This window comes from Sceloporus occidentalis, unplaced genomic scaffold, assembly GCF_023333645.1.
Source record: "Sceloporus occidentalis isolate IW3139 unplaced genomic scaffold, rSceOcc1.0.p SCAF_6, whole genome shotgun sequence".
Classification (NCBI taxonomy): domain Eukaryota; kingdom Metazoa; phylum Chordata; class Lepidosauria; order Squamata; family Phrynosomatidae; genus Sceloporus; species Sceloporus occidentalis.
The window spans coordinates 6,045,035-6,186,072 of record NW_028316986.1 but is presented as its reverse complement, the minus strand read 5'-3'; the positions used below and the strand labels follow the sequence as shown (position 1 = coordinate 6,186,072).

Here is a 141,038-nt window from a genome sequence, read left to right as displayed (position 1 = left end):
TCTCTGTGTGTGTTTGTGTGAGAATGCGATGTTGTCACCCTATCTCTTACTGTACTCCTCCACTTCCTGCTTGCTTAGGATATTGTCAAACATGGTGTTGATGCCAAGGTTTCATCTGACTATTATTGATTATTGAATACTGTGACACTAACTTGGGTGGGTGTCACCAGGGCCGTGTCTACACTAGTGCCTATTTCCATGCTTTCACAGAGTAATCTCTCCTGCATCATCAGCAAGTGCCCACTGGAAGTGAAGGCATAGCTGTGGTGGAGGAGAGCCCACTTCTGGCACCATCGCTGGTGGCATGTAGACTCTGATGCTTCAATCAGAGCAGCAATTGCAGCCATCTGCAGTGCCAGTTGCAGAGGTCTGATGCACAGTAGTACATAGCTAACCTATGGTGCCATTGTGTGAAACCAGTTTATATACATGTGCTAACACAGATGCAGGCTGAGAGACACTCAGTTCATCTGTGTGTTTTAAAACCGAGCTAAAAGAGCAAGGGGAGGGCTTTTTTTCTTTGTGATTCCTTGGATCACAGCTCTTATTGAAAATCTGTGCCCTGGCTTCAGTCAGGCAGCTTTGAGAGCGCAAGATGCAGAGCACTGAAATTGTGAGCTTCGGGGGTGTCAAGTAAAGGAAATAGAACTGTAATTGCCACTTGCTTTAGTGTTACATACAAGCATCCTCATCAAGGAACAACCTTCAGTGAGGTTGTAAAGCTGTATAAGGTCCTTGCCACTTCAGATGGAATGATGCGGTGTAATACTCCTTCATACAAAATCAGTCCTTGAATATAGAAGGCCAACACCAGGAAGGTCTGCTGGGCTAAAACAATTCTTCAAGATATGCTTGCTTTTTGCATGGAGGCCATGTTTCAAATGGAGGAGTATTCAGTTATGCAAGCCTCTCTCCTTGAAGTGGTACAACCCAAATGCAGGGTTACCACCTCCCTGAAAGTTACATTAAAGGCAAGTGCCACTGGCCAGTTTGTTCTGGGTACTTGCTATGGAATCTAAGTGTAGTATGGCCTAGAGAAGGAAGGCAGAGGCAATGGGGAGTTGTGTGGTTTACAAATATGCAAAGGCACTGCAAAGATAGGAAGGTGCACAGTTTATATGAGGAGGAAAAATGATTGCCAAACACACACACAACTGCCCCGCTCTGAGATCTTTGGGGCAGTGGTTCAGCTTGTTTTCTTGTGGACCAGCATGTTTTCTTATCTTGGGGTTACCCTGCAGGGAGGGCATATGTGGTGGGAAAGCGTCTGAATTAATATTCAGACACTGAACATAACTGCGATCTGGTGATGTGTTGTATGTATAGCTGGAAGACTGAAGCATAGCTTCACAATCCAAGGTTTCTTTGAAGTTTTCTCTGCAGTGGCTTGCACTGCTGAAAAGATCTTTTTAAAAATTTAAACAGGAATGTGAGTTGCCTGTGCAGCTTATAGTGGAATCACATACTTCTGTGCTCCATTTTTCCTGGGAACTGCCTGAAAGTCCAGCTGGATGTCACCAGTTTCAACATGCCTTCTCATGACCACAGTGGAAGGATGATTGCTCTGGCAATGGCACTTTGTATACTAACTATGGCTATTGCAGAAAAATTGTCTCAGTCCTTGTCTGCGGGGGTGTTTTACCCTGAATCCCCACCGCCAGGCTCACTGCGTCCTGCTTACACAATGCAGGGCCAACACCTTGAATTGGGCCTGGACTGTCTTCACAATGCCCATGCCTGATTTGGGTCTTCCTCACGCATTTTAAAAACTCACCCTTTTGCTGTGGGGTTTCAGGGGTTTTTCATCAACTGTTGATATTTTGTATAGCTGGAATGTTAGGGAAGTAGAAGTCAGTCTGGAGTAGGGGCTAGGCAGAAAGGAAGGAGTATTGATTTCTACTTTGAGGCTCAAGCCAACATGAAGTGCAGTCTCCACTGAAATGAACATTGGATGTGAGTCAGTGGAATTTGGCAGTTCATGGTGGTTGGTGGTGCTTGTTGTCTGCAAGGACATTCTAGGCCTGAAGTGCCAAGATGAAGCATATAGAGGCAGATTTCACTGTTAAGAATATGGCAAAGTAAAGAGCCACTGTTGTTCCAAAACAGATTTCAACCCATTACAACCTTAATTGTTCATAATTGCTTCCTGCCTTTATTTTTTGTGCAATGATGAGGCAAGTCAGTATAATGAGAAAAACTGTCATACAGACCCCACGTCACTGAAGGTGTGATCCTATGCTCTTTTGCCTGGGAGTAGGTCTTATTTAACTCTGATCCCTAGTAAACATGTTGGAAGTCACTAGAGGATTGTTCATTTTACTGTCTTCTCCAAAGTTATAAGGGAACCATTCAGGAAAGAACTAAGGTTGTTGCATAGGGTTAACAAAGGAATTGGAACTGAAGTTATGTAGAGGGACTGGTTGCTGTGGTCATGTCATGCATCTACTTCTCTCTTTGAATTGCTTACTGATTCATATGTGGCAAAGTTCCTACACAGATCTCCTTATTGCAGAAGGGAAATTGCACACGAACTATTGTTGTGATGAGCACACATGTGTATCATGTAAGAAAGTGTGCAGCCCCAGCTGGTCATGACTTGCCATAATGTTAGCACATGGAGAAATCTGTAGAATGGAAACATAAAATATATTGTCCTTATTGTTGTTGTTGTTGTTGTTATTTAAAAAATTAGGTAGGAGGAGATCGTAAGAATCTCTCTTGTGTAGCATTCCACAACTTTGTGGCCACTACAAAGATGACCCTGCTCATAATAGCCACTAACGTACTCTTTATTACAAAGGATCTGAAGTGGGGTCTCATCAGAAGATCTTAAAGGCATGGGATGATGCATTCCACACATAGATGTCAACATGTGCAATAGTGTACAAATTGAATATATGCAATTTTCTACCCAGAAGTTTTCCCCCATGTACTATATTCAGCATGTGTGAAGGCATCTTGCTTAGTTTTAAGCAAACTTAAAACATCCTAAGTCACAGATTGTGGTTTGTCCATATTTATCTTTCATCCTCCACCTCATCGTTCCCATTCTCTATTATATTATACTTTGTTGGATGACAAAACATGAAATCCTGAACATAAACAAAGAAATTCTAGCATCTTTAAAGCCAACAAAAACAAACATTGTGTCAAACCTTAAATTAGGGCTCCAATCCATTTGCTAGTCCCAACTACATTAGATCTCTTGAAACAATAGGATGAACATAAATTTTGATTTATCATTCAGAAATGGATTCAACTGGTCTACTTCAACTGGGATTAGCAATTGGATTTAGGTTTTGGAATCTTGTTATTATGGTCACTAGAAAGTTGCCAACAGTGCTTCCAACAATAGGCAAACCCAAGATACAAAGTCATCTTGGTCATTTCCATGTTGGCTTCTTCAGATCCGTTTTCCTGTTTTACACAGTGTATCTGCATGCCTTGTGTATGACTTTTGGTGCTCACTGTGGATTGTAACTATGACTACTTGCATTTAGTTTCTGAATTCACCTAGAAAACACCCCAGGATGAGGCCTTCTTGTTCCCTCCATTCCAGTGTGCCATTGCAGTATTTCCAGGAGAGTTGTGTCAATGCATGCAAGAAAGTAAAAGAAAACTGAAGAGGAGGGCATGTCTTTAATCTGAGCCAAAATGTCCAGGGTCTTAAATTGTTCAGATATGTGGGGGTAATGAACACCAAGTGGTGCTATTTCTTTGCAAAATGGTGCCTGTAGCTTTATGTTATCTTACTTATCAAATGCGATGCAATTAACTTACACACAAAAAAGCATATATATGTAAATAACCACAAGGTATATTGTGGTATGTTTTGTTGCTTACTTCACAATAGGGCTTGGATTGAATTCTCTGTAGTATTAATCTAAATCTAACAAACTGCCCAATCCTTTGCAGATATATACAGCGTTCAACAAAGTTTACTGCCAAGTTTATTGTGCACAGAATTTCAGCCTTAATTGGGTTTCATCCCTCTCTCCCCAGAAATTGAGTTTTGTGTGCCGTGGGTCAAATTAAGTTATCCTTGAATTTTTTAAAACAAGGATTTAGCATCTCCAGATCAATTCTTTTTCCCCCCTTTTTATTTAAGGAAAAAGATACAGCAAGATTGTGAAGGGTCAGCTAAGTCAGTTCAGTTTTGCCGCTATTAGCCAATGAGCATAGCTGAAATCAAGAATACTGTTTATGTGCCACCAATCTATCCCTGATGTGAAGAATATGCTCACATTAGGCAGAGGGCAATAAAGTTCCAGACCGTGTTGCCACTGCCAGTCTGATGGCTTTGGCATTCCATTTTCTGAACCTTCTTTACCTACCACCACTGATGTGAAATAGAAGGAATGAAGAGATAGATCACTGAATGAAGCCCTGCAAAAGTTGGATAGGGTAACCCTATTTGCAAAATGAAACTGTGAGCAGAGGATAGCATCATCATCATTATTATTATTATTATTACAGTGGGCCCTCACCTTACGCGGGGATCCATTCCGGATCCCGCCACGTAAGGTGAATTCCGCCTATGCTCAAGCTCCATTATAAACAATGGGGCTCGGGCGCAGCGGCGCGCAGGGCGCAACGGGCGCGCACACCCATTCAATTGAATGGGACGCGCCGCCCCTTCCGCCCCGCGTGCGCCCCGCGGGTTGAGCGCATATGCTCAAGCCACGTAAGGCGCGCCTGCGTATGACGCGGGCGCGCTGTATTATTATTATTATTATTATTATTATTAACCTTTATTTATAAAGCGCTGTAAATTTACACAGTGCTGTACATACAATCTTTTTAATTGGACAGTTCCCTGCCCTCAGGCTTACAATCTAAAAAGAAACGACACAAAAGGAGAAGGGAGTGGTGGAGGGAAAGGGGATGAGGGCCAGCGGTTCTTCTCTACCTCTGAGGCCTGGATCAGGGGAGATGGACTGGAAGGAGGGCTTGGCTTCTTAATGGATGGTTAGTTAATTCAAACTACAGGAAAAGAGATTCCATCTAAACGTTAGGAAGAACTTCCTGACAGTAAGAGCTATTTGATAGTGTAATAAGTTGCCTCTGAGTGTGGTGGAATCTCCTTCTTTGGCATTTGCAGGGATGGATGGCCATCTTTCGGGAATGCTTTGATCGTGTCTTCCTGCACAGTAGAATGGGGAAGGCCTTTGCGGTCTCTTCCAACTCTGTGATTCTATGGTTTGTTGAAACTTGATGAACAGAGTAATCCTGTGTGGTATCAGAACAGCAAAAAGCTGACAGACTTGAACAATACTGAAAGCAGAAGAAGGGGGCCATACAGTGGAGAAAGTAGCAGTCACACAGGTTACGGGATAGAGCAAGTTATACACCCATTGAATATAGCATTAGAGGGGGATAGGCCTCATAATGGACACATAGTCAGAGCACAGATTTTCCCTTTTGGGGGAAATATATCCTTCCTTTAAAAAAAATGTAATATTTATTATGTGTACAGAACAAACCACTGTTTTTGCACTGCTGTTGCTTTCTCCCCACCCCAGTATCCCAGCAAATACTAAGTTTCACTCTTTTTTCTGCAATGATATTTCTTTTAAGTTGCTCATTGGTTGCACCATATTCTCCTCTCTGGGAAACAGACTCAATAAACCATATCCCACTCAAAGGGTGAATCAATGGGCTCTTTCTTGTGGGGCATGCTTGTGCATGCATACTTGTGCATCATATACAATCGGCTCTCCTTATCCACGGATTTCTTTATATACGGATTCAAGCATATAGAGCTTGAAAATATTCCAAAAAAGTATAAATTCCAAATAGCAAAATTTCCATTTCCATTTTATATAAGGAACACAATTTTGCTCTTTCATTATATTTAATGGGACTTGGGCATCCACAGATTTTGTTATCCATGGGGGATCCTGGAATCCAACCCCAGTGGATAACAAGGTCCCACTGTATGTATGAGTCTCCCTTACCTGAAATGGTAAGGACCAGAGGGTTGTTTTTTTAAATTTTGAAATACCTGTATTTGCAGATATGTACATAATGGAATATCTTGGAGATGGGACCCAAGTCTAAATACAAAACTCATTTATGTTTCATGGACACCTTATACACATAGCCTGAAGATATGTTTTATACAATTTTTTTTATAATTTTGTGCATGAAACAAAATTTGTGTACATTGAAGCAACAGAAAGCAAAGGTGTCACTCTCTCAGCTAACCCTGGGGGGAAAATAGCATCGTTTTTGACCTATCTCAGAATTCATAATTCCGTATAAAGGAGACTCAGCCTGTATATATTTGCTGCCATACTTGTTGGGTTGTTATTGTTTTTCAAAGACCCAAACAACATTTTGTCAATCATGTGATATTTGGGACTCTTTTCCTTCCTTTTTTTACAGTATTCCAAAGTGACACACTGGAAACTTCCTAATTGCACCTTTTAATGTTTTTTTTTTAATTTTCACAATATATATATATATATATATATATATCACCAGTAGCATTTCCATGCTCAGAAAAATCATCCCCAAACACTATGGCTGTAACTTAAAAAAAACATTAAAAGGTACAAGATTGGGACACGGAGGATGGGGAAGGACATTATTGGGAACTTTCCTCCACTGGAGTTCTCAGGTTGACTAGTGTGAATGTGTGTTGAGAGGTTTTGAGGGAACGCAGAAGGCCACTATTTTAGCACTACAGTAAACATTATAATATTAAAAACATTGAAAAGTGCAAGATTAAGAAAGGGGGGATGTTGTGGGGAAGGGAGACATTCTTGAAAGGTTTCCTCCACTTGAGGTTAATATGTAGGGAGGGAAGGACCACTATTTCAGCATCTTTGGAGAGATATCCAAGGTACTGAACCAAACGATTAAGGTACTGAAACTTCAGAGGTAGCATTCTGGACTTTGGCTGTCACTTTTAAAGTTTGGACTGAAACCTGGAGCTGATAAACCACCCAACTGCCACTACTAAGAGGGATATGTGAACTCCAACTCCATCTCTTGCTCAGTCAAACTGCAATCTCCAGTGGAGGAAGCCGTGATGGTTTAATGGCTCTATCGCTTGAATGTTTGGTGTAGATATGGCCTGCCAACTCCACTCAGATTGAAGTGGACCTCAGCAAGGCCTAGCTTTAAATGGCCCTGAGACTCCCCCATGGAGTTTTCAACATCTTCATTCTATTTCTTTCAGCCAGTGAAAGCAGGCTGAGAGGACCAAATGCCAAGGAATCTCTCTGTTTCTCATCAATCTCATGGTGCCTTTTCTCTTGGTGCTCCCTATTCATATAACCAAGGTAACCATTTTTGGTGACACAAAGCAAATGCCAGTATTTCTTCTCTACATTATTTGCCAGTGCAATATAGATTTTCAGAGATAGAGTATATAAGTGCATTGAGTTAGAAAACAAGATATATTTCCCTTTCTAGGCCCATTGGATGTCAATGTAGCTGTGGTAGTTTATTTTAACTACAGTAATGTAATGGCAGACACTCCCTACAGTTGCATTTTACAGTTAAGAGTTAAAATGGATAGCAGTTCCCATTTTGTACCAACCCAACCAACTCCATCCCACCAGGTTTCAGTGCGATGGGTTCCCAACTGTTATTTCTTCGTTTCATGTTATTTTCATTTCCTATTCTTCCCAGAAGTACCAATCCATTCCAAAAAACTATAATGTCACCATTTAGCAGACAGTGGGACCCAAACATATCTTCTAAGGTTCTAGTAGCTGAAGATCACTCCCTGACATCAGCCAGAAAATATTTGCTTCTTTACCTGGTTGAACTACTGTCAATTGACATTCTTTCTAAACAGTATACTTTTCTTATGAACACAGCTGAGACATGCAGAGACTAACCTGCAAAATGTCTTCTTTGAGAGGAAGGGCTCTGCATGAAGAAGGGTGTACTAGGGGCCCAGAGGCCATTTTTATTACCATGAGGGGGAAAAAGAAGATAAACTCAGAGGCATAACTGTGCTAGTCTGGAATATTAGTATGCAACGGGTTCTTGTAGCACCTTTGAGGCTAATGTGTGAAAGAAGTTGTAGCATAAGCTTTCATGGACTAGGTCTACTTCCTCAGATGCAGTAGATTAAGCCTATGAAAACTTATGCTACAACTTCTTTCACCCATTAGTCTCAAAGGTGCTCCAAGATCCCTTTGCACATGGAAGGTAAACTGTAGAACATGCCTAAGGATGGTTATCAGAACCTAAGGGGTTGCTTTATTTATTTCCGATCACCAACGCATGTATTTGCTTACTTTAAAAACTGGAACTGTGTGTAGGGGTGAGTATCTCCTCATGTGTCTAGAACACAATTTACAGAGGTGCACCCAACTTATTGCAGTTACATCAGTCTTTTTTCATTTATTTCAGAGTGAAGCTAGTCAGGATCCATGCTTAATCCAACGACGGATAATAATAATAATAATAATTATTATTATTATTATTATTATTATTATAATAATAGTTATAATAGTAATAATAATAATATACACTTCAAATTACTTCTAATTCTAAAAGTGCTTAGAAGTGTCTTTATCGTAACTCTCTCACACCAGTTCCGTGAGAGGTTACAATGACTAGCCTGACAGACGTTTGACTTTCCCAAAGTCTCAGCAACCCCTTTGGGTGAGCTGGGATTTGAACCCAGATCTTTCTGGCTCAAATTCTACGATTCTAGCCCCTTGTGTGGATATAGTTCATAAGAATATGATATGATGTATTTTCTTGGTGCCCGACAGGCATGGAGGGTCTGTGGTAAACATGGCAGTTGACTGGTTAGCCTTAAGGGGCGTTGGTTTTTTGATTTGTTGGACCTGCAAGAACACAGCTATTTCAGCCAGCATCTATTGTGTCCCTGACATGACAACTTTGGATAACCTTTTTGGTTTTCAGCGTTCTGTTTCTGTAATAAGAAAAACAAGACTGGTTTGGCTCTCCTGAGTCCGGCAGCCTTACTATTTAATAGTATGAGTGAACGGATATTAGTATACGGCTGAGTTTAAGTCTCCTTTCTCTGTATTAAATTGGCTCTGTAAGTTACACCCTTCCAAACCAGTTTCTCAAAAGGGTTACTGTACCTGTGCTCACTTTTCCAATGGAAAGCGGGGAGGGAGGGGAAAGAAAATGATGTTCAGATAATGCTATTTTATTCTAAGGTGGAGAACGCCAATAATTCTTCTGTGTCAAAGGTGCTAGAATCATTTTATATACTTTGGTTCACAGTGACAAACAGAAATTACACAGACTTCTTCCTGTGCAGCCTTATTGGAGATTGTTATCCCAAAATGGAAGGGGGGAAAATAAAGTTTAAGAAATTGCTAAACAAAAGGTAAAATGAAGCTCCTGCGAAAACATAATGGAAAAGGTAGCCTTTCCCATACAAAGGTAGGCGGCTGAAATTATATTGAAATGTACTTAAATCATGACAGCAAAGCATGAGAAGATTTTGAAGTGTTTTTTCAAAAAACACAAGAACTCTCTTTTAATTTGGCAGAAGATGAGTGGATTTGGTACCTAGATGGACTCTGCTTTATTCCCAAAGGCAAAAGTGTAGCAAGGTTCAACTATCACAATAACGGCGAGTGAGGAACGGATGGCGATGAACACGCATTCTGTTCCTCAAACGTTTTTTGTTATTATGAAGATGTCAAGGTGATATAGTTTATATAGTTCATATATACTATATATGTCTATATAGTTTATATATACTATATATGCCTATACTATTATATAGTTTATATATACTATATCTATCTATATAGTTTAAGATCTCAATTACATTTGCATCCTGGGCGTTTCACATGTAACTCTTACCTCAAGGAAGCTTTGTGTCGGTTGTTGCTGTCGTCGTTATTGTTGGTTTTTGAATCTCCGTTTCTCTCTATTTCCCTCCCATTTCCAAAAACGTTTTTTGGGAGCAAAAGCCGTGAATGGGCAAGGCAGAAAAATAATAATAGTTCTAGGTATGGCAGTAATGCCAAACTCATTTCTGGTGCTTACTTCTCCATCGTTACCGACACTTACTTCCTTCCTTCCTTCCTTCCTTCCTTCCTTCCTTTCTTTCTTTCTTAATGTTGATAAAACAAATCAAAAATATGGAATGAGTCAGATGATAAAGTAGTTATTTTTTTTAAGGTCTCAGCGTAGAAGGGTCTTAGCAGAACAAAAATATATTTAAAAGAATACAAGATTGCATGGGGAGGGGGAAACTCAAGATGGAACATATAAGGATGGCTGTTGTAAGTGTCAGGTGTTAACTATTGCGCATGTGGGGGGCAGTCGGGGTGTGGTGGTGTGTATGGGTTTGTGCTGTAAATATCTTTCGATGTGTGACATGTAGCACTTGATTGAAGAAGAAGAAGAAGAAGAAGAATATATATATATATATAAATCTATAGATATATGTGTGTGTGTGTGTGTGCCTGTATGTGGGTGTGTGCGTGTGGAACCGAATAATTACAAAAGGAAATTCCGATGCTATTTTGTCAGAAAATGCACTTTTTCACCCTTGATGAAAAGCCACTGTTCACAACTATGCAATCTTTCAGTCTCTCTTTTCTCTTTCCAACCTCAACTGTCCTGAACAATTTTCCCATATTAAAAAACAAAAAACCACTCTCTCACACACACACACCGAGACACAAAAGGGATTTTGTTTTCTTTTCGTGCAAACCAAACACACACAAAAAGTTCTCAAAGCTGATTCAAGGTGAGAGTGCGACAGTGACTTTTCTCAAATTATAAGAGCTAACAAACAGACAAAACAAAAGGGTTTGGGTTTGTGGGGGGGTTTTTGTTTTGTTTTGTTTTTCCTGTCAGGTGTTTTTCAGTGGAAGAAAATGAGATTCAAAGTGCTTCTCTTTATGCTCTGTTTGATGTCTTTTCCAAGTTTCTGTTGTGTATATATATATATATATATATATATAATTTTGTACCATTCATTATTTTCTTTCTTATCATTTTAATTTTTTCGGAAATTGTGTTGTTGTTTTTAAACAAAAAAACAAAAACAAAAAATGGTTTTGTAGGTATTGGGGATGTGAAAACTTGGGCAAAATTTGGCTTAATTTCAAATCCTTTACTGCATGGATAGATACAAAGACATTTTACACCTTGTAACAGCTTTCTTTTTTATTATTATAATTATTTAAAAAACAAAAGTCAATGTCAGCTGGATCTCCCTTTTAATGTTTTTGCTGACTTTTCCCTGTTGTGGGCCTCCAATACACCATTGGTTGTGATATATTAAGCAAGCATCTGAACCTTAATTCCTTTGCTTGTTCCCATGCATACATGGAGATCATGTGCATTTCAGGTGCGTCAAAGCACACAACAGCAACAACTTCACTCTGATGGAGTGGTAAGCTTCTTGTGCTCCACTGAAATGAAAAGAAGCCCTCTCACTTGCTGCATCCAAAGGACTCTGGTTTATTACCTGAGGAGTTTATCACACGGGAGGAATTTCATTTAATTTCAAATGAAAAGAAAGTGGGGCCAGAACACATTCACGTGAATTCGTTAGTTCAGCGAATTTACATGAATTCAAATTGCATTCAAACTGACTTCTCTTTGCCCGAAAACAGCTTGCCATTATCCAAAATTGCGTGTGGTAGTCTACCACACAAAAACGTGAAACCCCATGATTGCGTTCAGACCAACTTCCCATTGCCCAAAATTGTGTGGTAGTCTATCACACAATAACGCTAAACCCCATGATTGTGTTCGGATTGCCATTGAATTATACTTCCAATTTCCCTTGTTTGATAAACTCCTGAGTCTTACCTGCTGTAGTTCTCTGAAGGTATGTGTGTATGCATGCAGAGGTGCACACCCTCTGACTGTCTGAATTTGGCAGGGATGGTTTATCCTCTGGCATCCCACTTTTCCAGATGCTTTAACATCTTTCAACTTTTGTCCTTTGGCCCCAAACAAGGCAAAGCTCTTACTGCCGTCAAAGGCGCAAACTCTGCTTATCTTTGCCGGTTCCCATTTTTGGGTTTCAAAATGCAAGCATCCGTGTGCACTTCAGTAGGATCCTTGCTGCTTTTGATTAAACCCATTACTACTACTACTACTGTTGTTGTTGTTGTTGTCATTGTCATCATCATCTCTTGTCATTAGCCTGCTTTTGCTGGATGCCTACTTTATTGTGAATTTTTTCTCTGGGCTTAGACTCTCTTTTCTTTCTTTCTCTTCTTATCGACACCAAGCTGTCGGTTGGCTTCCTCTTTCTAGGCACCCCTTGAGGGTTGATTTTGGCTTCTGAGCTAAAATGTCTAGGGTTGTGTCCACACTGTAGAAATAATCCAAGCTGACACCACTTTAACTGCCATGGCTCCATCCTATGGAATCCTGGGATTTGTAGTTCATTGTGACACCAAAGCACTCCAACAGAGAAAGCTAAATATTTCACAAAATTACAAATCTGAGAATTCCCTAGCACTGAGCCATGGGAGTTAAAGTGGTGTCAACCTGGGTTATTTCTGCAGTGTGGATGCAGCCCAGGTTGGATAGCAACAAAAATGGATGCAGTACTTAGAGTGGAGGCAGGAAACCTTTTTGACTACAGTTTCCCTAGAGTTATACTATGAGGGGCCCTATTCTCAGTAAGATGGGGCCAGAAGTAGTGGTAGATGGGTCCAGATGGCCTAATGTATACACAGAGACACACATTTGATGAAAGAGACTTTTTAAGAAAATCAGCTCTCCTGTCAAACGCGGGTAAAAATCCAGAAGTAGCAGGTCCCTGTCTTTCAAAACACTCTGCTCCCTCCACTGTATGTCACTGTTAACTCTGGATCAACCGCAACGTGTTTGCTAGGCCACTGGTCTATCTAAGCTAGCATTATCTACTCTGGTTAGCCTTGGGCCCTTTGAGTTCTTCTGAAGCACTGCAGTTTGAGTCTCTTTTACCAGAGATGCCAGAGACTGAGCCTAGGACATTAACCCGTACAAGGCGTGTCATGCAATAATGCCCTGAGCGTTTTAACCTTCAGTGGATGCTGATTTTCCTGGGCATTTGCATTAGATCCCATGCATTGCTTCGGCTGAGACTGTCAGAAAGATAAGTCATCCCAAATCACGAATCCTTTGTACAACCAAAGCCAAGGCTGTACTTGTGGCACATGACTTGTAAGCGTCACGCTATGCCATTAATCTTGATGTGTCTTTCTTCACTCATCTTGTCTTGGTTCTGTTGGGCATTAAGTTTGGTGCCCACAGTCCGATCATCACTGCTCTTTATAATGCCCCCTGCTTTCCCTGCAGCACCAACACCGAGCGAATTCCTTTGTAACAAATACGAAACGGACTGTGCTCCAGTTAGCAATTTTCTCTTTCAGCCTTAAGGAAGAATCAGAGTTTATTTCGTTTTTTGATAGCTGCTTCCAGTGTGAATAAAGGGAGCCATGGGGCATTTTCGACCTAAACCTTTTAACCATCCAATTAATAAAATATCTCTCAACTTCCATTTTTCATGGCAGGGAGGTGTTAACTGACAAATATTCTTCTTTCTGTGATACAAGCTTCAGCCTTGTAAATACATACCTGGAACTTCCACTGAAATCAGCAGGACTTACTTTTGAGGAGCTAGGCATAGGATTGCCATTTCCAAAATAGCCTGTGAAAATATAAATAAAACTGGCTTGAAAAGGGAAGATGACACAGGAATGGGGAAACAAAGAGATGGAAAGCAATGACAAGCCATATATAATATATGTCTGAGGATACTGCCACATATTTTTTTTCTAATGTTATGTTTTAGTGGTTTGAGTGTTGGACTACAACTCTGGAGACGAGGGTTCTCAGCCTCATGGGAAGGCAAACTTCCTCTGAACAAATCTTGCCAAGAAAACCCCATTATAAGGTCGCCGTAAGTCAGAAATGACTTGAAGGCACACAACAATTACTACCCTCAATTCCTGAAGCTACGCCTGGGAACTTTGTGAAAGCAGGCTGAGCTGCTAGTGTACATTATGCATTGCTGAGAGCATCTCTTCGTGGCTGACCAGCTAACCAAGTGCCCCAAAGTTTCAGTTTTGGTATTCCCCCAATTCAATGCTCTATATCACCACTGTTTCCTGAATTATAGAACAAAGAGATGTAGAACTAGTTTGAGGCTAGTTGCAATCTCTGACGCAACCACAACAAAATGCATTGCTGTGCTGAAAAACTACATAGCCCACACATTGATATATAAATTGGGTCTTCTGAATTGGCATCAAGTACATGATACCATATTCCTCTACGAGTCTGTCAAATTACATTCCAGATGGCAATTAATCACTCATTCATTTTTTCTGTAGTGCCCAACAAACATCCAGACAAACCTATAAGAATAATGTCCATGAATATATTCAAAACACACCTGTTTATCAATCTATTATTAATAAAACAATAAATGGACAAGTAAATCTATCAGTTTATTATTCCCGTCACATCTAAAGGTTTCAGATAAAATAAGCGACTGCATGTAGACTATTATATAACTTCAGGGAACAGGTGCTTCTTCCTTTATATCTTTGTTTCTTCCTTCCCTGTAGCACTATGCACATTCTTAGACTGGCTTTCCATTTACACGATTACATCATTTTCCTGTTGTCTGCTTGTTATTTTTGACTCACGGAGTCATCTGAACAAGGCTTTAAAGGCTTGGGTGGAATCCCCAATATCCTTATAGCACAGACTTATACATATCGACTCGAAAGTAAATCCTGGTGAACTCAACAGAAATTAATTTCAGGTATGTGTGTATAGGGAGAGCCAGTGTGGCATAGTGGTTTGGGTGCTGGACTAGGACTCCGAGTCGCAGGATATAAGTTGAAGCCACATTTGAATTCAAAGAATATGTTTTTGCATTTTGCCCCCAGAGACCTGCTTAGCGCTCATATTCATTCCTAACATTTATTACTGAAACTTACTGTTTAGTATAAAACCACTGGGAAAGAAGTTCTATAAAAGTAATCGTTTTCAAAGAAGTCGCCATGTTAATATCTTGCAGCATAAAAAGGAGAAGGGGAAAAAGGAACATGGCAGCACCTTTAAGCCTCTTTCACTCAAGCACATGCAAAAATAAAGTCCAGCTTGTCTTAAAGATTCTGCCACATTCCTTTTTCCTCTCCTCATTTCCTCCTTTTTAAGTTCCACAAAAGTTTGTTTGCTTATTGTGTTTAAATTTCCTTGATTTTGTTTCTTGGTTGGTTTTGTTTTGTTTTTTGTATAGGCAGTCCCTGACACCTTCAGGAAAGTTCAGGATTTTACAAATCTAACATCTCACCACCCCCACTAAGGCTTTGTCTAAACCTATGGCAAAATTTTCCCTATCTTGGGCCAAACCGGTGTTCCTGATCGAAACCTGGTGAGCCGTATTTCCACAGATTGCTTGCAATGTTCATGCTACACATTATGCATAATAAAATAATATGCTTCAGTGGTAGAATTATGGAAGGCACCATGGAGAGGGTCATATTTTTAATGCCACTTTGCCACTTGCATTGCCACTTGCAGTCTGCTGTCTAAACCAAATCTATTTGGTATCTAAAGTAGTACAATCCACAATTCTGCCCCCTTGGTCTGTATAGTGTAGAAATCAACTCTGAAAATGCTATGATAGAAATATCCTTGATTGATTGATTGATTTGATGTGATTCATAGGTTACGTTTCTTTCAAAACAAGTCAAGTCAGCTCACCAAAAATCTGGTACAGATGTACACTTGTCACCCTCGAGAAAACTTCCCAGGCTATCAGTTGGGCCAGGCCTAAATCAATTACATTTCCAAACATGTGGACTCACCATTCAGATATTGAGCCAATAAATGTATGCTAGTCGGGGAGGGGGTAACCAACAGACTTTCAGCCTCAATTTGAGCAGGGCAGCAGTTTGAGGTCCAATTCTGCACACTCTGGTCCCTAAAATATATCTCATGATTTTCTGAAATGCACAGAATTTCTGTGGTTGACTGATGTCTTCCATGGAAGAGAAGTCACTACAGAAATATCATCTTGAGGCCAAAAACAAAACAAAACAAAAAGGTTGAAATCCACCAAGGGAAGCTTCTGTCAGGCACTTGGAAATATGACTTTTTGTTACAGTTCCCAAAATCCTCCATCCAGCGTGGCCACGAGGGGGGATTTTATTCCAAAACAATGGTTTTTCCAAGCTCCAGTCCATTTTCAGCAATCGCCTCTCCATCTGCTTTGCATCCACTGACTGCCAGTTGCGTTAAGCCAACTTTTGGGCCAGGGGTTTCCCACATCCCAGTGTTTTGTATCTACCTCATTATGATTTTTTTTTCAGTTCCTTGTGCTTTTTGTGTGGCGTAAAATATTGGAGGTGACCTGTAGATAAAAAAAATATATAGATATATATATAAAATATATATATATATATATACAAATATATATTTTTGCTTTGCAATAAAACTCAAAGCTATAACACAGAAATATTAATCAGATGTCATAACCTTTATTGTTGTGGTGCCCTACTTCATTGTGAAAACCTATCTGAGCCTATTTTTGTTCCACCACCCCTTTTCCTAGAAACTAGAGTCAGTATTCTTGTTTATGTCTTTGCTCTGTCAGTATCGTTCCTCTGTCAAAATGATATCGCATTTAGGGGCGTTGGATAGGCATCAGAGTTCTCAGATTTATATGTCAAGAGTGGAGTGAAAATGGAGTGTAATGCTGAAATCGAAAAAGATGCTTTATTTGTGATAGGAATTTAAAAAGTGTGACTCCAAAAGGAGATTCCTTGATGTTCCTGATCCTCCAAGCTTGGACCAGTCTTGGACCAAATAAGCAGTCCAATCAAAATCCAGTGAAATTTAGTAAAACCGTATTTCCACTACCTTTTGTAGCACATTGTGCTACTAACCTAGAGGCATGTTCATTAAGGTTATAAGTGGGACCTGCTTCCAAGGATTTTTGCTTATATATTGGAGAGTGGAGCAGGGCAAGACTACAGGTGCAACAGGGTCAGAAAATGATGTGGACTTTCTGGGATTTTGTGTGAAGCAATGTAAGCCTCACTCACCATGAAAGAAAAAAAAGTCAAGGAAAACACCATATCAGGGGGGAAAGGATAAAACAGAGCCTTCTTCCTTGATATTCTCACTTCATTTAGGCAGGGGTAGGGAGGGGTATGCATCTTTGATCTGCATCCTAAAGTGATACAGCCTCAGAAAGTAAGTCCGAAACCACTTGGAAGTAGGTTCCACTAAAAAACTAAGATAGTGGTTTGAATTCGCTTTCATGCAACTGTCGTCATTGATGTTACTGTTGGAACACTGTAAAGGTGCAAATCAAATTATGCTTGTGGTTGTCTATTGGGTATGATGAAGATGGTGAAAGCTTTGATGGCCATGAGAGAACCTTTATGGCCTCTATCTTTTGTATGATTATTGCAGACTTTCTACTCTGACACAAATGTAGGTGCAGGCAGATTTCAGGGAGTGGGTCTTAGGTGCTGTGCATGCTGTCTCCCAGCAAGCCCAAATGTCCTCTAAAGGAAGCTTGAGGGAACCTCATGTGTCCACTATTCATTTGGGAAAATGAGGATGTAAGAACATTGATCATGGTTGACTCCAAAGCTTTACTCCTTGAACCCTTCATAAAGTGTGACTTGAGCCACTGGAAATTCCAATTATATCCATCTTTGAATCTGCAAAGGGCTTTACAACTTTCCACTGTCTTTGCCCTCATGACAACCGTTGCAAAGGAAGTTGCTGTTACTGAGGCTAAAAGTCAGTGACTTGCCCTCTAACTGCATGAAGAATCCACACCAGAAGTTGGACTCCAAGGTTCAACCTAATCAATAATCATTGAAGGAGGAGGAAATTAGAGTCTAGCATGACCAGACTATAGGGTCAATATAACAGAATTGTTGCAATGTTGAGTATTCCTTAAACTATACACCAGGACTGCGTAATTTGAGATTGATTTTTTACAAGATTTATTTGTCTAATAGACATTATTATAATTATTACATTATTATGAGTTTTAATCCTGGGCACCTTTAAGGGTGCTTAAATCCCAATAATTTCCATTGGGTTTAAGCAGCCTCGCTGGGCAGGATTGCAACCATGGTGCCTAAAAGTATATTAAGCGCTCTTTAATAAGAGGTTAAGAAAACATACACACACAGACCCTGGTTTCTCCCCAAAGTGGCTTACAATATGAAAATAGTTATTTTGCAACTTATGCAATGGTTCAAAGTAGACAGAATGTCTTCTTCCCGTGTTTTGATCTGGTGTCTGTGCAATCCTCACTCGGTTCATTATTGTTGCTAATTCTTAGCCGTTGATAATTTGTTTCCCAATCAGGGTGGTATTTTGTCTTTATAACAGAATGAAATGTGGAAATCATTTATGTTTATGAGGTGTTATCTGTTGCAGGCTGGGAGTGGATTTGAAGCGAGGACTAAAGGTTTCTTGTTAACAATGACAAATATGTGTTTTGTCCAAGGACTCGTGCTTGACTGCAAGGGTTTTGTCACTCCACCAAGCTTTAGGAGGGCATTTTGGAGTGTTCATTTGGGTGTTCTTCAGATAACCAAAACAAAAACAAACTTACAGCCAAACAAACCAATCCTTCTCCCTGTGCATCCATATTCAATTAATCTGTTTCCATCATCTGATTGTTGTGATCCTAACTTATTCTTCCAAGGTAGATTGATCCAGTTCAAGCTCTAGGAAATGGCGAGGGATCCATGCAATTTAAAAAAGCCAGTTTGGAAGGTGGAAAGATTCAGGACTTGGAGACAATCGCATGTTACAAGTGAAGCTGGGCTGTTTCTTGTAGACTACATGTCAGACATTAGAGCTCAGTATTTCAATGCATCTCCATATAAAAATCACAATGAACACTGAAAGCAAGGATGGTTTTCTCCCTAATAAGCTAGTTTTCTACATCCAGGGACAATACAGAGAAGATGTTCAAATAATGAGGCATCCATCTGCTGTCTGAAGCAGTCCAGTCTAGGTACATCGGGGTACAGATTATGTGGCATGACATTTAGAAACGTGTTTCAACACACTCTCTGGTTTAGTCTTCTGTTTTAGCTTGCTTTCAGCATCACCCTAATGTAGTTTTTAGCACACCAGAATGCCAACTTATTTCTTCTGTAACCCTCTTCCTAACACCTGAAGACAAATGTCCATACCCTGACCCATATCCTAACACTTGAAGCTGAATCAGTCCTAAAGAGGGATTCTTGGAAGAACCCAAACTCCTGTTAGCTTGTACCAGTCAAGCCCTAAATAGAGCCTGACTGGAAACCTTATGGTGGAAAAGCTAGTGAGCTGTTTTAATACCTTTATTTCACATTACCCTGCAATAAGAACTTTTACAAGCACCAGTTTCTTCTTGGGACTATTTGAAATCTTTAGCTTCTAATTTAGGTGAAGAATCCTGTAGAATTTTTTTTAATCATGTTCTGTTATTATAGTGATGACCCATGATGGCTGGCAATCAATGTGAAAAACTTACTTTAATCCTGAAATAGTTCCATGTGCCTCAGAAAATCAACATGCAATCCCACACCCTTTTATCTGCAAGAACACCCCATTGAATTCAACAGGCAATCATTAAGAAAATCTTTTTTCCCCTGAAGAGTCATATAGAGGATTCCACATTTAATCACTTGCCCAGATTTGGACTGATGATCATAACCTTTACTGTTAACATGAATGTTGTACAGATTCTCCACCTTTTGCTCTAGCAAAGTGGGGTGGATTCCAGATTTGCTTTCCAATGCTTGGAGTCAAAATAGTTTTCGTTACTGAAACACGTGACTGAAATAGTTTTACTTAGACACCTGGCAGCTTTGACTCTTAATGATCTAGGATTGTTCTCTCAATCCTAGATCATTAAGAGTCAAAGCCATCTGGCATTTGACACTAGCGCTTATGATTCAGACTTCGGCCTGGTAGAATCCCTTATGATTATGCTGACCTAAAAATGCCTGAGCGGGTGACCTTTTCCCCAAAGCCTCCTTCTTCTGCTGGAAGGAAAACATCATGGTCTGGCTTAGTTATTGATTGCTTTTGCGATCAGAAATCCATTTTCCCGCAGATCATGCATAACCATTACACTTTCACACTTTTAGAAATGTGGGTCTTTGTGTAGCAATCTGAAGAGCAGCAAACATCGCTGTAAAAATTGCCATATCTTTACTAAGCATGCTGCACTGCTCTTTTGCTATTCATGATGAAAGCGGGTGTTGTGCCACAAAACAACGCACAAAACCACGCACAAAACATTGCCAAAGCTGCTGGTTGTTCAAGTTTGGCAGTGCATGTACTATTTGTCTGGTCGAAACAGAAATTCCCATCTGTCTTAACTCAAAGCCTGACCAACATAGGGTTCATCAACCAGATCCAAAGATTTATTGACTATGGGCTAGTCTACACATAAAGTGTATTATATGAATTGCATTTCCATCAATGTTTGTCTTCACTTTCCTGGGCGAATTTGCATCTATTTGCATCTGTTCTCCCTTGCTCTGCTGAAAATGCGCAGCAATTCATGCAAAGCAGGCAGCCGGCCACACATTTGATAATGCGCATCCTTAAAGATGCTCATGGATATTCCAGTAAAAACCATGAGGGCTTTTTCTGTGGATCTTGGCCATGCCACACACACAAAAAAGCCCAAACTCCTCCAAATTGTGTGTGGCAGGATCACCTTCTTTTCTAATGTGATGCAGAAGATAAAATAGCAAAGACACTTTGCAACAGTATTCTTTCTGCTATAGGGGCCTCCAGGTAGCGACAGACATACCTAAGAAGCCCCACATTTCTGTACATATCTTGTGCTGGGATGAAAGTTTAGGTGGAGCAACAAGGCTAGAGATTTTATGCAATTCTTTTGCCCTTCTAGATGCACCCAGAATATCTAAACAAAACAGCCATGGCAAAATACCTCCCCTACGCCTGTGGCTGGGATGGGAATGAAAGCCAGGTGAAAAGCCCAGTGAAGTCCCAACTGCCTTATCTCTGGAACACAGCAATCAGGATGAAATGTTCAACGGCCTAGTTGCTATGCCTTCCTGATATTCTTGAATGCTCTACGTGCAGCAATATAAACTCTTTGTGCCTGTGACAGCCTGTACCATGACATCTGCAAACAGTTGATGTACTCGCCTTTCTTTATGACACCTTTCTCCCTATGTGAGATTACCACATACCCATTCCTAAAGCTGCCCGTATGTTTTCAGGGGCTGAGCGGTGAGGCCATGGAGATCAAAAACAAGATTGGCAATCATTTCTGCGTCAGCAAAAGATGTCTTGATATTAGGAGCACCCTGATCCCGAGGCACAATGCCACCACTGTGAACTGTGTGGATCAGCTGCCAATTGCAGTTAGACACTAGGACTAAACCCTTTGATGTAGCAGATCTCCCCATCGCAATGCATATACCATATGTACTGGACTATAAGTCAACCTCATATATAAGTCGAGGGCAGGTTTCGGGGCCCAAATTATGGATTTTGATCTGGCCCGTGGATAAGTTGAGGGTAAAAGTTAGAGGCACATAATAAAGGATGTAAAGGATGAAGCTAAGGAAAACTATGTCAAAGAACTTCCAAAATTCTGGCAGGCATAACAGTTTGTGCTTTTCCAATGCAGGCAGAGATGGACCAACAGTGGAACAGATAGAAGAGGTCAGTGCATCTTTTAGGTGCTCCTGGGACGGACTAAGCTCTCGCCTTTCACCACTCTACTCAGAGACTCGTGGATAAGTTCACCCAGTTTTGGGGGTCAGTTTTTGGACTAAAATTTCTAGACTTATACATGAGTATATACAGTAGCTTGCCCTGCTTAATATATACCTACCACAATTTTGAAGTCAAACGGAGGAAATGCTAATCCTAGTTATGGATTATGATGCTTGTTTTAAGGAGTCAAGAGGGAAATTCATCCATTTACTTAGAAACCCATCCATCACCCTCTTTCAGGATACATGCAGGAAAAGTCCCAGGGTGTCTTGAAATTTTTATAGTTCTTCTAGGTCTGTGGAGGGGTTTTTCGGGGGGAGGATCAATGGACAGTGGATGAGTATTGCTACCCTCACGTTTAAGGCAAATCATAGCCCAAGGACTTGGTGATTCACTAGTCAAGAGAAATTCTTGAGTAGAAATTCAAAACTTCATGGTTCCATTCCTGCCAGGCTCTAATACCAGTTATGGGATATGATGCTTTGTTTGAGTACATCTTTTCTTCATGGATGGATTTCTTCAAATTAGAATATTAGGATACTGAAGAATGTCTTTCTTTCCATGCCTCATCCACATAGGGCAGAGATAACTTATCTTCTTATTTTCATGGTCACTGGCTGTAAGCATGTGCCCATAGTCAACAAACAACAACAGTTCCATTCCAGCACCTTACAGTTACTTTCTCTTTGCCCTGAGTTGGAAGTTCTTTTTAACCCCCCCCCCCCCACACACACACACACCTAGGAGAAAGGAAATTGTATTTGATATGTTGCCTATAATTTTGAATGACAATCCACTATTTCTTCTTTTTCCAGTCTTTCTGCTTGCAAAACAACAGGTGACTCACCCACAGAGTTTATTTGCATCTATTTTATCAAGAGATGTGTATCCCACCTCTCAAATAAATATAATTCAGGGCAGCTTGCAAACTCTGAAAATCAACATCACTAAAACAACAACAACAACAACAACAATCAGAACACCAAGAGAAAAATTGAAAAAATAGGAGGTAATACAAGATAAAAGCAAATTAAGTGGAGTATAAAATATTTCCTACTAGATAAAATCATCAAGGAAATATATAGATAGATATAGATATATATTCACCAGGCATCTAAAGGATGACAGTGCTGCAAGCATCAAATCAGTTTCCTCCAGAGGACAACACTACCACAAAGAAGCCTCTCTCCCAAACCACTGGCCATTTCACTTCATTCCTCAGGAATATCTGGAGAAGAGCAACCAATGATTTTTTAAATTTTATTATTTTATTTCAAGGATTTATATTCAACTTTTCTCCCACAGTGGGATTCGATGATGGTCTTAAGTATACAGGCAGACTGGAGTGGAGGAAGGCATCCTGGTTCCAAGTCAATAGGGGATTTAAAGGGCATAATTAGCCATTTAAATTGTGACCCCAAGAGACCATAAACTTATTATGAAAGACAAAGAGAATTTCTTCCAGAATACCACAAACTGTTCTTCCCCCATCTCCTTCTCCTTCTCCTTCTCCTTGGCAAGTCAGCTACTATATAGCTTCTGCTTTGAAGTATCCACTCAAAGCATCTTTCCATGGGGCAAAAAAAAATTGAAGTGACTGACTTTGCTGGTCTGAATTTTAATAATTCTAATTTTATCATACCATAACCTGTCTGATCAAGCTGTGTTGCCATGTGCCCATTCTGTCCCTGCTGTCAATGGCATGGTGTTTCATACCTGACAAGTCAGTTGCCCTCTGAATGATTCATGTAGGGCATTTGCCATGCCCATACATTTATTGTGTGACTGATCTTGATGTGAGCTGGCTCATTTGACAAGCACTATGCTGCGATATAGGAAGTCCTGCCTATGCTGTTAGATCTACATTGGCCCATTGTGCTTAATGTTGCATTCAGCAAGTGATGAAAAGCATATGCAAACTGTTACCTAGTTTCATTAATTGTTTAATTAATTAATTGTATGGTGCCCAGTAACCAACATTCTGTGTCTATATTTGATTTTTTTAAAAACTAGTTTTCATAGACATGGTTACCTGGGATAACTGTGATGCAAAATAGCAAATAGGTGCCACCTAACCCTTGTTGTCTTAAAGTAAAATCTAAAATAGAATGAAACCACCTGTAGAAAACATCATTGGAAAAAAAGTGTTTTTAAAAACACTGAAGCTTTAAAAGGCTAAGAAAATTAAACACAGTAACATGGGCATTGGTTAAGTCTGTCCAGTCAGTGTTTCATAACTAAGGTGCCAACTTATCTCTGTAATAACCACTTAGTAAAGAAAAGCCCCAAGAGATATTTTTAAGGTATAGTGAGGTGTATGTGGGATGTAGCAATTTTTCAGGCAACCTGCCTCAAAGACAGTCAGAATTTTAATGGTTAATACCTGCTCCTCAAATTAGACTGGAAACAGTCAATACAGGGAATAAGACTCTTGTTAAGTATAATACAATTATATTGATATACTCTCTCAATCATTTTGTTGCCCATGAATTGCTTTCAAAGAAAGTCCCACCTATAACATATTGCCATAATCAAAATAAGAAGTTGCTAGAATGTTAATTGTAACCAGATGGAGCGGAGGAAAGATTTGCTGCCTGAACCATCTGATCAAACTCTTTGAAGGTTCATGGCCAGTATCATCGGCATCATTAGAGTTGGTGTCACCCCAGTGCAGAAGCCCATGTTGTCATCTCTAGGCCAAGAACTGCCCAGCCATTGGTCCCTCAGGAGTAGATCATGCCACTATGGAAGAGAAAGACTTGGGTCTACTTGCCATCAACAGCTGGTAGACCATGGCACCAGAAGAGTAACCACATATAGATACACACACTTACAGAGAACAAAGAGGTGATGGCCATAGCTCAGTGGCAGAGCACATTCTTTAAATGCAGATGGTCCCAGGCACAGTTCCCATCATTTCCAGGTACAGCTGAAAAAGACTTCCTCCTGAAACCATGATGAGCCACAGTGAGTGGACAGTGATCTGATTTGATTCAAGGCAGTTTTCTGTAAGTCAAATCAGAACACATAGAAAATCAGTCGACATCAGAGAGAGCACAGAAAGGCCATTTTCTCTACATTGGACCAGAGCACATAGGAGTATCATCTGTCCAGTCTGGGTCCAGGAAGGAAGCACTTTATCTACCCTCCTGTTTAGGATGGTCAGCTTGGTTGGTTGGGCCCAGTTCAGAAGCTGAAAAATACCACAGTACCAGAAAGATGTTCCAGCTCTAGATGGCCAGTTGTAGCCAAGTTGTGATAAAACTACTCTTGATCTGCAGCCAGGTCTCCATGAATGCTCCCCATGGGATATGGAAAATAATCCAATGCTTTAAAAAAAAGACTGTTACTTCAATAAGAGATAGCCAGAATCATGCTGTCTGACATGTAGGAGTGGGTTTTATTTTGGGTTTTTAAAAAAATCTCCATGCATGTTTTTACTGGGGATGAGCCATGTTCAGTTATGCTACCCTTCAGTTTTAAAGGGCTATACAGCCTGGGTCTAGGGTGCCACCTCATTGACTGTCTAATACTCTCATATAGACCACTACGATCACTGAGGCTGAATGATGAATAATATGTGTCATTGTGTGAGGGGCAGAATATAATTAATAGATTCCTCTCTACTGAGGGCCTCACATTTGTGTAAATACATAACTGGTCAGAGGCACCAGATCTGAAAATATGACCCATTTAGAAGGCCCATTACATACAATTTATATATATTTAAATTTTTTCAGCCACCATGCATGGTGCATTTTTCTCTTTGCTGTTGAAACAATTAATTTGTATTTTTTCCTTGAACACTTAAAATATTTTTTTAAAAAAAACACTGCTTTAAGAACTCATTTGCATTGAAAAGTAAATTTTAAATCCATGTACACACACACACACCAGGAACAGTAGGCTAAGTCTAAGTCCTCAACTATCTCTCCTACTTCTTCTTTGTGGTCTTTGTGACTTGCACAACTGAGCGTTCTGCACATGCGCAGCACATCTTCAGAAACTTCTTTTTCTGTTGTGCCTCGGATCATTTCCCTTGAATCTCTTTGTCAATTCCCTTTTTTCTTTTTTTCAGCCAAACCCTTCCTGAACCCCCCACTTCACCCCTATAGTTCCCTGACCCAGTCTTTGGTAATGGCTTGTCAACTGCAGCCCTAACATCTCTATTCATTCTTGGTTGTCCCATCTGCTTGTAGCTGCATTCTTTAACAGCTTCTCTTCTCCCCTTTGGTGCTCTAAAAACAACATGCCACATACTGCTGGTGGCTTTCAGTGCTACATTGTAGGATTTGTGGTTATCAGCATCTTCAGAGGTAGGTGCCATTTGTGACATCCTATCAACACAGTCATCACTACTTAGGAGAATGGCCCGGTGGTGGCATTGGAGTAAAGTTAAAAGTGGTCAACAGCAAAATAGCTCTAAATCTATACTAAAGCAATTTGAGGGCTGGATGCGGAGCAAGGTGTTGGATCCCGATTCACAGTGAAACAGTGACCCTCCTCCTGAGCAGATGCTCCCCCCCATTCACACGTACATAAACACATGTGGCTTACAAAATGGTGCTTAACTATTTTCAAAGAACCTGGTGGAATGGCAAAGCCCTTGAATCAAATAACAAACGTGACCATGTCCTCATATATATCCGACTTCTACATTTCTTTACGTGTTGAAAGTTTAAAAACTTTAAAAAAAACATTAAAAAACAAATTATATGCTTTTTCTTAAGGCAAAACAATGTGCTTGTGAATTTGTGATATTGCTGTTATTTTGTAAATGTTTAAGAAAAATTGTATTTAAAGTTGGATAGCCATTCTGTGCTGGGTTTTTAATCTCCGACTGGTGCATACACTCAAAACATCAGGGACCTACTGTACATAAAAAAGAAAACAGCTACAATCTACAGATACTGTAAACCTATATACACACCTTTTACTGTAATAGAAAACCTTGCACTGTAATGGTTATTGTTTAAAAAAAAATCTCTTGTCAGAAATGATTTTGTATCTTTGATTATTATATATCTGAAATTTTAACGTATTTGTATACTTGCCATGATAAATGGGGAAAAGCATTTGACACAATCGATTTTCCTTTGTCCAATCCGATGCATGCATTGCTTTACAATGTGGGTGGGTGGGGGGGGGAGAGACGGTTAAAAGTTGATCATTTAAATTTTAAAAAGTGACCCAAACCATCAGCTTTATTAAAAAAAAATAATATGCTGGTGCAAGCGACGCTACTTCTGAAGAAAAACGAAACAGTAGTAAAGACATGTTACCCTTGCAACTCCTTGTCAGTGTGCTGTTATCTAGCCACGTTTCCCTGCAGTCCATCATGAGTAGGTAGGACATTTAAGTCGATAAGAGATCTTCAAAATCACACACAACCACAAATTGATTTACTTTGTCTTCCCAACCCAGTTTTGATTTTGAATAAAATGAACTTGGAATCAACATGACATCACGGTTCTTCCTGCTTTTCAATTCCAATACACTCTGCGTCCAAACGTCCGGTTTTGAGGCAAAGAGAATTTTTGACGTGGAGCCAATTTTGAGACAATTCTTTCTTTTTTCCCCTCCCTCTCTCTCTCTCTCTCTTTCTTTCTCCTTCTCTCCTTTCTCCTACTGTGGTTTAGGAATTATTTTCTTATGCCCTTTTTTCATTTGGTGGAAGATATTGGTTTTCCCTTCCTCGGCCTGCTTCCCTCCTTCCTCATGTCATTCCATCTTTTTTACAAAAGAAAAAAATATATATATACAAACAAACAAAGGAACAAATACTCTTTTTCTTTTCTCTCTCTCTCTTTCTCTCTCTCTCTCTCTCTCTCTCTCTCTCTCTAGGATGTGTAATGTTGTGTTGTCCGGATTCTGTATAAAAACAAAAAAAATATGTATATGATGATGTATCTGATATTTGGCAGTCTCTGGCTGCAACTTTAACCAATATAATTAACAAAGAAATGCATAATGTTGGTGTTTTAAAAAGTTTTAAAAAAACATAGTTAAGATGTTTGTGTAAAATTGCATGGTTTAAAATGTACTTAGTGCATTGAGAAATGTTGTTGAGTTCCTCAGTGAAGGATGGTTTGCTTTTTTGATTCTAATGGTGATTGGTTTGTTGACCAGAGTATTCCCCTATACTGTACGTCTTGCTTTATTTCTCATCTTCCCTCCCCCCCATTTCTTTAGTTTCGTTTCCCTCAAGACCTAGCATAGCGTTTATCTACTGATACATGTAATACCGTTCCTTAAAACCAGGTTGTGGAAACGTTTCATCTGGGGGGGAAAAACAAAAAATGTTTTGCGTCATGGTTTGCATTCAGTTCCATCTTCTCTTTCTGTTGCAAAGTTTCAGGTCTGAAGCAACTAGCTACTTTCATAAGTTCCATTAAATCGCTGCTGAGACCTTAGGCTGGATATTTTGAGAGAATAGCATAGATATATCAGAATTTTTGAAATTTGAGGGACTTTGGAGATCATCTAGTCCAGTGGTTCCCAAATTTTGGTCCTTCCGATGTTTTGGGGTTCAGCTCCCAGAATTCCTAACTGTTGACCAAGATTGCTAGGGCTTCTGGGAGCTGAAGACCAAAAGACCTAGAGGACCAACATTTGGCAACCACTGATCTAGTCCAAGCCTCTTTGTGGTGCAGAAATCCATCCTTAACAGATGACTTAAATCACTGGTTTGCAAACCTTTGTCTTGCAGATATTTTGGACTTCAGCTTCCAGAAATCCTGACCACTGGCCAGAGTCCCTGGGAGCTGATATCCAAAACATCTGGAGGAGTAAAGTTTGGGAACCAATGGTTTAAACATATTCAGGAAGGGACAACACATCACTGCTCCCCTGTCAAACTGCCCTTTCTGCTGTGAGATTTCATTTTGTGTTTAACCAATATCTGTTTCCTTCCAAGTTCACCTGTTGGTTCTAAAAAATCCTGTCTTGTGGAGCAGCAGCTAGCAAAGCTGCTCCATCTTCTGTATAAAAGTCCTTCAGGTATTTGGAAAGATCTGTCAGCGTCTCACTCAGTCTCTTCTTTTCTCCAGCTTAAATATACCCAGCTCTTCCAACCTTTCCTCATTATTCATAGGACCTAGTTTCTAGACCCCTTACCATTCTGGTTGCCACCTTCCGGATCGGCTCTACTGTCAACCTCTTTTGTAAAATGTCATGTGCAAAACTGTACATGGTACACAGTACTCCAGTCATGTATCCCCAGTGTCGAATATAGTCAGACTCTTATGCTCTGCACACAATGTTTCTGCTAATGTGACTTAACATTCATTTACTGTGTGTTCATGTATTTGTGTGTGTGTTTGAACTCTTGTCTGTCTAAAATGATTTGCCATTTTGTTTTTGTTTTTAAATTCGTCATAGATGTTTCGAGATTTCAAAAAGTCTCCACATCTTGTGTAAACAATAAAACTACCCACATTAAAAAACTATTTCAGTAGCCAAGGTGCTGGTGCTCTTCAGGTTTACGATCCACCTGACCAGGGGGCCATAGGGGACAAGCTTACATTTTAGTAGGTTCATCAGGACCATGTGCCAACTTTCCTAATATGGGCAACTTCAGCAGGTGTCAGGGCTGCCTTTTTGTCCCTGGCAGCATCCCAGGGCTGCCTGATCTGCCAAAAAAAGAAATGTGGGAAAATGGTAGTGACTAAAACATCCGCTTCCTCATTTGAGAACAGTTTTAAAAACAAACATTAATTAGTTCAGCTAATTTAAAAGGCCTATCACCATTCCTAGGGCCCTTTTACACTCATCCATTGTAGCAATAGGATTCCACTTTGAGTGCCATAGTTCCCTCCTGTGGAACCCTGGGATTTGAAGTTTCAGGAGGTATCTAGAATTCTTAGCCAGAGAATAATAGTTGCCCAACACACGACAAATCCCAGGATTCCAGAGGATATAGCTATATGTGTTCATCAATTGGGTAGTGTGAACACTGGACATTTTGAGGAGAGACTGTTCACTCCATTTTACTTTGAGGGGATTCAAGGGCTGTAAAATCCATCTTGGGAGGTTGCATTTTCCCATCCTTGAACTAATTTTACTGTATCACATCATTATAGAAATGAGCCCTTTGTCCATTCTAGCAACACTGCTGAGGACTTGCACAACTGAAATAACTGTATCTATTCCCCACCCTTCCCTGAATTCCCCCTACCACAGTCGTTGGGCTACAAGGATGACAGCACTGTGCATGAGCATACCCTTCCAAACCTCATTGGCATAAACCAATTTATTTTGCAGGTGTCTTTGGAACAGCTGGACAATCCAGCTCTTGGGTAATTTCCATGATCAGTACCTAAGTTCTGGCTCAAGGCACTGGACATTAATGTCTCATTCCAGGGCCTGGAGACCTCAGATCATGCTGCAGAATTTGTGCAAGAAAAGGTAACCTCTTTGAAATGTGTGCATGCATTTGTATGTGCATGCACACACACTTACTTTGTGTTACTTCTCAGATATGTAAGGACAGCCAAGAGGGCACCAATCTTCACGTATAATCTGCAGTAGTTTCTCAAGCACTTAGCCCAGAGGTGTCTCTCTGGAAAAGGTGGCACTTTGGGTCCCCTAAGCAGCACTGAGCTGAATTGGGATTCATTCTGGACTACCATCAATCCTTGGATGGTCTGTAGTCCAGTTCAGAAACCTATGAATCCGGTTAGAAAGTATTTTCAGAATCAATTGTAACCCGTGTGAATTGAATCTGTACTAATTATTAAACAGGCTTTATTTAAACCACACATGTATGGAAATTTTAAATTTGTTTAACAGATACAGTCTCCTGTCCCTCATTTTAACTACTACCGCCTTGAATCCAACTGTGGGAGAAAGACAGGATATAAATCCTTTAAATAAATAAATAAATTACTACTAATACTACTTCCTCCTCCCTTAACCTTTAATGATGAGTCAGAGTATAAAAACTATTCTGATAGCAAAAGGCAGTGTCTCTGTGCAGATAAATTGATAGACAACTTGTAGCCTTCCAGATGTTGTTGGACTGCATTCTGATGCCATCTAGAGAGCTACAGCTGGCTCAACCTTACTCTGCAGCAGGGGATGAGCAAACTGAAAAAAAATAGGGATCCAATTTCAGGTGCCCAACCCTCCATAAGACCCCAATTTTAACAAATTGAAACCAGATGTGGATTCTAGTCTATTTTTGTTTTGCTTCTTACACATTTTTGAAGCTTTACCAGGGCCCAGCCACAACATGCCCTTGACTCATGCATGAGTTCGACCTACACACAGACATATGAGGTACATTAAATAGCAGAATGCATCTTGCAGTAAGCATAGAATATATTCAACCACTGGAAAATATTGGATACTGGAAAATATCAGAGTCTGGGAAAGTTACTTTTTTGTCTACAACTCCTACAACCCCCACCACTAATGGCCATGCTAGCTAAAGGATTCTGGGACTTGTGGTGCAAAATAAGATTCCCCCTCCCCCCCCCCCATACTGTAATATATTGCCTGGATCTAATTAAGGACACAACTATTCACTGACTAATTCTGAAAACCTTCATCATAGTAAAAACCCTTGCTTGTCTACAAGCTGGTCCAGAGATTGACCAGCATGCTCTTTTCTTACATCAAACGAGATAACAAGGGTGGTGGTGCATGCACCATCCATCTCATGCATAGGATTGTCACACTGAAAACTGGAGAGTGCTTCTGCACCTTTAATGGTTGCGTAGAACACAGAATTGCATTACGTGTTGCTTGTCATGCAACCAGGTACCAAGCAACACTAGCTGAAATTGCCCCTTCTACACAACCATTAAAGGTCCAGGAGCCCTCTCCAACTTTCACTCTGGCAACCCTACAGAAGTGATATGTGACCCAGATACCCATAAAATTAGCCTGATGGCCATTAACTTTCAACCTCAAAAACAACTAAGATGGTGGAAAGAAATCAGAAATCAAGTGAATTATACTTATACCTCCATACCCACACACTTATTTATTTTATCTACAAAAAAAGTATCCTGCCTTATAGCTGAAGAGCTCAGAGTGACATATAATAAATAAATTTGGAACTATTTAAAATAATAACAATAATTTAAAAGAATAAGTTTATTATTATTATTATTATTATTATTATTATTTGTACCCACCCAATATCAAAGATCTCAGGATAGCTTCCTAAAGGCATAGGAAATCATTTATCACTTAAAGCAATTTAAAATAACGTAAAACCCAGTACAAACGGACTAATGTTATTTAGCATGAATTTTGTTCCGCACACCTGTAACCCCAATCCTAAATGTAGTATTTGCAAATAAGAACAATTAGGTCTTCTCTCTCTAGAGTACATTATATACAAGGAAATAACTGTGTTAGTCTTTATCAGTATACAAAGGGATTTTGTAACATCTGAGTGAGACTGTAGTGCAGAAATAATCAGGTTTGACACCACTTATAACTGCCATGGCTCAATGCCATAGGACTGTGGGATTTGCAGTTTGTTGTGGCACTAGAGCTCTCTGACAGGGAAAGCTTAATGTCTCACAAAACTACCATTTCCAGAATTCCATAACATTGAACCTTGGCAATTAAAATGGTGTCAATCTGGATTATTTCTGCAGTTTGAAGTTTCGATTTCATTAGGGCCTGAACACACAGGCCAAAATAAAGCTGCTTCAGGTCATTTTGGAGGTATGCTGTTTAAATGCTGCATGCATCCTAAGAGGTTGGAAGCCGCACTAAAGCCATACTCCAGTCCTAAGGAGTGGAGAGCAGCTTTTGCGCAGCTTCTGGCCTCTTAAGATGCATGTGTCATTTAAACAGCATACCTCTAAAATGACCCAAAGCAGCTTTATTTTGCCCTGTCTGTCTGGGCCCATAAATCTACCTTCACAGACTCAGTTGCACCTGATGAAGTGACTGAATCTTATGCTACAAACTTCTTTCTCTCAGTCTTAAAGGCACGACAAGAGCCCAGAGTAAATTACCTATATCTGGTTCCCATTGAGGATGCATCCAGACTGATTGAATAGTCTGAGATTTTGTCCTTTTCTTTCTGATTAAATAAACTGACCTAGGGAGCTGGTATCTGATTTCACTCAGAGCTGATAGAAAATGTTCTGGAATAAACAAAACCCGTATGGATCTAGATAATAAAATCAGAAAGGACAGGAACTACATCTGGGAGTTTCTGGTCTTTTCAATGCGGATGCGCCCTGAAATTGGCAGGACACACTGGTTATGATTTTGTGTGTGTGTGCGCGCACCTTCAAGTCACCTCCATAGATTTCATAGGGGTTTTCTTAGGCAAGGAGTCCTCAGAGGAGATTTTGCCAGTTCCTTTCTCTGAAATATAGCCTATAGTATCTAGTATCCATTGGCAACCTCTCATCCAGATACTAGCCAGGGCTGACCATGCTTATCTTCCAAGATCAAACAGGATCTGATGCCTTTAGGGCAATTAGGTAGAGTTGTGATTTTACTGAAGTCCTATTGACTTCAAAGGGGGGGGGGGGGGAGTGGTGACTAAAAACCAGTCCGTGTCTAATTCTTGTTTTTCATTGGAATTTTAGGAACAACGTAAACTCCAGAGTGTGATTCATTTTTCCTTCCATCTATTTTTGTGACTATCCACTTGTTTATGTGGCTATAGCTTCTTGCTTCAGACTTGAATTTGCCCATAACTGTCTCTTTCCCTGTTCCATGTGCATGGTTTTTTTAAACGTGATTTCTGCTGCTGAAATTAATGTCTTTTTCTTTAAAGAACAAAGAAATACGTATTAATTGTCACTGTCAGCTGCATAATGGTCATTAGGTTTTGGTTTTGGTTTTTCTTCACCAAGCTGTTTTCAATGAAAGTCAGTGGCTGTCTTCCCTTGGACACTAATGAATGTATATATTGTTAAGTGCAGAATACACAGGAGAGTGGCTGAGTTAAGGATCAGAGGGGGTTTTGTAAAGCCTGTTTATTTTTTTAAAATGAGTTGGAGCATTTAATATTTTTACCACCATTTACGTGGTTTTGGGGAACCCAGATTATGTCAAGATCTCATGCCAAAACAAGCCAAAATTTGTTTGAGTTGAGCGTCTTTCTTCCACAAACCATATTTTAAATGATACTTTAACTGTCATTTTAAATGTTTTATTGAAACATGTACTGATGAAAAGAAACAAACAAACAAAAAACACAAAAAAACATAAAATGTCATCTTGACAAAAGATTTATACATGACTCAGAAAGTATTTATTTCAATTTTGTACCTTTCCATTTTAATACATTATACTGTATTGACTCAACTGAGATAATATAAACAGTTCATTTTAATAATATCCTGGTGTTGGGCTGATTATTTTTCTCCACCGAGTTCTTCGCATGGATTGTGAGAAGCTTTATGAGCTTCAGTTGGAAACAAGTCTCAAAAGGTAAGGAGGTAAAAATATTGGCTACAGAGCCTGAGGCCTGCCCGTATCGCACAACTATAGCGCTATGGTTCTATCCTATGGAGTCCCAGGATTTGTAGTTTAGTGAGAAGCTAAAGAGTTTTCTGCTACAGAGCTCTAGTGCTATAGTTCAGGGAGACAATAATTTCTAGAAGAGAATTCTGTGTACCACATCGAACCAGAAGAAAAGAGATCCCACCTAAACATTAGGAGGAACGTCCTTACAGTAAGAGCTGCTCAACAGTGGAAGACGCTCCCATGGAGAATTTGGTGGAGTCTCCTTCTTTGGAGGTCTTTAAACAGATGGCCATCTGTCAGGGAAGCTTTGATTGTGTCTTCCTGAATGGCATTGGACTGGGTGGCCCTTGGGGTCACTTCCAACTCTATGATTCACAAAACCCTGGATTCTATAGCATGCCACCATTTTGCTGTTCTGCCATTTACATGGCCGAGCTGGTCTACAGAGTCACAGTCCGACACTCAAATCCCTACGACATGCAGGGTCTCTATGAAAGAGAGTATGAGTATAACCTAACTGCATTGTGGGGCCAGCATGGTGTAGTGGTTTCAGCCTGAGCTTATGACTGGAGAGCAGGGTTTGACTCTCCGCTTGGCCATGGAAGCCCATTGAGTAATCTTGGCCAAGTGACACTCACTCAGCCTTAGAGAAAGCTAAAGTCAAACCCCCTCTGAACAAATCTTTCCAAGAAAACCCTCTAATAGGGTCACATTAGGATCTCCATAAGTCAGAAACTACCTGAAGGAACACAACTACAAAATAGATACTGGCGCGTTATAAACGGCCATTTAGTACGCGCTCTGCGTGTCCTAGAGTTAGGAAGGGGCATGCTAGGGTTAGGAAGGGTCTCACCTTCCTAACCGGCTCCGTTCCTAGGACACGTGGAGCGTGTACTAAATGGCGGGCCCTTTCACACGCCATTTTGACGTCTTGGACGCACAGCGTCCGGACGTGGCATGGCGGAAGTGACGCCGCGAGTGCGCACACCTCACGGTGCCACTTCCGGGGGCCAAAAAGGAGCACCATTTCGGCGCTCCTTTTTAGCTGTGCCCGGAAGCCTCACGGTCTGGCTGCTGGGGCTTCTCAGCATAGCTAATGACGGCAGCGGCAGACCGCCCGCTTTACGGTGGTCTGTAACGCGCCACTGTATTGCCAGGTGAAATAAGGGACCGAGCTCCTGTTCCTTTAATGCTTCTGTAGAAGCTGAAATTTCAGCAAGTGGTTTTTGCCATTGAAGCAACACCTGCTTGCATGATGAGAAATTTTCTTCTACAATCCCTTATTTTACCTGGCAATCCGAAATGCATTTAAAAGGTCACGCTGATATGGACTTAATTGAAACACTGTAATACTTCATGTACAATAAATGTTACATAAGGTACCACTGGTCACTGCTAGACAAATCTTGACTTTCTTTTTCACCATCATGTTTTAAATCCTGTGTGCTTCCTACCAACTTTATGAAAGAATTTACACATTTTGACAAGTTTTGATCAAAAACGAACCAAAGTTTGGGACCATTTACATAGGGCAATGGAACAAACGAAGTTCACAAACATCTACATTGGGCACATTCAGCAGATGCAGATGTTCCTGGCATGGAGACAACCATGTTGTAACTGTTAAAGGTGAGGAACCCCTCAGGAAAAATCGGTGAGAACTCTAATCCAGTCCCTCAAACATCATTGAAGGCACCAAAATTCAAAGGCAGACTTGAACGCTAAATTCAAAATGCAGCAGTCAAAGCCCTCTGGCTTCCAGGTTTTAATTGTACTTTTTGCTTTATTTATGAAGGATTTTGTGATTTTGGAGACTTTTATCAAAGTATGAACAAGGTGAGATGTTGACCCATCTTACATCTGAGAAAATTGGAGAGTATGGATCCCATAATGAGGAAGGAAACACTATAGATCGGGGTAGGCAACCTTTTTGGGCCGGGGGCCGGGTTGCTGTCCCTCAGGCGACTGGGGGGCCGAAGCCGGGGGTGGAGCTTCCACCCTCTGGGGGTGGGGCCACGTGCCGGGGGTGGAGCTTCCACCCTCCAGGGCGGGGCCATGTGCCGGGGTGGAGCTTTAACCCTCCAGGGGCCAGGCCTCCCCATCTTTGCAGGCCCCTGACGGGGCCCCAGGCCCTGTCACAGGCCGGCAAAAAAGCCTCTTGGAGGACCCCAGCGACGGCACTGGGCCTCCTGGAGGCCCGCTGCCGCCGCTGGAGCCCTGTTGGAGGGTGCCAGCAATGGCATTGAGCCTCCAGGAGGCCCGATGCCGTCGCCGGAGCCCTCGAATAGGGCTCCGACGGCTTCAGCGGGCCTTCCAGAGGCCCAATGCGGCCGTCGGAGCCCTATTCGAGGGCACCAGCGACGGCATTGGGCCTCCTGAAGGCCAAAGTCTCGCGTGACCTTCTTTGACGTCGCGCGAGACTTCGCCTCTGGGCGCCGCCATTTTGGGCGAAAAAATGGTGGCGCCCAGAGGCGAAGTCTCGCGCGACCTCAAAGAAGGTCATGCGAGACTTCACCGCCATTTGGGGCAAAAAAATGGCGGCGCCCAGTGTGGCTTTTTGCCGGTCTGGGCGCCGTCATTTTTTTGCCTGGTGGCAGCGGCGGCAGCAACCGCCCCCAGGGGCCGCAAGGAAGGCCTCCAGGGGCCGGAGGTTGCCGACCCCTGCTATAGATATTCAGTTGGCAGAGGGGAGTGAAACCCATCCTTATCCTGTCCGTGACAGAGATCGTGTGAAAGACATTCATACCTTCGCATTGATCCTGTCATTAAACTGTCAGTGAAGTGGACGGGACGATTCCACTTCCCTGATGGGACAATGACAAGATCAGTGCAACGTCATGTGAAAGTCATTCACATGATCAATCATATAAGTTATAAGGACGGGAAAAGGACGTTCTTTCTTCCATCTGATAGTCTCCACTGACGGCTTTTTCCTGTTGTGGTTTCTTCTGGTTATGTCTTCAGACCTGTTTCACACAGTTGAATTCATAGTGCTAAGTTCAAATGAATTGAACTCAGGTCCATTCTGAAGTCGTTTTGCCTTCTAGAGAGGAGGCACATCAAACCAGCATCGTCTGTTTCACAGATGCAATTCCAAGATCTCTGCCTGTAGGAATGGGAAAAATCTTCTCATTCTCAGTTTTTTTCCTGAATTCAAAAATTTTAAACCTCAGATTCTTTCCACCCTTAATCTGATATCTGTGGATTAGGGAAATTTCTTCAAAAATGACTTGAAACGTCTGTCTCATTTGCACCAGAGAAATTCAGTTTATTCAATTATTCCCAACATGAAGGAAATCATGTTGTACCTGTCTGCCTTAGAGATGAGGAGACACCCAGAAAAACCAGAGATGGCAGGGAATAGCTGCAGGGTGGGGACACTGCCTCCCCACATAAGATTAATAATAATAATAATAATAATAATAATAATAATAATAATAAATCCCGCCTCTCCTTTCCAGGATCTAGGCAGGTAAAAACAGTCAAATAAAACAGATATACAGACAATACTAAAATTTCCCTAATTCCCTTAACCCTCCCTCCTTCTGCTAAAATTACGCATAAACATCAAGACACAAACACAATACAATATCTCCAGTACAGTGTACTTAGTTACAAATTTTGTAACTAAGGATTGGCACAGGTCAAATTATTCCAAGAGACCATCAGGAGAGGCGGTGAAAGAGTGAATGGACCAATTTGGTTAATTCAGCTGGAGGTTAGTCTGGAAAGGCTTGCTGGAAGAGATTTTTCCTTCCGTCCAAATGTCTGACATTGCAACATCAGAAAACTTCTGTTGAGCATTTAGAAATACAGTTTAGGCATTCAAAAGAAAGGGAGTGACCAAAGCAATGCAAACACAGCAAACAGAAGAGTTCTAGGCCTGAATGATTTTCATTGGGTGCATCCAGGCTGTAGAAATAATGCAGTTCGACACCACTTTAACTGTCATGGTTCCGTCCTACAGAACCCTGGAGTTTGTAGTTTTGCGAGGCACCAGCACTCTTTGGCAGAGTAGTCAAAAATCCTTGAATGTATGGCAAGGATTCCATAGGATGGCAGTATGGCATGTAAAGGGTATCAAACTGGATTATTTCAATAATGTAGATGTACCCAATATCTCAATCTGTGCAATCTAAGGCCCAGTTAAAACGTTCATTTGGGGAATAAAAATTTTATTTGGTAGGGCAATGGGCTCATTTTTTCTTTGCCATTGTACATGATTACATGCATACAGATTCAGTCAAACATTTAAAAGCAACATCCTTGGCCTGGATAGATGAATCTGTCCATTTTAGTTCCTCTTACATTCAAAAATTTTTCGTCCTAAAAATCAAATTCCTTCTTTCTTAAGTTATATTCATGTTTCACTGGTAGCTCCCCACCATCAGAAAGCTGGACTTCATAACCTTTGGGTTTCAGCCAGCAAGTCCTGTCTTAGGAACAAACAACTTTTGCAAATGTTGGAAAATCTTTATTTAAAAAAAAAACTGTAGGAAATTATCCCACATCGCAGTCACATTCAGTCCTTGTATGATTTTTGCTGCACATAAAAATCCAGGATCCAGGATTACCTATGTGGCCTGGCAATAGTTGGGAAAGTTGGGATTTGTAGTTTGGTGAGGTATTCAGACTGATCAGTCAAAAAGCTCGTAGTGCTTTACTAAACCACAAATCCCAGGATACGGTAGGATAGAATCATTGCAGTTAAAGTGGTGTCAAACTTTTAATTCTGCACTGTGGCTAGGCTACGTTTTCTTCAAAATGCCCACCATGGGGCCCTTTCCCATTACAGAATTACAATGCTACAATTCTGCTTTAAATGACATGAATCCTAGGGTTTGTCACTTGAGGAAACACTAGAGCTCTCTGGATGAAAGTTTTAAATGCCTTTCTTGAAATTACAAATCCCAGGACTCTATGGCCTGGAACTATGGCAGTGAAAGTGGAATCATAGTGGTATAGTGGTGCGGTGTGGAAGGGCCATAAAGTAAGTGGAGGGGAAGGGAACAACTTCCAGCAGGGAAACAGCAAGTTAAGGATAGGAACTGGGAATTAACTGTTCCACAGTCTACATCTTTCTCCTTCCTTTCTTATCCCCTTCTGGTTGTTTATCCCCCAACCAGGGGCCCTTTCACACTACACAGATACAGTGCAATACTCCACTATATGTGGAGTATCTGTGACCGCACCCCATGAGGTTGCCATTGTGGCGTAGTAGTTGGAATGTTGGAGTACAACTCCGGAGACCAAGTAACATCGAAACAACGATACCTTTATTGGGCTGACCAAAATGCACATGTTGCAAGCTTTCAAAGTCACACTGGCTTTTTCATCAGGCAAGGTGTTAAAACAAATGGGAGGGAAAAAATGAAGATGTTAGTCATAGGCCTGCCTTTTGTTGCTTCTGCTCTTAGTTCAGATGGCAGGAGGGCTATTTGCAGGGTGGCACCTTCCCTTTGGCCATGGGGTCACTGGGAGATTCTCCAAGTCCAGGAAATTTAATGTCCATTTGCAACTCAAAGAAGATGCTTCCTTTGGACTCCATCATGTCCCCTTCCTTTGCGAAGCTACAGGCGCCTTTGTAAGTAGAGAACACTGAATTTCTCAAGAAGCCTTCATGTTTTCATCAGGAAAACTTTAGGTGATATTGAGGTAAAGCATGCCAATTTATTGGTTGGTCAAATAAAGGTATAATTGTTTGGATGTTATTGGATTTATATGGCCAACATGGCCCCCCCGGATGTTTTTTTGGATTTCAAGATACTGCATTTTAGCCGCAATGGGGGAATCCTAAAAAGAGAGCCAGGGCACTGGGAGAACATACCTCCTACAAAGGTAAAGCTATTTTTTGTCTAATATTGGGACTAGATTGGCATGCTTTACTTCTATACCACCTAAAATGCCAGTTTTCTAGCGGTCGCTAAAATGGATGTAGCAGAAGACGTAAAAGCCAGCCAGCATCAGAAGGGAAGCACACAGGAATTTTGTAATCCAGCCAGCCAGTGATCCAAGAAGTGCATTGCACTGACCTGAAAGAAATGGAATGCATCAAAATGCCAGAGGCAAGTGGGGAAGGAAGCTTTGATGCTACCCAACAGAGAGGATGAACTGAAGTACAATTGAATACCATTGTGCAACCAGAGACATATCCTTGGCTGCCACTAACAGGACCATGACCACGGACACCAAGCATTGCTCAGGTGAGTGAAACAGAAAGTTTCTCCAACTGCCTCCATTCCTTCTGATGTGAGGAATGGATGCTTGAAGAGTCTGCTGATACAAGTTTGCAATACATATTAAATGATGCACAGATGCCAGATGTTTCTGAGCAAAAGATGGCAACTCCAAGCATGCATCTACACTGTAAAACAATAGTGCAGCTCTTGACACCACTTTTAACTGCCATGGCTCCCACCCTACAGCATCCTGGGATCTGTAGTTTGGTTAGACACCAGCACTCTTGGCCAGAGAAGGCTAAAAGCCTTGCAAAACTACAAATCCCAGGATCCCAGAGGATGGAGCCATAGCACTTAAAGCGGTGTCAAACTGCATTATTTCTACAGTGTAGATGCACCCAGTCAGTCAGTCAACCTTTATTAGGCATAAAAAATGACATGCGTTTACAATAAATTACAATAACATTTACAGAACTTCAGGGTCGTTGTTCGAATTTGAGCCATAGTCTTGTTGCCTCCACTAGAAAATTGACCATTAGCCTGGTTATATATGGGTTTCGATCTTCTAATAGAAATTCCACTGTTAACCCAATTAAAGAGATATTTATTTCCACTAACCTTCTTAACAATTTTTCCCTCGGAGTTATATACAGTGGACAAAGCAATACCATGTGATGGAGAACGTCTGGAGCTTGATCACAGTGACATACACGATTCAAAAATGGGGTCTGCTGATATCTACCCCTTGTCACATTTGATGGATGTACATTTAGTCTTGCAAACAAAAAGGCCTTTCTTGACACCTGCAGTGAGAGTGTTTGAAGATAATCCGGTATCCTACCCTGCAAGGGGAGGATACCAAGCATCGCTGGGGAACACACTCTGGGCAGAGTTGGATATGTCAGTTGGTGTTCTCTCTCTGCAAGGCAGGCCCTAATAGATTCAAGACACTCGTTTTCGGTTAATAGAAGGAGAGAATCCAAATTTAAACCTACAGAAATTAGTTTACTTTCATAAAATTTTGCCCATCTGCCATAGTAAACGTCAGATAGTAGGAACCATAAAAGACTGAGTCTATTAGGCCTGAAATGTATCTTAAACCAAAACCTATAGTTCATCAACCAGGCTTCTGTTTCAAGAGCATTCAATCCCAGTTCCGCATAGAGAGTCAGATGGTGTACACATGGCAGAACAGATAACAATCTCCTGAAAAAATGAGTCTGCAAACGTTCAATCTCCTTATTAAAGGCTGGAATCCAGTTGAATATGCTGTAAAGTAACTGCGGTCTTAATTTGGCTTTGTAAATCTTTAAGGCCGCTAGGATATCCTGGTTGCCTTTTTTATAATAGAAAGATTGTGTAACCGCCAACGTTCTTTTCCCTGCTTGTATTACTTTATCTCTCTGTTTGCTCCATTGCCCGTTAAAATGAAAAAGAACACCAAGGTAAACATACTTTTTGACCTGCTCAATTGTTTGATTACCAATCTTCCATCTTCTCGGTACAAATCTCTTAGAAAATACCAGTATTTTGGATTTCTCAAAGTTTACCAGTAGGTGAAATTTCTCACAGTATACAAAAAATCTTTCCAAGGCGGTCTCACCAGACCCACCTGAGTTAGAGAGAATAATCACAGAATCATAGAATCATAGAGCTGGAAGAGACCGCAAGGGCCATCCAGTCCAACCCCATTCTGCCATGCGGGAAATCTCAATCAAAACATCCCCGACAGATGGCCATCCAGCCTCTGTTTGAAGACCTCTAAGGAAGGAGACTCCACTACACTCCGAGGAAGGAGTGTGTTCCACTGACAAACAGCTCTTACTGTCAGGAAGTTCTTCCTAACGTTGAGGTGGAATCTCTTTTCCTGCAGCTTGCATCCATTAATCGGACGATTTCCCAATGAAGGTGGGTGAGAGTCTACTGTGGTCATAAAGGCAGGTAGATCAGCCACAAATAGATTGAACAGATGAGGTGCCAAGACACAACCCTGTCTGACTCCTATACCAGAGTGGATAGGGTCTGTTAATAGGCACAGTTCAGAAAATTTCACTCTACAATGATTATTTGTATGGAGTTGGCTTAAAAGAAACAACAATCGAGGATCTATATTTAGCCTAGCCAACTTATCCCAAAGTAAAGGCCGGTGAATTGAATCAAAAGCAGCCTTCAGATCAACAAAAGCCGCATATAGTTTACCTTTAGGGCATGAGAGGTATTTGTTTACAAGGAATGAAAGCACTGTTATGTGATCCACCACAGTGGACATATGTCTTCTAAAACCTGCTTGTTCCAGACCCTCCAAAGCTTGTGCATTCATCCAACTCTGCAATTTCAAATCCAAATAACTGGCATACAGTTTGCCCACCACCGATAAAAGACTTACTGGGCGTAGTTACCAGGATCCTGTCTGTCCCCCTTTTTAAAGATTGGAATTATGATGGAATCCTTTCAATCAGTTGGGATCTTGCCAGAGTTATTTACAAGAGTAAACAAATTAGCCAGTGCCTTTGCCCTTTGATCGGGGAAGAATTTCAAAATTACTGCTGGGAGGCCATCATAACCAGGAGATTTACCAGATTTTAATTTAAGATGCACCCAAAAACCTTGCAACGAACCAAGCTGATCAGATCCCCCCCACTTCCACTTCTTCCCAGAGTTTGGAAGAGATTTGTACTACAACTCCCATAATCCCCCAGCAATTGTAATATAAACAAGTAGCACGTAACAACAGAGCTTTGAAAAAATCTTTTAAATTGCATTTTATTCATTTAGTGAAGTGTGAATGCTTTAAAAACTGCAAATGGATTATCCTGTTTTAATGCCTCCTTGTTGTGCTTTTAAACTGTGAGCCACTTTGAGTCCCAAATTTGGTGAGAAAGCGGAGCTTAAATAAATACAACAACTAAATAACTTTCCCACTGTCTTCCTCTTTCCCAGTGAGTGCCATCCCTCTAATCCCCAAACTCTCGCCTTCCAGGTCTTTTTAGGACTTCAGCTCCCAGAACCCCAGACTATTGGCCAATATGGCAGAGGCTTCTGGGAGCTGAAGTCTAAAAAACACTTGGAAGGTCAGATTTGGGGACTCACTAATCCATTGCTTCCCAAATTTTGGTCCTCCGGGTTTTTAGACTTCAACTCCCAGAATTCCTGACCATAGGCCAAACTGTTGGGCTTTTGGGAGTTGAAGTCCAAAGTACCTGGAGGACCCAAGTGTGGCAACTACAGCTGCCCAACGTACTGCCTGTTCGAAATTTCCTACATCAGTAAATGAGCAACACTTCCCATTATTCTCTATAATCTCTACGACTCCCAAATTGTTGCCGCAGTTGCTTCTAATCCGGTGCTTTCTCTCCCACGCTGTTTTCATTTTAGTCAGGCGTCTGATTTCGTCGCCTAAATTCTCTTCAGGCGAATTCGCCAAAATGGCGCCGGCGCGCCGGTGGGAGAAGAAGGCCCCCTGCGCCGCTCTTTCCAAGATGGCGATGCTGGCAGAGCGTGAGTCTTTAAGCCGGTTTGAACTGAGGCTGGAGGGCCGTTGATGGCTCCGCTTTGGCGCTGCAAGGCGACTGAGGCGGCTTTAGGGTGGCGTTTCCTCAGGAGGAGGCAGCCATAAGCGTGGGAGGGCTAGAAGACCACCGAAAGCCCAGGGTTTTGCTTCCAGCAGCGGGCAGCCAGCGTGGCTCCTCCTGGGTCAAAATGGTGGCCGTCGTCGCTGCGTGCCTTCAAGTCATTTCCCAGTTATTATGGCGACCCTAAAGCGAACGAACCATCGGGGTTTCTTGGCAAGATTGTTCTTCTAGAGCAGTGGCTCCCAAACCTTGGTCCTCCAGGGGCCTTGGACTTCAACTCCCAGAAGCCATAGCCTTGGAGGTTAATTTAAAACCCGAATTTTAACCAGGTTTAGCAGGGAGACAAGGAAAACAGCTTATTTCGCTGCAGCTGTTCCCAGAGGAAATTCATCCAAATGACTGGGACCTCGGTTCCAAAGTGAACCAAGCTTTTATAGTACTTTGAACAAAGAAAACTACAAAGCACATTTCATTGGTTACATGTGCATCCCTCTATATTCATTGGGTGTCCTAGCATACGTCTCTCTCTCTCTCTCTCTCTATTGTCTTCAAGTTTTGTTTCACTGCCCAAAAACTGTCAGTGCAGTACTTCCTTTTATTTGGGTTAGAATCTTAATTGTTTATGTTCCAAAACAGAGAATTTGACATGTCCTGAATTCCATCATCCTTAGCAACCTTTGCTCTTAGTGTTATAATTTTTCAACTCCTGAACAAGTGAAATCCCAATTCAAATCTACCTTCCACAATAGTCAGATTGGTCAACAGTCAGGAATTCTGGGAGCTGAAGTCCAAAACATCTGGAGGATCAAAGTTTGGGAAACTGATATAGAGCCAGCCTAGAATCATAGTTGTGTCACCAAATTAGGAGGAATAGCTAATACTCCAGAGGACAGGATCAACATTCAAAACGACCTGAATAGACTAGAAAGCTGGGCCAAAGCTAACAAATGAAATTCAACACGGAGAAATGTAAGGTACTGCACTTAGGGTGGAAAAATAAAATGCACAGATATAGGATGGGAGAGACCTGGCTGAATGAAACTACGTGTGAAAGGGATCTGGGAGTCCAAGTAGACCACAGGTTGAACATGAGTCAACAGTGCGATGCAGCAGCTAAAAAGGCCAATGCAATTTTAGGCTGCATCAATAGAAGTATATAGTGTCTAGATCCACTCTATTCTGCTCTGGTCAGGCCCCACCTGGAATACTGTGTCGAGTTCTGGGCACCACAATTAAAAAAGGACATTGAGAAACTGGAGCCATGTGTCCAAAGGAGGGCGACTAAAATGGTGAAGGGTCTGGAAACCATGCCCTATGCTTCCTGATAATCACTTTATTTCATAGTGCGAGAAATGGCATTCGGAAACAAACCCTTCAGTTATCCAAGGTTCAACCAAAACAACTCTCAGAATATGCTATATATTTTACTGTGTGTAATCTACATATATTCAGATTTAATAGGAATAATAAACATTTAAAAAAACCAGTTTTATTGAAAGATCTAAATCATATCAAAGGCTAATGACTTTGGATTATTAATATCAGAAAGCATGAAAATATGGTTAGTCATGTGTTAAAATACAGGAAGTATTCTTTCACAGTATTAATGATATATGCAGGATTCTATTTTTTATTAAAGCATTAATGCAAAAACTGGTTTAAACCAACCAACCCCCTGCCAAAATGGTTTAAGCCATAAAAGTTTTTGTGTTATTTTTCCAGCCCTGGTTTAGGTAGACCTAAGATTGCAGCATAGCTAAATTCATGGTATGCCTGTTTCCCCATAAGTAAATCCTACTGCAGTGATGGTGAACCTTTTAGAGACCGAGTGCCCAGACTGTAACCCAAAACCAACTTATTTATTGCAAAGTGCCGCATTCCTTTGGCTTTCTAGGTACTAACTCTGGCGAACTCTGTACTGGGGGGACAGCGCACATGTCCACAGAAAGGGCTCTGAGTGCCACCTCTGGCACCTGTGCCATAGGTTTGCCACCACTGTCCTATTGTGTTCAGTGAGGTTTATTCCCTAGCAAGGTGGGACTTACTCCCTGCTCAGGTTCTCTGATTTTTCTATCCCATTGCATTTGTGCTAACAGGGTACAACTAGAAACTGTTTTTTAAGTCTCCTCAAAGGAATAAATGATGGGATGGAGGAATTAGTATTATTTTCTTATATCCCACCTTTCTCCCAATATAGGGATTCAAGGTGGTGAACAACAAATATAAAACAATACAATGTAAAAACAGAACAACAACATATATATATATATAGTATATAAAATTTAAAAAACAATTAAGCAATTTTAAGAGTTAAAACAATCAAAATTAAAATGTAACATTAAAAATACAAACCATAAAACGTTACATTGCAGAACATTTAAAACCCAGCCCTTAAAAGGCCTGACTGCACAAAAGCGTCTTTACCTGGCACCGGAAAGTTAGTAGGGATGGCGCCATCCATGCCTCTTGAGGGAGAGAGTTCCAAAGCTTTGGAGCAGCCACTGAAAATACCCTCTCTCTTGTTCCCACCAAACATGCCTGAGAAGGAGAGAAAAGAGCCTCTCCCGATGATCTCAAGACTCTAGTTGGCTCATACAGAGAGATACGGTCCTTCAGATAACCTGGACCAAGGAATAGCCAGAGGCAAACTTAAATTTCCATCCTATAAAATTAACTTAACCCTTTCTCTTTCTTATAGCACGTCGCAAGCAGAAGTGGTCTGTGGATCCCCGGAACAGCACTTGGAGCAAGGATGAATCAAAATTTGGCCAGAAGATGTTGGAAAAAATGGGATGGTCGAAAGGCAAGGTAGGTCTGCATGGCAGGACCTTAATATTTTAAAGATGTGTGCATGTAAGAAAGATAGTAAACATGTCAGAGACTGAGTTCAGAAAGTCTTAGGCGGGTTATAGACTGCTCATTTGGGGCGGTCTGCACCCGCCCCTTTCCCCGGTGTATCGGGGCTTCAGTGTGCAGAGCGGCAGCCACTAAGGCCCCGATCCGCCGCTTTTCAGGCTGCGGGAAAGCAGCAAAACGCCGCTTCCCCACAACCTGAAAAGGGGTGTCCCTGGGGCTTCAAGCCCCAAGGACACTCCGCGGCGGCAGGGAGAAGGAGAAAGGGGCCGCTTGGCCCCTTTCTCCATTGCTTCACTGGACGCAGCCGTCTGAAGGCTGCGCCCAGTGAAGCAAAGCGCCGCCGCAAACCAGGAAGGAGCTCTGAAACGGAGCTCCTTCCTGGTCCGCGGAAAGGGCACCCTAGGCGCCCTGGCGCAGACCAACGACGTCACGTCTGCGCCACCCCGTGTAGAGGCAGCGCGGTCGTGACGTCGTCATGGCAGCCCCCATGTGGAAGGGGGGCTGCCATTTTGCACCGCACCTTCCTAACCCTAGTACGGACTGAGTCCGTACTTTAATAGCGGTTTGTAACCCGCCTTATAGAGTCATAGAATCCTAGAGTTGGAAGAGACCCCAAGGTCCATCCAGGCCAAACCCCTTCTATGCATGAAAACAGAATCCAAACAGTCCTAACAGATGGCCATCCAGACTCTTTGAAAACCTCCAAAGAAAGAGACTGTCACTTTGAAGGCAGTTCATACCACTGTCAAACAGCTGTTACTATCAGGAATTTGTTTCTAATGTTTAGGTGGAATATCTTTTCCTGTAGCTTGAATCCATGGCTCCGTGTTCTAGTCTCTAGAGCAGCAGAAAACAAGTTTGCTCCATCCTCAGTATGACATCCCTTCAGATGGTTAAACATGGCTATCATGTCACCTCTTAACCTTCTCTTCCCCAGGCTAAACATACCCAGCTTCCTAAGCTGCTCCTCATAGGGCATGGTTTCCAGACATTATCTTGCATGAATATCCCGATAGGTCTTCTGTAAGCAGGTTGACAAACACACAAGGAAGTCTTCTGTTAACTATAGTTTCCCATAAGGATAGAATCCTTTTGGTACGTTAAGTATGCATACTTTTCCTTACAAAAGTGGCAGGACATGAATGTCCATGTTCATTTCAAGATTGTGGAAGCAAGGTTGTGCTTGTGGTGGCCATTGTGCATGGATGCACATTATGTGTTTGCTCATTAGCAGTCCAACATCAAGAAGCTGAAAAAAACAGTCAAAAGCCAGAGAAACAAACCTAACGAATAATGTGACCTCCCATGTTTTTCCTACAGCTATCCAGCAGTTTCTTGATTTGTTAGTTTATAAATCCTCAATTTTATTAATCTGCTCACTCCTCAGACAATTTGGTTTAGTACATTTATAAGCCCCCCCACCCCCCCCCAAAAAAAAGATGTCAGGACAGTTGTCCTAAAGACTAAACCAAATAACAAGATCAACCAAAGAACAGTCTGTAAATAGATTACAAAGTTCAAACAAACTTCTCTTTCCTCTAACACTTCCCTCCAGAGGTGCACATGATTTCTTGGTAACAGATTTAAATAAAGCATCTTCGTCTTTATCTACCTCCCCATAGACATCAGCTCCTGAAGCTAGACTCCAATAAGTTTTGTCTTCATCATTCCCCTCCCCCTAAAATTGGTGTAGTCACTTTCACTATCAGATCTTGCTGTCTGTTAAATAATGTCTCTATGCAAGCATCTATAATTAGGTTTTTGCCTTGTTATATATGTATTTCTTTTAATATTAGAGCAACCGTCAGAGAGGAACAATTAAATTAAGCTGCCATATTGAAAGGCAGTGAATGATACCCCCTAAAAATAAAAAGTATCAATTTCTGTCTTCTGTTTCTTCTAGGGGCTTGGAGCTCAGGAACAAGGCAATACAGAGCACATCCGGGTTCAAGTGAAGAACAACACCCTTGGTTTAGGAGCATCTATCAGCCATGAGGTAAGTGACGCCTGTAGAGAGAAGGCCCCAGTCCACCCATTTAAGCTAGTAGCCCAGTTGCTTAACCCTCAAACACCAAGATGGGACATCTCAGTCCTGAAGAGTTCCATTTTGCTGCAGAATCCACATACAGCTAGACCTCTAGTGGAGGTGTTCTGCAGTCCAGGCACCTGAACCATTGCAAACATTTCCTCTGAGATTTCAGCCACTTGGCTATGAGTTTTTTAAACATGCAAACCAAAAATAGCTGGGACAAAAAAAATTTCCAATAAATCTGTATTGTTGTTGGTTTGGCTGTTGATGTAATTTTGGATCCTTTCATAATTACACAATGATTCTTCTTTAACTGCCTTGGTTGTGTCCTGTAAAATCATGGGTTGTGTGGTCTGGTGAGGTACTACAGCTCTCTGACTGAGAATTTTAGATACTGCTCCCTAAAGTGCAAATCCCAGGAATCCACAGAATGTTGTCATACCAGCTAAAGTGTGACAGCTGTCATGGTGTAGTGTGAAAGGGCCATTTGTTCCCACCAGTGTAACATATTAGGATTTAAAAAATTCCCATGCTGTCCTTTGTGGGTAGCTATGGCCTGTTACAGATTGCCAAAATAAAGCTGCTTCGGGTCTCTTTGGAGGTATGCTATTTAAATGATGCATGGGTCCTAAGAGTCTAGAGGTCATGCCAAAGCCACACTCCATTCCTAAGCACTGGAGGGCAGCTTTGGTGCAGCTTCCGGATTCTTAGGGTGCATGCATCATTTAAACAGCATACCTCCAAAGAGACCCGAAGCAGCTTTATTTTGGCAGTCTGTAATAGGCCTATGTTGCAGAGCTGCCAAAGTGATGTACTCAGGTGGTCAGTAGATACGACCTCATGTGGAAAATGGACAGACCAGACATTGAAATTCATAGTACGGCCAGTAAATACATAAAACCTATCCCTAAAACAAGTCTAACCTGGAATACTGGAGTTCTCACTGAAGTCAAGAAGATATATATCCCACAGCTCACTCAGTGCAAGTGCTGGGTGTTTGTTTTTAAACCGAGGTGCATGATTAAATTCAAATTTTATATTAATTTAGTTAATCTCTAGCACAAGGTAATTTTTCAGTGCTCTGCTGAGTTCTGGAAACTTATTTGTATTTTACAGATGCAGAATCAACCATTTAGAATTAGCAGCTGGGCCCAGTTTGCATTAGAAAGTCACATGAAGTGGCAGGGATTTTTGTTTCAGTGGATTGGCAGTAAATGTTACTATTGTTGTTGTTTTTGTTGTTCCATTCCCACTTTGAAGCTTGCAGTCAAATTCGATTATTTATTATTTAGCAGTAAGGCACCAGCTCATTTCAAACACTCCACCATACCAATGTTAACATTAAGGAATGATGGCTTGGTGTGATGTAAGAATTGATAAACTGTACCTTGTGATCTGCTGGCAATCTGTGACTGGAATTGTGTTAATTAGAGCAGAGAACACCCATTGAATCAGCTGCTGAATGGTGTTAAAAGAATTAATGGCCTGTTACAGACTGCCAAAATAAAGCTGCTTCAGGTCTCTTTGGAGGTATGCTGTTTAAATGATGCATGGGTCCTGAGAGCCTGGAAGCCTCACCAAAGCCACGATCCAATCCTAAGGACTGGAGCACAGCTTTGGTGCAGCTTCTGGACTCTTAGGACACATGCATCATTTAAATAGCATACCTCCAAAGAGACCCGAAGCAGCTTTATTTTGGCAGTCTGTAACAGGCCAATAATAACACATCGGTAAATCCAGCTGATTCAATGGCACTATTCTAGGGGAACTAAGGATAGGATTTAGGTCTGAGATTTAAAGTGGATTTGCCAACTGTGGTTTCTTTAAATTGAAAAACCTTAATTGGCTCTTGAGTTCTGCCTCCAGAGGGGTGGTATAGCATGGCAATGGGAGTGTACTTAAAGCATTCAGAGAACGGAAAATGAAAGCAAAACAGCTACTTTGAACCACTGTCTGCCAGCTGTGCTTTGGGATCCCATTGTTTGGATTCTAAAGTTGGGTTGTTTGGGTAAAATAACCTTGGTTTGGTGTCTGAATTTGTACCCGTGGAGAAGAACTGCACATAACATGATGGCAGTATCAAAAATACGTTATCCAGGTAATGGCCAGAATTCTTTTGGTGTCTTTTGAATGCATTGGTTCCTCCTATGGAAGCAGTTGGACATTTTTGTCTAATATGGAAGATCCACATTTGGTTCAGAATTGCAAAACTGGAGTTGCCCTTTGGAGAAGCAGGCGTGCATGGGCATACAAATGGATTTACATGGAAATGTATGTACCTTTGGCTGTGCATTTGTGTGTGTACCCCATTGCCATTCAACACAAGTGACCATTTTATGCTACACAAATGCAGTCTTGCAATCCCACTTTAATTGCCCTGGTTCCATTCAGCATTTGTAATTTTCAGTCAGAGAGAGCTCTGAGGCCTCATCAAACTACAAATACTAGGATTCAGCCATGGCAGTTAAAAGTGGAATAATACCATGATAACTGTACAGTGTGAAAGGGCCCAAGGTGTTGCATAGCTCATAATTCCTCATGTGGAAATGTACACAGTGTATGCTCTGTGCCAACCCTGTTCTCCCACATACGCCCTAATTTGTAGAAGTTTTGAATTTCTTAAATGTGTTTTAATGGTCTAATTGTTTAATGTTATACAGTCGGCCCCCCTTATCCACGGATATTTTATCCACAGATTCAAGCATCCACGGATTGAAGATTCCCCCCAATACACACACGCACACACATTCCAAATAGCAAACCTTGATTTTTCCATTTTATATAAGGGACAATATTTTGCTATGCCATTGTATTTAATGGGACTCGAGCATCCACAGATTTTGTTACCCACGAGAGGTCCTGGAACCAAACCCCAGTGTATAACAAGGGCCCACTGTAATACTTTAGTTGTTCAATACATTGATTTTTAAAATTGTTTTATATTTTTAAGTTAATGCTTTTAAATAGCATATTAAATTAAAAAGTTCATTTTTTAAAAAATTACCGGTATAGATTTTTGTAGATTGTTTATACCTTTTCTATAAAAGAGCTTAAAATCATTTATAAAATACAGATTAGTATTGCTTGTCATGCAGGGAGAAAGGCAAAGTATAAATTAATCTCTCTCTCACTACATACACCTATGAAATGGATTTTAATTGTATATTGTAATTAATGTAATGTGGTTTTAATTTTATGTTGTTTTAATAATTTTACTAAATAAATTTACTTTGATCACTGTGGAAAAGCAGTATAGAAATAAATTTTATTATTATATTATTATTATTATTAAATGAATAAATGTTTAACTTATTCCTCTGCTTTTACCCCTGAGATCCTATGAAAAAGGGAAGGATATAACAATTGAAAAATGAAAAATAAATAAACGTTACTTGCAGGACAATTGGATTGCTCATCAAGATGACTTCAACCAGCTACTGGCAGAACTGAACAACACTCATGGACAAGAGATTCCAGGTACAGGGGGAAAATATATATTCAGGGGTAACTGTGTTGGCCATGCAGTAAAATACAACAAAATCCAAAATCCACAAGCAGCAACAGCTTTACTGCTGCTTTATTGGGCCAACTTCAAAGCATAAAATACATTAAGCAAGCTTTTGACGCTTCACTGGCTTCTTCATCAGGCAAAGATGTTAAAAATCATTTGGAGAAAAGTGATGATGATATTAAAGTCATAGGCCTAAATTCTGTCTGAGATATTGTCAGTTAAGATGGTATTACTGAAATCAAGATATACTATATCCACAGCATTCCCTTCATCTATGAAGCTGGTAATTTTATAAAAAAAAAAAAAAAATTAGATTTGTCTGGCATGACTTGTTTCTCTGAAACCCATGTTGACTTTTGTGATTATGAAATTGCCTACCAAATGTTCACAGACTCTCTTTTTAATCATAGAGTTGGAAGAGACCACAAGGGCTGTCCAGTCCAACCCCCTGCCATGCAGGAAATCTCAATCAAAGCATCCCCAACAGATGGCCATCCAGCCTCTGCTTAAAGACCTCCAAGGAAGGAGACTCCACTACACTCCGAGGGAGTGTGTTCCACTGTCGAACAGCCCTTACTGTCAGGAAGTTCCTCCTAATGTTGAAGTGGAATCTCTTTTCCTGTAGCTTTCATCCATTTTTCCGGGTCCTGTTCTCTGGAGCAGCAGAAAACAAGCTCGCTCCCTCCTCAACATGACATTCCTTCAAATATTTAAACAGGGCTATCATATCACCTCTTAACTTTCTCTTCTCCAGGCTAAACATCCCCAGCTCCCTAAGTCGTTCCTCATAGGACATGGTTTCCAGACCTTTCACCATTTTAGTCGCCCTCCTTTGGACACTCTCCAGTTTCTCAATGTCCTTTTTGAATTGTGGTGCCCAGAACTGGACACAATATTAAAGGTGGGGCCTGACCAAAGCAGAATACAGTGGCACTATTATTTCTCTTGATCACTATACTTTTATTGATGCAGCCTAAAATTGCATTGGCCTTTTTAGCTGCCGCATCGCACTGTTCACTCATGTTCAACTTGTGGTCTACTTGGACTCCTAGATCCCTTTCACACGTAGTTTCATTCAGCCAGGTGTCCCCCATCCTACATCTGTGCATTTTATTTTTCCGCCCTAAGTGCAGTACCTTACATTTCTGTGTGTTGAATTTCATTTTGTTAGCTTTGGCCCAGCTTTCTAGTCTATTCAGGTCATTTTGAATTTTGATCCTGTCCTCTGGAGTATTAGCTATTCCTCCTAATTTGGTGTCATCTGCAAATTTGATAAGCATGCCCCCAATTCTGTCATCCAGGTCATTGATAAAGATGTTGAATAGCACTGGGCCCAGGACAGAGCCCTGTGGGACCCCACTGGTCACTTCTCTCCAGAATGAAAAGGAGCCATTGTTGAGCACCCTTTGGGTTCGGCCGGTCAACCAATTACAAATCCACGTAACAGTTACCTTGTCTAGCCCACATTTTACAAGCTTGTTTGCAAGAATATCATGGGGAACCCTGTCAAAGGCCTTACTGAAATCAAGATATACAATATCCACAGCATTCCCTTCATCTACCAAGCTGGTAATTTTATCAAAGAAAGAGATCAGATTTGTCTGGCATGACTTCTTTCTCTGAAACCCATGTTGACTTTATGTGTTTATGGAATTGCCATCTAGATGTTCACAGACTCTCTGTTTAATGATCTGTTCTAGAATCTTTCCTGGTATAGATGTCAGACTAACTGGACGATAATTGTTGGGTTCCTCTTTTTTCCCCTTTTTGACAATGGGGGCAACGTTTGCCCTCCTCCAGTCTGCTGGGTATTCCTGTACTATCTCTTTGCTTATTCTGTGCTGAATTTCCCCCATTCTGTCCTCTGTTCCATTATCCTCAGGTTGAGCACCCTTTCCCTTTTCTGAGAACACGGAGGCAAAGGTGTTGAATAATTCTACCTTTTCTCTGTCTCCTGTTAGCATTTTGCCATCTTCTCCACATAGTGGCCCTACTATTTCCTCCTTCTTCCTTTTGCTGCGGACATATCAAAAAAAGCCCTTTTTATTATTCTTAACCTCTCTAGCAAGCCTGAGTTCATTCTGCACTTTAGCTTTTCTGACTTTACCCCAACACATGCCTGCTATTTCTTTGAATTCCTTTTTCATGATTTCCCCCCTTTTCCATTTCTTATACATGTTCCGTTTAAAAGTTAGCTCAGTTGAAAGTTCCTTAGTCATCCATCCTGGTTTCTTGAGACACCTCCCATTTTTCTTCTTCATTGGAACTGTTTGAAATTGTGCCTTCAGTATCTCCCTTCTATTCTCCAGGCTGAACATCCCCAGCTCCCTAAATTGTTCCTCATAGGGCATGGTTTCCAGACCCTTCACCATTTTAGTTGCTCTCCTTTGGACATGCTCCAGTTTCTCCACATCCTTTTTAAATTGTGGTGCCCAGAACTGGACACAATATTCCAGGTGGGGCTTGACCAGAGCAGAATACAGTGGCACTATTACTTCCACTCTATTCTGCTCTAGTCAGGCCCCACCTGGAATATTGTGTCCAGTTCTGGGCACCACAATTTTTGTCTTTTTGCTCCAATTTTTGCTCCATTTTTCAAGCCTTGGCTTCCCATGGAAAAACCTTTCCATTTAAATCCAGTTGCTTCTCTTTTGCTCCCTTTTGCTAGACCTGGCTTCCCATGGAAAAATCTCTCCATTTCAAATTCAATTGCTTCTCTTTTGCTCCCTTTTGCAAGACCTGACTTCCTAAGGAAAAACCTCTCCATTTAAATCCACTTGCATCCTTTCTCAAGCCGATGTTAAAACTTCTCCAGCACCTGGGAATCGGTTAGGAGAGGTGCAGAGAAGGAGGGACAGAAGTGGTATTTCCCTCCTTTCCGTGCTTCTTTATAGCCCCTAGATTTTGCCCTCGACTTATCCACGGGTCATATCAAGATCCAGGATTTTGACCCTGAAACCTTCCCTCGACTTATACATGAGGTTGACGTATACACCAGTATATACAGTAGGTGATTTACATGCAGGCAGAGACCACTTGCTTTATTGGCCATATGAGGATTAGGGACAAAGCAATAAAAGAGTTACTGGAGTAAGCCTGGAAAAGGTGGCTGGCAATGACTGACTTGTCCCTTGTAGCAGTTCTCAGGTAGACAGCCATCATACTCTTTGAAGATTTTACTTACTGGTTTTGATTAATATCCTACCTTTGTCCCAAAGCAGCTTCCAATCTAAACAAGAGAGATTAAAGAATAGATAGTATAAAAGTTCTTAAAAAAATAAACATTCAATCTGTTTTTAAAACATTACTCCTAAGACATAAATTTAAAACATTTAAAACACACATAAAACATATGAAGTAGCAGAGAATAAATATATAATAACCAGGAGTTGTATAAAATGCTTTATTTCTGTTTCACAGACCAAAGTAGATAATCGGAAATTACTTTATGCTTATTCATTTATACCATATGTTTGATTTTAAAAGGAAAAAAAATTGCACATTATAGTTCTTTAAAAAACAACCAACACCCTTATTGCACATCTTTCTAGCCTAGCCCATTAAAGGCTGATGCCCCTTAGAAATAAGAACTTAGGCTGCTGGTAAAAATAAAGCAGAGAGGGGTCGGACTGAGTTTCCCTTGGGAAGAACTTCCATAGCCAAGGAATAGCCATTGAGAAGGGTCTCTTCTGTGTCCTTAACAGATGAGCCCATGAAGGTGCTGGAACAGGGATAAAGCCTTTCCCTGAAGTGTGCAAGACTTACACTGGCTCATATGGGAAGATGCAAGCTTTCAGATATTCTGAACCTATGCCATATAGGGCTTTATAGGTGATCACCAGCACTTTGAATTGTGCTTGGAAATGGATCAGCAACCAGTGGAGCTATTGTAGTAAAGGAGTTATATGCTCCTTCTTTATAGCCAGCATCACAATGTGCATCATTCTATATCTCATAGCACATTTTCCTACCCCAACAACTACAGATGTACCTCAATTAATGAAGTAGATGTGTTCCAGCACATTACTTCTTCAACAATATTTGGTACCAGAGCTAGAAATAACATGGAAAGAATAGGGATAGGTTCCTATACTAGAAAAAGGAGAACAGTTTAACTTGTTTCAGCAATTTTGTTATCCAAAACTAATAACATGCACATGTGAAATTAAACTATCAGGTCAGATAAGCCTTGCATAAGTAAACAAATGTCAATATGTAAAGAGATCTTATAGTATCTTTGAGGTGCTACAAAATGGTTTGGCATAGTGATATTCCAGACAAACATGGCTTTTGCTCTGAATTCTACACTGTAAGTGAATGAAAATATTTTGATTCTAGAGACCATTTTAAGGGATTACCTTTTCTTTCATGAGCCTCTAATTGTTTATCATTTCTATTTTGGGGGCTGAATGTAGAGATCTTTTGTTTTGTTATGTCTTTTAAACATGTTGGGAGTAACTTGGTGAGGCAGGCTTATTGGCTGTCTCCTTTCATCTCTGTTTTGCTGAACATGCATGCTCAGTAAGAGACTCTGAAGGCAACTGCTGTTTATCTTGCAAACAATATTGCACCATTTACTGATGCTGCAACCTAGACCCCAAACTCTGTGTTACTCCAGGCTTCTTTAATCATCCTACCAATGCCAATATTGGAGAAAAATTTCTATCAAGGCAGTGGGCCAAGGAGAAAGCATGCTGGTTGTATGCAATAAGACTTCGTGGGAAGGAGCTACTATATTAGAGTTGATGATGATAAAGATTAGTGTCCTGCTTTTCCCCCAAATTGAGGCTCAGATGCCTGTGTGTAGCTGATAAAATCTGTTTTTAAAAGGTTTTGTAATACCCTCCATATAAAATAGAAATGCACACACAACATATAAAAACATGCCCCTACACCCCCTGTTGTCTCTATCAATGCAGCTGAACAAGAGAATTGGACTTCACAAAAGGTCATGCTAAAATAAATTGGTCTCATTGCTCAAAGATTCCTTCCTCCACTTTCTGTTTTGTTTGTTTACCTGTCCGTTGCCAATCCACTCCTGTGAGGACTTTATTTATTATTATTATTATTATTATTATTATTAACCTTTATTTATAAAGTGTGGTAAATTTACACAGCGCTGTACATACAATCTTTTTATCACACATGCCTGCTGTCCTGTCATAGACACGCTAGTTTAATAACAGAAGCATACCAGTTTTGCATCCATTATTATTATTATTATTATTATTATTATTATTATTAAGCTTTATGTATAAAGTGCTGTAAATTTGCACAGTGCTGTACATACAATCAATTAAAATAGATCAAATAAACCTGCCGATGGTGTACATTCTATGAAAATAATTAAACATAAGACATATTAATACATCTTAACATTCAAACAATAAAATATAGCAGACAACAAATTAAAATAACATATACTGAACAGTATTGTCTTTAACTCAGTTTTGAAGCTGGTTAAAGAGATGATGAACATTATCACATGTTCTCTTCATTAGCGCTGCTTTGGCAATCCATGGCCATACAATCTGATTTCCTCACCACTGCCATAATGCTGCCTTCTGACCCCTGAATACCGTCTGTGCCTGCCAAAAAAGAAACAACAGTCTCTGCTTCTTTGGGGGGTGGACAGGAAGAGCCTGTTCGAAATTCAAATTAAAAGAAAGTGTTTTTTAAAAAGCAGCTTGCTCTAGAATAGTGAGAGGGGGAGAGAAGGAGACACTGACCCCATGTGACTGCCCAATGCAGGAATTGCCTTTCATACCTGGGGACTAATGCTGTTGCAGTGTATTTGGAAGCTTAATGACAGGTTTTACCTGTTAGTGGCAAGGTGAGCTCTAAATGTTACATGTTGGGCAAGTAATAAGACAGATACATTTGCACAATAAATACAGTGGGGCCTCACTATTTCCGAATGACAAGACCACTTTGTCTCCAATGGTGGCGCATACATGCAGCTGCCCAGCCATTGGAGACAATGGGGGTTACAGACCGCCATAAAGTATGCGCTCTGCGCGTACTAGGGCTAGGAAGGGCCATATTAGGGTTAGGAAGGGTCTTACCTTCCTCACGGCCTTTCTCTGTAGTATGCGCGGAGCAAGTCGTAAATGGCAGCGGCCATCCACATGGGCGCCGCCATTTTGACATCTTGGACGCATAGCGTCCAGACGTGTCGCGGCGGAAGTGATGCCGCGAGGGCGTGCTTCGCCCCTCCCGGCGCCACTTCTGCATTTTGAAAAGGAGCACCGTTTTGGCACTCCTTTTTCGCTGCACCGGGAAGCCTCGCAGTCTGGCCACTGGGGCTTCCCTCCTCAGCGAATGGCAGTGGTGGGAAAACAGCCGCTTGAGGGCGGTCTGTAACACGCCAATGGGACTTCAGATAAGTTTCATCCTGTTGTACCTAATGGAAGTGCGGCCACTTGCACGCACTGCTATTGGGGACAATTGGGAGCTGTTGGTAATGGCAGCACGTTACTGCACCACCATTAAGGACAACAGAGCTTGAGGTCCCACGGATTTTGGTATCCATGGGGGGGGGGGGAGTTAGAACAGATCTCCCATGGATATCAAGGTCCCACTGTATTACCAAAAGTGCTATTCTCTAACTTTAATGGCTGTTTAAAAGCTGTATGTGATAAAGTCCTTAAGGTTTTGAAACTATGTTGTGTGCCTTGTAATCGTTTTCAGCTTATGGAGACTCTGAAGAGAATCTATTGCAAGGTTTTCTGGGGCTGAGACTGTGTGACTTACCCAAGGTCATCCAGTGGATTTCCATGGCGGGAGCAGGGAATCAAATTTTGATCTTCAGTGTCGTAGTCCAGCACAAACCACTGCACCACACTGGCTCTTGGAACTATACATGCTGTGAAATTGCAACTCTTTGCCACAGGAGGGCACTGCTGCTACTTTGGAAGAAAGCTTATGGTTAAAATGAAGCCAGCGCATACATGGGCAGGCTACAGTACTTTGCTGGATCAATACCCATTTCTGTAGTGGGAAGGAAGATTCTCAACTGAATTAGGTCTGTGGAGCTGGAGGAAACATTAAGCCTCTACTCTCTCTACTATTTTCCCAAACTTGACTGCTTTTTTAAGCTCTTGTTAAGGTTTAAAATAAATGGATTCCATCTGGTTACAGGGAATGCACAGCTGTCTTGTTGCAGCAGCTCCACTGGCTGTTAGTCGCATGCCAGGCACAAATGGCTATGGCTTATGACCTACAAGCCCTCTATGCTTCAGGTCCAGGTTATCTGAAGGGCCATATTCCCCCAAATGAGCCTGCTCATGTCTTGAGGTCTTCTGTGGAGGCTCTTCTCTCCCACTACCCTGACAGATATATAGAATCACAGAGCTGGAAGATACCTCAAGGGCCATCCATTCCAACCCCGTTCTGCCATGCAGGAATACACAATCAAAGCACTCCTAACAGATGGCCATCCAGCCTCTGTTTAAAAACCTCTGCAGAAGGAGACTCTACAGGGCTACTCCCAGGCTCTGAAGCTTCTTTTGTAGAGAGGTTAAACTTCCTTATTATCCTTTTGTAGGCAGAAGAATACCTTTTTGTTTCCACAGGCCTTTGAGGATTGACTGCTCAGGGGAAAGTCTTTCATGTGCAGTATTTGTTAATATTTGTTGTTTATTTTTAGTGGTTATGCTTGTAACTGCTTTTTTAAATTTTTATTGATAACTTAACTATATTTTTACCCTTCATATGATGTACAATTTCTTGCTGTTTTAACTTTTATTAGCCGCCTTGACTGGGGGGAAAGTAGGATACAGAGGGCCTTTGGTCTACTGAGGATTGGTTCCAGGACCCACCATGGGTACCAAAAACTGTGAATGCTCAAGTCCCATTAAATACAATGTCATAGTGAAATGGTGCCCCTTATATAAAATGGCAAAATCAAAGCTTGGTCTTTGGATATTTTTTTTTAAAAAAATTCAAGCCATGGACACAGAATCCATGGCTACACAGGGCCAGTTGTATTATGATTATTATTTTCAGGCTTCTGGATTTGTACCCTCACCCAGGACTAAAAAATATGGGGGACATGTGCTTTATACTGCTGAAAGTCTCCAGGAAGCATGGTTATCTATTAATCACTGTGCTCCATGCTCTTTTTAGAATGTGTAAGGGAAATGCAACCTCTGGATTTTGTTTTGTGGTCCTAAAACCCACAAGCATTTTAAGAAGGCTGTTTGGTTGAAAAACCAAGCAAAAAGCACCAGAAAAGCACCCAGACAAGCTTGGGTTCTTTTGTCTTTTCATCGTCCTCCTCCCCAAGCTAAAAATTGTCTCTGCTTCAGCCAAATCTCAGATGAGAATGAACTACATTTTTTAAGCATCTGGAATAGCCTTATGGAAGCAAAAACCATTGTAACACCCCACCTTCCCTGGGCAATTCTTGTGGGTGGTCCCTCAAGAATCCTAGAGTCAGAAGAGCCCCCAAGGGCTATCCAGTCCAATCTCCTGCTATGCGAGAATACATAATCGAACATCCCTGACAGATGGCCATGCAGCTTCTGTTTAAAAACCTCCAAAGGAGATGAGCTTTTGCTTCATGCAACAACTTCCCATTTTTGTGTTTCAGAGGCTGTACCCAGAGAGGAAAAGAAAACCTTTAGCCTGGAGGAAAAATCCAAGACCTCCCGGAAACGGGTTCATTATGTGAAATTTGCCAAAGGTAAGGCCAAGGCAGCCAAGCTGAAGCCAGAGCCAGGGCAGCAGAGCTGTGTCCTGGACCCTTGTGCTCTTGGCAGTCACTGATGCAGGTTTTCTGGTTAACACTGTACTGAAAAGCTTTCCAATATTGTTACATGGTCAGATCAGTAGTATATTGGAACTATTTTTAGAAAGCTTGTTAATATTATTTTTGAAGGCTGTATAATAGGTGGAAATTTTATAATCCTCCAGATGTTGTTGAATGGCAACTCCCAGCCTTTCTTGCTGTTGGCTCTGCTGGGAGTTGCAGTCCAACAACATGTGGAGGACTGCACAGTTATTGCTTCTACTGTATAAGTCTTCCAAAAGACTTTCTAAAGAAAAATTTCAGCACCAATACTATTGTTACTTTGGAAACAAATAAAAACATGGCTTACTAAAGCTTTGGGAACATGATTGATCGTGTGCAAATTTGTACATACAAGTGGTTTTAAATTGTTTGTGTTGCTGTTGTTTGCCTTCAAGCCATTTCTGACTTATGGCCATCGTAAGGCAAATCTTTCATGGGGTTTTCTTAGCAAGATTTGTTCAGAGAGAGTTTGTCATTGTTTTTGTCTCAGGCTGAGAGAGCATGCCTTGCCCAAAATTACCCAGTGGGGGTCTCCAGAGTCCTAGTCCAATTGTGAAACCACTACACTGCACTAGTTCTCAAAGTAGAATTGCTGCAGTTTAAAGTGTTGTACTCAAATTCAGAACTTAATTTAGGCCTTTTTTAATTGGAAAGATCTTGCCTTATGGTATTTACCCTTATTTTCTTTCTAAGAGAAAACATACTATATTGTGCAAGGCAAACATGTATCATGCAAAATAGCATATGAGTATTCCAAAGTGCTCAGTTTTCACACTGATTCAGATAGGAGAATAAGAAACTTTTCTACTTACAGAAACATTTCTACCTGGAAGCCCATTGAAATTAATGGGATTCTCACAAATGTGTTACCATCTTTGCTCTCATGATGGAGATATTTAATAATGATGATGTTAATGATAATGATAATTTATTTATATTCTGCTTTTTCTCAAGGAATCAAAGCGGATTGCAACAATAAAATGACACAGCATACAATTACAATTACAATTAAAAGAAAAATCCCAAAACCTAACCCTCCCCCCAATCATAAAAGCAAACGCCAAACCATAAAAGAGGATTAAACAGCAGATAATATAAAAACATGCCAATATAAGCATAATAAAATACTGTAAAAACTTGTGAGTAAATTGTGCAGGGAAGGTTATCCTGTAAGGGGGGGAGGCACACAGGGATGGATGGTGATATTGGAGTAGTAGTAGGGGGAGGCAGGTCAAGGAGGCTGATCTGGGAAGGCCTGCCAGAAGAGATCCATCTTGATTGCCTTTTTAAAGGCTTCCAAGGTGGTAAGATGACGGATCTCATCCGGCAGGTTATTCCAGAGCATAGGAGCGGCAGATGAAAGGGTCCTCTGGGTCACCACAGGCAACCTAGTCTTCTTAGGTTTTGGCAGGTTCTTCCCAGAGGACCAAAGTGTGCGGGGTGGATTATATGGAAGGAGGCATTCCCACATGTAGTCTGGACCCAAGCCATGTAGAGCTTTAAAGGTTAAAACCAATACCTTGTATCTTGCCCAGAAATTAATCTCTGTTTTACTGCAGGCCATACCTCTTTTCCCCATTATTCCTGTCTGTTTGCCCTCTCCGTAGGCAAAGACCTCTCTTCCCGAAGTGAAGATGACCTGTCCTGCATTTTTGGGAAACGTCAGATCAAAAAAAAGCAGGTAAGAGATTCATTCAATACAGTTGGCCCTCCACATTTGTTGGGGTAAGGGGTGCAGGGTCCCTGTGAAAGTTGGGGGGAATGCAAATTTTAAAAATCCTTTTTTTTTTTGTCAGAGAGAATACCCCTCTAGGAATCTCTAGGTCCTCCAGTGCAACTCTGTGGTGAACATCCACCAGAAGTTGACCGCAGAATCACGCTGGAGTACCTACATATGCTTAGAGAAGTGTTTTCTCTAGGAAGCTTTATGTCCTCCATCACAACTCTGTGGTCAGCATCCAGCAGTCATGCTGGAGGACCTAGAGATTCGTAAGGAGAACATACTATTCAAATCTGTGAATAATCAAATACGCAAAAGTCAAACCCACAAATGTGGAGGGCTGACTGTATTGTCCTCTATTGGAAGTACCCATTCTAGTTGTGAACAGTGTTTTCCTGAGGTACACTTTTACACCAGTGCACCTCAGTCTTTGGCCCTCCAGACATTTTAGACTTCAGCTCTCAGAAGCCTTAGCCAGCATAGCTGATGGTCAGGAATTCTAGGAGTTGGAAGTCCCCAACATTTGGAGAACAGAGTTTGATAAGCACTGGTTTGTATTATACAGATAATCACTTTGATACTGCGTTATTTGCTATGGGTCCATTCTGTAGTGTCCTGGGATCTGTCATTTTGTGACGTATTCAGAATTCTTTGCTAGACAGTGCTAGTACCTCACCAAACTCAAAATTTCCAGATTCTTTAGAGGCATCCATGGCAATTAAAGTGGTGCTAAAGTGCTTCAACTGTGTAGTGTTAAACTGGTCTGCGTGTATAATCCACATTGAGTCTACTGTTGAATGCCAAACTTCAGTTATAACCCTGTAAGCATTTACTTGGGAGTACATCCCATTGAAACAAATAGACTTTGCTTCGGAATAGATAGGCATTTGATTACACTGTTCTCCTAAGTTTTGCACAAATCACTTAAATCAGGACCTTCACTATATAACTCTTTCTCCAGTATTTCTGCATCAGTTTAGCGTTATGTGATTTTTTATCTTGAAACTGTATGTCCTATTTGCTCTTTGTTAATTCTGGGAAGGAGGTTAAAAAGTGGTTATTTATTAACTTCAGTTATAACCCTGTAAGCATTTACTTGGGAGTACATCCCATTGAAACAAATTAAAAGATCTGCATTGGCTGCCGATTCGCTTCCGGGCGCAATATAAGGTGTTGGTGATGACCTATAAAGCCCTAAATGGCTTGGGCCCAGGATACCTGAAGGACCGCCTCTCCCCATACATTCCGTCCCGCACCCTCAGAACATCTGGGCAGCAACTACTTAGGGTTCCTGGGGCCAGGCTTGTCTCCACTACCAGAAAGACATTTTCCATCGCCGCCCCGGCCCTCTGGAATACGCTGCCCATAGAGCTCCGCTCGGCCACCTCCCTGGCCCAATTTAAAAGGGATTTGAAGACCTTCCTTTTTGGTAATGCATTCCCCGATTAAGATGTCCTATGGACCTCCTTCCTCTTCACTGGCAAGGTGACTGGCTAACTCGGGACTTTTCTGTTTTTATTGTAATGGTATTGATGTTTTAATGTATTGTTTTTAAATTGCTGTAAACCGCCCTGATCTGTGGAAGGGCGGTATATAAATAAAAATTTTATTATTATTTTATCATTATTATTATTATTTATTTATTTATTTAAGGGAATATGAGGTTTTACTTTTCTGAAGAGAAGAAGCGAGCCAGTTAGGATCAAGAGACTGTAGGGGGGAATTTAAACTAGTAGATTACTTTCTTGCTTCCTCCAAATTATCAGAGATATAGGTAGCATTTCCTTGAGGATGACATTTGGACTGCTGCTGTTGACATAATTCACATTGCTAGTGGATTAATCACTGCAGCATTTGAGACAAGATGATAACAGATCAGCTGTGGAAATTGTCTGTAGTTGACAGACAGACTAGAGATCTAGGCCAACTCTCTAATTTTGTAATATTTTTCTTTAAAGAATTCTCCAGGGTTTTGTCTGCTTCTTAACTTGCATTGTATTTTTGTGAGGAGATGTAGGGGTTGTTGTTGCAGTTTTGTTAAGGAGTGTTTGTGAGACAAAGCTGGAAATCTCAGTGAGTGAATTACTTCCTGTAAGTGACTCTGGCAAGGCTTGGCACTGGCTGTTGATTTACATATATTTGACTGGGAATTAGACAATTTGCTCACACAGGGGAGACCTATTGATGGCCATTAGTCATGGGGAATATGCCTGAAATGCAATGCTGAAGTGTGGAATTCTCCCATTTGTTCAGGATTCCAGCCATGCCCTTTTCTTAGAGACTTTCTTTTCTGTCTTACCAACCCCAGCAGTGGCACACAGCTTCCCCCTGGCCTGAAACAAGGAGGCCAGCTCTTGGATGCTTTTGTTGTGGATTCCTGCATGGTGAGGGATTTGACTAAATAGCCCTCAGGCTCCCGTCAAACTTTTCTAATGCTGCCCCTACCCATTGCCTATCCACAAGCTCATCTACACCTGCCAGAATACTCTGGGCTGCCCCTTGAGCATTCTGGCCTAGAATTTTCCCCTTAGTTTGCATGTTTTCGACTCTCTTTCCCAGTGACAACTGGCAGCTGCCTTCCCATGCAGTCCCTGTTTGTCACCTGGCACCACATCTAAGGTCATAACGGGTCCAGCCACACTGTCGACACCAGACATTTTATTCTGGCCTTAGAGCAATTCACGCCCGCAGCAGCAGCACCAAGCAGTGGCTGCCATTGTCACTGAAAACCCACAGCAAATGGTGAGTTATTAAAATATGGGTTAAGGGGAAGAAGCCTTGAATTGGGTGCAGGCATCCTGAGGATAATCTAGACCCTATTCAGGGCTTCTTCGCTGTCTCATGTAAGCAGGATGCAGTGAGTCCAGGCAGGATTTGCTGTAAATCACCCATGTAAACAGAGTCCAAATTGAATAGGAGAACTTTCTGAGGAGCAGTACTGGAATGCAGAAAAGTCTCCACCCCGAACTGCCCAGAGTCCACAAGCCTACCTGTCTTGACCATTAGTTTTTTCAGAAAAGTGACCAGTTTCTTGCTTTGGGAGAGATACCCTCAAAGTAAGAGATGGGGCAGGCAGCTACTCCAGGGATTTACTGCAGTAGGTGGGTAGGTAGGGGATTGGTGGGATTCTCCAGAGCAGCTGCCATGGTTCTGCCTTTAGGAGGGGAAAGAGGAAGTCACTTGGTACATGGGACAGGGGAGCGCACCATTTGCCACTATGGTGCAACAGGGGTCATTAGGGGAGTGCAGGGGGTGCCAGTTGCACCAGGTGACACCCTAAGGCAGGGAACACCACTGTTGCCTAAACATCTGCCATTCTGCAGAAACAGGCTGTGGCATTTGCTTCTCTTTAAACAGTAGAGCTCAGTGGAAGAGATTGTATGAGTGGGGTGAGGCTCAGTAGGACAAGAAAGGAGGTCTTTTTTTAATTTAAAAAATGTGAATTTATTAACATTATTCTTTTAAAAAAATTTTTTTAAATCACATCTTACCAAATGTTCACTTTAACCGCATGAAACTACGGTATGTATGTGTAAGTAGATTTAGGCTGTGTGTACAATATTGTAATTTAAAGGTACAACTTAATTTTGCTAGTTGTTTATGTCACAACTATTGCCATTACATTCAGTGATATATGGGAATTATGATTTACAAGGAACTTTAGTACACAAAGCATGACTAAGGATTCTGTGTGGTGTGGTATGGAAGGAGTTCCATGGGGGAAGGTGACACCATGAGTTACCACACTGAGTGATGCCAACCCTAGTGGCGGTGTTGTGGTGCACAGATAAATTTTGAACTCCGGGCTCACACCGAAAAAAGCAGGAAGAACAAAATTAATTTGGAAATTTTACATAGAGCTAGATAGCAATGGTTTATCAGTTTAAGGCCCTGTTCTCCAGGTGATACAGTGCCCATTCTTTGGGGAAGCAAGGAGATTCATTTTGAGGGTCTATCCTGTTTAGCTGAGCCAATGCAGTGTAGTGGTTTGATTGTTGGACTAGGACTCTTGAGACCAGGGTTCTAATCCCTGCTTGGCCATGAAATCTTGAGGAAGTCACATGCTCTCAGCTCTGGGGAGGGCAATGGCAATGGCAAGCCTCCTCTGAACAAATCTTGCCAATAAAACCCCATGATAGGTTACAGTAACATCAAGATCGGACCATATTACACCAATATTAAAATCTTTACACTGGCTGCTGATTAGCTTCTGGATGCAATACAAAGTGTTGGTCATTACCTTTAAAGCCCGATATGGCTTGGGCCCAAGTTACTTAAAGGAACCCCTCTGCCTACACAATCCGCCCTGCACTCTTAGAACCTCAGGGGAGCAACTGCTGGAATACACAAAAACTAGATTGGCCACTACTTCCCACAAAGCATTTACAGCCGCGGCCCCAAAATTATGGAATAATTTACTGGAAGCGATCTGTCTTATTACCACATTAGAAGCCTTTAAGAAGGCATTAAAGACAGATCTCTTCCTGCAGGCATATCTACCCGACCTGTTATAGTTGAATATTCCCACTCTGATTTGTTAATATGGAAAACAGATGATGACATGGATGTTTTAACTCATCTGCAGCAACATTGCTGGTAGATAGTATTGTATTGTTAAATAATATTATTTTTATTCTACTGTGCACTTTGTAATTTGTATTGTTGATACTGCTGTGATCCTGCCTCGATCCGCAGGGAGAGGCGGGAAATAGAAATAAAATTATTATTATTATTATTATTATTATTATTACTTAGGGGCACTCTTAAGTTGGAATCGACTTGAAGATACACACACACACTCTTTCGTGTTGCACACATGCATCCCTGTTTAGCTTTCCTGGTTTCTGCTTGCAACATTGGAAGGAACTAAGAAGTAAGATGGGTGCAGGAAGCTGGTTTCATTTCAAGCCACTTTGAAGGTAGCTTGAAATGGGAAAAAGTTGAATTGAGACTCGGGCATTCCTTTGTTCAGAGCTTGGGAAAGCTGCTTCTTTGGACTACTGCACTCTTTTGTTATTTATTGATAGGTATGGGTTTAATAGTGCTTTTTTATTTTGTACTGGTATATTTGGAGTTAGAGTTCAGTAGCTAAGTTTTAATTTCTTGTAAAAATACAAATACAGTTTGTATTATGAAAAATGTGAATATAATTTCTTGTAAAATACAAGGGGAATGTAAAATGAAAGCAAAATTTGTTATGTAAGCCAGGATAGCATAATGTTTTGAGTGTTGGACTAGGGTACTGGGAGACCAGGGATCAAATTCTGCTAAACCATAGAAACCACTGGGTGACTTGGGGCATATCACACTCTCTGCTACAGAGGAATTCTAAGGCAAATCCCCTCTGAACAAATTTTAGCAAGAAAACCCTGTGATAGGCTTGCCTTAAGATTGCCTTAAGTCAGAAATTACTTGATGACACAAGCCCAGTTGATAAGAAAAAATCCAAGAAGGGAGATAGAAACAGAAAAACAGCCAGAGTGTGAGGCTAAACAATTTTGGGAGAGAAGCTTGCCAGGAAGCCTCTGGAATGTGAGAGGAAGAGACAGGGAAAATGTAAGACCTGAATTTCTTGGGGGCTGTGATTAGATAGGCCTAGAAGATTGGGGCCTATTGTAAACTGAAATATTAGGATCAAAATATGACCTCTAAGAAGATGGATGGAAGATTGCTGTTGTTTTTACATTAGATTAGTAAACCTTTCTAAAAATTATTATTGCTGTGGCCTGCAGTTATTGGTTGCCTACCCCATGCCTAAGGCCTTAGTGCTCTACCAAAAAGGGGATTCATTTATGAAATAAGAAGTTTGGGGGCAGCATTGGTGGAGGCAGCATCACAAATAAAGACATCCACCTGGTGGCAGCAGAATTCCAAGGGGAAGGGAATAAGGGAGCCTGTTGCAAAGCTTTGGCCTCTTTCCTTCCCCATCACAAGAGAAAGCTAGACCAGTTTGTGACAACTACAATTTCCAAAAGACCCCAGCCAGCATGTCCAGTGGGGGTGAATTCTGAGAGCTGTAGTCCAAAATTAATATTTCCCAGCTCTGCCTTTGTCTTTAATTCACAAAGCTATACTGTCAAACGATTTGCAAAGGGGGTAATGGGAGATGGAGAGCCAGTATGATGTAGTGGTTTGAGTGTTGGACTATGACTCTGGAGATCAGGGTTCTATTCCTTGCTGGGCCATGAACCCTCTGGGTGACCTTGGGCAAGTCACATGCTCTCAGCCTCAGGAGAAGGCAATGACAAACCTCCTCTGAACAAATCTTGCCAAGCAAACCTCATGATAGCTTCACCTTAAGGTTGCCATAGGTCGGACACAACTTGAAGGCACACTGCAACAACAAATGGGGAAATGATATTGAAGTAATGTTGCATTTCTGTCCCCCCCACCCCTTGGGGTATATCAGTGGCAGGTTATGGTTTCCATTCTTTGAAAGGTTGGCACTGAATTCAGCGCCTGGGTTTTAAAATCCTGGAGAGTGTCCATGTTGCACTTGGAAGAGCAAGGAAATGCCGGAGCAGACTGTCCCTGTATCTCTTCCTGCTGAGATAGGGGGAGTCCTGGTCTTCATCAGGGTTTGATGTTCTGCTGTAGAGACTAACTTTGCTAAAAAAAAATCCAGCATAGCCCCTTCTGTGCATATACCCCAGGTCTCTTGGTCAAGGAAGATATCCCTTGTCCATACAATTCAGTGCCCAGGTCTTTGGTTGGCTCCTTGAACCACTCTCCTCCCTGTTACTTAAGAGACGGTTGCATCAACAAATTTCCCTTTGCTTATAGAGTAGCTGCTTGGCCAATTATATAGCAGCCAAAATAACCTCTCAGCTATCTTTTCCTGGGTCCATTGGGAGGCAGACATGTCACCATTTACCCTAACCAGCCCTGTTTTGTTTATGCTATAGAGTTCAACAGAAGGGCTGGTCGCAGAGAATGAGTTTTTTCCTACTTCCCCAATGAAGCACATATATTGTGAGGTATCCACCTATGAAATAGGTGAGGAGCTTGTGGCCCTTCAGGGATTGCAGTCTGGCCTTCAGTTTTCCCAACGGACCTTTCCCAATGGCACCATCATCTGCTGGTTTCCCAGCTTTTCTACATCTCTCCTCACTTTCCCATTCTAAAATGTTGGGATTCAGCAGTTTGAACACTGGACTATGAAGCTGGAGATCAGGGTTTTGATTCCCCATTCGGCAATGGAAACCCACTGGATGAACTGTGAAGAGTCACATAATCTCAGCCCTAGAAAACCCAGTGATAGAGTCGCTTTAGGGTTGCCATAAGTCAGAAACAACTTGAGGGCACACAATAACAACATCAGCAAGTTTGTAGCTATAGCATCTTGGGGAACTGGGTGTGTTCAGTTGGAGAAGAGAGGATTGAGAGGTGAGATGATAGCTATCTTTAAATATCTGAAGGAATGTCATGTAGAAGATGGAGTGAGCTTGTTTCCTGCTGCTCCAGAAACTAGAACACAAACAAATGGATTCAAATTACAAGAAAAGACATTCCACCTAAACATTTGGAAGACTTTGGAGGGTGCTATAAGAGCTGTTTATAGCAATAGCATTTACATTTCTGTACTGCTTATAAGTGAACTCAGCATTTTCTGAGCAGTTTACTATTGCTCCCAACAAGTTGATTACTCATTTTACTAACTTATGAAAGGATGAGTCAACCTTGGAGCCTTGGGATCGAACTCATAACCTTGTGGCTGCAGTAGTGGCATTTTAACCACTGTGCCCTCCCTACTATTTCACTCTTTGGCAGTGAAATAGACTGCCTCAGAGGCTCATGGATTCTCCTTCTTTGGAGCCGTTTTTATGAACAAAGGTTGGAAGGTCATCTTTCAGGAGTGCTTTAATTGTTTATTCCTGCCTGGCAGGAGGTTGAAGTAGGTGATCCTTGTGTACCCTTCCAACTCTTAAAATTCTGTGATTCTATCTGGACACTCCCCCCCCCCCCCCGTGTCCAGTAGGTAATACAGTGTGGGAGGACATGTTTCCAATGTTGGTGGCATTCTAAATGTGGACACTCCCCCCCCCCCCATGTCCAGTAGGTAATACAGTGTGGGAGGACATGTTTCCAATGTTGGTGGCATTCTAAATGTGGACACTCCCCCCCCCCCCCCCGTGTCCAGTAGGTAATACAGTGTGGGAGGACATGTTTCCAATGTTGGTGGCATTCTAAATGTGGCTTTTTATTAAAGCCTTCAGGTCCTAATTGATTTTACACAATTTACACATACGCTAGATGCACCATAAGTTTAAACTGTTTTAATTGGTTTCAGGTTATCTGGCTTTAAGTGATCAATGGTTTAGTATGCTTTTAGTGTTCTAAAACTGTTATTATTTGTTGTCCTAGATTGGGTTTTGTACACTGCCCTGGTGTCCTAGGATATAAGGTGACCTATAAACATTTTGATAAATGCATTATTGGTCTCACCCCTTTGGCCTGTGCTTCTACTCACTGCTGGAATGCGATTCCCAAGATATACTCAGTTCTGTAGCTAACCAGCAATCAGCCACACTGGTTGGGGATGATAATAATAATAATTGTCATAGATTGTGGCCCGCTATCCAGTTGCTAGTATCCACAAGAGGAGATTTGTTGAACCACTTGTTGAATGTTAACTCAGTACTTTAGTAAATCTAATTGATTCAGCAGATCTGCTCCTGTTGGGACAAGCAATGGCATTTAGGTTTGAGATGGAAATGGCATGGTCTTCCAGATGCTCTTGAACTGTAACTCCCATCAGCTCTAGCTAGCATAGCCAATGTTGAGAAATGATGGCAGTTGCAGCACAACATCTGGAATGCTGCATGATTCCCACCCTTGAGGAAGTCTGTAACATCTAGGGGAGAGCACGTTGGGAAAGGATAATCAACGGTCAGAAGCCACTGCGTTGTACCAGTTTTTAGGGAGGGTGCAGTTGTTTAGTCTCACAGGCAGCAACCTAGAGCAAAACAGTATCAGGGAAGAGGCACGTTTCCTAGATGATCTTCTGATGATGATGTAATGATCATTTTGGGGATGGAGCAATCAGAAATGCTAGCTGGGATGTAAATCATAGATTGGTCTCCTGGCATATTCACCCCTTCTCCCCATTATACATTCTCACATGTTCCAGGTTTCCCAGAAGGTCAAGGTGGGCAAGTAGGGGGGCACTTCCCCCCAAGACTCCCTCCATTTGGCTGTGCCGCCACAGCAAACCCAGATACCTCTGTTTTTATTCTACACTCCCTCTCAAAATGGTGTCAGGATGTCAGTTTACAGAGCATTAGACTCAGAAGACCAGGTTCAAATCTTCATTTGGATATGACATAAATACTTTTTGTCCTTTTTGTCACCCCTGGTTGTCTTGAAGATCAAATTGGGGGATTACATAGGCCACTCTTTAGACAAATGGTAATTAAAATGTCATTGATAATATTAGGTAAGAGGAATGAAAGTTTCCTTCCTTCTGTGGAAAGCTCAATGCTGAACATAGGTTGGAAACATTTCTTTTTTGAGGCAACAACTCTCAGAATACCCCACTGAGCATCTGGCTGGGGGACTTTGGAAGTTGTTGCCCCCCAAAAGAAAATTTTCCAAGCATTAGTGGTGATTGCCCAGGCAAACCTGTCTCTCCTCCCCCCCTTCCCCAAATCTTCTTGCATTGAGGCTCAAAACCAGCCAAGTACCGCTTCTCCTGGACTTCCGTTGTTTTCCCTGAATGACATAATCATCCCTATCCTTTCTCTTGATGTCACTACTTGCAAAACATTTGGCCTCTGTCCAGTTTGAGATCTCGTTTCATTCCAGAACAAATTGAGGTGCAAATTGAGTGAGAAGCTGGGGGGGTTGTCTGGCTCTTCCTTGATATGTATTTGCTGCAGAAACAATGGCTGTCTATCCGAAATTGGAATCATCGGCACATTGAATCTGTTGGAAATATTGATAGGCCATTAGGTGAAAATTTCCAAAGGTACAAACCGTATTCAGCGGTCTTTCTCCGATCCAGAGTAGGGAATTGGCTATGCTTCCGGCGCTATCCCCCTTTTTCCTTTTAAAGAAATCTTTGCACTGGGAAGGCAAAAAACACACATTCCGTTAGTTTTTATCTGGTTGAACTTCCTAGAACCCCTTAAATATACTCCCACGCCCCTCTTGAGCATCTCTAATTTACACACACACACACACACACAGTATGTAATAAATTTATTCTGCATGTTTCCTTCCTCCCTCCAGCTGTATTTCCTGACAAGGTCTTATCATGGAGGAAAGCATTCCTGCAAAAGACATTGGTATTGGAAAGTCACTAAAGAGGATTCTGATTTCATCTTGACTGCTCATGAGACACCCAAAAGTGCTTTAAAGTCGGGAGTCACATGCATAAATGTAGAGGTGTAATGTGTGGATTTATTTTTAACTTGCTTGCCGCCACTTTGATTTTTGGGCTCCTTGATTGTAAGGGTATCCCTTGCAAGCCTGTGGTTTGTGTTGCATCAGTAGAAGCCACGTCTTTGCTCTCTGATCCCCTCCGTCATTTAGCTATGTCTCATTATCGACCTTCTAGAGGCTGCTACTCTCATCTTCTGGTAATTTCCTGATTACTAACACACAGGTTTTCCCCTCGACTCTTCAATATTTCCTCTCCTGATTCATGTTTCCTGATGGTCACTGAAGGAACTGAGTGGTGTCTGGGCTGCCCATTTGGCCTTGGAAACGGTGTCAGCAGTGTGAAATTATTAAGTCTTTCATGGCCGGCATCCATAGTTTTTTGTGAGTTTTTCGGGCCATGTGGCCATATTCTAGAAGAGATTATTCTTGATGTTTCCCTGCATCTGTGGCTGGCATCTTCAGAGAATGCTGGCACAGAGGTGTGTGGGGTATATATACTGTATGACCCTTGTAGGTGTCAGCAGCCTGATGATGATGATGATGATGATGATGATTTATTTATAGCCTGCCTTTTCACGGGGAATCAAGGCAGGTTACAGCATCTAAAAACAGTGTATTACATATCAAATCTAGTTAAAATTAACCCCCCGTCCAACCACCCATCCCTGATTATAAAACTAAATTAAATTATTTACAATATAAAAACATTGTGATGATAAGATCAACAAAGTTGGGGAAAAATCTAAGAAGGACTCTATAATAGGAGGGAATAAGCTGCAACGTGCTCAGGGAGGGGAGGCTAATTTGGAAAGGCCTGCCAGAAGAGATTCGTCTTAATGGCCTTTTTAAAGGCCACCAGGGTGGTAATGTGGCGGATATCCTCCGGCAGGTCATTCCATAGCCTTGGCGCAGCAGTGGAGAAGGCCCTCTGGGAAATGGTGGACAGTCTGGATTTTTTAAACTGAAGTAAATTCTTCCCAGAGGACCGTAAAGGATGGGACGTACAATATGGGAGAAGGCGCCCCCATAAGTAGTCAGGTAATAACCAACACCTTGTACCATGCCCGGAAATTAATAAACAGCCAGTGGAGGGATTTCAAGATGGGTGTTATGATCAACCTTAACTTGTTATTTTCTGTTCACAACCATGAGGACTACAGACTTCTTGTTTTTAGTGATGCTCAAGGTCTTTAGAACTGGGCATGATCAACAAGCCAGATCAAGACCAGGAGGAACTGTATTTATTTTATTAATTTCATTTGCATGATGCCTTTTTCCGAGTAAGGAACTCAAGGCACTCACAGATAAAGCACATGTTTAGAACTTCACAATAAAAAATTTAAAACAATTAAAGTAATCTTAACTAAATTTATTTATTTCATTTCATGTCATTTCTATGCCACCTTTCTTCCAGGAAGGGACCTACAAGATAATAAAGAATTCAAAAACATCACATTACAATTTTTAAAAACAATTAAGTGAGCAATTAAAATGCTGCTTCTAGCATGGAAGAGTAATCCCTATCAGCAAATGGGGAAATTATGTTCAAAATTGCAGGCCAGGTCGTAAGTGACAAAACTCCTTCAAGTTACAAAGGAGTGTATTATCAGCCAAGATGAGGTCTCGTGTCTTTTGCAGCTTTTGCAGCTGCAATTTCCCAGAATGCCTCTCAATCTCAGCACACTGACACGTAAGACCTGCATTAATGTAAATTCTGGGTGCCTCCGAAGCTCGGATGACCATGGAAAGCAAAGGGGTTCCCTAAGCAGTTAAAATCATCTATTTAAAACTATATACCATAAAAAAGTTAAAAACACCCCAAGTAAGACACCCTGTCGTAATTTTTAAAAAGCTTGCCTAAATAAAAATGTTTTTACCTTTAAAACTGTGTAAAATTACATAAAAATATACAGAAGTTTAAAAGCATAACCAAACACCGCCCCATATAAAAGCCATCCATTTATTTTTCCCATTAATATCCTACTGTTCTCCCAGTGATGGGACTCAAAATGACTAACAGAATATTTAAAAGCAATACAAATTTAAAAACTATATGGAACTTTGATAAAAGTTTAAATATAATAGTTACTTTAAAAAGAATTAAACAACGTATATGAGAGCCAGCATGGTCTACTGGTTTGAGCTTTGGGTGAGGACTCTATAGAGACCAAGGTTTGAATCCCTGCTCAGCCATGAGAACCCACTGGGTGGTCTTGGGCAAGTCACACTCTCTCATCCTCTGAGGATGGCAATGGCAAGCCCTCTCTGAACAAAGTTTCCAAGAAGACCCCATGATAGGGTTGCCTTAGGATCACTTTAAGTTGGAAATGACTTGAAGGCACACAACAACAATAGTTTATCTATAAACTCTTCTAGAACATGGCCACATAGCCCGAAAAACCCACAGAAATGTGTGAATGCTGGCCGTAAAAGCCTTCGACTTCACAATAGCTTATCTGTTTGCTTTATATCATACTGTGTTTTTAGTATTTTATCTGGATAATTGGTTTTATAATTGTATTATATACTTTTATATTTTTATTATTCCTTCCTACTTGTTGTTGTTGTTATGAATAGAGCTACAAGATCTTGAGCTGTAAGGGACACCTGAACTGTAAGGTGCCTCTTTGTTTTGGGCGGTTTGAAGAGCAGGTGTAATAAAATAAATTAACACAAGAAACCATTTGTGATATTAAACCAGAAAAAAAAATTGTCTCCACTAGTTTTCCATACTAACACATTGATTCCCACAGGGGGAAAAACTGAGAAAAGAGAACAAAGAGCAGTAATTATAGTGATCTGACATTGTAGAGAGTCTTTCATAAAATAATTAGAATGATCGGACATTGTACATAGTCTTTCATAAAAGTATTATTTCTCTCACATGCTTTTTAGAAATGACTTTGGAGCGGTATATACGTCAATACCTTACGTTAAACATTTTATTCAAAATGGTGACCTTTTTTCAATATTTCAGTGAAAAAGCAATTTCATAAAGGGGTTCTGGCTTGGGTGAATTTTAAATATTTTTTTTCCTGGTGATTTTCTGGACCTTCCCATCTCTAGGAACAGAGAAACATTGCTGCTTAGAATTATAGCCATCTTAAAATTGCCTGTTTTTCTTATTTGTTTTCTTCTTCCTCCCCTGCTCCGCAGCCCGACCTCCCTTCATCGGTGAAGCATCTCCACCCAGAGCCCCTGGTTCCTTGGGGGTTTTGTTTGGGCCCGATGCAAAACCAAGGGAGGTGGGAAAGTTGGTTTTTGATTTATCATCTTGCCTTCCCATTCGGTCACTTGGATAGGCTAAAAGAGCCGAGTTGGCTTTAATGTGTCGCCATTAGAGACCAAACATTAGCCGGGAGAACCCATCATCCTGCACAGTGAAAAATGTCCCCTGATTGGCTAATTAATCAGTCAAAAGGGGAATGACACGACTCTTTGGCTTGAGGGACTCCGCTGTGGAGGTAAACAGCCCCAGTGATAAATGGTGTCTCTGCAAATTCATATATCAAGAAAACTTAAGTCATTTTTTAACGGCGGTGCGCCTGAAAGCTGGATTACTGGCTCTTCCAAGCTATCCCTTTTCTTCTAGCTTTTGCCCTTACTCTCTCTTCTTTCCTCTGTCTCCCCTAATTCCACCCCCCCCTTCCCCCCCCCCCCCCAATTTTGCTGCCGTTGCTTTTTACTGTAGGGATGATCACATAAGAAATCATAGAAAGAGGAAGATGCAGCATCAGAGTGGAATGCAGTCAGCGGGTGTCATTTTGTAAGGGACACCTGACCTGTAAGAGACATCTGAACTGAGAGAGGTTTTTCTCAGCTATCTCTACAACTTTGTGCCCCCAACCATGGTGGATTGCAGCCTCCATCATCCCCTGCCAACATGGTCTTCCCCACGTTAGGAGAAAAGAAGTCCCAGGGCTGAATTCAAACTCCAAAGGGTCAGAATGCTCACCTCTATGAAAGTGAGGCAGCTGCCTCAGACAACAGATTTGGTTGCCCTGGAAGGGTGGCAAAGTGATGGGATATGGTCTTTTTACCGCTAAAGGTGGGGAATAGTGCTTATGGAGTCCCCCCCCCCCCCGTCTCAAAATAGCTCAGTCGATTTTGCATAATATGCACCTTAACATTAGTTGCTTTGGGATCTTTCCATTTCAAACAGCAAGTTGTGGAACACAACAGTCATCTCTGAGCACATCTTGAGTGCATTCTTAATACTGCTGTGTGACCCAAAAGGAGTAACCTAAAACAGGGCATACACTTTGAAGTAAGAAACAAATATACGGGTTGTGGCAATTTTTAAACGAAGTACACAGAGGATAAAGCTCTTAGTCGAAGTGGTTGGATTAAACCTCCATGTTTGGATGCAGTGTATCACTAAAACCAGCTGCTAGGTGGGAGGAAGCTCTGGCTTTCAGGCTCTGCTCGCAGAAGCATCTGTGACAGCCAGAATCAGAACTTGGAAATGTTACTTGGTTGGACTCCAATGTTACTTGCTCCCTCTGTACATGGTGTAATGCAGTGGTTGCCAACCTTCCTAATGCCGCGACCCTTTAATACAGTTCCTCATGTTGTGGTGACCCAAAACCATGAAATTATTGTTGTTGCTACTTCATAACTGTAAGTAAATAAGTGTTTTCCAGTGGTCTTAGGTGACCCCCATGAAAGGGTCATTTGACCCCTAAAGGGGTCCCAACCCACAGGTTGGGAACCACTGGTGTAATGGATTGACCAGGAAGCACATGAACAAAAAGGTCTTGGACACTGGGACAAACATCGAGAGAGCCTTCATATTTGAAAGTCTTCTTCCTAGGCAATAGTTTTTGGCTTTAGGTAGGAATGCCTCCCAATGTTTTATCAGATGCTGTTGTCTTTGTACTAATGACTCCAAATACTTGATTATAACAGTTTTGAAGTCTCTCATGTGTTATTTCTCAAATCTTCCTACTTTGCATATTGACTTGGAGATCTGTTCAAAATCCGTGTCTCCTTGTTGAACTTTTGTTTCCCATTCTTTGACTTCATCTTTAGCTTGTTGTAACAGCTCCTTTGAAGTGTGGAGGCATGTTTCAAGATACTCAAAAGTTGGGTGTTTTATTACTTTAAAAGCTGGGCACATTTTGGCCTGTGTATAAGGCCCTCTCCAAGAAGCTATTTAGAATCAGACTTCAGAAATTTCTGGGCCATAGAATCTTAGAGTTGGGGGGAACTACTACAAGGATCATTTGGTCCAACCCCATGCCATGCAGGAAACCACAAAATGTTTTCTGGACAAGTGAACTTCCTGAACTTCAATTCTAAATTGCTCCCTGAAGTAGGTCTTAAGAGTACACAACTGCTGAAACATATTGGGCTGTTTGAGTCTCCCAGGGACCAGAAGTGTTGTGGATTTCAGAGTTTTAAACATTTGCATATACATAATGAGTTATCTTGGAGATGGGACTAAACAGGAAATTCATTTATGTTTTGTATACACCTTGTACACATAGCCTGGAAGTAATTTTGTACACAATATTTTAAATATTTTTATGCATGAAACAAAGCTTGGTTTACATTGAAATATCAGAAAGCAAAGGGGTCACTATCTCAGCCACCCATGTGGATAATTTTGGAATAATTTGGAATTCTGGATAAGGGAGATTCAACCTTTTGAGCACCTTGAAACCTGTCTCCAGCTTCTTCCAGGGCTTTCATTGGATTCTCCCTGGTTTCTGCTTCTTCAGAATCCTCCTTAGCCAGGCAGTGATCTCATGGAGGATTCTCTGTACTTTCCATGCAGAAAGCTCAAGGTGGGGGGAGTCTTCCATCCCACCCCAAGACAAAAACCTAGAGGGAGACTAGACATCAATTTTCAAAACTAACCACTGGATGGAAGGTGATTCAATTTGCATAGCACCAGATTGTGAGTCTCAACAAATTAGGAGAAGAAACGAATTTGAAATTGGCTCTTCTGGTCTCAGGAAGCCAAGGTCAGAGAGTGAGTGGAGGAGTGAAGTTCACCTGTGCAATTTCGGTTGCTGCTTGTAAAGTGAAGTAGCTGCTTCAGTTTTGACAGTTTGTACTTAATGCATCATTGGAGCTGTTGCCTCCCTGACATGTTCTCATTACAGCTCAGACTCCCCTCGTCACCCTTGCAGGCGGCAAAAGAGTAATTTTCTTTTCTGCCCCCCCCCCTTTTTTTTGGGTGGGGAGGAGAGAGAGAAAGAATGGGGTTTCATACTAAGTAATACTCAAAGGAATGTTGTATGGCAGTAGATTGCAGTGGATTTTCTCCCAGGGTACCTGTGCTTTTATCTCTTGTTTTTAATGAAATTGGCATCTCCTGATGCAGGATTTTCAAAGATCCTGGGAACCTTGGCCCTTTAACCATGTGGCAGCCTCCAAAAATGAGATAAATAATTAAATACAGTTACAATAACAGAGGGCCAGTATGGTGTAGTGCATAGTGCTGGCCTTTTGCTGGCAAGCAAAGACAATTTTATTCAAGCAAGCTTTTTAAAATCATGCAAGCCTGGTTTTATTGGGAGATATGGGATTGGTTATTATTTTTAACCTTGTATGTTTTAAATTTTGCATGTTGTAATTTTTTTAAGTTTTACTGTTTTAATTGGACTATTTTAATTGATTTTTAAAGTGGTGTGTGTGTGTGTGTTGAGCTGCCTTGGGTCCCAACTTGGGAGAAAGGTGGGATAAAATTGCAATAAATAAATAATAGTACAGTACATAGTTTGGATAGGCCTGAGCTGCAGTGCCAGCTCATCCCTAATGATTGCTGATCGTCTGTTTTCAGCCCTCACAAGGTTGTTTGCAAGATTTTTGTAATGCACTCTACATGGGGCAACCGTTGTACCAAACCCGGAAGCTACAGTTGGTGCAGAATATGGCAGCGAGATTGGTCGCTGGATGTTCCAGATCTGACCGTATAACTCCCATCTTGAAAGATCTTCATTGGCTGCCTATTCGCTTCCGAGCTCAATACAAGGTGTTGGTAATGACCTATAAAGCCCTAAATGGCTTGGGCCCATGGTACTTGGAGGACCGCCTCTCCCCATATAATCCGCCCCGCACACTCTGGTCAACAGGGATGAAATTGTTGGAGGTCCCAGCGACACGCTATGTGAGGACCTCACAGAGGACATTTTCTGTCATGGCCCCAAAATTCTGGAATAGTCTCCCAGACGAGCTCCGCTCCACCACATCTTTAGGTCTTTTTAAAAAGAACTTGAAGACATATTTCTTTTCCCAAGCCTTCCCACCATGAAAAACCATTCTTTCCCTTACCCCTTTTCATTGACGACCCTGGATTGTATATATTGACTTCCCCCTTTTCTCTGGCCCTTTGCTGTTAGTGTTGTTGTATTGTTTTTAATACTGTTTTTTAACTGATTTTATTGGAATGTTTTTATATGCTGTTGTTTGCCGCTTTGATCATGTTTTGGAAAAGCGGGATACAAATAAACTATATTATTATTATTATTATTATTATTATTATTATTATTATTATTATTATCCCAATGTACTCCTTTGAGGAAAAAGGTTTCTAACCTTAAGAGCCTATCTGAATTTTAAGGTCCCTAGTGGAGAACTTTCAGTCCCACTACTATCACAGATACAGTTGGTGAGAAAACAGCAGAGAGCCTTCTCAGCAGCTATTCCCTGACTATGGAAATCCCTCCCATGGGAGCCTTGGTTGGTCCCCTCTTCTCCCTTTCCAATGGCGGGCAAAGACATTTTTATCTGCCCAGACATTTAACATTTAACTGGTCATTGCAGAAGGTCTTTTAATTGGAGTGTGTTTTTATCAGCATTGTTACATTGTAATTTCCTTTTATAAACTGTGTTAAACTCATGATTTTAATCTACAGGTTGAGTCCCCCTTAGCCAAAATGCTGGGGACCAGGAATGTTTTTGGTTTTTGCTTTTTTTTCTTTGACTTTGGAATACAAAATCTCGATTATCCGATATAAAGGAGCGGGCTTATAGTCAAATAGCCAAAAATGTCGGATAATCCGGAGGGTCCAGGAAAAGCCTTGAAATCACTATGAATTGCCAACGTATTGAAGTTTTATTGCAGTAACAGTAAAAGTAATGTTGCAGTAATGTTGCAGTAACAACATTTTTTGTTCAGAGGCGTGTCTGGGGCCATGTCTGGGGTGCGGAAATGCCTACAAAATGCCAAGCAGCCGCGACGTCGGATAATCTGGAATGTCGGATGACCGAAGGACAGATAATTGAGACTCTGCTGTACCTGCATTTCCATATACAGTGGACTCTCCACTTTTGCTAGGGTTAGGGGCACCGGATCCCTGTGAAAGTGGGAAAACAGCAAGAAAAAAAAGCCCACTATTTTAAACTTATTTATTTATTTTGCCTGAGGGGAAAAACCTCTCTAAGAATCTCTGGGTCCTCTAGTGCAACTCTATGGTCAACATGCACTGGAAGTTGATGACAGAATCGCACTGGAGAGCCTACATATGCCTAAAGAAGTGTTGTCTGTAGTCATCTCTAGGTCCTCCATTGCACCTCTGTGGTCAACTTCTGGCAAAGTTGTGCTGGAGGACCTAGAGGTTCCTAGAGATAACATATTACTCAAATCCATGAGTAATGAGATGACAGCCAGCATGGTGTAGTAGTTTAAGCATAGGACTAGGACTGTGGAGATCGGGCTTGGATTCCCCACTCTGCCACGAAAACTCCCTGAGAGTCACACACACTCTGTCCCAGAAAACCCCATGATAGGGTCGCCATAAGTCAGAACAATGTGAAATCACACAACATAATGAGATACCTTAGAGATGAGACTCAAGTCTAAACACAGAAGTCATTTTGTTTCATATACATCTTCTGCACATAGCCTGAAGGTATTTTTATACAATATAAGTGTATTTGATTTTAATTATTTTATCCTTTTGGTTTTTGTCTTTTAATATTTTGAGCCATCTTGGGTCTCATACAAGGAGAAAGCCAGGATATAAATTAAATAAAGGCCTGCTTATCACAGAGGAACCTGGAGAGAGGGCCTCTGCAGAAGATCTCAGCTTCACGGCCAGCTCATGTCAGGGGTTAAAGTATCTGAATAGCTGGTGTTGATACACTACAATAGTATGCTCAATGGACTGTGCCTTATTTTGTGAAGCAGCAGCAGCAGTGGAGATTTGAACTATGGACTCGTTGATCGTAGCTCACCTTGTCAATCACTGCACCCCACAGGATCTCTTGGTTCTCTGCCCACATCCTGTTCCCAAGTATGGGGTCAGTGCAAACAAGGAGTTGAGCAACTCCTGGTGGATTGTCGTCTTAAGAGTGAGTCAAGATATCCGGGTAACGCTGCTCCATAATTTATAGATCCTGACAAACTTACCTTTACCCCCCTTCCAGCACAGAATCATTGCCTGGTATTTCTCAGAAGGAGGGAACTGTGCTCCGTCTCTTTGACTAAGTAGCTGGAAAGGCAAGACTTCCATTAATCATTGGGAGGAATGGACATCCTTCAACTTTTTTTCGCTGCCAGTTATTTTTGGCATCCTTGCCTTCTTACCTCCTTTCACGTCCCTTCCCCTTGGCACAACCAACTCCCGTCCTGGATAAATGGGGTTTCTGTTCCTTCAGGAGCAATGCTGGCCCACTTCCTTTCCAGATTTAGGGCCAGAGCAAGGGCGGGTTGGGAGGTGGAGGGAAAGCAGTGGCACTTAGCTTGGCATTTAAAAAGAGGGGGGGAAACTTAACTAGCTTGTCAGCCTGGGATTTATATTGTCATAGTTCACTGGGGCTAGATAATAGAGAAGGCTTTGATGTTTGAAACTGTTAGTTTGCTTTGCACCATATGCATTTTAGTAAAGAAATGTTCAGAACTGGTTGGTGGGAAAGGGGAGGAGGACCTAAATGGGATAGTTAAGGTGGTTGATGACTGGGGCAGGGTCATGCATCTGATTTATTCTGGAAGGAAGGGCACATATGTAGGCATTGGGCTGGGGTCTAAAGAGCCCCTGCCCCAAACAGCTTACAATCTACATTTTTACCAGAGGGAGTAGAAATGGCATAGTGGTTTGAGTGTTGGACTATGATTCTGGAGACTAGGGTTCAATTCCAAGCTTGGCATGAAACCCACTGGGTAACACTCTCTTAGCCTCAGGGGAAGGCAGTGGCAAACCTCCTTTGAAAAAATCTTACCAAGAAGGCACCATGATATGGCCTTAGGGTCACCATAAATCAGAAACAACTTGAAGGCACATAACAAAAGTAGAAATACAGATTAGCAGGAAACAGCTGGGCTTTTTATTCCTGCTGTGCCTATATTGAAGGCTATCTGGTAGAGCATATCTACTGAGGTAGGGTCATGCTATTGAGGTTCTCTTTGTAAAGTCTTTCTGTCTGAGCCAGACTGTGTTTCAGAATAGGTTGCTTTTTTCCTGTCTTAACTGTTGCCTGGCTGTATCAGGCAGAGGCACCAACTAATTCGGTCCAGCAGCCTGTTTGCCAAATGGCTAGTTTGGGTGCTTCTGGAATCTCACAAGAAAGAGAGGAAAACTATAGGTCCTTAGTGTGGTGTGATTAGAGATATAATAATAAATAAATAAAATAAAACTTTTAATTTATATCCCGCTTTTTGTTACCACAATAAAAGTGGCGTACAGCCTTTAAAAAAATACAATATATATATATACAATTTCCACCACCAGCCTTAAAAAGGATTAAACAATTCTATCCGTTAATTTTTAAACAGTAAAATCTAAAAACAAAAAAAAACAATAACACAATAATGCAATAATACAATAACAGTGGGCAGAGTACCAAATACCATATATACCATACTCTCCAACTATCTCAGTTTGGCTGGAACCATCCCACTTAATCTCAGTTCCTCTTAAAATGTACAGTTGGCCTTCCATATTCATGATTCTGCACCTATAGATTCAACCATCCATGGTTTGAAAACATATCAAAATAATAATTTCGAAAAGCAAACCTTGATTTTGTCATTTAAATAATGGGCACTATTTTACTATACCATGGCGGGTTACACACCACCATTTAGTACGCACTCCGTGTGTCCTAGGGTTAGGAAGGGGCATGCTAGGGTTAGGAAGGTTCTCACCTTCCTAACCGCCCCTCTCCCTAGGACGCACAGAGCGCGTACTAAATGGCAGCACCCGTCCACATGGGCGCTGCCATATTTACGTCTTGGACGCACAGCGTCCAGACGTGGCACGGTGGAAGTGACGCCGCGAGTGCACACCTCGCGCCTCGCAGCGCCACTTCCAGGGGCCAAAAAGGAGCGCCATTTCGGCGTTCCTTTTTAGCTGCGCCGGGAAGCCTCGCGGTCTGGCCGCTGGGGCTTCTCAACGTAGCCGGCGCCAGACCGCCCGCTTTTGGGCGGTCTGTAATGCGCCCATATCAGTGGGTTTTGGTATCCTGGGAGGGCAGGGGGCAGGAACCACTAGATATCAAGGTCTCACTGTACCAGTTTCTCTCTCCTCCTCCCACTTTCCCCCTTAATCCTTAGCTTACATCAGTTGTTGCAGATTGAGTTGGAAGAGCAAAAATAGTTTGATTTCATTAACACAACAGTGGATGGGAGAGAAAGAAACAGCATCTTGCCCTTTCCATTAAGTTCAGGAAAATCAAGCTACAGCAAGAAAGAGGTCTTCACCCCCACTATGAAGGTGTTAGAAATGCCATACCCTCCAGTTATCCCAGTCTAGCAGAAACAGTCCTAACTGCTCTATCTTCCCCCTTTTACACCTGCTTTTAAAATATCTTAGTTTCCTCCTCTCGTTTTTCCCATTTGCAGTAACTGAAGTAAGCAGAGTGTAAACTGTGTTCAAAGTGCAAGATTGGTTTGCACTTGGTTTGAACTTAGCAGGATGGAGAGGAGAGGAGGAGGCAGCGTCTTGCCCTTCCCAGTAAGTTCAGGCAAAAGTAAGTGCTGCAGCTTGCATGGTCTTCCTCATTAAAAATTTCTGCTGTCTGACTACACACTGATGTGGCTTGGCCACCCATGTCCCAGTTTTCATCTGTGAAAAGATGGAGGCAATGAAATGCGTTCATCCCATTAAAAGGAGCAGCAGTTGCACGTGCCTGCTGCTGTGCTCTCTCTTATGTTGGAGTGTTAGCACACACCTACTGCTGCCACAGGCTAGCTTTTCCTGCTGTGTTTATTTTACAGTTCTCCAGGGACAAAGGCTTTGCTTTCTCCTGCTTCTCTTATGGAGAATCTCTTCAAAATTTGGCTGGCCCCACTTCACTGCACTTTTCTTGGCTGATGTTCCATACTTTTCCTGTCCTGGTCTCTCAGTATCTAGAAGTAAACATACATCCAGATTCATAGAGAAAACAGAATATGTAGTCCTACCTTCTTGCCCTTTAATCACTTGCAGGGAAGAAATATTTTTTCTCTTCCAGGGTTGAATCTCCTTTATCTGAAAATCAGAAATATTCTGAAAACCAAAACTTTTTCCATGAGTGGCCAAGATAGCAGCATCTTAGCTTTTTATTGCCGAGTGAGTGTACACCAGTGATCTCCAACCCTTTTCAAGCTACCGCCTCCTTTCCTTTTGGCCAACAGTCATAGCGCCCCCATCTATGCCTGTTTCTTGGTATTAGGTCCACTGTTGTGTTTCCACAAGGTTGCAGAGGCAAGAGGCTGCTCACTTGCTCTTGACCGTCTGCCAGGTCATTGCTCCTTTTGCACCCGGTCACCTCGGAAGCAATTGGGTTAGTAGCAACCAAGAAGCCTCTTGCCGATGTCACCCCCCTGGATCTTGTCACTGTTCCCAGGAGGGCAGTGCCACCACTTTGAGAATCACTGAATTTTACAGAAAATTGTTTTAAAATATTACATAAAATTACCTTCAGGCTGTGTATATGAAACGTAAGTAAATGTTGTATTTAGACTTGGGTAGCCAAATTTCCAGTGGCTATGTACACATATGTAAATACAGATATTCCAAAATAATAAAATGCAAACCATTTCTGATCCCAAGCATTTCTGATAAGGAGACTCACCCTGTATTTGTTTTATTGGAATCAAAGCATTTTCTTATTGTTGTTATTTATGTTGTGTGCCTTCAAGTCATTTAACTACTTATGGCGATCCTAATGTGACCCTATCAGAGGAGTTTTGCCATGCCCATCCTCTGAGTCTGAGAGGGTGTTATTTGTCCAAGATCACCCGGTGAGTTTACATGGCCCATCTGGAATTCGAACTCTTTTCTTCCCATTAAGGAACTTGCATGGTGAACCAAAAAACAGTACTCTTTATCGTTTTAGGTTGCAATTCAATCCCAACTCACACAGGAGTAAGCCCTGTTGAGATCAGGGACATGTTTCTATGTAAGCATGCATAATAGCAGGCTGTTACTTGCGTGCATATTATATGTAGTTTGTGCACTTTTGTGATGTTGTCTCAGTGCAACAACTGAGGGTTTGTTGATGGTTTTGTGGAGCCATTTGTTATTTTGATATGATGCCACAGAATGCCCACAAATATTCTACAATTGTGAGAGAAAGGAATTATCTTGATGAACATATGAAGCTGGATTCGTGTTGAACCAGGAAATGGGTCTGTCTAGACCAATACTCTCTACCTGTATATTACCTGGTACTTGATTCAAAATCTTTCCCAGTCTTGGTATTAGAGATTGTTTTAACTGGATGTTAAAGATGCCAGGGAGCTGAATTAGAGTCCAAAGTATGTGCTCAACCAGCTACTGGCATTTTAAAGGAAAACAAAATCAGGACAGGTAAATTTAAGTTCATTTTGTGAGATAACAGAGTTTCATTTGAGAGGGAAAGGCTTGTTTAATGCAGGGGACATGCAAGACCATACAGGTAGGAAAAATTACTTTTCCAGCCATGCTAGCTAGGGGATCCTGGGAGTTGTAGTCCAAAAAGTAACTCTTTAAAGCTCTGGAAATCAAAGGAAGGAGTCGCGAGCTTGGGGTCAAAAAAGGCATTAATTCTGTTGATGGAAAGTAGTTCAGAGGAGTAAAGCAAGCATGATTGTTAGCAAGGATGGTCCACCTGCGCATCTCTGAGAATATTTATCAGACACCAATGCATCCTCATAGCCACTGGAGGCATTGTGCAGTGCATATCTAAAAATACCCACTGATAGATCTTGAGAAGAGCTGGGTGTGTCTCTGTGTCTCTCTGTGTTAATTTTAGACAGATTTTTTTTTCCTTTGCACATTTCTATAGAGCTACTGCATTGAGGTTGAGGAACTGCACTTTCTTTGTTGTTGTGAGCTGTTTAAGGTGGAGGGTCATAAAAAGAATAAACTATTCCAAGAATAGGCGGGTCTAAGTCAAAGGGTAATGGATACAAATTTGGCCATGGAGCTGACTGGAATCAGGATTTATTCATTTATTCATTTATATATCATGTTTTCCCCAGGTTTTGGTGCAAGGTGGTTAAAATATAGCTAAACGTATTAAAAATGTAATTAAACTGTCATAAAACTAAATACTGTAAAAAGCATAAACCATTGTGCGAGGCCCGTTCCCTGTGAGAAATCATTCCCTCAAGGTGTGCCAAAGCAAAAATTAAAAAAATCCTTACCTGCCTGCAAAAAGGTAGCAAGGATGCTCCAGTCTAACCTCTCTGGGGAAGAGAGTTCCACAACCTGAGAGCAGCCACCGAGAAGGCCCTTCTCTTATGTTCCCACCAAGTGTGATTGTGAAGGTGGTGGGACAGGAACAAGAGTCTCTCTGGAATATCTCAAAAACCGGACAAATTCATATGGGAGATTCAAAGAATCTAGACCGGAACTGTATAGGGCTTCATAGGTTCATTCAACACTTTGAATTGTGCCCAGAAATAGACCAGCAACCAGTGGAGTGGTTGTGACAAGGAAGCAGTGTGCTCCCTATAGCACACGCCAATCTGTCTGTACCTTTTTGGATCATTATCCAAATTATCAGTGGAGGGACATTCGTTCAGAGCAGAGTATGGAATGAAGTACACTCGTCCCTCCACATTCGCTGGGGTTAGGGGCACAGGACCCCCATGAATGTGGGGAAAATGCATATAACAAAAACACTATGGTTTTACCTGAGAGAACATCTCTTTAGGACTCTCTAAGTTCTTCAGTGCAATTTTGTGGTCATCATTTGCCAGACATAGAGAATTGCACCGGAAGAGCTACAAATGCCTAGGGGAATGTTCTCTCTAGGAATCTCCAGGTCCTTCATTGCAACTTTTGGCTAAAACTGACCATAGAGTTGCTCCTAGAGAGAACATACTGTATTAATAAACTCTGTGAATAATCAAATCCGCAAAAGTCAAAGCTGTAAGTGTGGAGGGATAAGTGTATTCTTATTTCATTAACAGAAATCATGTGGGTCCTTGGTATCCATTGGGGTTTGGTTCCAGGACCTTCCATGGATACCCAAATCTGTGGATGCTCAAATCCTATTAGTACAATGGCATAAAATAAAAATAATAAATAATAAAAGCTTCATTTTTATACCGCCCTTCTATCGATCAGGGCGGTGTACAACATATCAACAAACACAGAATGCAATACAATAACAATAAAAATACATTAGAATTACATTAAAATACCTTTCTAGCCAGTTCACCATTGCCATCAGAGGGGGGGGGGGACTAACTAGGACTTATTTCGGGGAATGCTTGCTTGAACAGGAAGGTTTTTAGTTCCTTCCTGAACTGTGCCAGGGAGGTGGCAGAGCGGAGCTCTATGGGCAGCGTGTTCCAGAGGGTCGGGGCCGAGATGGCGAATGTCCTCCTCGCAGTGGAGGATAGTCTTGCCCCTGGGACCCTCAGTAGCTGCTGCCCAGATGTTCTGAGTGTGCGGGGCGGATTGTATGGGGAGAGGCGGTCCTCAAGGTATCCTGAGCCCAAGCCATGTAGGGCTTTATAGGTTATAACCAACACCTTGTATTGCGCCCGGAAGCGAATGGGCAGCCAATGCAGATCTTTAAGTACAGGTGTTATATGACTGGCCCTGGGTATACCAGTGACCAGTCTGGCTGCCATGTTCTGTACCAATTGTAGCTTCCGGGTTTGGTACAAGGGTTGCCCCATGTAGAGCGCGTTGCAGAAATCCAGTCGAGAGGTTACCAGAGCATGTACCACCGTTTCAAGGTCCCTCTGGCCCAGGTAGGGACGCAGTAGGCGGATCAGCCGAAGCTGATAACAGGTGCTCCTGACCGTCGCATCCACCTGAGATGTGAGGTGGAGCGACGAGTCAAGGAGCACCCCCAAACTGCGTACCGAGTCCTTTACGGGAAGCGTGATCCCGTTCAGGACAGGTGGAACCACCACCATCCCTGGGCCAGGTGAACCTATCACGAGCACCTCCGTTTTCTCTGGATTCAGACTGAGTCGGTTTTCCCTCATCCAGCCCATTACTGACTCTAGACAGGCCACGAGAGGAGAGACGCCATCCTCAGTCACTGCATCAGTCGGAGACATAGAGAAGACTATTTGGGTGTCATCAGCGTACTGATAACCCCGCGCCCCATGTCTCCGGATGATCTCTCCCAGCGGTTTCATGTAAATGTTAAATAGCATGGGAGACAGAATGGCTCCTTGACGATCCCCAGATGTAAGGGCCCTCTTATCGGAGCACACGTCCCCCAGCTGCACCATCTGGAACCTCCCAGAGAGGTAGGATTGGAACCACTGAAGTGCAGTGCCCCCGATTCTTACATGAAATGGCAAAATCAAGGCTTGCTTTTGGGAGAGTATATATTTTAAATATATATATATATATACACACACACACACACACACACATACACAAGCCATGGGTGGTTGAATCCATGGATAAAGAATCTGTGGATACAGAAAGTCGACAGTATGACTGCTGCATATATACTCATGTCTAAGTCTAAATGTTTTAGTGAAACAAATTGATCCAAAAAACCTGAATTGACTTACCCACAGGTTAATGTAAGTGCAGTTCTTTAACTCTTACTTTGAAAAAGGAACCATCTCCTGGTGAAAGGCAATAATATAATCTGTCCTGGAAGCACTGATCTCCCCTCTTACTCTCTCATCTATCCAGCCTTTAGGGTGAGCATAAAAAGTTATGTCTGCTGGAATTTTGTATGTTCTTTGGCATTGTTTTCCTTTGCTTAATCTTTTAGATCTTTTGTTACATACCCCTAAGTTTTACCCGCGACATATCCACAGGGCTTATCAAAATCCATAATTTTGGCTCCAAAACCTGCCCTTGACTTATATATGCAGTCAACTTATAGTCAAGTATATAAGGTAATTTATTTAGCATATTGAGTCCCATATCCAGAATCCTAGGCTGTTGATAAGACTGGTAGGATTGGGCGTAGACATGGCATTGCTTGGGAGCTGGTGGGATGCACGTTTTTTGGATTGGAATTTAGAAGATAAAGGGCCTGAATCTTATTGGTTAGTCTCAACTGGTGTAGACCCATTAAATCAGTGGCATTTATTTATTTATACATACATACATACATACCCCACTCTTCAGCCAAAAGGCTATCAGAGCAGCTTACAAATTTTTAGTTAGAAATTTCCTTGCCCTCAGACTTACAATGTAAAGAGACAAGTCACAAAAGGAGAAGGGAATGGCAATGGGGAAGGGGAAAAGTCTAGCAGATCTTCTCTCTCTCTGCAGATGGAGTGGAGGGAGGGCTCTTCTTCTTACTCTGATTAGGCCCAACACAGCTGGCTTGCCTATCTTTCCCTTTGGCCTTGCCTGGAAGAAGAAGGCCTCCTTCCATCCACCAACCTGAGGTAGCCTTTTGGCTGAAGAGCGGGGTATAAACAGATTTATGTGTTGACTTACTGTTCAGCAGTTGTTTCAGTAGGTCTGCTCAAATGTGGACTACCCAGTAGGGTTATTTTCCCTGGTTTCAGTATCCACTAGATCAGTGGTTCCCAAATGTTGGTCCTCCTGCTGTTTTGGACTTCAGTTCCCAGAATTCCTGACTGTTGACCAAGCTGTCTGGGGCTTCTGGGAGTTGAAGGACTAACATTTGGGAATCATTGCACTAGACCATCAATCTCATTGTGTGAACTTAGTGCTAGTAGCTCACCCTCTCTCAGCCTGATGTGATGACAAAGTAGGGAAGAGAAATGAAAGTTAGCTAAACTGAATTTGAATGAGAACAAACACACCCATTTGAGAGTTCAGACATTTGTACTCATGTATAAACAAAACAGAGAAATGGAAAATGAATCCTGAAGAATCTTTTAATGAAAATGATAGTGTGTCTGGGGGCCTAATCATCTGAAGAAAGGTTGTGGGGAAGTGTCCTAGAGGACCAAAAGGGAAATAAAGGGATTTCCTTTAAGGGTTCTTTGGGGCGTCTTTTTTAATATGTGAAAGGGGCAAATGCAGGAAATAAAGGCAGGACACAGCTCTTCAACTCTCATGTTCTAGAACTGGGTTTGTGGCTTAAAAATCAGCAGTGAATTGAAAATGGCATTTTGAATACATAATAGGGGACAACAGATTTTTTAAAAAATCTCAAAGGGGGCTGGTTTGAACCTGGGGGTTTTGTTTTTGTTTACACTGTTGTTTGTTGTTGTTGTTGCATTAATGTTTTAATTCCAGTTCATACCTGCATTTCTTGCACGTGACATCCTTTTCTACTCTCATTTTTTTTATCTCATTGTAAGAGAGCCAAACTCTCTTTCTTCCTTCCACTCATCTCACTGCATTGGTGCAGCTCACTCAAAGACCATGTGCAGCAAGGATGTGGAATAATATAGAATCATAGAGTTGGAAGAAACCACAAGGGTCATCCAGTCCAACCTCCTGCCATGCAGGAACTTTCAATCAAAGCATCCCCGACAGATGGCCATCCAGCCTCTGTTTAAAGACCTCCAAAAAAGGAGACTCCACCACACTCTGAGGGAGTGTGTTCCACTGTTGAACAGCTCTTACTGTCAGGAAGTTACTCCTAATGCTAAGGTGAAATCTCTTTTCATGTAGCTTGCATCCATTGCTCTGTGTTCTAGTCTCTGGAGCAGCAGAAAACAAGCTTGCTCTATCTTCAATGTGACATCCCTTTAAATACTTAAACAGGGCTATCATATCACCTCTTAACCATCTCTTTTCCAGGCTAAACATACCCAGCTACCTAAGTCTTTCTTCATAAAGCATGGTTTCCAGGCCCTTCACTTTTTGGTGGCCCTCCTTTGGACACACTCCAGTTTGTCTACATCCTTTTTGAATTGTGGTGCCCAGAAGTGGACACAGTGTTCCAGGTGAGGCCAGACCAAGGCAGAATAGAGTGGCATTCTATTACCAAGGGAATTCCCTTATAATAGGCAACCTACCCCCTCTACAAAGGGAGTTCCTGTGTTTGGGAGCAGCCACCAAGAAGACCATGTCCTGTGTTCCCATGAGATGTATTCAATCAATCAGTCAGTCTTTCTTTACAGTCAATAGCCCCAGCGAGGCATGCTATAACTTAAAACCATATAAAAGAATAAAAGGACTACTGGTGCATATAGCTTAAAAGCATATCAAATAGAAAGGTTACATAAAAACACAGGAAGTTTACATAAAATGAAATTATCAGATTGGGTTACAAAACTGGAGATTATTTTGGTTATGAATTACAGATCTAGGGTCTGTTGCCATTGGTCTCACCCCTTTTTGATAATTCGTTAATTTTAGAGAATCAATGGCCTGTTACAGACTGCCAAAATAAAGCTGCTTGGGGTCTCTTTGGAGGTATGCTGTTTAAATGATGCATGCATCCTAAGAATCCGGAAGCTGCACCAAAGCTGCACTCCAGTGCTTAGGAATGGAGTGTGGCTTTGACACGACCTCCGGACTCTTAGGACCCATGCATCATTTAAATAGCATACCTCCAAAGAGACCCCAAGCAGCTTTATTTTGGCAGTCTGTAACAGGCCCATAATTCTCTAATTTTATTTATTTATTTAAATTTTTATTTTTATTAAATTAAAAACATACTTATTAAACATACATATAAGATAACATATATTCATACATAAATCCATACAAAGTAACAAATCGGACATAGAATGTTCAAACATTCCCCAAAGAATCTTCCAACCTACAAAGCTTCTACCTTTGTTTCTCTCTGTAGCTCTTCTCTGACCTTCTCAAACTCCAACAACCTCTTTCCTCATTCTTCCTTCCCCTAGTAGTTCCTCTTAATCTCCTATTCTCCACCCTCTCCCCTTCTTTGACCATTTGACTCTTTTCTCCTTACTAACACTTAACCATACCCTTCTCTTCTCTAACCTTCATTCCAACACACAAACTATCTTCCTCATCCTTAACCTTCCATCACTTACTCTAACTTTCTACCACATACTTGAACTTTCTAACAACCATTCTATCTTATTCCTCCTCCTTTGAACAATTTCTCTAAACATTTTGCAACAGACAAGGTAGTTTTTATGCATTTGTCTTGCAGAAGCATTTTGATATAAAACATTTCAGAATAGCCTTGCTTAAAGCTCAGTAAGGGGACAATCAGCTGGTTACCACCCTGGTTATAACAGCTACAGGAGAACAAAATGTGAGATAGAGTTTGCCCCACAAGGGCAAAACTGAGCTGTAGTGGGTGGCCCTGCAAACTTACCAAAAAGTAGGTTTGAAGGGAAGATATTGCATCTCACCTTAGTGAACAAGGTGCAATACCTTGGAACAGTGAGGTTTTTAAAGTAGGAAGGCTGACAGAACGTTCCTGCATAATGAGTGTTTAGGGCACTGGGAAAGCAAAAGGTATGAATCTAAGGCGGCAAAAAGCAATGTCCCATAATCTTTGCCTCGACAATTTTAATGCCCTCTTTCCATGAGATCGAACTGTGAGGGTGAGGGACTGAGAAAATGCACCCTTCCCAGTTTGTTTATTTTATAGCCCACCTTTCTCCCATCATGGCATTCAAGGTGGCATCTTGAATCCTCCCATGCAGGAAGGTTCATACAGTCCTTGAAATAACATGGCCCTAAGCTGTTTAGATTCAGATGAGTTAAATAAGTAATGTGAGCTCCATCCACACTGCAGATATTATTCATTTTGACACTACTTTAACTATCGTGTCTCCACGCTTTGGTATTCTGGGCATTGCCATTTGGTGAGACATTCCCCCTTCTCTGTCAGAGAGCTCTGCATCCATGACAAACTACAAATTCCATACCATTCAGCCATGACAGTTTAAGCAGTGTCAAACTGGATTATTTCTGCAGTGCGGTTGCAGCCTATAACAGCTAAGCCTTGAAATTCTGTAACCATACACATTTATTTTGTACACCCAAATAATCTTCAATTGTATCTTCAACTTCTATTTTTGATAACTGCTTTCCTTGGTGGTATAATTCAAAGACATAGCCGTGTTAGCCTGGAAAATAATGGTGCAAAGGGATCTTGTAGCATCTTTGAGACTAAGGCCATGTGAAGACCAGCCATAAAGCCTGGCGTGTGGGCAGAGTCGGGGTGTGGTGTCCACATGATGCACAGCCTGACTCTGCCCCCAGGGTGCTGTGATGCCACGCACCACTCCACATGGCATGTAGCATCACGGCACTCCTCTGATGCTGCATCCACATGACGCAGCACCAAAGGAGCACAGTAAAGCTGTGGCACCATGGCTATCGCGCCCTTTGCAAGGTGCAAAAAAGCCATTTTTTGCAGCTCCTTTTTGCGCCTTGCAAAGGCCCGATCGGGGCCATGGCAATCAGTTGCCCCAGCCCTGATCTGGCTGTAAAAGGTGTGGCTGGAGGCACAGCCCCTAACTGCATGAAAAAAGCTGGTAGCTTAAGCTTTCGTAGACTTAGGCCTACTTCTTCAGATGCATGTTGCTATACATTGATAAGTTGGCTTTTCTGCAGCAGATTCAAGTGGCTCTTCCTCTCTGAATGATTTTTATCCTTATGCATGTGAGGAAGTAGGCTCAACTATTCAAAAGCTCATGCTACCAGTTCTTTCTTACAGTTAGTCTCAAAGGTGCTGCAAAATCCCCTTGCCTTCTGTTTAATAAATTATTCTTGCAATACACACTCGTGCCTCTGGGACCACTCCAGAAGTGCTGCTGGGTTGAGTTCAGATGTGGTGCCATAGTGCTGGGAATAAGCAGAGGTCACCACAGTGGCTGTCTCCGCTCTCTCTTCGGGGTGTGCTGAGAAATGCCAAAGTGTACCCTTTAAAAAACAAAACAAAACAAAATTATTTTCTTTTTACTGGTATGTTCTCTCGCCGCCGCCTTGTTTGAAGGAGCAAAAGCTCCACTTGCCAGCCCTTGGTGTGGTGGGTCGGTGCTAGAGAGTTGCCGGAAAAAAAGCCGATAAGGGTCCCAGGACAGAAGCCTTTGTGCTTATCTCAGCGGAGCACATGGGCTGCCGAGAGTGCATCCTTTTCCTGTCCTAGCATTGGGAGACGTAAACTGACCATCTCCCGACAGCAGGGACTTCAAACAAGGGGGGGCCTTAACGTCTGTAGGGCAGGAGACCTCTTCCCCCCATGACTTGGGAGCCTGGAAAGGCGAAAGTGGGTCCGACCTTGTTTAGGAAATGGTGGGGGAACGATGTTTTTTGTTTTGGAGGTTTGTTTTCCTTTCCTCCCATGAAAATTCCTGATAAGGTTTGGGCCATTCGAAAACTTTTGTGTGTATATTTGATTTTCAGCCGGCTTAAAGGGAGAACGCCTCCCCAGTTTGTTTACTTAAGATGTTTTCCCAGAAGGGAAAGTTGAAGATGGAAAGGCTAGGGCATAGTCTCCTCTCCTCAAAGTATATTTAAATTGACTCTGGAATTAATTTAAAATTAAAAGGCAGAAAAGGGTATGATTTCATGGAGGATTTTGGCAGAAGGAACCTACCTTAAAACCAAGGGTAAGCAGATATCATGCTGGTAGCATCTGCTTTAAGGGTGGTTTGTTTTACTGTAACCCCAACCCCATATCTACAGTGTTAGGAGATATGCACCATCCTGAACCAGGAACAAAATATATAGACAGCCAGCATTGTGTTGGACTAGGATTGTGGAAGGCCATGGCTCAAGTGCCCGCTCTGGCACAATAAACCCACTGGGAGACCTCAGCCCAAGAAGAAGGCAATGGCGGATCTCCCTTGAAGAAATCTTGTTGAGAAAACTCTTGGAAAGCATTGCCATAAGTTGGATTCAGCTTGAAAGCACCGAACAATGACAAATGTTAGAATTAAAGAATGTGGTTCCTCCCTAATTGCATGGGTTTACTTTCACTACCTAGACAGATTGGTACCTAAAATAAAATTTAAAAAAGCAAATTAAGGTGGAAACCTCCATAGAAGCCAAAATAGTCACGCATGCACCGTGATATGAGACTCCTGTTGTTTTTACCATAGATTGAGTCTTTGAGCATGTCATGAGATGACATAACTCACTTTAAAAGATGACAGTGTTGGAGAAAACAGAAAGCAGTAGGGCGAGAAAGGACTGGGTTACAGGCAGATAGACTCAATTAAGGAAACCACAGCCCTGAGTTTGCAAGGCCCAAGCATGGCATTTGGTAACAGGACCTCTTTGGAGTCTTTTATTCAATAGGGCTGCCATAAATTGAAACTGACTTGGTTGCATATGTCAGCAACAACAACACACCACACTGGATTCACACCCCTTTCACATGCAGAATCTGCTCCTGAGTACCCTTGTTTCTAATTGAAATAGAAAAGTCCACATAGTTGCTGCTTTCACTGAAGAGTGGGCAGTCAGAAACCCTTTCTGAACTATTGATAAACTGGAGATCTACTAGATCAGTAGTTCCCAATCTTCCTAATGCCACGACCCTTTAATACAGTTTATCATGTTGTGGTGACCCCCAACCATAACACTATTTTAATTGCTACATGCAAATATGTGTTTTCCAATGGTCTTAAGTGACCCCTGTGAAATGGTCATTCGATCCCCAAAGGGGTCCCAACCCACAGGTTGGGAACCACTGTACTAGATCGTGAGATGCTGGAAGTTGTAATCCAAAAAAGTAACTTCAGAGGCCTGCCTCCTGTAAGAGAAGCAGATAGTTGGACTCAAGGGCATTGTTTCCATAAGATTCTGTGGACAATACAGTACCTCTCTAATTTTGTTAATGACCCTTGCTTTCATTGCAAATGTATTTTTTCTTATATATAATTGACAGTTTTTCCAGTTTGTTATCTTAATGCCTATATGTATATTGCTCTTGAGCACTCATTGAACAAAGGGGAGATACAAAAAAAATTGAAATAAATATTTGTGGGGGAGTGAGGGGGGGTAATGCACCCATACACATTTGCAAGAGTTAAAATATAACTAAACTATCATAAAATTAAAAGTATGCCCTTTAAAAAGGAAAACAACAAATCTAAACAATGCAGCACCTATTCTGTTTAGGGCTCCTGGGGCTTTCAGTCCAGAAACATCCAGAGGGCCACACAATTCCTATCCATATGTTTTTAGGAGTGTTGGCTTTATTGCAGCAATTTCTTGCAGTTTGCATACCCCCATTGCTTGCAAAGTAATTTTAACTTCCAGGTTTTAATTGTCTTTTAAATTGTTGTTGTACAGTTTTTAAATAGTTTTGTTTGTGAGCCACCTTGAGTCCCTTTCTGGGAGAAAGACAGCATAAAAATTAAATAAAGAAACAAACAAAAATAAATACAAGGATAACGAATACAGTTCCCTCATCTCCTCCACCCCATTCCATGCCTTCTTGCATAGTTTCTGCCTGCAGACGTCTTACACATACACACAGTGAATTTAGTATGCCTAGTAGATGGATCAGTAACCCTGAAACTAGCCTACTCTGTGTCGGGGATCAATAAGAACCATAGGTCAGATCCAGGTGGATTTCAATGGGGTTTCAAAACCTACTCCAACTTCTCGTTTTATTTATATACACACACACACACACACACACACACATTTTTTTTTTTAATTCAGGGCACTTTCCCATCTTTTAAGAATGTGGTTCTTTGAACCCAGTTTATATAATCAGCAGAACAACATAGTTAAAGCAAAGGGTGGCCCACAGGTATGTTGTTTTAGCCTTGTGGAGCGTGTGGGTTCAAATGTGGAAATGACAAGAAGTCCCAGCTTTGGCGAAGAGGCTGGGTTTAGATCAGTGATTCCCAGACTGGCCCTCCTGATGTTTTGGACTTCAGGTCCCAGAATTCTTCACTGTTCGCCAAGCTGGCTGAGGTTTCTGGGAGTTAGTTGAAGTCCAAAACATCTTGGAGGACCAATGTTTGGGAATCACTGGTTTAGATAAAGAGAGTGGGGATGTACATGAGAGAGATGTGCAAGGTTTTTTGTTTGTTTGTTTGTTTGTTTTGGGAGAGGGAGATGCCACTCTATCCCTAAAAGAGTCCCAGTGCTCCATACAGAGGTGTAGCTTCTTGGGGTGAAGGATGAGGGCATGCCTCCTCCAAATAGGAATCCCCCCCCCCTGAAGTTTTGTTTCAGCCTCCAAATTTCTAGCATTGTAGAGAATGAGAGATTGAAAATCATTCACATGCAGAACCCCTAGACTCTGGAACTCCCTGCCCAGGGAGATAAGAACGGCTCCCTCCTTGATGGCTTTCCGACAGCAGGTGAAGACCTACCTGTTCAAACAGGCATTTAAGGAATCACTTTAAGAACAGGCAGGAATGTTGGACTAATTTAATCATTCTGTTTAATGCATGCCATTTATCTATTTATTTTTTAAAATGTTTTAATTGTACTTTTTGTTTGTTTGTTTGTTTTTTAATTGCTGTAAAGCCACTCTGAGTCCCAGTCCTGGGAAAAGAGCGGGATATAAATAAATAAATAAATAAATAAATAAATACTCTCATTTATTGTGTTCTCATTCCCTTGAAATCCCTTTGGATTCTTAAAACTGTATTTCTAAATACTGGACTGACATTTTAAGTTATAGTAATACTAGAAATTTGGGGATTGAAGGAAAATTTCATTGGCAGGCAGAATTCTAATCTGAGGGATGCAATGCTCTCATTTTGCCCCCACCCTGTGCTGCACCTCTGGAAACATTCAAAAGTGACCAACTGAGTGTCCAAAGAGGCTGGTTTTAGGACAGAAATAAAAATAAAAATGGGAGGATAGGGGCCCATCTCCCTTCCTCCCCCCATAATAGTGGATGCACTGCCCTCCTTTGACTTTTTAAAATATGGTTTTAACTGTGTTGTGTTTTTAATTGTTATGTTTTGATATTAGTGTTATTTAGTTATTTTTAACTTTTGTAATTAATGTTTTAGTTCCATCTTTTTAAAAAATTATTGTAAGCCACCTCGAATTAAATTCAAAGGAATAAGACAGGAAGGAAGAGGTCGTGTAGCAAAGGGATGGGCAAGATATGGACCTTCAGATGTTTGTCTATTCGTTTTGATTTTATTTGCTTTATTTTATTTTATTTGTATCCCACCTTGTATGGTACTTCCCAGCGGCCCTTTCTAGCATAGCCAGGGATGGTGGGAGTCATAGTCCAATGCCCTTTATTGGGCAATGACCTTTCTTCTTCCTTTTCAGTACATTCCTGAGAAGATAGAAAGTTCTGCTTCTGTTATTCTATTGCTGTACTATATTGTAGATCTGTAACTTCATGTATTCTCCTCCCTTTCCCCAAAGCTGGGGCTCAAGACAGTTAAACCTTACTGCCTTGCATTTGGCCTCCTCTTAGGCATGATTCATTCAAGATGGCACCGTGCACAAGGCTGTCCTTCCATCAGAAGGTCTTGTTAAGTTCCTTTTACAGCCAGTTTGTTTTCTGCTGATCCTGAGAGTAGGACATGAAGCAATGGACGCTAACTACAGGAAAAGAGATTCCTCTTCAACATTAGGAAGAACTTCATGACAGTAAGAACTGTTTGACAGTGGAAGATGCTCCCTTGGAGAGTGGTGGAATCTCCTTCTTTGGAGGTTTTTAAACGGAGGCTGGAGGGCCATCTGTCAGGAGTACAGTACTTTGATTTGTATTTCTGCATGGCAGGGAGTTGTAGTACATGGCCATTAAGGTCTCTTCCTACTCTAGGTTTCTATGATTCTGTTCAGGAGTAAGAGTGCAGTGTGGAGGTTGCCTGGGCTTCAACAAGCTACAAAGAAATACAGCTAACATTGAGGCTCACCCAGCCTCTTGTTGTCATATTTCGGACCTGCTCACCTATTGGCAGGCTTGTCCCAGTTGTGGTTTGTTTAGCGGACTTGTTGGGAGCAGCTTTGCATTGCCTCTGGCTTGGCAGTGATGCAACAAGCAGAGAGATTCCTTTTCCCTTCTCCTCTGCCAGGCCTCCTGTGCCAGCATCTCTCTCCCTTTGGCAATTTGTAACCCATTTCCTGTAGTTAAACCACTTCTGAGGATTTCCTGTTTGATTCTGGTGATTGTTCACCTGGGTCACAAACCATGTTCAGTTTCAGAGGTTTCTGTGGTATTCCACCAAATGCTTACATCAAGGAGTGGCAGCTGGTTTCAGACTTTCTACCTTAGCAGGTAGCTGCCTTTTTCTGGGTCAGGCTCTATAATTTAATCTGCAGTGATTGGCAGTGTAAGTGCCTAAGTACCCTAAAGGCATCAGATCCCATCTGATCTTGGAAGCTAAGCAGGGTCAGCACCAGTTAGTACTTGGATGGGAGACTACCAACAAATACCAGATGTTGTTGGTTCTATTTCAGAGGAAAGAACTTCTCTGTGTCTCCGACTGATGCAGTGACTAGGGATGGCATCTCTCCGCTGAATGCCTGTCTGGAGTCGGTAATGGGCTGGATGAGGGAAAACAGACTCAGCCGGAATCCAGAGAAAACGGAAGTACTTGTGATAGGTTCTCCCGGTCCTGGGAAGGAGGTTTGTCCACCTGTCCTGAACGGGGTCACGCTCCCCGTGAAGGACTCCGTTCGCAGTTTGGAGGTGCTTCTTGACTCGTCACTTAACCTGACTCCTCAGGTGGATGCGACAGTTAGAAGCACCTGTTATCAGATTCGGCTGATACGCCAACTGCGTCCCTACCTGGACCGGGGGGACCTTGAAACAGTGGTACACGCACTGGTAACCTCTCGACTCGATTTCTGTAATGCGCTCTACATGGGGCAACCCTTGTACCAAACTGAGAAGCTACAGTTGGTTCAGAATATGGCTGCTAGGCTGGCCACTGGTAGCTCCAGGGCCAGCCATATAACACCTATATTGAAAGATCTGCATTGGCTACCAATCTGCTTCCGGGCCCAATACAAGGTGTTGGTTGTTACCTATAAAGCCCTAAATGGCTTGGGCCCAGAGTACTTGGAGGACCGCCTCTCTCCATACAATCCGCCCCGCACTCTCAGGTCAGGTGGGAAAAAACTTCTGAGTGTTACCAAGACGAGATACGCAATGACTGCGCAAAGGGCCTTTTCTGCTGTGGCCCCGCAGTTTTGGAACACTCTCCCTGAGGAGCTCCGTTTAGCCCCCTCCCTGGAGTCATTCAAGAAAAATCTAAAGACCTACTTATTTTGTCAAGCCTTCCCCCACATGTCCTGATTGGTTTTTTCTCCTGTGTATTGTGTATCGTATTTTTAGACTGTTTCATCGATTTTGATTGGATTTAACAACAGATTTTAATGATGTATAGTAGTGTATGGTTTTATATGAGGGATTTTTTGCTGTTAATACTTATTTATAATCTGTAACTTGTCCTGTAATGTATTTCTACTATTGTTTTGTAAACCTCCGTGATCGCAGGAATGGCGGTATATAAATAAAATTTCAATCAATCAATCATAACAACCTCTGAGGATTCTTTGCCTCAAAAAACCATATGAAATTCATATGATTGCCATAAGTCAACAGGTGACATACACGCAAACACACACATACACACAAATGCTGGGAAGCAAACTTGGTACCTTCTGCACACAATGTAAGAGCTTTCAGTTTCAATGTGTTGTCCACTGTTGTTGTTTTTAAATTGAGAAAAAAGGTAGAAGCCATTTGGCATACTGTACTTAGACCTAGGATTACTCTGTGAGTGTCGGAGCTTGGAAACGTTATATATCTGGACTATAGCTCAAAAAATCCACCAGCCACCATGGGCTTATTGCAGTGTGGTCTGAGAATCATGAAGCCCTCCAGATGTAGCTGAACTGTAATTTCCAGCAGTCGTAGCAAGCATAGTCTATGGTGAGGAATGCTGCAGCTGCAGTATCTGAAGGGCTGCATGATTCTCAGCTCAGGTTTGCAGGTGCAGGCAGACGGGTTTAGCACTGTGAGATTGAGTTCAAAAGTTGCCTGGTAATGTCACCTTTGCACCCCTGGGAACTATATATCCCAGCATCCTCTTCATTCTGGAAGTAAAGCCATCGATTTGGATCAGATTTACGTTCTGCTTGTTGGGCCTTGTCAGCTCCCTTCTGAACCATGCCTAGTTACTGCAGCTTCCTCTTGGCAGGGCATGCCTGAAGTAGCTTTCTGCTGGGAAAGCATCATGATTTCCCTTTTGCCTTGATGCTGTTGTAGTTTTACTAAAGAGCAAAATGCTGTAACCTAAGGTGCTTTGTATTCCTGCATCTACTTCATCTCATGGCTATCCAGTGAAATGGGTTGACTGGCAGTTGAGAGCAAAGGGGAAATGAAGCCTGCTTAATACAAGGGTGAGAACCATGCAGATGGTTTTGGACTTCAACTCTCAACAGCCTAACCAATAAGGAGGAATGCTGGGAGCTGTAGTCCAACAAAAAAAACCTGGAGGGTTGCATGATTTCACCACCAACATAGGCACAACCTTTTGACCAAACTTGGTGATGGTTAGTTTTTTGTGGGGTTTTCGGGCTATGTGGCTGTGTTCTAGAAGAGTTTATTCCTGACGTTGGTTATTTGCGCAGCTGGGAAGCCAGCCTCTGTTTAAAGACTTCCAATGAAGGAGAGTCCACCAGTCGGAGGCTGTCCACTACTTTGAGGCAGTCCATTCTACTTTTGAGCAGACCTTAACATCAAGAAGGTCTTCCTATCAAAAGATCATGGGATCTTTTCTCCTGCAATTTGCATTCATTGATTTGTGTCCCAGGCTTTGGAGAAGCAGAAAACTAGCTTGCCCCATCTTCACATGCCATCCCTTCAAATAGTTGAAGATGGCTAGCCAGCATGGTTTGAGCGTTAGACTACAACTCTGGCGATCAGGGTTTAATTCCCCACTTGGCCATAGAAATCCACTGTGTGACCCCAGGCAAATCACACACTCTCAGCCCCAGAAAAACTGCATCATAGGTTCGCCTTAGGATCGTCATAAGTTCACAACAACAAATCATATCGCCTATTACACTTCAAAGTGAATAAACCAAGCTTCCTAAGCCATTCTTCCTAGGTGCTGCCACACTGCAGAATTAGTGCAGTTTGACACTGCCTTAACTGTCAGGGCTCCATCCTATGGAATCCTGGGATTTGCATTTTTCTGTGGCACCGGAGTGCCACAGAGAAGGCCAAATTTCTCACAAAACTACAGACCCAGAATTTGATAGCATTGAACCATGGCACTTAAAGCGGTGTCAAATTGCATTAATTCAGCAGCTTCGGGGCTTTTAAACATCTTGACACATTTTCTCTAGATATGAATCTTGACATTATTATTCTTGAACTGCAGTGCCCAGAACTGGACACAGGATTCCAGGTGAGGTCTGAAGGCAGAGCAACCTCCACCACAGTGTTCACAACAGCAGGTCAGCATGGCTTAAAATGTATATTCTGCCCTGGGATATTTGGGATGCTAGAGAGTGAAACTAAAAGGTCTTGTTATTTGCCTTGGAGATGTTCTTAGCTCCCTGTGCATCCATCCTTCCATTGGGCTGCAAAATCAGGGAGCTACTGTTAAACATTTATGGGGAAATTTTTGATCAGACGGCAGCCTCTCAAGTTTTGTAGCAAGTCCAGCCTGTCCTCCTTCATCTCTGCCTCTGAAACAAGAAAAACCTGTTGCAGCTATTACTCTGAAAGGGAATTGATTTGGCTGCCTTCAGCTGTGTGGTGTGCAATCTATTTTCTTAAAATTTTGTTCCCCCCCCCCCCGAAGAAAGTAAACAGAATATTTGAGGAACGCACTTTCTTTCTTTCTTTCTTTCTTTCTTTCTTTCTTTCTTTCTTCCTTTCTCTCTCTCTCTTTCTCTCTCTCTCGCTCTCTCTCTTTCCTTGTCTCCCAGAATGTTGCAAATGAAGGTTCCTGTAGTTGCCAGTCATTCCCAAATCACTGTGCTTCCCTCATCTCAGAGAGGAACCAAGCCCTTTGCTTGTTGACACAGCTTCCTCCCATAATCTCTGCTGGAATCCTTTTCCGTCTTCAGGGTTTTTCCAGGCGCACGATGGCATCATTTTTTCCAAACAGCTTATCTTGGCAATCTACTTTTACACCCTGTTCTCAGCCCTAGACATAGGATCTGCCTGATCCAAACCTTCAGTGCAGTTGCAGGGATGTGTATGTGTGTCTCTGTGTACGCACTTTGATTTTATTCTTCTTCTTGTAGTTGTTGTGTGCTGTCAAGTCATTTCTAACTTATGGCAACCCTATGGTGACCCTATCATAGGGTTTTCTAGGCAAACTTCTTCAGAAGGAGGGTTACCATTGCCATCCTCTGAGACTGAGAGTGTGTGACTTGTCCAAGGGTCATAGAATCATAGAGTTGGAGGAGACCACAAGGACCATCCAGTCCAACCCCCTGCCATGCAGGAAATCCAAATCAAAGCATCCCCGACAGATGGCTATCCAGCCTCCGTTTGAAGACCTCCAAGGAGGGAGACTCCACTACACTCCAAGGAAGTGTGTTCCATTGTCAAACAGCCCTTACTGTCAGGAAGTTCCTCCTAATGTTGAGGTGGAATCTCTTTTCCTGTAGCTTGCATCCATTGCTCCGGGTCCTAGTCTCTGGAGCAGCAGAAAACAAGCTTGCTCCCTCCTCAATATGACATCCCTTCAAATATTTAAACAGAGCTATCATATCACCTCTTAACCTTCTTTTCTCCAGGCTAAACATCCCCAGCTCCCTAAGGCATTCCTCATAGGGCAAGGTTTCCAGACCCTTCACCATTTTAGTCACCCTCCTTTGGACACGCTCCAGTTTCTCAATGTCCTTTTTGAATGGTGGCGCCCAGAACTGGACACAATATTCCAGGTGGGGCTTGACCAGAGCAGAATATAGTGGCACTATTACTTCCCTTGATCTAGACACTACACTTCTATTGATGCAGCCTAAAATCGCATTGGCCTTGTTAGCTGCCGCATCGCACTGTTGACTCATGTTCAACTTGTGGTCTACTTGGACTCCTAGATCCCTTTCACATGTAGTTTCATTCAGCCAGGTGTCCCCCATCCTATATCTGTGCATTTCATTTTTTCACCCTAAGTGCAGTACCTTATATTTCTCCCTGTTGAAGTTCATTTTGTTAGCTGTGGCCCAGCTTTCTAGTCTATTCAGGTCATTTTGAATTTTGATCCTGTCCTCTGGAGTATTAGCTATTCCTCCTAATTTGGTGTCATCTGCAAATTTGATAAGTATTCCCCCAATTTTTTCTTCCAAGTCATTGATAAAGATGTTGAACAGTACTGGGCCCAGGACAGAGCCCTGTGGAACACAACTGGTTACTTCTCTCCAGGATGAAAAGGTAGCGTTGTTGGGTTCGGCCGGTCAACCAATTACAAATCCACGTAACAGTTGCCTTGTCTAGCCCACATTTTACAAGCTTGTTTGCAAGAATGTCATGGGGAACCCTATCAAAGGCCTTACTGAAATCAAGATATACTATATCCACAGCATTCCCTTCATCTACCAAGCTAGTAATTTTATCAAAGAATCAGTCTTTTCCTATTAGTGATTCACACACACATAAGTCAATTTTTGGACAAGTTATAGAGAGCTATTCTCGTTCCCTTGTACCCATGCAATAACCTCCCATACCATGAAAATGCCAAGCCCCAGAAGAGGCAGCTTCTGCTCCTTCTTACCAGAGGGAAGGGGATGGAGAAGACAGGCAATTTAGGCCATAAAGATTTGACTGGCCTGGGCTGTACAAGGGGGGGGGGATGGATGTATTTCAGCTGAGATTTCACCTCTCCTCTCCCAAGCTGAGACCAGTTGCTTCTCTGTGATCCTTGGTAAGTGACAGCAACATGGCTCCCTCCAGGGTCTCATAGGGGCGACTGCATGCAGCTGACCTTTTCTTTTTTCTATTCTTTTCCTTTTCAACTGTGTGGAATCTCTTTGAGATGTACATCTCAAATAATTGAAAATGGTATTTCAAAATGCAGAGCCATATTCTGAAAACTCAGAGTAGCCTGAGATATGGAAGAGTGACTTCCAGCTAAAGAAGACACTGCTGGACATAACTTAAAAAAACACCAGTGCATTGTAGCAGAGCTGGCATGGTGCAGTGGTTTGAGCATTGGAGTATGACACTGGAGACCATGGTTTAAATCCCTACTCAGCCGTAGAACCCCATTGGGTGGGAAATCTCACTGTCTCAGCCTCAGAGGAAGACCAAGATAAACCCTCTTCTAACAAATCTTGCCAAGAAAATCTCACGATAGGTTTGCTTTGTTGTTGATATATGCCTTCAAGTCGTTTCTGACTTATGGTGACCCTAAGGCGGACCTATCACGTGGTTTTTTGGGGCTGAGAAGATGCGACTCTCCCAAGATTATCCAGCAGATTTCCATGGCTAAGTGTAGAATTGAATCCTGATCATCAGAGTCCTAGTCCTGTGCTCAAACCACTACACTACTTTGCCTCTCACATTTAATGTTGTTGTTGTTAGCTGCCCTCGAGTCGGTTCCGGCTCATGGTGACTCTGTGGATAAACATCTTCAAGAATCCCTATCCTTCACTGTCCTGCCCAGATCCTGCAAGTCCTTCCCCATAAACCTCCTAATTGAATCTATCCATCTGGTTTGTGGCCATCCTCTGTCACATCTGTACATGGTAATTGGGAATACAATGGCCTGAACGATTCTGACTTTTGTGCTCAACTGTATGTCTTTGCTGTTCAGTATCTTTTTCAGTTATTTCATAGCTGTCCTTCCCATTCCTAGTCTTCTTTTTATTTCTTGACTGCAGTCTCCATTCTGGTCAGTGTTTAATCCTAGATATGGGAATTCTTTAACTATTTCAATTTCCTCATTGTCTACATTGAATTTATGTATTTCTTCTGTGGTCATTATTTTTGTTTTCTTTATGTTGAGCATCAGACCTGCCTTTCCACTTTCATCTTTGACCTTCCTTATTAACTGTTCTAATTCCTGAATGTCTTCTACTAATATTATGGTGTTCTTTGCATATCATAGGTTGTTAATGTTGCTTCCTCCTATCTTAACTCTTCCTTTTTCTGTTTCTAATTCTGCTTTCCTTATGATGTTTTCAGCATTTAAGTTAAACAAGTAGGGTGATAGGATGCAGTGTTGCCTGACCCCTTTGCCTATTAGGAACCACTCTGTTTCCCCAAATTCTGTTCTGACGGTGAGTGGGGTATATCTACTGTGTGACCCTTGGTTGAGAGGAAATGATTTACATGTTAATTTTTGTGTTGGTCTATTGGTGAATGGCAAGACCTCAGGGTGTCTATTTAACACCAAGGGTCACACAGTAGATATACCCCACTCGCTTCCATGCCAGCATTCCCTGAAGATGCCAGCTACAGATGCTTGTGAAACGTCAGGAATAAACTCTTCCAGAACACAACCACATAGCCCGAAAAACCCAATTAAAAATATGGATGTCAGCTGTGAAAGTCGTCTACTTTACGGTTGAGTGGATGTTTGCCATTGCCTTATTCTGAAGCTGAGAGAATGTTATTTCCTCAAGGTCACCCAGTAGGTTTTTTATGCTTTAGCGGGAAATCAAAGCTTCATCTCCATAGTCATAATCCTACAGTCAGACCACTGCACCATGCTGGCTCTCATATACATAAATAATTATACTGAATACAATTTAAGAAATAAATTAATAAACACTAGAATTTGCAGAAGTGCCAAAATGTTTATTTAAAAGACTTCAGGAAGGGGGAAAGAACCCCTGGAGGACTGAGTATTCTCAGTAGCCACAGAAGGCTGATTGAGTTGTGGGGAGTAATGCTGCATGGATTACTAATATATTGCCCACATTCAATATGTTAATAATTGAATTTTTCAATTAATAATTGAAGGGCGAATTGTGTAGGGTGAATGGCTGGTTGGCTGGAACAGCACTCACACTGACGCTGCAACATTTTGCTGCGGTTTCCCACTGTCTTGTCAAGCCAAGGCGCCGTTTTTTGAGCTGAAAGACTTAATGTTTGTTGATTGTCCTGTCTGCAGTGAACCAGGTTGAGGAAAAAAGAACAGCAAGTGATCTGAGACTTTTTCAAAGTTTGTTTGGTTACTACTTTAAAAAAAGAAGAAGGAACTTCCATCAGTTAGCTTCAAAGTATGTTTCTTTTTCAGTTTCCAGTCTGATGTCATTCATTTTAGATAAAAATCAGTAGAACATGCCTTCAGTGTGAGAAGCCATTGCCATAAATGCGACAAGCATAATAAATATATATAGTTTTAAAGAATGCCTATGCTGATCTTGCCCAGAGTTCACACTACCACCTATTTTCTTTCTCTTATGGATGTGAACCCCAGATTTTTAGTTTTAGTTTTTACAAATATTAAGTATCTTGTTCTGCAAATCCTAACCTTGCAAGAGGATCATGGAAAAATGTTTATTTCTATTGTTCTTTTTTATTATTGGAAGAAAGTATGCATAATTCAGATGATGTTGTAATTCTGAAATGGTGAACAAGATTTCTTGAACAGTTTTTCTTTGGCTTCAAGAAGCCAAATATTAAGTCCGTTGTAAGTTGAAGTGCCTCCTCCTTCTTCTTTCCGGTCACTCTCTGTTGGAACAGATCCAAAGCCAAAATTTTGAGGGATGATGTCCAAAAATAAAAAAATCCAAGCTCTAAACTCTAAATTTCCAGCTTAAAGACAATCCTAAGGCAATGCGATCATGCAGTTTTCTTGGCAAGATTTGTTTAGAGGGGAGTTGCCATTGCCTGCCTTCAGAGCTGAGAGAGTGTGACTTCCCCAAGGTGGATTTGTATATCCAAGCAGAGTTCGAGCACTTGTCTCTAGATTAGGGTGACTAGGTGTCATATCTGCAATGGAGCACAAGGCACTGCAAAATGTAGGACATTCAAGAATTAGAAGGTTACCAAATAAAATCTAAAAATGCTACTATAAATGTATATTCATGCTTCTTAGTCATGCTCAAAATGGAGGACATTTTGACATTCCTCCTGGACAGAAAGGTTGAAATGTAAGACATCTGGTCACCCTACTTCAGAGTCTCCATATTTCTGAATTCACAGAATACATCTAAACTCCGTGCTGTACTGCTACTGTTTTTAATCACTCAAGCTGTGGAACTGTTCTCGTTCTAGTCATCCGATACTGTTGACACAGAATATTTCAGATAGTGTAAAATAGTATAGTATATATAATATCATAAAATGTAAAGATATTACTTTGAATGCTAAAGTTAGGATTGTCCAAGCCATTCCCCATCAAAATGTATGGATGCGAGAGCTGGACAGGGAAGAAAGTGGATGAGAAGTAAATCAATTCATTTGAGATGTAGTGCTGGAGAAAAGTATTGAGAATACCATATTTAGTTAGAGCACAGACTAATCAATACTTCCTAATTGTCAACCCCGTGTGTCATTAATGTCCACTGTTCCTTACTGCTATTTTAAAAATCTAGCAACCTACATGGGTCACAAGAGGTGGCATCAAAGACGAAAGTCACTGCAGATTTGGTTGCATGGGCAGTCAGCAGCAGGTTTAGAGGTGGCCCTCCATAGCTATTGATGCAAGCATCCATGGCTTGAAAATATGTTTAAAATACAGAAATTCCAAAAAGTAAACTCTTTTTCCTATGCCGTTGTATATAATGGGACTTAAGCATTCACAGATTTTGGCATCCTAGAACCAAATCCCAGCAGATACCGAGAGGCCACTATACTTACTTGGTGTGGGTCACATTATGTTTTTAACCATAAGGATGGATGGATGGATGGATGGATGGATGGATGGATGGATGGATGGAGCAGGCTCCTGCACTTTCCTAAGTCCACCTTTATAAACACGGGAGGACCCTTCTCTCTTGGTCACTCCATGGCATCAAGATAATGCTTCATGCCCAATGCCACCAGTTACAGCAAGCCAATTTAACTTGGCTGTCCTATTTAGAATGGTGGTTTTTGCTTTGGACTGGTTTCACTGGCTTCTTCAGGGAACCCGTCATGCGAGGCCCTTGGGAGCTTTCCTGGCACCAACCCATCCTTTCCAAATGATTAACGGTCCTCCATAAGTGTCCCCGAAACTCAGTGTGTGAGTTTGTTTTGGGCCTGACACTGCCTTTACCTGTCTCCATGCCCCACTGGCTCCCTGTTCAGCAGCCCGTGGTTATTAAAATTCCTACTGATACAGGAGTTGCTGGCCAGCATTCTTGTTTCCAGCGACCAGGGTTTTTCTGAAGTTTACCCGTTCAGGCCTGTGAATGTTGGCTTGATGGTCATTGCAAACCCTGTGTTTTTGTTTAAATCTCCTTCCTCCATATCCCTTTCAGCCATATCCATAATATCTCTCTGGTGGGATTCATAAAGGTAGTTATGAAATACTTTTCCATTTGTGGAAGGATGGAAGACAGCTGCTGATAGGTTACCTACCCACTGAGAGAGTGGTAGTCCTTGGGATAATGAATTTGCTGGGGAATAGAGACATTAATAATTGTGTAAAGTGTGGCATCAAAACACTTTTGCAGCCCCAAGAAAAAGAAAGCGAGAATGACATTAACTTTCAACCCTACTTGCAACCTACATTTTGCAGCACAATTCATACCCCATAACTTCTACTTCTTGAGGCTTTTCTACTAAAGGAAAAGAATTAAAAATTAGAGTTAGCCCAACCAACCCTATTTGTTATTGTTGTTGTGTGCTTTAATGCTTTAACAAAGATTTTAAATGAACCTTTATCCTGATCTCATCATATATCCAAAGTATGGACTTCTTCTTGTTGTGTGTCTTCAGGACATCCCTAAAGCTATCACTTGCTTGCCTAGATCTGTTCAGAGGGGATTTGCTTTCCTCCAAGGCTGAGAGAGTATGACATGTCCATGGTCTCCCAGTGAGTTTCCATGGCTGAGCGGGGATTTGAACCCTGTTTTCCCATAGTCCTAATCCAAATTTGTTGCCCAAGATAGAAACAAGGGAGAGCAGACGAGTGTAGTGGTTTCAGTGTTGGATCAGGATACCAGGGTTTGAATCCCCACTCAGTTTCAGAAATCCACTGGGTGACCTTGGGCAAGTGACACTCTGAGCCTTCAAGAATCAACCTTGCCAAGAAAACCGTGTGACAGATTTGTCTTGGGGTTGCCATAAGTTAGAAAAGCTTGAAGGCATGCAACAACAACAACCCATTACCACATCTTTGTACTCTGAAATACTTAGAAAACATCCCAGAATGTACTTAATAACAAGATTTTCTTTAAAAGACTTGGTATGTAATGGTTTATTCTCCTCTGCAGAAACCCAGGGAGCTTAACAATGCTTCACTTTGTCTGGATCATGATCACCTACTATTCCAAATCAACAGCTTGGCTTGTTTGGGGGGTAGGGGCAGCTGGTGCTGTTTCATTAGAATAAGGTTTGATCTGGGAGATGAAATTTTAAAAATTGAGATGCTGAAAAGTTTGGCAGCAAAGTGACCAAACTGAAAAGCAGGCTCTGTGCACATTGGAGTTGCTCACCCCTGTTATAGAGGAAGTAGAGGAAAGCAGAGAGTCCCAGGCTGCATCTACACTGGAGAATTAATGCAGTTTGACACCATTTTAATCACAATGGCTCAATCCTATGGAATTCTGGAATTTGTAGTTGTGAGAGCTGTTTAACCATTTCTGTCAGAGAAGTCTGGTGCCACAACAAACTACAAATCCTAGGACTCCATAGGATGGAGCCCTGACACTTTAAGCAGTGTTAGACTGTATTAATTCTGCAGTGTGGCAGCAGCCCCAGAGGATTTTTGCCATCAGAGTAGGGGAGGAAATGTCTTGTATCCTCATCAATCTCTGCTCTTACGAGAAGATATACAACATCCTTTCTCAACCTTCTGATGCTTGGGATGATTGTTCCCAAGTATTCCTGGCCATCTCAGCATGCTGACTGGGGCTGATGGGAGGGGAAGTTAAGATAGTTCCCTCCTAATCTAGGAGTCAGGGAGAGATCTTGAGCAAGTCATTCAGTCTTGGCCTCAGAGGCTGAGTAATGGCTGCTCTGAATAAATCTTGCTGAGGAAAGGTCATGACCATCATAATAAGTCAGAGTTGACTTGAAGGTACATAACCACAAAGGTTGTTTAAGCTTTAAAGAATTCTGTGGGTCTGGATTGCCAACAGAACAGCCCTTCCCTTGTCCTGTGTCATTTCCAAACTGTTCCTGATCGGCTTCATTGATACCTCAACCACCGACTTGGGTTCCACCATGAGAAAGTAGAGGAAGCTGCAGAACTGTAGAATTTTTGAGAGGAAAGGAGCAGTATGCCGATTCATTGTAAAACAAGAATTTGTGATCAGCAAAGATCTGGAAGTGAGAGCCAGTGTGGCGTAATAGTTTGAGTGTTGGAGTATGACTATGGAGACCAGGATTCAGTTCTCAATTTTGCCATGAATCCCACTGGGTGACCTTGGGTTAGTCACATGTTTTCAGCCTCAGGGGAAGGCAGTGGCAAACCTCCTCTGAATAAATCTTGCCAAGAAAACCCCATTTTTAGGTTTGCCTTAGGGTCATCACAAGTCAAAAATGATTTGAAGGCACACAAAAACAACCATAACAACAGCAACAAAAGATTTGGAGATTCGAACTATTGTTCTAAAGTGTGCTTTTTAATCCACCCCACTGGCTGTTTCAGCTTGCACCTGAGGTCTTCTGTGCCTCCCTCTTTTGTTACTGCTCAGCCCCCAGCTTTTCCTTCATCCTCTGTTTTCTGACATAATTCAGGAATGGTGAAGGAGGGTGTGTATGCGCATATGCCTTCAAGTCTCCTGTTGATTTATGGCAGCTCCATCAATTTTCTTAGGAATAGGTGGCAGTTCCCACCTCTGAAATACAGCCTACAGCATCTGGTCTTCATTGGTGGTTTCCCATCCAAGTGCTAATCAGAGTTGACCCTGCTCAGCTTTCAAGATCAGACGGGATTTGGTGCCTTTGGGGCATTTAGGGACATTAAAATGTTCCTAAAATGTTTAGGGACATTAAAATGGAGGATGCATGGCTTGGAGCACTAGTTTGGGGGGGGGGGGGCTTGTCGCCTGTTGATTTATGGAGACTCCATGAATCTCACAGGGTTTACTAAAGCAAGGAAGACTCAAAGGTGGTTTTGCCGGTTCCTTCCTCTGAAATACAGCCTACAATAACTGGTCTTTGTTGGTGGGTTTCCATCTTAGCACTAACAGGTCTTGTCCTGTTTCGCTTCCAGGATCAGAAGGATTCTGGTGCCTTCAAGGCATTTGGGGACATTAAAATATTTAGGGACATTGAAATGAAGGCCACATGGCTTGGAGCACTAGTGTTTGTACGTGCACCTTTAAGTCACTTGTTGAATTATGGCAACCCCATGAATTTCACTGTGTTTTCTTAAGCAAGGAATCCTCAGGTGGTTTTGCCAGTTCATTCATCTGAAATACAGCCTACAGCACCTGGTCTTCATTGGCAGTCTCCCATCCAGGTACTAACCAAGGCTGGCCCTGCTTAGCTTCCTAGATCAGATGGCATCTGGTGCCTTTAGGGCATTTAAGCCTTGAAAGAGGGCAGGAGACCCAAATTTTGGAGCTGAGGCGCGGGAGCATGTGTACAATAAGGCAAGAAACAAAGTTTGAGATGGCAGGGAGGACATGATTCTGCTCTAACTGATCCTACAGGCAAATTAAACAGCAGCTGCCTGCAGAATCCCTTATGTATGAACAATAAAACAGAGAGAAAAGAGGCGAGCAGATAACCTCACCAGCTTCCCCCAACATGTTATAAAAAGCCTGAATGGAAATCATAAAAATTGGTGAAGGGGGGGGGGGTCCTTGTATGCATTTTGGAAGAAGCTTTCAAGTGGTTTCTGGCCAGTTCAGAATGTTTTTGTTTACTTATACGGGGCTTACCTGACCTAGTTGTTTCCTTTCCCATGTGCATAGTTTTAGTTTTGGATCAAATGTTTTCCAGAACATGTTGAACTTGTCTTCTTTTTGTGGTGTAGGAACCTCTCCCTATTCTTTCCATGTTATTTCTGCTTCTGATACCAAATATCTGGTCAAAGCAGTTATGCCTAGGAACAGATCGACCTTGTTACCTGAAGTATAGCTGTAGGCCCTTTTCCTGATGATTGGCAGTGTCTCCTGCTGACTGCCTGAAAGCTATGGGGGCATCACACACAAGCAATTCAGGGTGCCCAGGTGGTTGGGCTACAGTACTGCAAGTCCCATGATGCCCTGCGTATTGAACCATGCCTTGTTCCTCTATCACAGTGGTTCCCAACCTGTGGGTCGTGATCCCTTTGGGGGTCAAACAACCCTTTCACAGGGGTCGCCTAAGACCAATGGAAAACACATATTTGAATGTAGTGATGAAAAATAATTGTATGGTTGGGGTTCACCACAATATGAGGAACTGTATTAAAGGGTCGCGGCATTAGGAAGGTTGGGAACCACTGCTCTATCAAATGTGATTTTATCCTTTCTGTGGACCTGTTGATACACTGTTGGGAATGCATTTCATTAAGTCCTGATGGCAACGAGGAGGCCTGCCAGTCGGCTGCCTGGTTAGCAATCCATTGAGGCAGCAGATTCAAGATCTATCTGTACTCCAAGGACCAAGTCTGGTGGAACAAAAATAACTTTGCACTTGAGATTCCATTAGTGTTTCTTGGGGCACTTAAACATCTCTGGGTAAATTCTCCTTAGGAATTTTTGTATTTACAACACTCACGCGTGCACACACCATAATAACTGACCTTTGCAATGTTATTTCAAACCCTGATTTTGGTTGTGTCTCAATACTAGATCCTGTTTATTTGTCTGTCCATTGAAATAAACAGACAGGATTTTGTTTTTTGAAATAGAAGACTGTCCTACAGCAATGGCAAGCCACCTCTAAGCATTCACAGGGTTTTTGTGGGAAGTTTCTTCACAGGGTGGTTGCCATTGCCACCCTCTGAGGCTGAGAGAGTGTGACTACCCAAAGTCTCTGGGTTTCATGGCTGAGCTGGGATTCGAACTCTGATCTCCAGAGTCAAAGTCCAACACTCAAACCTCTGCACCATGCTGGCTAAAGATTTTGACTAACTTTGTACCAGAACAGTTTTTTTTTTCTTTTTCATATTTTATATTTTATTATATCAGTCCTTTATGATTACACTTAATTGAATGAAAAGGTAACAACAGAAGTACAAATGTTATTCAGCAAGGAGAACAAGAGAGAACTACCACAAAACTACTTGTGAGCTCTACTATCAGAAGAAAACAGCTAGTTGTCCTATTTAAATTCATCTGGTAGATAACTAGGACAATAGATCATGCCAAAGGTTACTATGAGTTACAGGAGGAGTGATAAATAATATTGTTGCTATTGGAATATCCAGATAAAATGCCACCAAAGTGTCATTAAACAAGTTGTTTATATGTTCATTTCTATACTTTTTGACTTGGGCAGTGATTCTAGGCTGCATCCATAGGAGTGTAGTATCTAGATCAAGGGACATAACAGGACCAGTCTATTTTGCTTTGGTCAGGCCTCACCTGGAATACTGTGTCCAGTTCTAGGTCCTAACAGTAAGAGCTGATCAACAGTGGAAGATGCTGCCGCGGAGAGTAGCGGAATCTCTTTCTTTGGAAGTTTTTAGAGGATGGATGGCCATCTGTCGGGACGATTATTTAAACTAATTTTATTATATGCCACCATGAGATCTTACAATACAGAGTGCAATCTAAATATTTAAATAAAGAAATAAGCAGTATGATCTGTTCAGTGAGTTGATCTTTACCTCTCTCTTGTTTTGCAGGATGATGTTGCCAATGCAGACCCTTCTGAGGAAGCCTTGAAAGAAGAGGTTGAACCACTTGAGCAAGTGGATGCTGGGAATACTGTGACCAGCACTTTAACTGTACAGGAGTATTTTGCACGGCGCATGGCAAAACTCAAGAAAGCCCAACGTGGGCAAGACCTCAGGTCGGCTGATCCTCCTCCAGCGATGGCTGAAGAGTTGGCATGTTTGGAAACCCAGCGAAAGAAGAGAAAGAAAGAAAAAGAGGTTGGGCCTGAGAATGAGAGCAGAAACGCAAAGACAGTAAGCCCTGTGATTCTTGGTTCAAGTGGGGAAGAAGAGGCTGAACTGGATACCCAGAAGGAGAAGAGAAAGAAGAGGAAAAAATCTAAGCACCTGAGTGTTGTTAGCAGTCTTATTTGCAACAGGTCGCAGCATGCCATCCCAGAGAAAGGGCTCTGTTATGTAGAGACATCTGATGCAGAGGACAGTGACTTAAGAGAACAGCAGTCAAAGAAAAAGAAAAAACACAAAAAGCTAAGAAAAGATAGCGCAGGAGAGGTGGAAAGAGCCAAGCCCAACAAGAAGAAAGGTTCCAGTTAATGCATCTCTGCAGACTTCTCAAACAGAATTAGTCAACCTGCTTTTTGTACAGACATGTTACGGTTGTACACATTAGCCAAGTGTCCAATATAAAGGATGTTTTTGGAAACGGTCATACTCTGCAGTTTGCAACCAATTCCCTCCTCTTAGCACAGTCATCCACTCTTTGCAAGACAATTAAAACTTATACTGTGTCTTATATTGTGCATTCCTTCTCAATTTGCCACTGTCACACCTCTTAGCTTGCAAGTGGTCCCGCATCCCATTTAAACCCTTCATGACAGAACAGGACAGAAATCAAACAGGCCAGTAAATAAAGCAATTGGTAGGAGAACACCAGTGCCTTAAAATCATTTCTGTGTGTTGAATGAAAAGTGATGAAGTAGCCCTTGTGGTCTCTTCCATCTCTACAATTCTATGATCCTAGGTGGAGGTGTTTTTAATTATATTTTTCTTTTAATATTGTAAAGCCACTCTGAGTCCCAATTCTGGGAAAAGAATGGGATACTATTACTACTACTACTACTAATAATAATAATAATTGTGCCCAGGTTAGAGACGGACAAATCTAGGAATTTTTTTGAGATAGTAGGATGGGTCCTACATAAAATATCCTCTCCTCTCTTATCGGGACCTGCTCACAGTAACGGAAAGCAACTTTTTGGACTACAGCTCCCAGAATCCCTAGCTAGCATGGTCAATGGAGGAGTCTGGGAGCTGTAGTCCAAAAAGAATGGGATACAAATACTACTACTACTACTACTACTACAGTACTACTACCGGAATCCCTAGCTAGCATGGTCAGTGGAGGATTCTGGGAGCTGTAGTCCAAAAGTGTAGGAAACGTCCACAGCCACACTTGAATTTATCTGCCAGTGGTAAAAAAAAAACAGCAGCACATCTAGCAGTGGCAATCATCTGGTTCTACAAACCATTCAGATTTCCCACAATCCCCTGGAGCAACATTACACCAAGGAGTTGTGGGATATTAAAATAATAGGATTTATTTATATACCACCCAATCACTGGGAATCCGAGCGGTTTACAACAGAGGGGATAATAGACGGTTCCCTGCCCTCAGGCTTACAATCTAAAAGACAAGACACAAAAGGAGAAGGGAATGGTGAGGGGGGCAGGTGATCAGGTCCAGCAGTTCTTCTCTCCCTCCGAGGCCTGGACCAAGGCAGATGGACCAGAGGGAGGGCTCGTCTTCTTCCAGGCAGGCCTGGTGGAGCTTGCCTGCCTCTCTCTCCCTGGAGATGAAGGATGAAGGGAGGGCTCTTCTTCTTCCAGGAAGGCCTGGAAGAAATGGAGGCTGTACTGCTTGGAGTGTGTGCACGTGTGTGTCTTCAAGTCGCCTGTCAATTTATGGCAACCCTGGTCCAAAGCACATAGAAATAATCCAGTTTAAGACCGCTTTAACAGCCCCGGCTCAATGCTAGGGAATTCTGGAAACTAGTTTTGTGAGACATTTAGCCTTCTCTGTCAGAGAGCTCTGGTGCCACGATAAACTACAATTCCCAGGTTTCCCTAGCACTGAGCAGTTTCAAACCAGTTATTTCTGCAATGTGTTTTGGACCCCTATGAATATTCCTATGCGTTTTCCTTGGTGGTCTCCCATCCAAGTACTAACCAGGGCTGGCCTTGCTTAGCTTCCAATGATCAGATGGGTTCTGATGCCTTTAGAGTATTTAGACCTAGAGCTCTAAGCCAGAAGATTTTTTTTAACGGAGGGGGTAGGTTCTCTAGCAGCTACTGCAGCATGCTAGGTGTTAATGCTGGCCTTGAGATGGTCTAGATCAGTGGTCTTCAAACTGTGCCCTTTAAGAGATTTTGGACTTCAGCTCCCAGAAGCCTCAGCCCTGTTGGCCAATAGTCTGAGATTCTGGGAGTTGAAGTCCAAAATCTCTTAAAGGGCACAGTTTGGGGACCACTGGTCTAGACTAGGCCAGTGGTTCCCAGCCTTTGGTCCTCCAGATGATTTGGATTTCAACTTGACAAGTTGAAGGACCAAAGTTTGGCAACCACTGATCTAGACCAGTGATTCCCCATGTTTTGCCCTCCAGATGTTTTGGACTTTCTTTTCCAGAATCCACGACCGTTGGACAAACTGGCTGTTGCTTCTGGGAGCTGAAGTCCAAAACACCTGGAAGACCAAAGTTTGGAAACTTCTGTTCTAGAACATCTGAGAGCCAAGCATCTAGATCCTCGAACAGTGGCTCTTTCTTAATCTTTGGTCCTGCAGATATTTTGAACTTAATCCTCCAGACGACTGAGCCAGTATGGCCTGTTGTCAGGGATTGTGGGAGTTGAAATCCAAACCAACAGGAGGGCCACCGTGTTTCAGAATTACTGACCTTTACCCTTCAGTTCTGAGATCTGTACGTTTCATTTCACCTCCTTGCAACCTCCCACTGGCATTTTCTCTTAAATATGAAACTTTAGAGCCAGTGCAGAGGTAGTGGTTCTAGTGCTGGATTCTAGGAGACCGGGGTTCGAATCCTTGCTTAGCCATGGAAACCCACTAGGTGAGCTTGGGCAAGTCAAGCTCAGCCTCAAAGGAAGGCAATGGCAAACCCCCTCTAAACAAATCTTGCCAAGAAAACCCTTAAGTTTGCCTTAAAGTTGCCATATGTTGGAAATGACTCCAAGGCTCACAACAGCAATAACTACAAAAGAAACATTAGGTTATAACTTTTAAAGTGTTTTTTCCTGCTGTCATAAGGACTCTAGGGGTGCATCTACACTGTAGAAATAATACAACTTGTTTGTTTATGTAACTCCATCCTAGGGAATCCTGGGATTTGTGTTTTCACAAGGTCTTTAGCCTTCTCTGTTGATATGGCATAGTGGTTTGAGTGTTGGACTATGACTCTGGACACCAGGGTTCGAATCCCTACTCGGCCATAAAACCCACTGGGTCACCTTGGGCAAGTCACACACTCTCAACCTCAGAGGAAGGCAATAGCAATACACTCACAACGAACAAATCTTGCCAGAAAACCTCTATGATAGGTTCACCTTAGAAATGCCAAAAGTCGGAAATGATTTGAGTGCGCACACCCCCACCACACGCCAAAGAGTGCTGGTGCCTCGCAAAGCTACAAATCCCAGGATTCTGTACGAAGGAGCCATGGCAGTTAAAGTGGTATCAAACTGCATTATTTCTACAGTGTAGATGCACTGGTGATGGAAATGATTATACCCCATTACTCCAAAGCGTGCGTGTGTGAACCCCAAAGAAATAATAACGGCAGGGATTTGGGGCTGGGGGCATGCTCCTATTAATCTGTGGTTTGTAATATCTGCATTCCTGACATTTGTGGCACACTTCAAAAGCGCCTGGCCAGGCAGGCGGAGAATTGCTCTCAGCCTTGATGACTCCTTTGTGATGGGTGTTTTTGGTGACGGTGGGTTTCATTCACCTTTGCAGCCTTCTGAAAAATGAACTAAAAGGACTGGAGGCTTATTAAATGAAAGAGAAGGGTGTGTGTGGTTAATTCCTTTTTCCCCCTTTCCCCTGCCCTGTCTGCGCTTTGATCTGGCTGTAGTAACTGCGAAGTTTAACACGCAAAGCGTGGTTATTTGCACAAAGGAAAGTTCCAATCTCGGTGGAAAATCAGGCGCAAGACCGAGAAAGTCAACAGATTAAGAAAAGGATAGGGGTATAATAAACCTGTTTACTGGCTTTGGAAAAAAGATGGGAAGATCATCTGAATTGTAAATCCCTACAGACGCATTGGTACAGGATGCTCTTCTGCTTTGATACATAAACTCTTAGGTTGCATGCCACCTTCTCCCAAGCAGCCAAAATGGCACATTTGCTGTCCTTGGTCTCGAATGTCTTAGGAAGGTTAGGACCCATATGATAGCCCTTGTTTGTAGGGACTGAGATTTGGGAGGTCAAGATTTTAGTCTTCCTTGAGCCATGACTGTGAACCTTCCCGCTTTGCTGCTACAACAACCCTTTAAAGTTGGATACTGCTTCTTGGCAGCAGTGTTGCATGCATGATGTAGCTGCTACACCTGCCTGAAGTATCGGTAAAGGAAAATACATGAAGCTGAGAAGGACCAGATATTGCTGGAGGCCCAGGCTTGAGTGGGCAGCTCACCCTCTTTCTTTCTCTCTCTCAACTGGAACCCAGTTGTGGCTTTCCACTGGCACAAATTAAAAATGGTTGTGCTTTCTTGGAAGGTTGCACCTGTGGGATCCTAGACAAGGTTGCACATTCACTTTGTGACATTCATGTTAAATGGATGGGTAAGTGGTGTCTAGGATGGTGCCACTCAAAATGGTGGTCCATGGACTCACTCTGGTCCTCAAGCCCTTGGTTGCTCATCCTGGCTGAGTTTCCAGGAAAGAAGGGTCCTACTTAGACCTTCTAGGTCTAGCTCTTTTTCACACATATTGCTATCAAGTTAGGAGTCATCGATCTTGTACTCTCAGAGCTAAGCTTACCAAAAAAACACTGCGATAGGTTCTTCATAAGGTTGCCATAAGAGGCCATGCATTCATTGCAGAACTGTTGGGTCTTCAATTTATCCCTATACTGTTGACCCTCCACATTTGCAGCCTTGACTTTTGCAGATCTGATTATTTGCTGCTTTAATATGTTCTCTCTAGGAATCTCCAGGTCCTCCAGTGCAATTCTGCCAGACGTTAACAATAGAGTTGCGCTTGAGAACCTAGACATTCCTAGAGAAAACACTGTTCTAGGCATTTGTAGGTCCTCCAGCATGATTCTGTGATCACCTTCTGACAGATGTTGATCACAGAGGCGCATTACAGACCGCCAAAAAGTACGTGCTCTGCGTGTACTAGGGTTAGGAAGGGGCGTGCTAGGGTTAGGAAGGGTCTTACCTTCCTAACAGCCCCCGATCTTAGCACGCGCGGAGCGCATACTAAATGGCGGCGCCCGTCCACACGGGGGCCGCTATCTTGACGTCTCAAACGCACAGCGTCCGGACATCGTGCGGCGGAAGTGACGCCGCGAGTGTGCGACTAGCGCCTCGCGGTGCCACTTCCGGGTGGCAAGAAGAAGCGCCATTTCGGCACTTCTTTTTAGCTGTGCCGGGAAGCCTCACGGTCTGGCCACTGGGGCTTCTCGGTGCAGCTAATGATGGCGGCGGCAGACCGCCCGCTTTTGGGCGGTCTGAAACGCGCCAGAGTTGCACTGGAGGACCTGGAGATTCCTAGAGAGGTGTTCTCTTAGGTAAAAAGAATAGTGGATTTTTTTATTTATTATTTGTGGTTTCTCCACATTCATGGGGGTCCTTCAGATGTGGAGGGACCACTGTATTACTGTTAGAAAGTGACATCTGGAAGAAATCTTCTGCAAAGCTATCTCCACTGGTTGGGAAAGTTACTTTTTGAACTGCAATGCCCAGAACCACCATAGCCATGCTGTCTAGGTTGTTCAGAGAGATGTAGTCCAGAGAGGTTATCCCCCATCCCCCAAGATCTAGTTAACCATGGTTTTGGACCGTGTATGCAAATTAATCTTATTTCCAGTGATTCTATGTGCTTTAGCTGTGGATTTCTGCATCAACAATGGTTAGACCTCACCTTGGTACTGCCTTTTCCGTAGCAGTGGGCTTGCATGCTTCTGGGCGGTGATACTGATGCATTACTGCTGGTGGGGTTCTCTTTCATTAGACAGGCTTTTGTTAGAATCTTGCAATTGGAAGAGACCCCCCCCCCCCAGAGGAATCCATTCCAATCCCATTCTGCAATCAAAGCACTCCCCACAGAGAGTATCCATGGAACACTCCTCGAGCAACCAACCGTACAGAGAAAATCAGCCTGGTTGACCCTGACATTACTATCTACTGAGTACACATGAGGATCGTATACAGTTCTTTCATGGCTACCTTTCCAAATCTTTGATTTCTTCTGATGGCTTGACTACTGTCTCCATTTCGATTTCTGGCTGAACCAAGGTATAGAAAGCCTTTGGCTGTTTTCAGGTCTTTGTCAACCACTCTAAAGCCATGTCAGCCATCTGTGTCCTAACTTATATGTACCTGTATGTGCCTTCAAGTCACCAGCAGACTTATGGTGTCCCCATGAATTTCACAAGGTTTTCTTAGGCAGGGAATCCTCCGAGGTGGGTTTTTTTTTTGTCAATTCCTTCTGAAATATAGCCTACAGCACCTGGCCTTTGTTGGTGGTTTCCCATCCCCAAATCTAGGCCTTAGCTTTAAGATCAGACACAACTTGGTGCCTTTAAGGTTGCTGTAAGTCAGAAATGGCTTGAAGGCACATGACAATGAAGCCCCATTCAGGCAGTTATTCAAGATTACTCTACACCTAGTTATTATTTTCCATATCAAAGGGGAGGCTCTTACATCGAGAGCCATACAAATTTCCACATGCAGAGTTGCACAGTAATTGGGCAAGCCAGCCTTTGGGTGGAAGAGTAATGGTTGTGCAACAGAAGCCAGACACTCCATTTGCACCTGAATCTACCGGTGAATTCATATACGCATCTATGTGCATCTATGCCCAATGGGACTGCAAGTGCAACTTTGCAAAGGCAAATAAGATGCAGATGTTCCACACATAGACAAGAAATGTCCATCTTCTTTAGTGATGGAAGTCGTAGGTCACCAAAAGGACTCCAGCCAAAATCTTTATATCTGCACCTCATCTACCCGTCTGTTTTTTAAGTATCTAAAGCACTCTACAGAGAGGAGGGTGCAGATCTGTTATCTGAGGATCAAGTCTAATGGCTTTATGTTATCTCTCAGTCTTCAAGCTACACATCCCCAGCTCCATAAACCTCTCCTCAGAGGCCTTGGTGGTTTCCAGACCTTTCATCGTTTTGGTTGCCCTCCTTTGGATACGCTGCAGCTTGTCAATGTCCCTCTTAAATTGTGGTGCCCAGGCATAATATTCCCAGTGAGGCCCAACCAAAGCAGAATAAGTGCCAGTTCTATGCCATCTGGAGGGCCTTATGAGTCCCATCCCAGCATACATGCTCCCAGACCTATTTAATATTTGCAGTAACCCTCAGAGGGAGAGAGAGCGCACTAGGGAGAGGAAGAGATTGATGAAGCCCATCTATTGAGCTTGCCCCCACTTCTATTGATGCAGCCTAGAATTGCATTGACCTTTTTAGCTGATGCATCACAATAGTGTGATGTGGCAACTAAAAAGGCCAATCTGATTCTAGGCTGCATCAATAGAAATATTGTGTCTAGATCAAGGGGAGTAATAGTGGCCCTATATTCTGCTTTGGGTCAGGCTCCACCTGGAATATTGTGTCCAGTTCTGGGCACCACATTTCAAAATGTTGACAAGATGGAGTGTGTCCAGAGCAAGGTCACCAAAATGATGAAGGGTCTGGAAACCATTTGTTATGAGGAGAGACGTAAGAGAGCTGGGTATGTTTAACCTGGAGAAGAGATGGTTAAGAGGTGATATGACTGGCCTGTTTAAATATTTGAAGGGATGTCATATTGAGGAGGGAGCAAGCTTGTTTTCTGCTGCTCCAGAGAACAGGACCCAATGGAGCAATGGATGCAGGCTACAGGAAAAGAGATTCCACTTAAACATTAACTTCTGGACAATAGAAGCTGTTCAAAAGTGGGAGACGCTGCCTCAGAGTCTGCTGGAGTCTCCTTTGGGGGTTTTCAAACAAAAGCTGGATGGCCATCTGTTGGGGGGGGGGGCTTTGACTGTGAATTCCTGCATGGCAGGGGCTAGGACTGGATGGCCCTGTGGTTTCTTCCAGCTCTATGATTCTGTGTTGTGGTTAACTGCCATCAAGTCACCTTTGGCTTCTGGTGGCCCTGTGTGTCAAAGCGCTCCCTCTCCTCCCCTATGATCCTTGCTTCAGGGAGCAGCCAGTGCAGTGGTTTGAGCATCGGACTAGAAACCTAGGAGACCAAGGAAAGATCCATAATGCTGAAGACTTAAGCCTACTCCTAGAATCATAGAAGCATCTAGTGCGACACCACTTGAACTGCCCTGGTTCAGTGCTATGGGATTCTGGGAATGGCAGTTGGCTGTGGTGCCCTGCGGATGAGGCACCGGAGGAGCCAGAGTCCATTCCACTCACAACAGCAAAACTGGGGTCTCAGGATCCCATGGGAGGCTGCCATGGCAGTTAGAGTGGGACCAGAGGAGGTGGATGAGAACAAGCCTCTGGAGTTCCAGGGCAGGAATCAGGGAGGAAATGGAGGGCCAGGAGGATGCAGCTCGAGTCTCCCTTCTCTGGAATGACAACATCGGAAGTGCTCCAAAAGCCCAAACTTTGTCGATGGTTGAAGAGATGCCTTATGAACACAGATGCAAATGCAGGCATTCCAACATGTCCCCAAATCTCAAATGTTTCTGATCCCAGGTATTTTGGAGAAGGGAGACTCAACCTGTAGTAGTAGTAGTAGTAGTAGTAACAATCCTCTGTGCCAAAACAGCCCTTCTTTTGAGGCTGCTAGCATGTGTCTGAGAAGAAACTGAAGGCTGCCACTCAGGGTGAATTCTGACTTTTCAAAGCCGGTTTGCCTTGGCCAACTCTCCCTAGTCTCCCCTTCCTCCATTCGCAAGAGAGAGAGACCCCTCTTTCCCCCTCTAGAGCCCTGAGGGAGAAGGCACTCTGCACTGGCTCAGGAGCACTGCCGCCACCTCAGGCTCCGAGAGAGAGAGAGAGAGAGAGAGAGAGAGAGAGAGAGAGGCGCCTGGGAGCTGCAGCAGCGCTGACTCCTTCTCCTTCTCCTTCTCCTTCTCTTCGTCTGTGGCTCAGGAGAAAAGAAGAAGAAAGAAGGAAGAGGAGGAGGAGGAGGAAGAAGAAGAAGAAGAAGAAGAAGAGAGGGGGAGGGCAGGAAGAAGGTGATGGTGATGAAAACAAAGAGGAAAAGGAGGAAGATGATGAAGATGATGATGAAGAAGAAGAAGAAGAGGAAGAGGAAGGTGTTGAGGGAGGAGGAGGAGGGCGGGCGGAGGGGCGTTGTCCGGGGCCCTCCCTCCCTCCCTCTCTCTCTCTCTCTCTCTCTCTTCGGAGGAGGAGGAGGAGGAGGAGGAGGTGATAAAGGCCGGGGCTCCTGGGGATCCTGGCCGAGAGTCCGAGGCGCCGCTGGAGCGGAGGAGGAGGAGGAGGAGGGCCTGGGTTGGAGTGCTGCTGGCTGCTTCTGGGGCGCAGGATGGCTGCTGCGGGGCTGCGGGGCCCCTTGCCCTGGGAGCCCCTTGGCCTGGCCGCCCTGCCGCCCTCGGCCCCGGCGGGGCTCCCGGCTGCTGCCGCTGCTTCGGGCTCGGAGAAAGGCGGCGGCGCTGCGGCCGAGGGACGGATCCGGAGGCCGATGAACGCCTTCATGGTCTGGGCCAAGGACGAGAGGAAGCGCCTGGCCCTCCAGAACCCGGACCTCCACAACGCCGAGCTCAGCAAGATGCTCGGTACGCAGCCCCTTCCCTCCCCTTCCCCTTCTCTCTCTCTTTCGGCCTCCTCCTTCGCCACTTTCTCCTTCTCTTTCTTCTCCTCCTCTTCCTCCTCCTTCCCAACTTTCCTGCACTTTGTCCTTCTCCTTCTCTTCCTTCCTTTTCTCTTTTCTCCTTCTCCTTTTTCTCTTCCTTCGCCTCCTCCTCCTTCTTCCCTACTTTATCCTTCTTTCCCCATTTTCTCCCTTTTTCTTCCCTGCCTTCTTTTGGAAACTCTTCTCTTCCAGACATTTCTATCTATCCATCTATCCCATCCATCTATCCTATCTATCTATTTGTCTATCTATCTATCATCTATCTATCTATCTATCTATCTATCTATCTATCTATCTCCCTCTCTCTGGAGGAGAAGAGTTTCCAAAAGAAGGCAAGGAGGACAAAGTCTCTCTCCGACGGAACTGATCTCTTCCTCTTTTTTGAGACTCTCGCTTTCAGGGATTGTCTGTCTGTCTGTCTGTCTGTCTGTCTGTCTATCTATCTATCTATCTATCTATCTATCTATCTATCTATCCATCTTTCCCCTGAATGCGATAACCTGAGAAAAGAGGACGAAAGGAGAGGCTCCCTTCTTTCGGAAACCCTTCTCCTCCAGAGAAAGAGAGAGTTACAGAGATAAATGGATACCTAGATTTTATTTTATAACTTAGTATCTCATAAAATAACTTAGTATCTTATTCATATATATATATGTGTGTGTGTGTGTGTGTATGAGATATACAGTATATATATATATATAGTATGTGTATATATAAACGGATGATGTTTCCTTACAACACTATATGTACCTTATTCATTCCTTATTCACATATATATATATGAGATACGCAGTATATAGTATATGTGTGTGTGTATGAATGTGAGATATATATAGTATGTGTGTTTGTGTATATATATATATATATATATGAATGAGATACTAGTTGCGTGGAAAAGGGAAATACTGTATATATGTATAGGCTATACTAAGTTGCGCTGAGAAGAAGGGGAACACACACACACACACACACACACACACACATATATATCTATCTCCCCTTCTTTTTCCTTGCAACTTAATCTCTCTTTGGAAGGACTGATTTCTTCCTCTTTTGGAGACTGTCGCTTTCAGGAGGGAAAGGGAATGGAAAGCAGTAGGAAAGAGGCCCGCTCCTTCTGGTATGATCACTATCATCATCACCATGCAATTATTATTATTATTATTATTATCATTATTATTGTTATCCCACCTTTTCAAACTGGGAGTCGAAGCGGCTTTGCTTTTGGTTCCTGGTGAGCCCCATTTCTCCTGGCGAGGAAAAGATCCCTTCTTCCTCGGTTCCTCCTGGGACTGGGATTGAAAAGGATCCGTTCCCCAAAACGAATCGATCCCGGTTGATCCTCTGAGGCTGCTTTGCCAAGCGAAGGAGGCTTTCATTCCCACGGAACCCTATTCCAATAAGGGAAGACCCGGCATCGATGCCTAGAAATGGACCAGGGTTGTTTATGGAGGGATACATCCTCCCTGCGGGTTTTCCTTCCCAAAGGGCCATGTTTCCTCTCCTGATTCCTTTGGTGGATTGGGACCATTCTTTCATTCCTCGTTATTTTAGGATCAGCCTGGAAGGGGGGAAATGTTCATCTGCTCATGTGGCGCGCATATATATATATATATATATATATATAAAGATTTGCAGCAACAAAGAGGGGGAAAGTAGTAAGAATCAATGGTTTGTTGGGCGATGGTTCCTTTCCTTTTCCTTTCTGGTTTCTTCCCTCTCTGAGCCCTTTGTCTCTTCACGATGAAGTAAGTCTTCTTCCAAATGTGCCACTTGGGTCCCTTCCTTTGAAAAATGCCTTTTAATAAACGATCATAGATCAAACATTCATATGAATGTTTCACAGATGGAAAGCATTGGCAGGACAGGATGAGGCCCCCAGGATAACAAAAACACCAGAAATGCCAACTCTGAGTGTAGCTTGGCATAAGTTTCGAGGATGAAGAGAGGAGAAAACAAAACCTTGCCAAGATGTAGACATTTGCAAGCGATTCCCCCGAAACCAATTGCAAGAGAGCTCCGTTTGCAGGTTCTTCTCTCTCTCTATTTCTGCATTTGTAAATAAAAATGATGGAAAACATTTGGAGATGATTGTTTTTTTACAGCGCAAAGAAACATGCCTTAAAAGCATCTCTCTCTCTCTCTCTAAACTGAGCCCAGTTTCCAGCTTTTGAAAAGTAGAAGGGAAAAGGAACTCAATGGACAAAACGAACAGACAAAAGCAACACTTTTACCACTTTTGCAGAACGAGGGACAACACAGGAAGGAATAAATAGGAATAAACAGGAAAGGGCAAATCTTCTGGGTTTGATTTTGGGGGAAATGAGGAAATGGGATTTTTAAATCATGGGGAGTTTTAAAAAGTTTTAAAAGTGTGAGGAAAAGGCATCCTCTGAATGTTTTCCTTTCCTCCCACAACTCTATGGGATGGATAGTTTCCTAGAGTTAATCCTGGCATATTAATAATATCTATCATTTAATGATAATGATAATAATCATCATTCAACCCTGTTTTATCATCTTAGAAATGATAGCCAAAAAAAGCATCCCAGCAATATATATATATATATCTCAAAGCAGCAAGAATGCATCCATCCACATTGTAGAAATAATCCTGTTTGACACCATTTAATTGCCTTGGCTCCATGCTCTGGGATTCCGGGGATGGACCGACTACAATTCCCAGAATTCCATAGCATGGAGCCATTGCCATTAAAGTGGTGTCAAACTGGATTATTTCTGCAGTGCGGATGCAGCCAGTATTAATAAAACCGGATTCAGCATCAGATGCAAAACCCATGGAAACTAAAATGATCCAGTAAGCAGGAAGCGTGCAGCATTTTAACATTTTCTCTCCATTTGGAAAGTAGCTGCATCTTGTTTTACAAGGGATCTTACTATTTAAAATAGGAAATAATTTGCCATTGGTTGCAGAAGAGACACTTTTCTATCAGTCCATATACAGCAGTTTGCAAGGAAGTAATTTGAAATTGGTTGCAAGAGAGGCACCTTATATATAGCACTTATATATAGGATATATATGTATATGTATGTATATAGAGGCACCTTATATATAGCAGTCTATATATATATAGCAGTTCATAACCAACTCCAGTTTCCATTTGGGAAGTAGCTTTGTGTTGGTCTTGTTGGCAAGAAATCTTACTTTTAAAATAGGAAAAGATTTGCAATTGATCCATCTATAGGTGGAAGTTTGTTGCAGTTGATCTTGTCTGCAAGGAAATAATTTTAAACTGGTTGCAAGAGAGGCACCATATATTGTTGTTGTTGCTGTTGTTGTTGGTCTCTATATAGCAGTTTATAACCAATCCCAGTTTCCATGTGGAAAGTAGCGCTGTGCTGCTGGTCTTGTTCGCAAGAAATCTTACTTTGAAAGATAGGAAACAATTCAAAATTGCTTGCAGGAGAGGCACCTGATATCAGGACCCAGATAGTAGTTGATCTTGTTTGCAAGGAAATAATTTTAGACTGATTTCAGGAGAGCCTCTTGGCAGTTTATAGCCAACTCCAGTTTCTTTCTGGCATCATTTTAGTAAAGTACCCTTTTCATCTGCGGGCGCCTACTCAGGAGTAAACCCATTGGTTTCAATCAGGCTTACTCTTCTAGTGCATTTGGGATTTCAGCCCTGGTCATTTTAGCATCCTAAAATGGTTTCCCTTTGAAGCCAATGGCAGGGCAGATCAGGGCAGACTGCTTTTCAAAAGCATGGAGCCTTTGTCCATGGTCTTCTAAAGGGAATAGGAGGGCATTGCAGTGGCCTCCAGGGCTGCATCCAGACTGCCAACATAATAATCCACTTTAATTGCCAGGGCTCAGTGTCATGGAATCCTGGGAACTGTCATTTTGGCCTCCACAGCATTGAGCCTTGGCAGTTAAAGTGGTGTCAAACTGGATTATTTCTGCCGTGTGGATGCAAGTTTGCAAAATCCTCATTAAAATGAGTAAGAATTCTGACCCCTCAAAGGAAATATTCTTTCAGTCCCCAAATTTCCAGCATTGCAGGGCGAGGCATTGAAAACCACCCAGATCTCTAAATTTGGTTAGCTGCTTTGATTCCCTATATTGATATCAACATCATCATCATCGTCATCATCATCATCATCATCATCTCTCCTGTTTACTGCCTTCATATTCCCTTGGGAACTGAGCCTGTCCCTTTGCTTTGGATGCCTACACTGTATTTTTAAATGTTCAGGTGAAGCTGTAAGGGACTACTGCAAGGATGAAACTTTGGGGGCTGCAGGAAAATTTTATGGAGGAGCAGAATCCTCAATTTGGCACCTTTTTGGTTTGCTTTTGTTTTAATCATTGAGAAAGATTTTGCTTTAAAAAAACCCTGAAGTTTTTAGCAATGTTCTCACAAAACTTTAATAGTCGTGAATTATGTTGTCAGTCGTGCAACTTGTATGGCAATAACTTGGTAATAAATCCTATTGATTTAAGGGTTTCTTTTTACTCCAGACTAAAGCATAGGGTAGTGGTTTGAGCAATGGACTACAGCTCTGGAGACCAGGGTTCATATCCCAGTTTGGCCAGTTTGGAAACCCACTGGGGGACCTTGGGCAACAAGCCACACTCTCTCAGCCTCAGAGGATGGCAATGGCAAAGCCCCTCCGAACAAATCCTGCCAAGAAAAAACTATGATAGGGTCACCATAAGCCAGAAATGACTTGAAGGCATGCAGCGCACACAAAGTATATTGTATCAGCCTCCAGAGATAAAGAAGTACATGGAGAAAGAAGCAGAGATACATTAAGTTTACAAGGAAATTCTGGAGAGTTGGGGATTCGCTGTACATCACACATATTCTGCACAGTGTCCTCGATTTAAGCTTTACTTATTTGTCTCTATTATTATTATTATTATTATTATTATTATTATTATCCTAATTCACAAACCTTTTCCCACAACCAAAAATCTAGGGGGGAAGCATACAAAAACATTAGTGTTAAAAAGTAATTAAACCGTACTCTAGAATCAAAAATTCAATTTAAACAGAATCCCTTCAAAAGGAAGAAACGAAAAAACAGTTTTGCACATTAAGAAAAGCCTCTTATAAGAATAAGGAGCCCTTGCTTTCAGTTGCAGGTAATATAAACATTTTAATAACTCTTGCTTTTCTTTTTTAAGATTCATTTTATCAGTAAGCATTACATGAGACAACATAATTAATAAAATAAAACAGATATAGCAACATTTTAAAGGTTGTTTTCCAATTATTCCATCTACTAGCTTCCTTCAGTTCTCCCTTTTATAACTATGCTTAGTATTTATATATATATTACTCTTACTGTCTTTTGTTCCTAATTTTACACCTTCTTGATTCCATTTTCAATAACTGAACCAATCTGAATTTCCTATATATATATTTAAATCTTCTTCATTAATCTTTGAAACCAATAGTCAACATTTCTTCCCATGAGTTACTTAGATATGTCATTACCGGATCCCAATTTTCAACAAATCTTCCTCGACTTTTATATTTCATTAAACAAGTCCATTTTTTTAATTCTGCCATCTGAAGCAATTTTATCCATTTTGATACGTATTTGTCCCCAATTTCTGATTGTTTTGGTTCCCTTTTTCTGCAGCTTTCAAAACACAGCCCTCTTTGTGCAACCGGGGCTGTACAATATAATTTGGATTGGTGTATTTTATGTATTATATACCATGCATCCCAAGTCATTATCAGTCTGGAAGTTTTGTTTTCTGTTCCTTGCATAGATCTCTGCCTTTGTCCCGGTTGCTGCCCATTCAAGTGGATGTGACCCCTGAGTTCTCCATAATCATGACCCACATCTCTTTCCTCTTGCGTTGCAACCACTTCAAACCTACATAAGTAGCTAGTATTTTTAGGTTTTGGTCCCAGTACGCATCACTTTGCCATTCATTGTATTGAATCCCAGTTGCCTTTTCTTCACGTTGGAAAGAGGTTTTTCTCAAGCTCCTCAAACAGTCGGCTCAGGGCAGCTCTCCATTTCTGGAGTGTATTTTCTGCAAATTGGTGACTTTGCTATTTATTCCCTTCTCACTTGAGATCCTCCCTTGAGTAGGACTGGACCTCTGCAGGAATGACCCCTGCGCCCCAAGAATGCAATTTGTAGCACTGTCTTCGCAATCCTTACTTCATTATTACAGTATTACAAACATTTTTATTAATGGGAAGTCGAAGGCTTTCATGGCCGGCATCCATAGTTTTTTGTGGGTTTTTTGGACTATGTGGCCTTGTTCTAGAAGAGTTTCTTCCTGACGTTTTGCCAGCATCTTTTTTTTGGTACCTTTTTACTGTTGTAATCCCACTTCGATCCTATTATTATTATTATTATTATTATTATTATTATTATTATCTGTGGCTGGCATCTTCAGAGAATGCTTGCCTGGAAAGGACTTGGGTGTGTGTGTGTGTGTGTGTGTGTGTGTGTGTATATATATAGTGTGACCTATATATTGTGTGCAAATCACTCCTGCCTTCCCAGGTCACACAATATATATATAGCCAAGTCCTTTCTAGGCAAGCATTCTCTGAAGATGCCAGGCATAGATGCTGGTGAAACGTCAGGAAGAAACTCTTCTAGAACAAGGCCACATCGCCTGAAAAACCCACCAAAAACTATTGTTATTAATACAAAACAATAGTGCAAAATACTAGTTGGTTGTTGTTGTGTGCTTTCAGGTCATCTCTGACTTATGGAGAACCTAAGGCAAACCTATAAAGGGTCTCCTTGGCAAGATTTCTTCAGAGGGGGTTTGCCATTGCCATCCTCTGTGGCTGAGACAGTATCACCCTCCCAAGGTCCCCCAGTGGGTTTCCATGGCCAAGACGGGACTTGAACCCTGGTCTCCAGAGTCCTGGCCCAATTACGGTTGCCATAATTGTCCACTAAAACCGGGGGCAAAATGTAGGACAAAATCTAGACCAAACTGTAGGACACCTGCAGGACAAAACTCAGCCCAAAATGTAGGATATTTAAGAAAAATGGAGGGCCTTAAATAGCATAGAATTGTAGAATTGGGGGAGACCCCAAGGGCCATCCAATCCAATCCCATTCTGCCATGCAGGAATTCACAATCAAAGCCCCTGCAACACATGGCCATCCAATGGCTGTTTAAAAACTCTATCTACTTTTCACAGCAGAGTTTGGAAAAGTTACTTTTGGGGACTACAACACCCAGAATCCTCAACCAGCATGGCCCCTGGATGGGGATTTTGGATGTTACAGTCCCACCAAAGTCACCTCCCCAAGCTCTGAAAGGATTGCAGGTTAAAGCTCTCCAAAGGCAACAAGCTCTTAATTGTTCATTAAATTTTAATTAACTGCTAATTAAGTTGCTCTATATTGACTCATAAACTCATAAACATATTTTCCATGGCCAATGTGGGCGGGTGAAGCGTGTGTCATTTTCTTCCTGCTGTCTTTCATTGCTGGTCCCCATTTTTAAAAGTGTAAAGAATAAAAGCATTTTATTTTGAACATGGCAGCTAGGCCTAGCCCTCTGTTAGTATGCTATTTGCTAAATATTATAGATATGCATCACTGTCATGACCTCCAAGTCTATTTATCTTGTACGTACATCACTGGTCATGATGTGTGTGGATTTTGGGAGTTGTAGTTCAAAAAACTGACTTCCCCAGGTTCTGGTTTCAACTGATTTTGAAAATGTATGTAGATTTTCAGGAATGTTGTGCATTGTTTCTTTCCGTATATTCAGTTTGTTAAGCTGTTATGTTCCATATCTACACATTAGTTTTAATGTTATCACTTACCTTGGAGTTAACTTTGAAATTATAGACTTAATTTTTGATTATAATTAGCCCTTGAGAAGGGGAGACTGTGAGACAGCAAAGACAGACGGAGCACAATGCACACTTACGACCTTTCATTATGAACATGTATTTTCAGGAAAGGGAGCTAGCATGCTATAATGGTTTGAGCATTGGACTATGACTCTGAGCCCAGGGTTCGAATCCCCATGTAGACATGAAAACCCACTGGGGGAACTTGGGGAAGCGACATTGATTATCGCGTTTGCACTACCAAAGATTGGAATCGCTCCAGCCCTTAAAAAATACGCAGTTAGGTACCCGGTGCAAAATGCACCAGGTTAAGTGCGGTTTTCACTGGCCCCCTTGCAAACCACTCCGGGTTCATTTGAGGCCAGTGTGAATATCATGGAAATAAACCAGTTTCACACCGGGTTATTTCCATAGTGTGAATGGACTCTTAAAGTCAGAAAATACTTTTCATGTTAAAGGTAGGGTTACCAGAGTAAAAGCTAAAGAGGGCTCCTGTACCTTTAATGGATGTGCAGAAGGGGGAATTTGAGCTGGTCTTCACACAAGCAGCAACTCCTGCTGAAAATATTATGCTAACGTCCTAAACTTGGATATTAGAGCAGGAGTTGTTGCTTCTTTTCATGGAGGCAAAAGGTTTTGGGATGTTAAAGACATAGTGTCTTGCCCATGCTTCCCCTGCCAAAGGGGGTCAAGGAATAAATAGAACAAAGACTGTAAAAGAAAGCCATAAAACTCCACTTCTCTGTAGTAGCTATATTTTAAAAACTGCATCTCCCTTTCTTCAGTGCAGCTGACAATACAAGTTAGAACAAAATGCACTTCAAACGATGGATAATACTAAACTTTAAAAGCTAATGAATTAAACAAATCTTATTGTATTGAAAATGACACAAAAAACTAATTGCTCGATATGATTAATATGTCATAGTATTTTAATCAGTCTTAACTGTTCCAAACTGCAGTTAAGAAACCAGAAGAAGACTAGGGCTTGGAATATTATTATTATTATTATTATTAATATTAATATTAACCTTTATTTATAAAGCGCTGTAAATGTGAATAGCAGCAGTGAAGAAACTAGACAAGATCATGAACTGTATACTAAAGATATAGTTAAAGTTAGGATGGTCCGTGCCATTGTTTTTCCCATTTCTATTTTTGGCCATGGAAGGTGGACAGGAAAAAAGGCTGATAGGGAGAGAATCAATTCATTTGAGTTGTGATGCTAAAGAGATTGACAGATACCATGGACTGCTAACAAGGTGCATGAAATGGTCTCATAGCACTTCAAGCCAGAACTCTCCCTAGAAGCCAAAATGACTAAACTGAGGCTGTCGTACTTTGGCCATATCATGAGAAAACATGACTCTCTAGAAAAGACAACAAGGGGCTGGGTAAAGGAGAAGGCAGTAGGAAAAGAGGGTGGCCCCATTCCAAATGGATAGACTCAATCATGGAAGCCACAAACCTGAGTTTGGAAGACCTGAGTTGGGTGACATGGAGGTCTCTCATTGATGGGGTTGCCATAAGACAAAGTCAACTTGACTACAGTTAACAACAATAAGCATGACTTGTTGTTTTGTTGTTGACCGTCCTCGAGTCAATCTTGACCCATGGCAACCCTGCTGCTGAGACATCTCCAAGACCTTCCGTCCTCCTTGCTCTGCTCAACTCCTAACAAACTCATACTCAAAGTGATCTCTTTAATAAAGTTCATCCATCTTGCATGCAGCCTTCCTCTCTATTTCCTCTACCTTTCCTAGCATTACTGTTTATTCTAGTGATTCATGCCTTCTCATGATGTATCCAAATTATGACAACCTGAATTTTGTCATCTTGGCTACTAGAGAGAATTCTGACTTGATCTGCTCCAAGACCCATTTGTTTGTCTTTTTGGCTGTCCATGGGATCCTTAGCACTCTTCTCCAGAACTACAGCTCAAATGAGTTGATTTTCCTCCTTAATTGTCCAGCTCTCAGATCCATACATGGCAAGAGGGAATGCAATGGCTTGTATGATTCTAACATTTGTGCTGAGTTGTATATCCTTGCATTTTAGGATCTTCTCTAGTTCTTTCATAGCTGTCCTTCCTATTCTTAATCTTCTGATTTCCCGGCTGCAATCTGCATTTCTATCAATACTTGATTCCAGGTATGAGAATTCTTTTACTATTTCTATTTCTTTGTTGTCTAATTCAAATTTGTGTAGGTTCTCTGTGGTCATTATTTTTGTTTTCTTTATGTTCAGCAATAGACCTGCCTTTGCACTTTCTTCCTTGATCTTTCTTAGTAGTCCTTCTTCTGTGTCCAAGCCTGCTTTTCTTACAATTTGTTCTGCATATAAGTTGAACAAGTATGATGGTAGGATGCATCCTTGTCTGACCGCTTTGCCAGCTGGGAACCATTCTGTTTCTCCATATTCTGTTCTGACAGTAGCCTCTTGTCCTGAGTACAGTTTCCTCATTAGGACTATCAGATGTGTTGGCACTCCCATCATGTCTTTAAGGGTCTTCCATAGCCTTTCATGATGTACGCAGTCAAAGGCCTTGCTATAGTCTGTGAAGCACAAGCTGATTTTCCTTTGGAATTCCCTGGTGCGCTCCATTATCCATCGTATGTTTGCAATGTGGTTCTTAGTGCCTCTAGGTTAAATGAATTCAATACTTTCACTTGGTATTTAGGCAGAACGCTGACTTGCTACTAGCTTCTTTCTCACTATCTACTTTGTCTGTCATTAATTTGTCCTGGGCCTTATTGCTGTTTTGAAAACACTACTGTACTGTGAGACTGAAACATTGGGGCCTTTGTTATTTAAACACAAAAAGCCACGAAGAGGACACATGAAAGCACTTCATAAAATGGCGAATGGTGTTTACTTTGAAATGGGTCAGATTTGGGTCAAAGTGTTTAATATTACAAGCCAAGTATCCTTTATCTGAAACTCCAAATGGTCCAGAATGTGAAACCTTTTGTGTGCTGAAATGATGCCACAAGTTTAATGCAAACAGAGTAGATAGGCTGAGATAGTGACACCTTTGCTTTCTGATGATTCAGAGTTTGTTTTATGCACAAGATTAAAAATATTGTATTAAAATATTAAAAATATTGCTGGTAGTTTAATTCTGTTTTAACCTCCATCTTTTATATGTTGAAACTATATTGTACTCATTTTAATTTGTAAACCTTTATGAGTCTCAGGTTTTTTTTGGGGGGGGGGCATGGAATGAATAACGCTAATAATAATAATACAGTAGGATTTAGGCCAGTATTTCCACAAATTAAATCTCTGCCCCTGGAGTTCACAGTACAATGGAGAAAATAATACAGGGCATGAGGAAAGAGTGATGATCCCCTCCTTGTGAGTCCATCTATACATTATTATAATGGGGAAATATCTCCTCCTTACTTTTGCAGGCAAATCCTGGAAGTCCTTAACCCCATCCCAGAAGAGGCCCTATGTCGAAGAGGCAGAGAGGTTGAGGGTTCAACACATACAGGACTACCCCACCTACAAATATCGCCCTAGAAGGAAGAAACAGGTGAAACGGATCTGCAAGCGGGTAGATCCAGGATTCATCTTGGGAAACCTCTCCAGAGATCAAGACCACATGCTAGAAAAGAGGACATGTGGCAGGGCAGCAGGTGAGAAAGACGGACAGCCCGAATACTCTCCTGCTTCCATGCTTGGGAGATACCGGGAGGCACCAGGCAACAGTACCAACAACCTTGGTACCCAGATGGACAGTTATCCGTATGGGTTGCCAACACCACCTGAGATGTCCCCATTGGATGTCATCGACCCGGATCAAAGTTTCTTCTCCAGCCCTTGCCCGGAAGATCCTCACCGCCACCAGATGCCCGGAGCCCCTTACTCTCTGGAATACAACCACAGCCCCCTCCAGTGTAACCAGCCTCTGAGCCACATGCCAGTTGCTCAGGCCCCTTCTTCCATCCATCCCTCACCGTCTAGTTGTCCCGGAGCTCCATCTTTGGGAAATTATTACCCCCCAGTTTTCCATCCCACTCTCCATGCTCCCAACCTCCAGGCCCACCTCGGCCAACTCTCTCCTCCTCCTGAGCACCAGAACTTCGACACTCTCGACCCTTTGAGCCAAGCAGACCTACTGGAGGAAATGGATCGCGATGAGTTCGACCAGTATCTCAACACCCCGGGACTTCAGGAGCCTAGTGGGCTGGTAATCAGTGGACATGTCCAGGTGTCACAAGTGGCCAATGGGTCACAAGCCATCGCTTCTGCCTCTTCCTCCTCTGAGGCCAGCCTCATTTCGGTCCTCGCAGATGCGACGGCCACTTATTACAACAACTATGGTGTTTCCTAGGCTGGAAAGAGCCAACTTCATCCCCATGGACCAATTCAGGACAGACTGGGTCATTTTATGGGCCAAAAAGAAAAAGGTCTGCGGGCATCTCCAATCTCCTCTCTGTTGTCCCTTATTCTCAGGGTTGCCCTGTCTGGGACTGAAATTGCTTTGGAGTTGACTCTGGACTAAGTCACCACTATAATTTATCAGTCTACTATAATTTATCAAATCTCCCATGGCACCATACCCTCTCTAAATGTTGAGTATCTGGACTTCAGAATGAGCTTTCTATCCCGCTGAGAAGGACAATGCAAGGGTGTTGGGATGACATATTAAAATCCAGTCCAACAGGTTAGCTATACATTGGCCACATTAGGGCTTTAAAATACCTGTGTCCCCCATGCCATGGCTACCGGCTGATCTGTACACTGAAATATATTCAGATGGGAAATGAGTAGTTTCCTAATCTTGAAGCTGTATAAGATCAAACCTGAATGGCAGACTTAAGGCCTCGATCATTTTGATTATTTCCAGCTAGAGTAGATCCAATGGACTGTTGGATAGTCAGTCTACATATAGGTAAATCCCATTGATTCAATGAGTCTACTGTAGCCAGGACAAACAACAGACATTTTAGGGGATTGTCTCTGTACTTAATGCAGTTGCTGCAGTTTGATACTGTATGGAATCCTGGGATGCGTTGTTTGGTCAGTGACTAAGAATTTTCTGCTAGAATGCTCTAATCCAATGGTTTCTAATCCTCGCAAGTGGTTTGGATTTCAGCTTTCGGTTTGGTCAGTGGTCGAGGATTCTGGGAGCTGGTTCAAAACATATAGGATCACCACTGTTCTGGTGCCTATCTACAGAGAGTTCAAAGTTCCCCACCAAACTAGAAATCCCAGGACGCTGTAAGGTAGATCTGTGACAGTTAAAGTGATATGAACACTATACATCTGTTCAGTGCATTTACTCTGAGCAGTCTCCTCCTTAACTTTAACTGGTCAAATCAACAGTAAAGGGAGCTGTCCAAGGTGCTCAACTCTATCCCCAGAACAGGTTCATCATTTTTGGGGTAGTTTGTTTAAAGTTTGGAATAAAACCTGGAGCAGATTCACTGTCCTCCTTCTCCTCCTTGCCTAGTTGTTGTGCTCTGAAAAAACAAGAAAAAACATCTTCCAATCTGAATTCTTTCTCCAGGCTAGCTTTGAGTGAGAATTTCACCTTTTGATTTAAACATTATTTCCCCCACTTTTTGTAAACGTCTTCATTTAATTGGTGAAAGTTGTACTGCACTACTAAAAACAACAACAAACTATAAACCTGGCTCTCAGAGCATTTCTGTGCAATGTGAGCAAGATATGAACCGTCCATTTTGAAGCACCTCTGCTTGTGCTTTCACAGGTGCTGTGAAAAACTCATCTCCAGGCTGTCAAAAGATTAAAAAAATAAGTGTACAGCTGGTAGCTCTTGTAATAGTCACAGAAATCCCTGGCAGACTTGAATGTATGTCAGTAACTTGCAACAGAGCTGCAATTTCCTCTTCTCGGTGTGTGCTTGTTATCGCCTCCACTGTTGTGGGTGCGGTTGTATTTGGTGTGCTGTTTGTACCTCCTTGATTTTCCTGTCGGAAACTTGGAGAGAGGAGAAAGCCCAGGAGGAGATGCAGATGGCTCCTTGGAAACCTCTGCCTGCGCTTTCACAAGTGCTGTGAAAAACTCATCTCCTGGGTGTCAAAAGATTGATGAGATGCAGGGCATCCAGAATCAGGCCTTGCAACATTTTTGTACTTAACTTTTACAGCAATGTAAAGAAGAGGAATTGGATCAAAGCATCACCGGATCAGATTGTTTCTCTGATCTAAATTATGCCTCCTCCAGCAAAACTGTGGAGCTAAATGGAAGCTTCCAAGAGGAAGGTGATATAGAAGTGGGGAAAGCGTTCAAAGACCCTATCACTAAAAGTTCCCAAAACTTGAACCTTTTGGATGTCAACTCCCAGGTTTCCTAGCCATTGGCCATGGTGGTTAGGGCTTCTGGAGATTGACATCCAAAAGATCCATTCCCGGTGTCAGTGCTTCAGTCCAGTTTATTTCCCTTGGCATTGCAACTGCTCTTAACTTCGGATCTGAGTCTGCATCGATACTGCAGAATTAATGGAGTTGATTAATAAGTAATATCTCTTCCATGTTGCTTTCTTCCCTGTCCAGCTTTCACAACTGTACATGGAAATTGGCAGTACTATGGCATGGATGATCCTGACTTTGGTATTCAGTGATATATCTTTATACTTGACGATTTTATATAGTTCCTTCATGGCTGACATTTCCAAATCTAAGGCTGGATCCACAGTGGAGAAATAATGCAGTTTGACACTGCTTTAAGTGCCATGGCTTACTGCTGTGGAATTCCGGGATCTGTACTTTTGTGAGCTCTTTAGCCCCCTGTTTCAGAGAACTCCAGTGCCACAACAAACTACAAATCCCAGAATTCCATAGGATGGAGCCATGGCAATTTAAGTCAAATTGTATAAATTCTGTAATGAAAAAACAGCCTAAGAGAAGCCAGTGTGGCTACTGAGTCAACAAAACATCTTATGGACCAATAATGTGTAGGTTCATTTACAAA

General features: G+C 42.1%; 2 protein-coding genes across 2 annotated transcripts in view; both read left to right on the top strand.

Annotated features, from left to right (window-relative positions):
• The first annotated feature begins 43,762 nt into the window (after nt 1–43,762).
• On the top strand, nt 43,763–117,129 carry PINX1 (PIN2 (TERF1) interacting telomerase inhibitor 1). The gene is made up of 7 exons (XM_089528800.1): nt 43,763–43,844; nt 46,617–46,726; nt 48,678–48,770; nt 52,202–52,280; nt 60,908–61,000; nt 62,716–62,789; nt 116,221–117,129. Exons 1-7 carry the CDS (start codon nt 43,772–43,774, stop codon nt 116,803–116,805), a joined length of 1,107 nt encoding a protein of 368 aa, XP_089384926.1. The 5' UTR covers nt 43,763–43,771; the 3' UTR covers nt 116,806–117,129.
• Nucleotides 117,130–125,949: 8,820 nt separating this feature from the next.
• SOX7 (SRY-box transcription factor 7) overlaps nt 125,950–141,038 on the top strand; it is a 16,674-nt gene continuing 1,585 nt past the window's right edge. Inside the window, exons 1-2 of the mRNA XM_089528376.1 lie at nt 125,950–126,199; nt 137,507–141,038. The exon at nt 137,507–141,038 is cut by the window's right edge and continues 1,585 nt beyond it. Coding sequence (XP_089384502.1) covers nt 125,950–126,199; nt 137,507–138,432 — 1,176 coding nt within the window. The 3' untranslated portion in view covers nt 138,433–141,038. The remainder of the gene's footprint in view (nt 126,200–137,506) is intronic.

What these genes read in the sequence shown, in the direction of transcription:
- PINX1 (XM_089528800.1), top strand. Translation starts at nt 43,772, where the DNA reads ATGGCGCCGGCGCGCCGGTGGGAGAAGAAGGCCCCCTGCGCCGCTCTT. An exon ending in TCATGGACAAGAGATTCCAG is followed by an intron (nt 52,281 to 60,907) that starts GTACAGGGGGAA and finishes TTTGTGTTTCAG; the next exon opens with AGGCTGTACCCAGAGAGGAA. An exon ending in GTCAGATCAAAAAAAAGCAG is followed by an intron (nt 62,790 to 116,220) that starts GTAAGAGATTCA and finishes CTTGTTTTGCAG; the next exon opens with GATGATGTTGCCAATGCAGA.